At 40.8% G+C, this 144,179-nt stretch overlaps 6 protein-coding genes across 9 annotated transcripts; 3 read left to right on the top strand and 3 right to left on the bottom strand.

Moving 5' to 3' along the window:
- Positions 1 to 28,219: 28,219 nt before the first annotated feature.
- On the bottom strand, positions 28,220 to 31,510 carry LOC309701748 (uncharacterized protein). Its single transcript, XM_082525965.1, has 5 exons — positions 31,178 to 31,510; positions 30,542 to 30,832; positions 30,053 to 30,304; positions 29,722 to 29,885; positions 28,220 to 29,612 (listed from the first exon to the last, which is right to left on the bottom strand). Exons 1-5 carry the CDS (start codon positions 31,278 to 31,280, stop codon positions 29,265 to 29,267), a joined length of 1,158 nt encoding a protein of 385 aa, XP_082382091.1. The 5' UTR covers positions 31,281 to 31,510; the 3' UTR covers positions 28,220 to 29,264.
- Positions 31,511 to 35,609: 4,099 nt separating this feature from the next.
- On the bottom strand, positions 35,610 to 69,777 carry kcnj10a (potassium inwardly rectifying channel subfamily J member 10a). Of its 2 annotated transcripts, none has more exons than XM_082526453.1 (6): positions 69,174 to 69,777; positions 59,128 to 59,517; positions 54,861 to 55,072; positions 53,569 to 53,700; positions 53,039 to 53,216; positions 35,610 to 39,866 (listed from the first exon to the last, which is right to left on the bottom strand). In XM_082526453.1, exons 2-6 carry the CDS (start codon positions 59,507 to 59,509, stop codon positions 39,457 to 39,459), a joined length of 1,314 nt encoding a protein of 437 aa, XP_082382579.1. In that variant the 5' UTR covers positions 59,510 to 59,517; positions 69,174 to 69,777; the 3' UTR covers positions 35,610 to 39,456. The 2 variants fall into 2 exon arrangements, with proteins under 2 accessions (XP_082382579.1, XP_082382580.1); XM_082526454.1 differs by lacking the exon at positions 69,174 to 69,777 and adding an exon at positions 68,877 to 69,163.
- Positions 45,921 to 47,863, top strand: LOC309702052 (histone H1). The gene has a single exon (XM_082526455.1). The coding sequence runs from the start codon at positions 46,797 to 46,799 to the stop codon at positions 47,265 to 47,267; it is 471 nt and encodes a 156-aa protein (XP_082382581.1). The 5' UTR covers positions 45,921 to 46,796; the 3' UTR covers positions 47,268 to 47,863.
- Positions 69,778 to 90,182: 20,405 nt separating the features above from the next.
- On the top strand, positions 90,183 to 94,104 carry pnp5a (purine nucleoside phosphorylase 5a). The gene is made up of 6 exons (XM_082528942.1): positions 90,183 to 90,417; positions 90,883 to 91,052; positions 91,152 to 91,255; positions 91,351 to 91,526; positions 91,620 to 91,810; positions 92,704 to 94,104. The coding sequence occupies exons 1-6, from the start codon at positions 90,395 to 90,397 to the stop codon at positions 92,925 to 92,927; spliced, it is 888 nt and encodes a 295-aa protein (XP_082385068.1). The 5' UTR covers positions 90,183 to 90,394; the 3' UTR covers positions 92,928 to 94,104.
- Positions 93,521 to 126,802, bottom strand: capn1 (calpain 1). Of its 2 annotated transcripts, none has more exons than XM_082528940.1 (22): positions 126,659 to 126,802; positions 122,107 to 122,835; positions 117,346 to 117,415; positions 115,932 to 116,050; positions 105,525 to 105,658; positions 104,084 to 104,252; positions 102,733 to 102,816; positions 102,060 to 102,145; positions 101,825 to 101,899; positions 100,912 to 101,072; positions 100,224 to 100,384; positions 100,123 to 100,134; positions 99,805 to 100,016; positions 97,224 to 97,263; positions 97,058 to 97,123; positions 96,903 to 96,960; positions 96,733 to 96,797; positions 96,555 to 96,623; positions 96,368 to 96,446; positions 96,085 to 96,201; positions 95,842 to 95,900; positions 93,521 to 95,675 (listed from the first exon to the last, which is right to left on the bottom strand). In XM_082528940.1, the coding sequence occupies exons 2-22, from the start codon at positions 122,362 to 122,364 to the stop codon at positions 95,649 to 95,651; spliced, it is 2,121 nt and encodes a 706-aa protein (XP_082385066.1). In that variant the 5' UTR covers positions 122,365 to 122,835; positions 126,659 to 126,802; the 3' UTR covers positions 93,521 to 95,648. The 2 variants fall into 2 exon arrangements, with proteins under 2 accessions (XP_082385066.1, XP_082385067.1); XM_082528941.1 differs by lacking the exon at positions 126,659 to 126,802 and adding an exon at positions 124,860 to 124,965.
- A 1,400-nt stretch (positions 126,803 to 128,202) lies between these two features.
- On the top strand, positions 128,203 to 138,807 carry sf3b2 (splicing factor 3b, subunit 2). 2 transcript variants are annotated; one of them, XM_082528938.1, is made up of 22 exons: positions 128,204 to 128,382; positions 128,828 to 128,874; positions 129,102 to 129,149; positions 130,022 to 130,249; positions 131,798 to 131,848; positions 132,245 to 132,329; positions 132,465 to 132,544; positions 132,867 to 132,975; positions 133,189 to 133,280; positions 133,516 to 133,728; positions 133,816 to 133,938; positions 134,033 to 134,113; positions 134,211 to 134,438; positions 134,524 to 134,673; positions 134,789 to 134,878; positions 135,513 to 135,620; positions 135,716 to 135,823; positions 136,091 to 136,233; positions 136,872 to 136,973; positions 137,642 to 137,741; positions 137,851 to 138,042; positions 138,425 to 138,807. In XM_082528938.1, the coding sequence occupies exons 1-22, from the start codon at positions 128,253 to 128,255 to the stop codon at positions 138,494 to 138,496; spliced, it is 2,580 nt and encodes an 859-aa protein (XP_082385064.1). In that variant the 5' UTR covers positions 128,204 to 128,252; the 3' UTR covers positions 138,497 to 138,807. The 2 variants fall into 2 exon arrangements, with proteins under 2 accessions (XP_082385065.1, XP_082385064.1); XM_082528939.1 differs by lacking the exon at positions 129,102 to 129,149 and having other exon boundaries at positions 128,203 to 128,382.
- Positions 138,808 to 144,179: the final 5,372 nt, after the last annotated feature.

The following is a 144,179-nucleotide window of genomic DNA, read 5'->3' as shown; positions in this document are numbered from 1 at the left end:
GTTTCTCAGGGAGGTCCAAAATCAGCTTCAAAGACTAAGATACCAATGACTTAAATTCACAGTTTTGGCAGACAGTGTCAGTCTTCCTAATAGTATGTTATTTGATATACTCTGCTTAACACATACTTTAAAATTAGCCTGTTTTAAAGTTGCAGTTAGAAGAAAAACATATCGGTATAAGATTTAGTGGGCAGAGTGCGAGGCAGAGTATTTTTTTTAATTCACACATATATTAACTTTTACAGCATGTACATGCACAAACTCTCAGAGGAAGCAGCTTTTCAGGGTGAGAAACAAATAGTTCACAGCTTCTCTTGGTGCCCACATACATCTTTTTTCTTTAGTGTGTCATCACCACAATGACACATTGTATAAAATTGCAGACAGAAATTAAAGTGAACATTTACACTTTGCATTTTTCTGGATTCCTTTTTAACTCTCTGCTGTGAGCTGATAACATAAAACAAGACATTTGCAACAAAGGAAACTTCAGGCTGAAACCACAGGCTGCGTTTCCTCTTATCTTAGTGGCCCAGTCTATCATTAGATTAAAAATAACTGCCTGTGACAGTAACCAACAACAGTGTTTTACAAACATGTGGTTATTGCAGGTTGTTCAAAAGAACAAATATGTCATTCATTATTGTGAGGTTTGCTGTGTGATCTTGTATTTCTTTGCAACTCAGAATTTTTTTAAATTTTGTTTCAGTGTTTTAAAACTTGTACATACATCAGAAATCAACAAAACACTCTCCAGTTGGATATGCTTTTTAAGAGATTTGTGCAAATACACAGACATGGGTCATGATTATTTAATAACACTAATATTGTTCCAGCTTTATCAGAGGAAGTTCATTTCCATTTGACAAACAGCTTGTAAGGCAGGCAGACAAAAAGTGATCATGCCAAAGAGAAATCGCAGGTCATCTGTCAATCCTGGACTCAGAGACACACAATTAATAATTTATTCAAATCATGTCAGCCCAAAATACACAAACCCAAAGATCAGGAAACAAAACATGAGGAAGGCACAGAAAAGCAGAATGTACGGTTACGCTGTAATCTTGGTTCTCTGAATGAGACAGTATGCATCTACTACATTACATATTCCACATGTACCAGAAATTATTTCACTATTAGTCAGGGCAGGTAGAAACTTATTTAGGTCCTAAAACCAGAGCGATAATCTCTCATTGACTGTAGACTCTCTACTAAATGTCTCCACTACATTACACATTCTTTATGTACAGGGTCACTCTTTAAGAGATCCCAAGAGGAGACAGTGCAACCCAATATCGGAAGTAAACAAGCTATTTAAGGAGCTGCCTGCAAGATGAAGACTGGAACCAAGAAGACCTTACAAGACATTAAAATAATATGTAAAAAGAGTATATGCTTTCATTACAAGACTCTAGACTGACTGTGGAGACCAGTTGACTACCCCCGAGACACAACCACCTGCTCTCCAAATGACTGACTGGTTGCTGCATTAAGACAATCTGGAAAAAATGAACTCAACAACAACATATGGAATATGTGAGAGAGTGGGAAAATAGTCTTGATTTGATCGGGAACATCAGGAATAAAAACAAAAGGACAAAGTTAAACAAAAGACAGACAGGAAGTCACATTAGAGTCAAGCCATAACTACAAAATAAAACAGGAACTTGAACACTGAACGTGGGAGAAAGTGACACAGGAAGATGAAGGGAGGGAACTAATAACTCAAAGGAGACTAAACTATCCAGAAGCCTAACATGAACAAAGAGCTCGGTGCACTAACTGATTAACCAAATATAAACAAACTAAGAACCAAACAAGGAACTTATAATAAACAAGAATTTAAAAGCTCAGAGTGAAAGACGCACGACTACGACATGAGCAAGTAGTGGTCAAAAACAAGTAAAAGCAACAATCAAACTAACTCGACAGCTAATGTTTGAAGGCTTTGATAAAAGCTCTTTGAGAGTCTATCAAAGTCCGTTCAGTGTGCACAGTAACAAGCTGCTGAGCAGAGTGGAAGCTGAATAAATGACTAAACTGCGCCCTCTGCTGGCTATCAGCTGTAAGCGCAGAAAGAAGTCCAAGTAGGTCCAATGAACACACTTCAAATTCAGTTGTATTTAATGTAGTGCTGTGGGCCTGGACAGTGTCAACGCGTTAACACGCTAACCGCGCTAACGCGTTGATGGCGTGCAGCCCCACGCACGGGGCAATCTGGTGTAACTCGTTAACTTAGATTTGCTATGTTAATGCGATTATGGTGTTACCGTCATTTTAATGAGATTAATGCCGGCAGCACTAACTTATTGTTTAACTTTATGCTATATCAAGAAACAATGTCTCCATTTTTAAAAACCCACAAAACAAAGGTAAAAGAAAAAAGTAAAGAAACAAATGTGAACAATAAAACTTTAGCAAATAAACTTTCTATTAAAAGACACATTCATAAAGTAAGATAGCTTACGTTTCAATTTCTTTAGTAAAAAAAAGTTCCTTTTTAAACTGTCTGTTTAAATTCTAATATTAGACTTAATAAAAAATAATCGGGCCCTTACAGTGCAGTTAATAAAATACTGACAGTTGCAGAGGTCATGTCTGGTGTATTGATTCAGTCGTAGATCCAAACCTGTAAGAATGAATCCAGTTGCGTGTGAGTTACTCTGGTCGAACTGTCACGCTGTAGCCTGACGAAATTAATGACACATATGTTTAAAAATCACCAGTAAATCTGCGACACCAGGTGATCAAAGACACTCGTGCAATCATGACCAATGATTACCATACAACATGGGTGTACACAGGGGTGGGTCACATTAACTGGATTCAGTTCGTTGATGTTGCTGTGGATGCTGGGTGGCAGGTACGAGTGTCTCCTTAGCCTGGTTAGCAGACCTGCCGGGTGTCTCCCTTCTGTTTGCACTCCCTGCATCACCTACACCACATGCCAGGACTTCAAGTATGACAAATGTCTGTGATTATGATCCACAACCTTTCAGGTATAAGAAACGTATACAGTGATTTGTGTGCAACATTTGAGGGTTCACACATGTGTGAGTCAATTGTAGATTCAAACCTAAATAAATAGTGATTATTAGGCTTACACACAAATTTTGAAGTTTAGCTTCACAAATCTGATCAGTTTCTTTTTCAAAAAGCCTCATTTGCATACATATGTCTTAAAATAGACATAACATCCCTCTCACTCAATCCCCACGTGGGGATCTGACACAAATTTCATGTTAACAAATTTCATTTTTTGAACGGATCAAAATGTAAGATGGGTTCAAGTGCTCGTGGAAAGCTAAGATATTTGGGCTTCCTCTGTATTTCTGCATTTTTTGTTTGTTTGTTCTTGTTTATTTGTTTCTTTAAAATAAAGTGGAATAAAGTCTTCTTCCAAATAAACAGAACATATTATCAAACTTCTACTAGAATCAGATTTACCAGATGCTACACAGTACCATGTGAAGGTTACTACATGGTTTAGACAAGCTGCAGCTACATGCTGGACGTTCCTCTGATAGTAAAAGCCAGTCAGTGCTCAGCTGCAGATGGTTGACACCGTAGTTGCACGTCCCCGTGGATATTATGCAATTATTCAATTCAGTTCTTTCAATTTTTCCCAGAGATGTGATGATAAAGGTCAAAGACTTTGACTTCAGAGTTTATTATTTACATCATGGTGTGTTGCAGAAACTAAATAAATCTCTGTTATAAATGTAGCTCTAACTGTTTCTAAAGAACAAGTTCAGATACAAATCAAAGTGTGATGAGTGTATTAAGTGAAGGAGGAGGAAGTATTATTTTGGCGGAGTATAACTGAATCCTTACAGAATGGTTATGATTGTACTGTGTGAGCACCAACATCACTGTGCAGAGTTTGTTTGTACCTCTTCACAGCAGTTTGATTCATCAAGAGAAATGATCAACCCCTCTGTGACATTAAAAGGTGGCCACGAGTATAAAATGATGGCTTGTGTATTAGAGGAGGTGAAACATGTTTTTAATGTCTGTGGGAAACTGAGGGCTCACAACTGAATGTAAATGTAGAAACAAGCTTGTGTGCAATGTTGCATTAATGTAGTGATATTTTTATTTTATGTATTTTATGTATTTATGAAGACACACACTTTGTGTCAGTTTTAACAGTAAAATATTTTGGTCGGTTAAAATTGCCCAAAATATTTGTTTTATTCTTTCATTATAGACTTGTTATACTGGTGTAATGCAAAGAACTGTTTGACTCTGGTCTGTCTGCTGGACTCTGCAGTATCACAGTAACCAGCTTCATCCAGGAGACAGGAGTCTGTCTGTGATGAAATCATTCAGTCAGATCAGTATCACTACCGTCCGTGACAACAAGTATTGTCTGTGGTGACAGGAATCATGTAATTTCTCACTTACTCTTTGTGCATAAAAAAACAGGTTTTACTGTCTCCTTCAGCACTGGTTTGCTTTAGCATTAACACGATCTGAGTCCAGGATGGGTAGAGCAGGTATTCTCCACCCCTTTGGGTGTTTCTCATCAACCTCATCAGACAAAGTATGAAAGCACCAGCTCCAGCACTCAGTCTGCCTCCAACATGTGGTAAACAGGCTCTCTTATAACACCGCTGTGAAACTTACCAGATATTGTGCTAACATCCTTTTCTCCTTGTTTCCAGTGTGTTCCTACTGGCTGAAGGAGTGGATCACTTACCTCCATGACCTACCTGTTTCCTTCTCTGGAACACTCTCCTCATTTCCTCACCCTCTGATGGCCTCCACCTCTCCAGGAACACAAACCAATGGACTCATGTGTTTCCAGGATTCATTCAATCTAATCCTGAGCAAAAACACTCATCACAACCATTCTCTGCGATAGTCAGAGTTACTGTTTTTGTCATTGTGGCAAAGAGTCATTGTTCAAAGGACCATGTTCTCCATCAGGTGAGCTTTAAAGATTTAAACCTTGTCAACACAAACATTAAGGTCTGTTGTTTTGGAGTTCGTTATATTTTTGTTTGTTTGCTGTTTGCTGTTTGCATTTTCACTTTTTCACTTTGTATCAATGAAATTATTGAAAAATATATTAATAATTATTATGTTTATTTCTTATTTGCCTCAGTTTAAACATCCAGTTGATCATTTCCTGTTTAGTGTCACAAGAAGTCTTGAAAAACCAGCAAAAGTGAGACGTGCATCACCCAGTGTTGTTAAGCAGTACTGCATTTATACTGTGAGAGTGTTGCGACACACATCTGTTTTTAACCATATAAAGCAAACTCCTGCAGGAGCTGACGTCACTGCAACAAGTGTAAAAACTGTTGTTTAGTACTCAGATCTGTTTACATCATTGTACTATTACATATGTGAAAGAAAATAAGATAACACAACCTTTCTAGGAGCATTTTACTCAGGCTCAGAATGTGCAAAAATTATTTCAGCTCTCATTCTAACAACGAGACAAGGTTCAGTTAAAAGCAGAAGAAAGAAGCTCAAAAGCAGACGGCCTCACACAGTTAATATTCAGTGATGTGTTGCCTATAACACTTGACCACACGCATACATGGAAAGCTTGGGGCAGGGAGTAGAAGCAACACAACGGACATCAGTGACAACAGCTGTGACTCTCAGTGAGTCAAAAACAGCATATAAACATGGAGCAACAGAAGTTTTTATTTGTTTCCGCAGTTATTCAGTTCATTAAAGTGTTTGAAATAAACTCAATGATTGAATGGTTGCTGAATTTTTCACTGCATGTGTGTAAAAGACTGTTTTAGTCACAGCACTAAGGCCTCGTGGTTTCTCTCTGGTCCAGCACAAAAACAGGAAACGCAGCCTGTGGTTTCAGCATGAAGTCGTCCATTTAACTGTTGTCTATTTTATGTTATCAGCACATTAGCAGAGAGTTAATAAGAAATTACGATAAAGATCACAGTGGGAATTTGACTTTGTTCTATGTGTGCATGATACATGTTTATATCACCAGCCCTCACTGGAATTTTAGCAATAATTATCATTGTGACAATTAAATATGCACGACACTGTGTCAAAACAGATAAAATAAGCGTCACTGTGATGATGATGCATGCTGGACTAAAAAAAACTGTGAAGCTGTGAAAAACTTGTTTCTCACTCTGAAAAGCAACTGCCTTTATTGTTTGCACTTTAAGACAGGTTTTCTTTAAATACTGTGTCTGTATTTCTGTGAAGTATAATTCTGCAGGCTTATCTGTATCATCTCTTTACTTTAAATAGAGGCCAAGGCAGTGCAGACAGCGGTTAACGAACTATCGGAGCTGCACAAAAGTATGATGAATAAAGGAATGCATTAGAAGTACAGCAATCTGCCCATACCCGAGGCTTTGGAATAGAAAGGAATACAAGAGGAGCAAAATAATAATAATGGATTGCATTTAGATAGCGCTTTTCGAGAACCTCAAAGCACTTTACAATTCCACTATTCATTCACTCACTGGTGGAGGCAGCTACAGTTGTAGCCACAGCTGCCCTGGGGCAGACTGACAGAAGGCTGCCGTATCACGCTATCGGCCCCTCTGGCCATCACCAGTAGGCGGTGGGTGAAGTGTCTTGCCCAAGGACACAATGACCGAGACTGCCCGAGCCGGGGCTCGAACCGGCAACCTTCCGATTACAAGACGAACTGCCAACTCTTGAGCCATGATTACTCCCACTACCAAATACCACCTCCTGGTAGACAAAGCAGTCGCCCGAGACTGCAAGACCAGGCTCACCAACCTGTGCACTGCTTGAATGAACTACAAGAAAGCTTATGACTCAATCTCCCACACATCCTGGAATGCTTAGAACTATACATACAGGACTCTTAGAGCCTTCATCAGGATTTCAATGGGGATGTGGCGAACAAACATAGAACCAACTTCAAGTCAATTGCACAAATCACCATCAAGTGCGGGATCTATCCAGCACGTTTTCTGCATATGCCTGAACACCCTCGGCGAGATCATCAACAAGACCAGCTATGGACACCGACTATGGAATGGTGGAATCGCCAGCCACCTCCTCCACACGGATGACATTAAGCTGTATGCCAGGAGTTAACAAAACATCAACTCATGGATCCACACCACCAGGATCTATGGAATGCATTTGGAATGGAGAGGTGTAGTTAGATGGTAATGAAGAGAAAGAAAGTAGTCAGAACTGAGGGGATCGAAATACCAGAAGGCAACACTGAAGACCTCAAGGACAGCTACAAGTACCTGCAAGTCCCACAGGAAAATGTGAACCACAAAGAGGCTGATAGGAAAGCTGCAACCACCAAATACCTGCAGAGAGATAGAAGCCACTGACATCAACACAATGAAGCTTGTGCACCATGCATGGAGGGTTTCCCCCCAACTTTGGCACCCTGAGACTCCCTTCTTAATTGTGTCCTTCAGTCTTTTTTCTGACTACGTGAATTTCATCTTCCTCATCTTTTCCACAGCTGGTGCTACCAGCAGCAGCCACTTGATACTGTGAGGCCTGGATACTAGTTGTTGCTGGTACTAGTGTTCACAGCTATGTCTGTTAATTTGACACATTTTGCTATTTTTAGTTTTCTTTTTATTGTTTTGCTCAGCTTTCCAGCTCCACTTTTTTGACACTTCTTCCACACTATTTTTTTCCATAAGCTACATGAGCGCACAATGAAGGCAATGGACGGGGCAGTCGCATTAAGAGATTTGATAGAACAATCTAGTGTCAGTAGTGAAAATGAACAAATGAGCTGCTGTCACTGCTTGTACAGCTGGTGCACAGCAGCCCATTATACCTGCCCATCGGTCCAAAATTGCATCAAACCACTGGGGAATATGCCCACAGTGCTAGATTACTAGTGCAGCCCCAGTGTCCCGAACATGTGACTGCAGAACTCACAGTAGTTTTAGTTTAGTTTCAAGTTACGTCTGCACTCCATGAATCTGTCTGTCTGCATATTGACTCAGTGAAGAAAAGAATTTCCATAATAATGTGTTCTTTATTAATCCAATAGGAAATTAGTCCTCTGTAGAGATGATACCTTGCTCAGTGGTACCTCAGAGGATCCGTTTCAGGGCTCTAGACTAACTTTTTGCCATGGGCGTACCGGTACGCCTAACTTTAAAAAGTTAGGCGCACACAAATTTTATAATAATTTATATAATATAATGTGTTTTTCTGGATACACTGCGCTTTTTCAGCATTCAAAGATTGATGACACCATGTCAGAGCACTGGCTATGAATTTCAGAAGGATCAGGCCTTAACTTAACAGAAAAGTTAGCAATAGTTCTTTTCCTATTACAGCTACATCCACTTCTGTCGTGCCTAGGCTGCTCACTAGCGCTGGGTATCATCACTGATTTCTATAATCCATTCGATTCCGGTTTTCAAAGTCCCGATTCGATTCAACTTAGCCTCAGGCAGTCAGAAATATTATAATTCTGATCATTTATCAGTACTGACTTCATCAGAATTGTGAACATCACAGCAGATGCCTTTGTGTGAAAGTAACTGAGAATAAAACACAGAAAAACATGAAGGAGATTTTCCTGGTCTGGCTTTTTATAGCAGATAACCTTAAAAATATTCTACAATGTTCTGCATATTAAGTTTAAATTTCTTCAGTATTGAACAACAGAAAAAATAGGCTTTCTTGTCCGAGGTCATTTAGGTGAAAAAAAAGAAAAGAAAAAGACAGCAGCCGACAGCGCTGTAAACAACAGAGAGAGAGAGAGCTAGCTGTGCATGAAGTGTGATTTTAATAGTCGTGGAAGCAAAACAGCAAAATTCATGACGACATTGATCAAATGTGAAGCGCAGTTTGCTGCTTCTTTTGCTGCTGGCTCGGTGAATTTTGGTTGGAGAGACAAAACCTGCAGCTCAGAATCAGCGCAAAAAGACGTAATCACAGCGTGGACCGGACGCATCAGGATCGCTAAGCTCCGACAGCGTGTCTGTCTGCGGGCCGTCGGGTGAGAAAGCCGAGAAAGACAAAGTTGATTCTGATGCGTCGGTCCGCTCTGTGTTTACGTCTTTGTGTGGAATCCGTGTACCTGCTCTCATTTGCTGTTTGGTTGTTGTTGAAATGGTTTTGTGAGCTTTAATCTGAGAATCTGGCGTTTCTGGCAAAACACAGTTATATTTAAAAGTCGATTCAGGATTTAATGAATTGATATCGCTTTATTCAAGCTACTCACCTCCCACTTCCACCTGCACTTTCAACTGGACCACGGCCAATCAGAGAGGTCCCGCCCCTGACTATCTCTGATTGGTTTAGTCCACGATAGGGGCAAAATGTGTGTCTGTTGTTGACCACAGGGAAGGTTGCAGTTTTTTGTCTTTTTTTTGCTACCTGAACAGTTGGTCGCACAGGTGCAACCAAATATTTTTTTAGTCACATTTGCGACCAAATTGGTCGCACTCTAGAGCCCTGCGTTTGGTCGATTTGAACCCCCACCTTTCGGACCATGGGGCAAATACACTTCCTACTGAGCTATCTCTGCCCCTTATCTGTGACCAACTAAAAGTATATTGAAGTGTAGAAGTAGGAGTGTGACAAAGGAGGGTGAGATGACATCTGTATCACCATGAATATTAATGGATATTTCAAAACACTGCCTCAGAAGATGACTCTCAGTCTGCAGAAGAAGAAAACTTCAGCAGGATCCACAGGATACGACAACAAAGACAAAACTATGACCTGCAAAGTATATTTGTATATTAGAGAGAAAGAACATGTCCCATGACTGCTGTGGTCAAAGCTGTTTGAGGTTGGTGTATAAGGAAGGAAGCACAGAGAGGCGATAGAAGGAGGAGCTGAATATAAACTCTGGTCTTATCTACATTAAGTGCAGCTTCTCTTTGTTCTGCATTTATTACAAAGTCGAACACTTTGAGATTAGATGCAGATCAGCGTGCAGGGCTGGACATGAGGATGGGGCACTCTTTGCTCTGTTTGCTGGGCTTATTCTGTGAGTACAATACACACCTTTACTGTTTGAATGGCAGTGATGAAGGAAAATGTTTCTCACTTAACCTGTTTACCTGACAGCTTCAACACTAGTGGTGGGCGGATAGATCCAAATATCGATTTTACGCTACCGTAGGATGTTTTCACAAAGTAGGACCTTCTTGTCAGAACACTGGGACGGGTGCAGGCACCTGCTGGGCCCCAGCCACTTTCGCTCGAGAAGTGGGGATGGGTGCGGCGGCAGGCTGCATACTGACTAGTTCCACCCTGGCGGGCAGCACGGGCGCCGCGCAGTCGAGGGTTGTGGGCAGGGGCAGCGATGTCGAGCGGGACCGGATCAGAGCCGCCAAATTCTTCATCCTCTGCAGGTGGCACTCAGTCTGATCCTGCAGCATGGCCACCAGCTTGGCCACCATTTGCTCCTCCCTCCCTCTGCTGGCCCAGTCCTCGGTCAGCCGCGTACTCCTTCCTGGGTTTAAGACCCACTGTAAACCACCATGGCTGACCCGATGACATTTTAATGTTTCGCAGCATCATTTATTCTTACAATAATCACACGGCTGCTGTACATTCAATGACTGCAGCTCTCCCGCTGCCAGCGGTACACATCACCACCACCACCAACAACAACACAAGCAGAGCACAGGTTTTAAGCCGGTGAGGCGTGACTGTAGATGTCGGGCAGGTGAGTTCATCTCACTTGCAGCGGCATCGCAGACCACGCCCCGCCGCAATAATAAAGCATTTTCTATTTAGTTATAAACGTTGTCCTAATTATGTCTTGGGTTTTAACTATTTAATAATAAAAAAGGAAACATCACAAAAAACACTTAAGGTCATGAAAATTTAGAGTGATTGAGACTGAGATGGGTATCAGCGATACTGGCCCGCATTTACTTGTTTTGGATCAATACCAAAATATGCAGTATCGCACACGACTATTCAACAAAGCATAACAGTGACTGTTTAAACTTAGATACACTGCTGCTGTTTGCATACATTACATTCACCGTTCACAATTTGTTAATATGTTTAGGTTTTTATGTTTTTTTAAAGTTCTTTTTCATGTCTCCAGTCTGTTTGACAGCTATTAGTACGACATACATTCGATGATAAGCAATAACTGTGCAATCTGAAGATTTACCTTTAAAAAGCCTCAGTTTATATATTTATTGTGATTTTGTCAGTTGTATAATGTCTGATGATGTTTCATTCACTATTTTAGTGCTCAGTACAGTCAGACATGGAAACACTGAAGGTGAGAAACTGTTTTTTCTTCCATTTATTTATATTTAGCATCTCCTGTGTTGCTCTAAATGACGTCCTCTGTGTTGTATTTTGTATCATAAACCAAACATTTCATTGAGATTATTGGTTGAAATGTTAATATAACCATGTTAAGTGTGTGAGCACTCACGCACACACCCACGATACGAACTGTATATTTACTGAAGAGCTGTGGCTTCATACATGTAGATTTTCTTTTCATGTTTATCTGATCTGAAAATATCAGCAGTGTGTGTAGTGCAGATTATCTCACTGAATTTTGCTGTTGGCATGTAATCTGGATTGTATAGTGGGATTTTTTTGGATAACATCTTGGAATTATAAAACACAAAAGGCAGGAGATCAGTTAGGCTTGGGGCTTAAGAGGTTATCTCACTGAATTATGCTGTTGGCATGTATGCTGGATTATACATCAATCAGGCATAACATTATAAATATTCTCAGGTAAATTCAATAACACTGAATATTTCTTTATCATGGCACCTGTTAGTGAGTGGGATATATTGGGGAAAAGTGAACATTTTATTCTCAAAGTTAGGTTTGTGAAGTCCAAAACTGTGATGGCTAGATGACTGGGTCATAGCATCTCTAAACTTACAGCTCTTGTGGGGTGTTCTCAGTCTGCAGTGGTCAGTGTCGATCAAAATTGGTCTGCAGAAGGAACAGTGGTGAAGCAGTGACAGGGTCATGGACGGCCAAGGCTCACGGATGCACAATTGGAGTGAAGGCTGGCCTGGCTGGTCTAATCCAACAGACAAGTTACTGTAGCTCAAGTTATTGAAAAAGTTCATGCTGGTTCTGATAGAAATGTGTCAGAATACACAGAGCATCACAGTTTGTTGAGTATGGGACTGCATAGCTGCAGACTGGTCAGGGTTCCCATGCTGACCTCTGCTCACTACAGAAACCACCACCAACGCTCCTGTGAGCATCAGAACTGGAGCACAGAGTAATGAATGAAAGTGGTTCAGTTTGATGAATCACATTTTCTTTTACATTATGTGGATAGCCAGGTGCTTGTGCGTTGATTACCTGGGAAACACCAGGAACCAGGATCCACTATGGACAGAAAGCAAGCCGGCAGAGGCAGTGTGATGCTTTGGGCAATTTTCTCCTGGGAGACCTTAGATTCTGCCATCCATGGATGTGAATGTTACTTTTACCACCTACTTAATCAAACCCTGATGGCTGTGGCCTCTTTCAGCAGCACAATCTGTCCTGCCAAAAAGCAAAAATGATCTAGGAACGGTCTGAGGAGCACAACAATGAGTTTGAGGTGTTGACTTGGCCTCCAAATTCCTCAGATGTCATTTCAATCAAACACCTGTGGGATGTGCTGGACAACAAGTCTGATCCATGTACACCCCACCTCACAACTTACTGGACCTGAACTGTGAAGTCTAGTACTCTGCTGGCTTTCTATACCACAGCAGCAGGTGAATCAGACAGAGTATTTATGACCTCTAGTGGGGGCATTTGTAACTGCAGACGATGTACAAAAGGGACAAATTCACTCATAAAAGAAAATGATCGAGTCATCATTCAGGAAAGTGGCAGATTTTAACATTTAATCTGGATTAAAACAGCTCAGAATCTCAAAAGTTTGTAGAAAATTAATTTTGAAAAAAAAGTGAATGATGTGACCTCATCTTTCCTCCATAACTAAGAATCATTTTTAAATATTTGCAGTGTTTGTGACCTTTGTCTCTGAAAATTTTAGATTTTTCAGTGAAAATTTTACATTTAGAAACAAACACACAAAGCAGTCATACACTTATGATACAAGAGAAGTAAAACTCAATACAGACACAAGAAACTGACTACCAAAATAAAACAGGAAATGAGAATTAAAAACTAAACAGTTAAACAGCCACAACAATGAAGTTAACAAAGGAAAACTGACACATGAGCAGGAAACACTCAGGTAACAAAGAATACAAAACTACAACTAAAACTATATGCAATCCATCTGCAGGGAATCAAGTATTTTCAAAATAAAATGTTAAGTACTTGTGTCAAACAGTTGAGCTCTGTGCACTAAATAAATCCTGAAATAATATTTGAGGTTTTTTTTTTAAGATTGATGCAGAACAAAACAACATGCATTCACATATTTATCATAAATGTCACCCATAAATGTTTATCATTTTCTGTTTAGTTTTTGTTTTTTCTTTGTGTGTCCTAAATTGTTCTAAATTGTTTCCAACAGAATCGTAGGGAATCTTCTTACTACCTGGCCTCAGATATTCACTGGTGAGACAATCCTCTCTAAGATATGAGATACAGGGAGGTGAAGGCAAAGGGTTTGAAATACAAACAGGCACCACCCAACACAAACAACCTTCAAACATCTGGTGAATACAGGATCATCTGACTCCATCCATCTCCATCCCTATCATCCTCTTCTGTCCCACCACCCCTCTGTTTGTGCTTCTTCACTACATCCATGAATCTTCTCTGTGGTCCTTTTCTTCCTCCTGCCTAACAGCTCCATCTTCAACATCCTTTGTTTAGTATATCGACTATCCCTCCTCTGCACATGTCCAAACCATCTCAGCCTTGTCTCTCTGACTTTGTCTCCAAACAGCTCAACCTGAGCCGTCCCTTTGATGTACTCATTTCTAATCCTGCCCATTCTGCTCACTCCCAATGAAAATCTTACATTTTCAACTCCACCTCCTGTCTTTTTGTAAGTGCCATCATCTGCAAACCATACAGCTGTAGTGATCGTCACCTCTCTTCTCAACTTCACTTCAACAACCCATAGTTTCCCATAGTTATTCCCTGTCCTTTGTTTTTTATGTCACAGATATGTCATCTGGGTCTGCCTTTCCACTCTTCATCCTAAATGCTCCCTCAGTGTGGAAACTATTTACTGCTCTAATCAAATGAACAGTCTTAATGTTTCCGTGCTACACACAGCATGCTAACATCCAATCACACACACAAAGGTCTACCCTAATATCCTCTTCACATTTTGTATTTGAATCATAACATCATGAATGAACAGAAATAACCAGATCATCATTAATTAATTGAAGTGTAGTTTAGCTGCATTTGGCAGAGTTTTATTCTTTCTCTGAACCAGCAGATGATGCATCACTCGCTGGGCTTTGAAGGATTTCTTTTTCTATCTGTCACCTGCCATATTTGCTGCATGCATAGCTGCCTACACCAGAGAAACCAGGCACAGCAGATTTCCTGTTGAGGAATTCCACTTTTCTTCCATTCAAACCTCTGATGGATTAAAAATGATTCTGCTTCTGAGTTTTTGGATTGTCACAGGTAAGGTGAATATAATACATTTTTATTAGCATATCTAATTTCAATCTAATTTATTATTTATGTGAATCAATTTTTTAAGATATGTATCAGAGATTTCATTAGGAAAATAACTGTCACTGTGATGAATAAAGCAAAGTTTAAAGTTTAATAAGTGAAATGAAATGTTGGGGGGGGTAGGGGGGTTGATGATGTAATAAAAATAATTATTCTCAACCTAATGTGGCAAAACAAAATATTACAAAGTGATTTCCTTTATCGTACACCTGCTTCAATATATGTATTGTGTGCATGTTGTGATTTTAAGGTGGAATAATGTGTTTTAATGTGTTTTTAAGGTCTCATGGCAGAGGACCCAACAGCGACATATTATCAGCTGAAAAACAGCTCAGTGTGTCTGAATGTCAGGAAACCGCCACCATATAAACGTGGTGAATGGAAATTTAACACAATAATTATTGTTGATGATACAGAAATCAATCCAAATTACAAACACAGAGTGACTTATAGTGCTGGGAACCTCTCCCTGTGTATTAATAACCTGGCTGATACAGACACTGGGATATATGAAGTCTCATACAGCCAAAACTTTATTTCAATGTCAGAGAAGCATCAAGTCATTGTTCAAGGTAAGATATAAGAAAAACTTTGTCTTTAAATGCAGGCCATTTTTACCATTTTAACTTGTGCATGAATCTATTTTACATATTATATTTTTCTGGATTTGGTAGCATTTACCTTACAGCCAGCTTTAACATTTCCTTGGCTGAAGGGTTGTTGTCTTTAACCACAACACCACATAGCCTACAATTTTATAATCACCTAGTTCATTGTCAGTTCTCTTTTTGCATTAAATCATTAATTTGTCTGTTTGGCTCCATGTCACAGATGTGGTTCCCAGACCTGTCATTATAATGTCAAAGCTTGGCTCCAACCAGTCTGCTGGACTCTGCAGTATCACAGTAAACTGCTCCATCCAGGATTATTGGCTTTGGTCTGTTTGTGATGAAGACGGCTGCAGAACATCTCAGAAGTCATTCAGTGAGGTCAACATCACCATCTTCACTGAGAACAGAGCTGTGGTCTGTAGAGGCAACAACCATGTTAGCACAAATAAAGCTTCTGAAAACTTAATGTGTGAGTATTAAGTATTAGATTTAAATAACAGGCTATTGATTTTATTTTTGACAAATAAACTGAATATTTTCTTCTATCTTTCCCTGTAATTTAAATAATTCAATTTTTGTTTGTTATCATAAAAGTCATTTTATTTTTATGTCTGAAAAGAAAAAAAAATACTAATTGAAACTATGTTTTCAAATCTGCAGGTTTCAAATCTACTAAAGATGAAGAGAAATCACAACAACTCATACTAAAAGGAATACTTATTCCTGTTTCTGTATTCATTATCCTCGGAGCATTTTCCTTCTTTTTAGTTAAAACAAAATACAAATCCTACCAGGTAAGATGTATTTGGTAACAGATATTTATCATATAACCTGCTCATTCCTAGAATTAGGAAGGTTACTTCTGGTACATGGTGTGATAATATGACTGAATACATATTTTTACTTCATTATTTCCATGCACAAGCATCTAATGTTCAGGTCATAAGAACACTGCCATTATCTCAGTCTAGAGTCTCGTCTTCCAATGATCCTGGCCCTGTTTATGAGAGCGTGGACGTCTTTCAGTCCATACAGACCAGCAGCTCAAGAGAGGAAATGATCTCCATGGAAAGCCACAAAGCAGATACCATCTACGCCTGTCCAGAAGTGACGGTCTGCTCTGGCAACAACACACAAAGTATTTCAGAGAGTGGCACCATGGGGAAGGCACAGACCTCCAAACAGATTGACTCAGTTTACAGCATGTTGCAGAATTAAATTAAATTAATTATTTAATGGTGTATTTAATTGATTCATTTTGGCACAGTTGACTCCTTCAGCTCTCACCATGAAATAATTTTATCTATCAAGCTCACCCATCAAACCCAGGGGGCGGGGTTAACGCTGATCGAGTCAAAACCATTGCTTTGGCCTGGTGACCATTGTTTTTAGTTTCTGCACACCAACAACCGGCATGTGGAAACTAACAGAACTGTACTTTGAAAAACCCTGTTTTTGTGTCACCAGATACAGTTTTAATATTTTTTAGCCGAGAATGTGTTGGTTTAATCTTCTGATATCTGGTCGGTTTGTCAAGATAGAGCCTCTTTGCAAAAGTGCTTCGATGATTTTGGAGATGTCTGCCCAGCCCACTCTCACAGCAAAGCGTGGGATAGACCCGCTCGCATCGCAAGCGCTCAAGCTGTTATTACCGCCGACAAAGTGCAGGTCCCGGTACACCTCTGCCATAACCCCTGCTGAACACTGACTTCATTTATTGAGGTTATATTTATATTGTATTGTATTTCATTAATTCATTATGTCACTCCTGGCTTTCCATACCAAAGCAGCTCACTTTCTGGTCAGTATTTACTTTAAAATGAACATTGCTTTTGTTTCTTGTTCTTTTTAAACATACTTTAATAACATTGTAGATACAAGTGTAAAAACAAGTGCAAAGTGCAGGATTTTCTCATTTGTCCTGTTGTTAACCATTTTAATGTACTTGATATAATTTTGACTGTAACTGTTTGCTTTATACGGATATAGTACATGTGTATCATTCATTTCATTGTTTAGTGATGAATTTCAAGTGAAAGTTTGTTTATTTTATTTTTCAAACAATAACAGTTATTCAGAAACAATTATAACCTGTTATTGTAATGTACATAACAAAGCCATATTAAAATGACTCTGCGCCAACATGACCAAGGTGGACGTCAGCCCCATTTTAATGCTATCGTGTTTATAGAGAGAACACACACTACGAAAAAAACCATTTGATTCAATCATTTAATTTCCAGCACATTAATACTTAGCATAAAAGAGACAAAGAAATGCAGCAGGGTCCAAGATGCTAGCAGGCACGGGATAGAACACCATAGACAAAGTGGCGTATACAGAAACATCTGTGCTGAGTATGGCCTGAAAGTCCCGAGGTCAAACTGGGAGACACCAGACCGAGCCAAGATCCTGTGGGACCTCAGCTGATGTTTACATTCCTAAATATTATCACACAACTTTATGATATTCCCAGTTAAGAGTTAATTCCATATTCAGCTTTAACAGATTTCAGACATACATGTCTAAAGCACTGTAACATTGAATGTAGTATCAAAGAACTCCATAACCACCATAAATAAGGAGTAACTGATGCCCTGACAGAATAGTCTAACATGTGACCTTTATAGTTAAAAGTTTCTCCTAATTATTTCCTTAATTCTTTAGACTAGCTAATTTTCTAAACCTCAGGCTTAATCTTCTAGATAAAGTTTTTGACAAAGAATCTTAGTCCGTGGGAGAGATCATTTAAAACATTACAGTTCAGTGTTACAGTTGCAGAAGACTGTTTTGGTTCCCCTTGTTTAAAATTCTGGTTTGACCTGATGTCCATTCAGATTTGTTTTTTGTTTCTTTTTGTTGTTTTTTTGGGGGGGGAGAAGGGGGACAAACTGTAAAATGTATCAATCTGTATGAGGTACTGTGCTTTATCCAGGGTGGCAAACTGTGAAATCAAAGCCTGATGTGTGTTCATGTGTCCTTTGGTATCTTTAGTGTTGCCACTCTGGAAACAAAACGTAAGATATTAATTCAGTCACATTTTGACACCCCGTAAATAAAATGTTTCTTTTATTAGTCCACTGTGATGATGTGAAGTCAGACTAATTAAGAACATTTTTTTACACATATACACATATATATACATATATATACACATATATATACATATATATACACATATATACACACATATATATACACATATATACACATATATATACACACATATATACACATATATACACATATATACATACCTCTAATATACACATATATACATATATATACACATATACACATATATACATATATATACACATATATACATATATATACACATATATATATACATATACACATATATACATATATATATACATATACACATATATATATACATATATATATACACATATATACATATATATATATATATATATATATATATACACATATATATATACACATATATATATATACATATATATATACACACAAAAAAACACCCAGCACGCCCCTGCGGGCGGTTTATCCTTCAAGCTCGGGTCCTCTACCAGAGGCCTGGGAGCTTGAGGGTCCTGCGCAGTATCTTAGCTGTTCCCAGGACTGCGCTCTTCTGGACAGAGATCTCCGATGTTATTCCCGGGATCTGCTGGAGCCACTCGCCTAGCTTGGGAGTCACTGCACCTAGTGCTCCGATTACCACGGGGACCACCGTTACCTTCACCCTCCACATCCTCTCGAGCTCTTCTCTGAGCCCTTGGTATTTCTCCAGCTTCTCGTGTTCCTTCTTCCTGATATTGCTGTCATTCGGAACCGCTACATCCGCAGGGGCCTGTCCTTCCATGATGGTTCCTCGTCTACATATATATATATATATATGTGTGTGTGGAGCCACTCGCCTAGCTTGGGAGTCACCGCACCTAGTGCTCCGATTACATTTACTGCAACATTAATAAGGGTTTAATACAAAAGTAAATGGTATCATCAGTCTTCCATGAGTGGCGAGTCAACTATATTACTTTATAGTTACAGAAATGTTATCAAACATGGTTAAAGTTTAATTATTTATTTTATGTTCTTGTCCATGAACAGTCTTGTGCTATTTTACATTCATAGTATGAAAAAGCACATTTATTATGCGGCTTTTCCTGAGCAGTGTGAAAAAAGCCTTTTTCACTAAACTTCCTCACTCTCCACTCAGTGAAGTTTCCCTCACAGGTCAGTGAGACAGAGTCAGAGGTGAAGTGTTGCACTCTGTCAGGACTCACTGTGAGACGCTGCTGAATGAACATCTGAAAAACAGGATGTAAGAAGGGTTAAATCAGGGTTATAATTCAGGCTCAATCTCCAATCACTGTGAGAAGCCTTCTCATTATGGTTCACATTTAGTCCAATGAGTTCTGAAGATTTTCAGAACTTTCCCTCTTCATTTTCTTACATCTCAAATTGCTTCCTCATTTCTTCTCCCTCTGCAGACTGCAGTCCTGTTTTCCCAGCAGAAGAATGTCCATCATATAGCAGCACCATATGAACCATATAATAGCCTTCATAGGTTACTGTATAGCATACATAAATGGGAAGTGGATCTTTACTAGTTGAGAGGTGATGAGCTATTCTGGGTATTTAGGAGAAAATCTATTTCAATTTGAAATAGCATAAAAACATAGATAAAGTCCTGATTGTTAGGTTTTGTATTGTTGATTGTCATTTATGCTTAGAAACATTTACCCACATATGCTTAGAAGTGTATAATCATTTGTAGATTGAAAGAATGTCTCATCCTAGGAGGTCTGTAACGGCTCTGAGTAGCATGAAGGGGGAGGGCGTTCACTCCCTCTACAGAGTGTTCTGGCATAAATCACACACCTCCTAGGAGAGGTCGTATCTTCTCTTGCTGATATATGGTATAGCAAACACACTTATATCTGTTTAAGTATAAGAGCCTTTTGTTCAGATGGACCCGCTCCTGGCACCAGCGTTTGGGGAGTCTTCACAGGGTCACACCTTGACCTCACACACACACACACACACACATACACAGTATTCTTTGTTCACATGTATACCTATGTAAGATGTCATATGTTAATGACCCTATGCATATTCATATAACCACAATAAAAGGAGTGCTATGGGGAGCCTGGCTGAGAGTCTGACGGAGGTCAAGTGGTGGAACGACACTCGGCTCCAGGCAGGACTCCCTCATGCATGAGTAACATGAAGAACTTTGTCTACTTGTGTCTTGCTTTGCAGTGTAATTATATTGTCTTCAACGTTCCAGCGGATGGGTTCAAGCTACAAACCTATCACCTCTCAGATCTTCTTATCTCAGTGCACTGTAACAAAAACGAAAACAGACGTAACCAACACAATACTACTAAAATAACACATACTAGGGCCCGTTGCAGACATGTCCAAGCATAAAACCATCTCTCTCTCTTAGAGAAAGAACACAACCCAAAGCTCACTGATAAAATCAAGCTAGCGCTAAGCAAAACCCAAAAGTCAACCAGAAATTCACAGGAAATCTTTTGCTTCTCCTGGGACAATATTGTGTGGGAATGAGAACCTCAGGTGCCGTAACACCTTTTGTTCCTCCTTGAATTAAATCTCAATCACAGAAAATGCCGTACTCCGACCTAAAACTTACTCTATTAGTTCATCATTTTCACTCTGTGCCACTGTACCTCACCAGGGCTGTGTGAAGCACAATAAACAATTCAATCAAGGCCTTGAGCCATAAACAGACACCACACACAGACATTGTTTTCATGACCAAACTGTTTTAGACCTTATTCCTTAAATCTACATAAATGCCCTCTGGGTGACATAAAACACATTCTAAGTAATCAATGGCTTCTTATAACAAATTCTGTATATTTGGATGTTTGTGTGCAGCATTTTGCATATCAGCATAAGCATTTGTTAGCAAAGCATTCTTCATTGCATCAGTGTGTGTGTGTGTGTGTGTGCGTGCATCACTCTTCATTGCACAAGCGTGTGCATGTGTATGTGTGTGCATCACTTCTCAGTGACTCAGCATTTCAATTTAGGTGTGTGTGTGTGTGTGTGTGTCATTTCTCACTCAATCAACGAGTGCACATGTGTTCATGTGTGTAATTCACTTCATTCTGAATCGGTGTGTGTGTAGACGTGTGTGTGTGTGTGTTCATCACTTCCCTGTTCTGGTGTCTTGGGTAAACCACGGCCTGAAGCATGCCCTGGGGTCCTGCCTTCCTCCTTTTCAGTTTGTTTAATAATAATAATAATAATGGATACTTTATTGATTCCCATGGGGAAATTACTTGTTTTTCTCTGCATTTGACCTATTCACTCAGTGAAGCAGTGGGCAGCCCACTAAGCAGGCGCCCGGGGAGCAGTGTGTAGGGACGGTACCTTGCTCAGGGGTACCTCAGGGTAGCCGTTAAGTGGATTCGAACCGCCGACCTTCCGATCATGGGGCGACCACTTTACCTACTGAGCTATCCCTGCCCCTTGTTTGTGACCATTGCTGCTGCTGCTGCTCAAAGTTCTGTCCATCCTGGTTCTGACCCCAATTGGGGCAGTCCTCTCTCCAGTGTCCATGCTCGCCGCAGGTGAAACCTGTATCTTCTTCTGTGTTTTTGTCCATTCTGAGGTGCCTTTTGACCTCAGTTGCTCCTCCTGTCTCGGTCACGCCCTTTTTGCTGCCCGATCATCCGTGTTGGTCCATCACTGTCCTGCACAGTGTTAATGCAGAGTTGTTAAGGTCAGCATTCCTTTGCTCAGCCTTACTTTTCCTTCGGGCTTGGCGGGCGTCTCGTCACAGCTCTGTCAGCTGAAGCTGTCTGAGAATTTTCCCCCGTGTAGTGAAACGAGCCTTGGTTTTAACGCTCTCCGTCTCTGCTGCATGAGATCGCTTTCCTGCAGCACTGTTGACATTTTCAGGTTGTTGTTGTGGGTCCAGCTGCTGCAGCCTTTGGTCAGGGTCACGTCGAAGATGGTAGAGGGGAGAGCAGGAGTCCAGGTCAGCCTCGGCTTTCAGGGCCAGCAAAGCAGCCTGTAATTAAACATAAAGAGAAAAAGCAAAAACAAAACAAAACAAAAACAAACAAACAGGAAAATTATGTTGTGTTGGCTGTGTTACAAAGAGAGGGGAGAAACACCGGGCCAGGCCCTGTGTCAGCCTTCTCTCCCCCTTTTTATTTTTTTTTCTCACAATATAATCAACTCATAACCCACCAAGTTGACAGGACGACATGCACATGTTCAAATTCTTAAGATCATGTCTAAACTCACAAAAGAGAAATTTCTTTCCGTCAGTAATCACTTGTGTTTTTGCTGGGTGTGGTTTCCATTACTATAATTTTGCTTCAGCCGCTGTGCTTGTGGGGGGTGGTTGGTCCAGGTCCGTAGCCACCTGTATTAACACAATAAGAGATTTATTTAATATCATTTTCATCACTGTTAAATAGACCAGCAGGCAACACGCCCACCTTTACAGCGCAGACTGCATGCCAGTCTCCCAACACACTCCTCTCTCTACTTCTCAATAATTCTCCACTCTCCCTTTATTTCTCCTTTCTCTACGTCAGTTTTAAAACCCAACATATTTCACACCACTACACACCTCGGACTATCTCTCTCTCTCTGTTTTTATTTTTTATTATTACACCACAGAGTAATACACCCAATTTAGCCCATCTATCTCTATGTGGCTCCAAATTGCCCTCTTTACTTAATTTCACACACTCGTCAGGGGACAGGCAAACAGCAATTTCAACCACTGAAACGAGGAATTCAACCCTTTTTCTTTTTATCTTTTACTCAACCTTAGATATCAAAGCATTTTCTTCTTCTATTCAACCTTTTTCTTTTACTAATATAGAACTCAACCTTAGATGTCAAAACATTTTCTTGTTCTATTCAACCTTTTTCTTTTACCTATGATAGAACTCAACCTTTGTTTGCAAAATGTGTCTTGTTCTAGTCCAGAATAAATGTAAACCCGTGATTACACAGTGGTTTCAGTATTACTCTGTAGCTATGCGGGGGTTCTAACGTCCCAAGTCGCCACCTCAGCTAACCAGACGCCGCTGGACCTGCCTGAGCGTCCACAGACAGGGGGGTTGCTACAACATAAACTCTCTTTAGGGGTTCCACTCCCAAGGTTGCTACCCTAGTTACCTCCGGGCCGCGTCCGATCTACCGGTTGGGAAACCACTCCTGGAACTAATCCACGAGGCCCATCAACCTTTGATCCTAAAATGTGTCTTTGCTCTAGTGTCCTCCCATTCACACATCAACCGTCACTGTCACCATGTTCATATTTCACACAATGAAACACACAGAGAGCGCGTCTCACACGCAGAAACACACACAGAAACCTCTGAGCTCACCTTTGAAAATACAAGCGCACCACAAGCCAGACTCTATTTCACCTCTATTTCATATGCTAAACTTTGGCCGTGTTTTAGAAGTTTCTTGCAACAGAAGCCAGTCATAGACAAAGTTAAATGTGGAGGGTAACGTGGGCTGCAACTCTAGTCTCAACGTAGAATGTTTTTAGTATCTTGCTAGAGCCAGTTCCTATGACACACTGGAATTCAGCCTAAACTTATGTTGTTAGTATCTCGTGCCGAAAACCAGACACCGACAAATTTAATGTGAAAATACGTGTAACTCAGCGAACAGATTAATTTGGAAAGCCCAATATGCACATTTGGTATTTATAATACAACAGGCTGTGCTTACCTTTTTATATTTGGACCGGTCCTCTGTTCGCCTCGCCTCACGATCTTACCACAGGCCAAATCTGCCCCTCCTCAGCACACCAAAGATCCGGGTCACGGCACCAAGTTGTTAAAATCTCCCAATTCTTTTAATCTTTGGGCAGAAGGAAGGACAATACTCGGTGTATAAATGCTCAATCAACAATTCTTTATTTCCATACAATTCAACACTTGTGAGCACAAGCCATCATGATGGGGAGACATGCATGAAGAGGGTCACAGCAAATCTCAAAATGGTGACGGGTTACTCAGCTTCTTATAGCCTCTAGTGGCCCCCACCTAGTCGTAAAAGCCTAAACATTCACATTCTTTCTCTGTCACGGCGCCTAAGTTATGACCTCGGCTCCCTGTCTTTCTGCCCTCTGTAAAGGTGGGGGCATGGAATGTGGTCTGTTTCTTCTATTATCGGCACAAGGTCCTCTGCACACAACATTCTCTTCATGATTCAGCAGTATGAAATGTCAAGAAACAGTGTAACACATTCAACAGTGTCGAATAATACAGGTCAATCCAATAGATCTAATGATTTTTCACACTCTTTTAAGTCAGAAGTATAATGCAAACTAAAACTACATACTGATCACACACTCTATACTAAGAAGTATAATATGACCTACAGCAGTATCCTAATTCAACTACTTCAATTACAGATATAAGATAACATATAATAACAGAATAATCTCACAAAAGACAACACTTCAGGAACTAAGTAGGCTAGATGCGTTAGGTCAGACTGGGGAGAGTTTTAGTGTTATGTTATTGTGTTATCAGTTGTCAATTTGCTTCGGTCTTTTTTGCATGTTAGGTATATCCTAACTTTAGTAGTTTAGCTAGATACCTGGCTATTGTAGGGAACAGGTGCTTGTTCAATTGTATGCTTGAAATGGCTACATTTATTATAGGTGTTATGGCTCGCCCAGCTGGACGCTTGGAGATCCAAGATCCTCTCTAGTGTCTGGTCTAGTGTAAAGGGGGATCAATATCTTGCCAGAGTCCTCTAGCTTAACTCTGCTATTGCAAGATCAGACTGTAGCACTGTCAGTGTCAACACCTGTCGCACAGGTGCTTGAGGACAGGCCAATCACGCTGCCTTACTTTGATCGGCTGTTGTTGGAGTCCTCGTTTGGTTCTAAACAGGACACTGGCCTGAAACCTCATCTGGCATACCTCCAGGGAGGAGCATGAACAGGAACAGGAGCTTCAGCTGAAAACAGTTGGAGTAGGCCCAACCAAATGTTGATTTTGCAAGGGAGAAGAGTCTCCTTTTTTCATTTGTCCGAGACTGTGATTGGTTCTACTTTGGGGAAGAATGATACCCATGCTGAAGAAGTAGAAAGCAGTGATTTAGATCCCAAAAGGTTGATTCTGCTCATCTGGATGTCACATTTTCAATAGGAGAAACATTTCGTCACTCATCCGAGTGACTTCTTCAGTCTTAGCTGACTGCAGGTTTTCCCAATCTTATAAACAGTACATTTGCACAATAACTAAAACCAGCCCACTGAATGAACAACAGGTTGTGAGGTCAGTGACCACTGATCAACAACTGCTCAATGGCCATGAGTACCATTCACAGAGAATTGGGCATGCCATCTTCGCCATCTTACAATGCTGTGATTGCAGACATACCCTTTGATCAGCGGTTGTTGATCAATGGTCATGACAATTTGCATAATAATCATCAATCATCAATCAAGGAACTGACCTCAGCCCATTGTTCATTCAGTGGGCTGTGAGGTCCAGAAGAACAGAATCAATCTTTTGGGATTTATTTACCCGGATGATTGAGCATGCATCTAGACAGGTGTTTTAGATCATCTCCCAAGCATTGTTGAGCCAGATGCTGAATCTAAAGTACCTCTTTACTCACTGGTGAGGCACTTGTTAGTATTCAGAAAATAGTCTTATTATTAGCTAGCTGCTGATGATCATTCTTCTACAGGGTATCTAGATATTACTAAGATTTACAACTGTATCATGCAGCACTTTTTCTGGCCAGGAATGAAAGTGGATGTACTGCGGTTCTGTAACACCTGTCACACTTGCGAGCTTGTGCCATGCCTACCGTTGCCCAGTGGAAAACATGAGGTGATGAAAAAAGAGGTGAATTGCCTAGAGGACAATGGTTTAGTCCAGCCCACTTACAGACCTTGGATCGCCACGTGTCTGCTCACCCCTAAGTCTGACGGTACGCCCTGTTTCTGCACAGATTTTTGTTATTGCTGTAACTGTCTGTCAATGGAAAATTGTATTTAGTAGTCAGTATAATCTTTTAGTGATATAAGTTTGCATATGATAGAATACTGCATGTAGTTATTTGTATTAGGAAATATTCAACCATGTATACTTAGAGGCATATAATCAATTGTGTGTGATCTCTAACAGGCTGCAGGCTTGGTGTGCACTCCAGGAATGCACCCCCACGTCCTGGGAGCATGAGAGTTCGTACCTTGTTTTATTGTTTTACGGTAGGATTAACGTAGCTATGTCTGTTTTAGTTTAAGTGCTTCTTTACATATAGATGAACTGCTGGACTTCCTCACCATGTTATTTAGGGTGAGGGGGAGACTGCCCTCTTTGTGACCAAGGATGTACCTTTTGTGCCTTCATGTTATATGACCCTTTGATCAGCAGGACACACACACACACACACACACACACACACACACACACACACACACACACACACACACACTGAAGTATAAAATAAAGACAGGAGCAGTGCTCAGCGCGAGTCTCTCTGTCTGGAGGCTGCCCTTGCTAGCAAGAAGTCCTGTGTGTTTCTCTTCTCTGAGTCTTTACTGAAGAAGTGTTTTATAACATTTTCCTTAACACTGTCTGTGACTCATTCCCACTCCCTCATACGGAGGACTGCATTGACAGCATCGGTCCTGCCAAATTTATCACTAAGTTGGATCCCTTAAAGGTTACTGGCAGGTTACCTTGACCCCCAGAGCCTGTGACGTTTCTGCATTTGTCACTCCTGAGAATTTTATGGAATTTTATGAATTTTATGTTTTTTAAGTACACTGTGATAGCATTTGGCATGAAAAACTCTCCTGCTATATTTTAGCATTTGATGCATCTGGTATGTGTATCTGATGATTTGGTGATATACACAGATGCTTGGGTGGATCGCATAGTCATCCTAGAACCAGTGTTTCAGTGGCTAAATCAAGCCTCCTTAACCCTTAATTGTGCAAAATATGAGTATATTAAATTAAATATTGATAAAGCAATAGTTACATATATGGGTAAGCAGGTTGGTTTTGGACAGGTTCATCCAGTGGAGGCAAAAGTCCCTGTAATACTGAACTATTCGGTTCCATCCAGTTTGTCTTGTTTTTTTGACCGGATGTACAACCAGAACCAGCAACTAATGTGCTGGGTGTTGTTGCCACAGGATTAACACCTTGTGCTCAAACGTAAGAAAAGCCTCAGTGCCTCCAAACACATTCTCCTTTTTTCTTTTCCTTTCTCTTCTACTAACAGTACCACAGTTGTCACCTACACCCTGTTGGCCAACTGCACCAAAGGTGGTCGGTCCAGGAAATCTCATTCTTGACAATCTGCACGTTTGATTTCGCAAAGATTTTCCATTGAACGCCCTTCCTGACACAAAACTCCATATCTACCAGAGCTTGCCATATAAGGTTATTCCTGAAAAGGCTGAATGTTCAGAGCACTGTACCAATTCATGAAAAGTTGACTGGATGACAAAATTGTAAGACCAAAATGTGCACAAGCAACAGGGATGATTGATGCCCTGTTGCTTCTCTAACCAGCCTTGAGCCTTGGTTGGATAACTTGAGATATTAAAACCCTAGAGTATGGAGGATGACTTTTGGCAGGATGAGTGGAGACCCACAAAATCTGTGATGACTGAAATCCAGCAATGCTTTGGTAGACTATGGTACCATAGCTATGCTAATTTCCTTTTCCAGTTGTACTTAGCACCCGCCCACAGTGGCAGACTTACTACCAAATGGTTTGCTGATCATATTATTACTGTGTTTGGCCAGCCACCTCACCTGGCCTGAACCCTTTGATAGTTCTCCTTGCTAATATCCACTAGAGTAGGGGTCAGCAAACTGTGGCTCCAGAGCCGCATGTGGCTCTTTCATCCTTATACTGCGGCTCCCTGTGGCTTGGGAAAATAAATTAAAGTATTTAGGCGAAGTGTATTTTATTTGTGTTAGTTCTTTTTTTACTTGTAGTTCTAAACTGGAAGATTATTGTGATGTTGAAATATTAAAATTACATTATATTTTATTATTCTTCATCACTCAAAATAAGCGTCACACTCGCACAAGCCAGTATACCCACCAAAACGCTGTGCATCGAGACTTTCAGCCCCAGGTTGGCCAAGTATGGAGTAATGTAAGAAAAGAAAAATATCAGAAGAAAATAAAACATTCAATGATGCCTGGGCAGATTCATTTGCATTTACTTCTGACGCGAGTGACCGACCAATATGCCTAATTTGTGGATTGTTGATCTTCGGATCCACATAAGTATGTGAGCAGCTATTCTCCACAATGAACTATGTTAAAAAGAATAGCCAAACAAATCGATCACACCTCACAGATGACAGCTTACAGTCCTGCAAAAAGATGAAAGTGACTTCGTACTTTTCTCATTAAGCACTTCATGGATTTCATAAGCAACACATTCTAGTTGTTTATACAAAGCATAAAAGGTGAACAAAAAGCAATATATACAGTGTTATCTTCATTTTAGATGTCAAAAAGTATTTGCGGTTCCCACTGTTTTATTTTCCGAGGAAACCGGGTCCAAATGGCTCTTTGGGTGTTAAAGGTTGCTGACCCCTGCACTAGGGTAAATGCTAAATTTATCCACTTAAACAAGTTTAATCAAACATAAGCAAATATCCATCAACAGCTGCCCAATTAGCATGTGATTTAATGGGGCACAATTCATACATTTTCTGTACTTCTAAAGAAAAAACAAAATGATTTGGTGGATAGAAAAATTCATTGCTAATATAAATAAAATACTATTATAACAAATAAATATAAGTGAATAAGCTCCCAAACAAAGATCAGCATTTGGTCTTTCATCTCAGCATGTCAGCAAGCATCCAAATTATTCAGCAGAAATGTAACTTTTATATAGAAATAATCATAAGTCCTGTGATTACTTTTGTATTAGTTCTATGAATTGATCTTTTTTCTTTTCTATGCTGGATATATGTTCATTTTCTTGTAATGTTTTTGTTCTCTCGTTTTCTTTTGTTTCCCACTGTTCAAAAGTCCAGTTTGGCCTCTGGGTGGTGCTACACATTCAGATTTTTTGGTTTCTGCAACACGCTGTAAACTGTGTCGACCTGTGTGAGCCGTTGTTGTGCCTCCTCCACTGTGGCAGTCTCTGAAGTATTTTGGTTGTTGTTGCCAGCAGAAGAGGCTTTCACTCCTGGAACAGTGTAGATGGTATCTATTGTGTAGCTTGCCATGGAGTTAATTTGCTCTCCTGGGCTGTTGGTCTGGCTGTACTGAAGGATGTCTGCATTCTCATAAGCAGGGTCAGCATCACTTGACGAAGACACAGTAGAGGCTCTAGACTGAGATGATGGCAGAGTACTAATGGGCTGGCTTTGTATTGAGCGGATAGTATTAGTTGGAGCCTGTAAATAATAAAGTCAAATATTCAGTCACATTATGACACACCACTGCACAAGTTATATAATATAAAATATAAACAGATATAAATATCTGTTAGTGAATGCAGCTTACCTGGTAGGATTTCCATTTTGCTGAAAATAATCTTTTAACTAAAAAGAAAGAAACTGTTACGAAGACGCAGGCGAGTAAAACACAAACAATAATAAATGCAAGCGCTCTCGTTGGTGGAGGGTGTTGTGCATTCTCTTTATCATCAGGATTAGAGTTATTAAAACCTGCAGACACAGAAACGTAATTTTAATGAGCAATTTTTTTCAGACATAAAAAGTAAAATAATTGTATGACAAGAAACAACAATGTACATATTTAAATAACAGGGGAAATATAATTCATGTAAAATGAATCAACAGCATGTTATTTAAAATTAATATTTAATACTTACACCTTGTTAATGTTTCAGAAGAATTACTTGTGCTAACATGGTTGTTGCCTCTACAGACCACAGCTCTGTTCTCAGTGAAGATGGTGATGTTGACCTCACTGAATGATTTCTGAGATCTTCTGCAGCTGTCTTCATCACAAACAGACCAAAGCCAATAATCCTGAATGGAGCAGTTTACTGTGATATTGCAGCGTCCAGCAGACTGGTTGGAGCCCAGCTTTAACATTGTAATAACAGGTGTGGGAACCATGTCTGTAACATTGAGCCAAACAGATAAATTAATGATTTAATGCAAAAAGAGAACTGACAATGACCCAGGTGATAATAAAATTGTAGGATATATGATGTTGTGATTAAAGACAATGACAGATTCTGTTTTTCTTTCAGTCACAAAGAAATGTAAAAGCTTACTGTAAGACAAATTCTACTAAATCCAGAAATATTTGAATATTTAAAATAGGACAAGACAAAGTTCTGCTTATAACTTACCTTGAACAATGACTTGATGTTTCTCTGACACTGAAATAAAGTCACGGATGAGTGAGAGTTCATATATGCCAGCGTCTGTATCAGCCAGGTTTTTAATACACAGGGAGAGGTTTCCAGCACTATAAACCACTCTGTCTTTGTATTTTGGATTGATTTTTCCATCATCAGCAATAATTGTCTTGTTAAATTTCCATTCGACACGTTCATATTCTGGCAATTTCTTAACATTCAGACACACTGAGCTGTTTTTTAGTCCATAATATGTCGTTGGTGGGTCCTCTGCCATGAGACCTAAGAGGAAAAGTGCAGCAAGAGTCTTAAAATACATTATTAAACCTTAAAACCACAACATGCACACAATAGATATATTCTAGTAAGTGTATGGTGTATGAAAGAGGAAATCACTTTGACATCCTTTGTTTTGCAACATAATGTTGCAAAACAGTAATTCCTTTTTAATCAAACTTCCAAGGAAAAAATACATTTAATTTCACTCATTAAACTTTGCTTCATTCATCACAATTGCATTTTTTCCCTAATGAAATCTCTGATACATATCTTTAAAAAATGATTTGATAATTAGGTCAAGTTTGGCATTAGTTATGTAAAGAACAAAAACATTTTCATTCAGCTTACCTGTAACAATCCAAAAACTCAGAAGCAGAATCATTTTTAATCTACACAAATTTATCTGAACGTAAGAAAAGTGGAATTCATAAACAGGAAATCTGCTGTGCATGGTTTCTCTGCTGTAGCCAGCTATGAATGCAGCAAATATGGCAGGTGTCAGAGAGAAAAAGAAACGCTTCAAAGCCCAGGAAGCGATGCATCATCTGCTGGATCAGAGAAAGAAAAAAAAAGTCTGCCAAATGCAGCTAAACTACACTTCAATTAATTAATGATGATCCAGATATTTCTGTTCATTCATAAATGTTATGATTAAAATACAAGAGGTGACAAAGACATTAGGGTAGTGTGTGTGTGTGTGTGTGTGTGTGTGTGTGTGTGTGTGTGTGTGTGTGTGTGTGTGTGTGTGTGTGTGTGTGTGTGGTGCTGTAAAGACTTTAGCCTGTTGCAAATAAATCCTAATATTTAAGGTTAAACAAGAAGAGATCAGGGTTAGCGTGTGGAAAATAAGAGAGAGCAATGGTATGAAGGAAACAGATGCATACGTATGTGTGGTTTTTGTATGAAGTCTGTGTGCAAATGTGTCTGTGGTTGTTAGCATACTAGCACAGAAACATTTTACATTATGGTTAGAGCCGGAAGCAGCAAGTTTTCACATTGAAGAAATTGATCTCTTATCAGATGCTGGTAACATTTATTTGGCATCTAAAATTTATGATTTTAAATATTTTGCATTGTGAATTAAATACACATTTTACAAACTCATTGTTCCTACTAAAGTGCACTATAAAGGTCACAGAGAAGAACCAGGCAAATATAAGATGAAGGACAAAAATGCCTATACTACTGTAGTACCAATTTATTGTGGTATACACTGTCTATATACTATGGTAAGATATTATCAATCATATAAGATGAAGAGTGGAAAAGTAATTGGTCCAGAAGTATGAATGTTTATGATAGAAGGCAGGGGATTTTATAACCATATTTTTCAGCATAATCTTGGAGAGTGAGAGGTTGCCTGAAAATTGAACAGAAAGAGTACTAGGACAGGATGATGTGCAGAGCTGCAGTAACTACAAATGGATAAAGTTGATAATCGATATCTTTGTGGAATGACATCAAGGCGATGAGCAGTGAGCATCAGAGAAGAAGCACTACAGATGTCATGTTTGCTTTGAGAGTGTTGATGGAGATGAGGTCAGAAGGAGAGCCTTTGAGGAAATGAGAAAGCATATGTTAGGGTACAAAGAGTGTAACTGTGGTACTGCAAGAGGAAGTAATGAGTGGCCGTGAAATGTGAGGGTGGTGTAGGACATTGTATCTGTAGTGAGAGTAGAGTAGTAGCGGGTGGAAGAGAGCCTGGAGAGGTGGAGAGAAAAGGAATGAAAGTCATTAGAAGCGAGACAGAATACAACTCGGTCCATTACTTTGGATGGATCAAAGGATGGATAAGGATGAGTTTCAAGGGTGATTTCTGACAGAAAGATAGCAGCAAGAGTGAGAGAGAAGGTTTACATGATGGTAGTGAGACCTGCAGTGGCTGGAGGTGGAGCTGGAGATGTCCGGATTTTAATTGTGAGTGACAAGAATGGACAAGATTAGAAATGAGTACATCTGAGGAACAGCTCAAGCTGAGCAGTTTGGACATGCTGAGATGGTCTGGACATGTGCAGCAGAGGGATAGTGGACATACTGGACAAAGGAGTTTAAGGATGTGGTGAAGGAGGACATGCAGATTGTTAACGTGAGGTGGAGGCAGATGATCTGCTGTCACAACCCTAAAAGGGAGCAGATGAAAGGAGAAGATGACCTTTCATCTTCTCCTGTCACGGTCAGCGGTTTGAGTTTTTGTGAGTTTGTAATTCTTTTGGGTTGGAAAAGCATTTTATGTTCACACTCTATGTCTCGCCCTTTCGTGTCTTGCCTCTGTGTTTTAATGTTTGTCTCTGGTCTTTTGTCTCTTGGACTTTATATGTAGTTTAACTTCCCTTGTCTCATTAAACCTGATTTGCTACAGCTCTTGTCCCACTTGTTTCCTTTCCCCTCTATACCTGGGCTGTATTTATTGTCTCTCCTTGTTGTGTCCTCCTTCAATGCTGTGTGTTTCCTAATTATTTTTCTCATGTATATGTTTTTGTTATGCTTTGATTGACAGATTGATATTGAAATGATTTTAATCACTCTCTTAAAAGAAGTCAAGAACCCAAACAAGGCCAGATACGGACCCAGGAGACAAAATTCAGCTTTTATCCGATTATTAAGTGATGACATGACGAATCCTACTTCCGGGCCTAAAGTAGTCTGCGTTTAACATGGCTTTTGTGTTGTTAACATGTTTAATGTTTTGTATTTTCTTCTATTTAATCTCAAAAAGCTCCTAAAAAAAGTCAGTGATCACTGTTGACCTCCCTCGGCTTTTATTGCCACTAATCATTTATTTAAGCTCAGTTTTTAAAACCTTAGGATGTAACTACAGCCCAGCCCATGCAGCAGTATATGAATGACTAACCTCGTATTGTGACCACATGGGTGTTACAGTGGGTGGTTCTTGTATTCACTGAATAAAAGGCTGCAGGGAAGGCTGTTCTTTGAAGTTGGCTGGGAAACAGGTGAGGAGCATTCATCTCCAAGGGCCTGGTTCTGACCAGGCTTCCCTTGCAAGTTAAAATGGATCGCTGTTTGTCTTGCTTTGTTCACTGGTGATAAGTCTTGTGTTACATGTTGGGCCTGCGAGCGCAGACCCAACATGTAACACTAGTCTCATGTATCTGTGAGCCGGCCTGGGTCTCTACACTGTAGCTTACTTTTGATTTTCCCTTGTTGATGCTCATAATAAATATATTAATTGTATAATTAAACCTAAAGATGAGCATATCATTTGAAATGGTACAGTTTCACTTTAGTTAGTGAAGTAAAATCACTTGCGTTTAGTGGTAAATTAATATGTAGCACTGATAAAGTGGTGTTCCTTACTGTTCAATCACTAGGTTACTAATACTGAATGAAACAGGATAACTAAACACTCTGGTGAGTCCACACACACTCATTCCCAAACATTCTGAAAATACAACCCTTGCTGCAGCCCTGAGTCTTAGCTGGGGTGTATTGTGGCCTAAATTGAATGGTCACTTCACTCATAAACAAGCCATAAAATAAAAGGCACATGCAAATATCAGTACTCATGGCTCCTGATAGTTTAAAAGGTGAACATTTGCCTGTTTAAATCATAAGAACTGTCACTATACAGAAATGTGCTTCTGAATGTGGACGATGTGTCTTCTGACTTTGTAATGCAGTTGTGCTTCTGTTGAGTGATGTAAACAACCAATCGATCTACACTCTTCAAACATCAAAATTGATCATTTGATTTTGTTTATGACACAGCACAGGTGAGTTTTCCCACCTTCTCCTCTTTGTAACTTCACACGATCTTTCTGTTTTCATATTTTGGACATGATTTTGGAGTCCACCTTCGCTGTAGCAATTGACCGCAAAATAAAGCTACCGCAAATGTACAACTCTACATCCGGTCTTAAAACAGGAAGTCAGCATTTTCTCGTGCACAGGGTCTATTGGTTTTGAAAAAACCCTTTCAGACTCCTAATTACCTCTTGGTAGGTTAAAACAGCTCCACACGCCAGGTGACTGGTCAGTCATGAAAATAACAGCGTGCTGCTTGTCTACAGACTAAAATGTCCACTTGATAGCATTAGCTGGTCTTTCTACAAACTCACACACACAGTGGACACCACACCTACCCGCCAAATCCCACCCTTCTACCTGAAAGTCTCACCAGATTAGCAAGCGCCACCAGAGCTTTAGAACATGCCAAATAAAATAAATGAAATAATAAAATGTAAATAAGTAGGCTGAGTCTAAGCAACACACATTATACATATACATATTTATATTCCGAAACTCTTCCAAACTCTTCCACTTAAAGTGTAAAAAATACAACTAGATAATAAGATGGAAGTCAAAGTCTAGCAAAAGCTGATTGTTAGCAAACATAAAATTAATATTTGAATTGACTGATCAGCTAAATTTAGCAGTAATATTGTATTTGTGGTAAAGCAGTTTATAGCATCATGATTATTATTAGTTTTGCACTTTTGGATAGTTTTGTGAAATATGAATTTGGTCCAAATTTATACCCCGTTTTGTGCACAGACACAGAAGTAATGGCCCTATTATTCATTAATGGAATATGAGCTATTGGTGCTTTTAGCTAATTCAGATTTCAGAACTTTATTTGCGGTGTGATCAGGATGGTTAGAGGCTGAATATTCATCATAAGCTGTTATAAAAGCACCAAGTATGACTTAAGTCATCAGATTATTTTTTAAGTGTTTGTTTCATAATTCTGACGGTATCTGCAGATATTTCAAAGACGAATACTTTATCACACACACACACACACACACACACAATCAGAGACTTGTGGATGTTGTAAATAAAACATTTATTATTTAAAGACACACTTGAAAGTGTATTAGCAGTTAGACCAATGAGCTTCCAGAATTACAAGCGAACCATATACATATACAGCTTATACAGGAAGCCTTTAATCAGAGACTCGTACGTAAGTGTTTTTACTTATTCTGAATATTTTTCATGTTCTTCACCAGCGAAGGAATCCATATTAGTATTTTATCTCTGCTGGTCATTTAATGTGGGGGAGAAAATACAAAATAAAGGAACTTTTTGCTATAACTATCTTTTTGCATGTATTCTTTATAAAACTGGGTTCCTGAAAAAGTAAATAAAATATTTGAACTTATTGTGTCAAAGTCAGTGAGTCCCCGTAAACTTTTATCATAACTCTGTTAATCTGCCACAATAACACAAAGCTTTACACAAGATGTCAAAGACATACAGAAACAAGAAATATAGATAAAATATTTATACATACTGTACATAAGTGTACAGAAGCCAAGAAAGGCTGTGATGCTGTGAATTTTTTAATGCTGTTATTTTAGAATAACTTTAATAACTCACTTGTCTGTATCAGAAAGAATTGCCACAACATTTGTAAACCAATTGTAAAGCGCTTATAAAGAATAATTTCCGCTCGTAGGAATGAGTAATGATAAAAGAGTGGAAAACACAAGCCGCTGTTTGTCTGATGTTCCTGTTGCACCACAAAGCCGCAAAAATGATTCACCATAGGGGTGAAAATAACACCTCTGCTTATCTGAGTGCAAGGATAAACACACAATTTTACTTTCTGTTTTGATGAGACGGAAAACTAGGGTTGACAGAATAAACCCATTCATGTGTCTTAATTCAATTTATTTTATGATTAGTCGCCTTTATGGATTAACGATACATGAAAAGTGGCGTCATGATTCCTGATAGAAAACCAAGAGGAAAATAGATCTTTACAGAAATAATAACGCATTATCAACAATTTACACTCCTCTGTATTTTAATAAGCATATTCAAAACAGCCAAAAGAAATGTCCTCCTGTAGTTTGCTTGAAGCTCATGTTGTCTAATAAGCAAAGAGTAAACAACCTTTTTTTTCTTGGTATAAAAAATAGTCATTACCACAAGAAAACGACCTTTGTTATCTCAGGCTAACTTGTTATCATGACATAACAGCATTAAAAGATTATTTTAAAAGCACAGTGATTCAAGACTTCTGTGGGACTACGCAAAGCATACTGTAAAGAATATTTAAAACAGTTCACATTTAACATCCGCATTCAACATCCACACACAGAAAGTATTATCACACTCACTCGATAACAGTTTGAAGGTGTAAAAAAAATCGCTCGCACTCAAAACTCCACATGGTTTAAATCATATTAATACAGTGCATTAAGTATTAGAGTTAGTTCAGTTACTCTGTCTGTATAAAATGCCACCTTTTGTTTATGTTAAAATGCTTTTAGTAACATTACTAAACATATATGTACTCCAACGAACACAATGAGACGTCTGGATAAAAGAGCTCATTTTTCACGTAGTGATGTTGGTACTGCCCTTTAAAATCCCTCATTAAAATACTACAGTTCCAGTTCTCGTTACCTGTTGCAGGTATTTATTTATTTTTACAAAAAAGCAAAACCAGTACTGTGAATCAACACATCCAACCTTCAGCTTCACTGCAAAACTACTCTCAAGCCAGAATTGCCTCAGCATTTTTCTTCTTAGATAAAATGTTTTTAAAAATCCTAAATAATCCTTAACTTTGATGATTTTTGTTACAGATTGATTTTTTATCTGCTGCCCTGAGGACTGTGCTACAAAGTAAGATTTCATCTTATCCAGGTTAATCTTGGGTTTTCTGTATGATGTAGGTGGTTCATTTCTTACATGAAAATCCAGTGTTTTTAGTTTTTTCAATAACGCAGTAATTTAATGCATTACTGTAATCCAATAATTGCATTACAGTTAACATTTGTTGTATGTATATTTATGTTGTTGCTTTCATTGCAAAAGTAAGGGAGGTGGATCCAAAGAAAAAACATGGAACAAAAGTTTTGTCTTCTTCTTACACACATGTGCTACAATCAGCTGATTTCAGTTTGTGTGCTGGAGGAAGAAGAAAAAAGTGATGGTAAAGTGCAAACAGCTTCTGGGAAAGAAACGGCTGCATTATGTTACTAACACAACTTCAGCTCTTTACAACCATCTGCACAGGCAGCATGCTAACACTAAGCTAGCCAAGAGCCAGAGTGATGATAAAGCAGAGTGAAGCTGACCCCAGCCCAGCAGCCAGACCCTGAACTTTAACAGATAACAAACTGCTGAGAAGTAAGACTGAAGCCTCTGTTTCTACCTGTTCATGTTTCTAAAGTAGAATCACTGTGGCGACGACTTTGAAGTCTCTGGTTTTCATCTTTCATCTGCTTTGTTTTCATAAGTAAAAACGAAATAAATGATCGTGTGTGTGTGTCCTCATTGGGATATTGATTTGTGTTGATGTGTGGGACTGTAGACTCAGATTTATATTCTTAAATGGTAATTATGGGACACTGCTTTTCAGGTCATTTCATGGAGTAACAATAAGTAATCTCAGCAGTATAATGAATAACTTTCAACCTGATATCACACCAAAGCTTTGCCAGCAAATTTATTATCTCCCTCTGCTAGTAATGCAACCTTTGCATGCATGTCCATTTAATGCTTCGGAAAAGGAAAAGCATGAAATTGACACTTTGACCAACGTGTCTATTGCATGCTTTACTGTGATATTCTGTTTGGCAATTAAGTAATGTACTGAATTACTTTTAAGAAAAGTAATGAGTAATGCATGACTTCTTTTTAGTGTCCGGTGCTGCAAACCTAATTCGCTGACCAATCAGTTCTCCAGAAAATAGCGTCACCATTCCTGGAAGATTCCGCAGACAGTAGAAAGATTCTGCTCAGACAGTAGGAGGGTCTAAAGGTTTTTTTTATACTGTCTAAAATCTCTTTTTTCCCTGATGAACATCATTCTCCTGTGTCTTAATGACAGAGCTTTGATATTGATAAGTCTTTTAATTCACAGAGTTGGCCTTTTCTGCTGGCTTTCTTTCCTGGATTCAAATAGGCTAAACTTTATTAATATATCATCTCTTCTTTTCCAGTCTTACTGACCAAAGCACTCACATGCATTCATACATACATACATGCATTTTAATATTAAACCACTGTTCAGGACCCTCCCACCCCCAACACACACACACACGCACACACACACATACACACACACACACACACACACACACACTGACACTGCTGATTTCTCTGCAGCAGCTGTGTTACATTCAGCCTGTATTATTGTTGCCTTTCAAATGGACATGGGTTAATTTAGCAAGTTGATAACCAGCTTCATGTGACCACTTGACTGCCATTATTAGGGTAAGTGAATGTAGACAATGGAAAGATGCTGAGGGTATATTGAACTTGCTTTAAAGTTCATGGCTCATCTCGTTCAATTTTCTCTAAAAAATACGGTGTAGACACTAATTTGTTGACATCATTGAAAATACAAAATCTTTTAGCATGCTGTCGATTTGTATAAGTCAGGTTTGTAACTTGATATTCGAACTCTGAAAGGCTGTAAACATCTTCTTTGTTTGTTCTGGTATACAGCCTTGTGGTTAAAGAGTGTGTCTGGTTTTCATGCGCAGTCTTAACACCCAGGTGTTCAGTTTCCTGCCACGTACTTTAGAATAACTCATGCATTGGCAGTTTAGGCTTCTTCATGAGAATGTGGTCGCTTCTTCTTTGTTCCTATCTTTGCCTGATCTTGGTTTCACATCAACTTTCAGAACCTCTTCTTTCACTCCCTTTCACACATTACTAATTCGAACACTCAGTGGGCTGCTGTCCCGAATACGCCCTCTCTGGCGGCCCTTCTCCTCCCCCCTGTAGCTCTCCTCCAGTCTCATCTTTTCCAAGTCCGTTCCGTCTTCCTTGCCCTTACGTTGACGGGACCCCTGCGACTGCACGTCTGGTGGCAGGCCCTGCTTGAAAAGGGGTGGAGTTTTGGTTTTTGCCACTTTGTCAAAAAAGGCAAAATCAGCCACGTATTTTCCTGACGTGGACAGGGAGACGACAGGGGGGAACTCGTAGCCCCAGAGGATCTCGTCGGGAAGGTAGGATGTTCGAACCTGGCATGTGGCGGAGGTTGGCTCAACCGTGGCACTCATGATCACCAACAGCTCAAAGTCAGCCAGTTCTGGGTCTGTCCAGCCACCACCTAGAACCAGAAGAGTATCGAGGTGACTGGTTTCTGATGCTTTAGCCCATTAATTAAAAAAACATACAATTTGATACAGAAACACATAATTCTTCTGTTAATGCATAAAAGTTTTTATATGATGCAGCATTGATTACAAGTCACATAAGTATGAAAGGAAGAGGCAGGAGAGAAAACAGTTGTTGAGATATAAGTGTGAAACGTGGTCTAGACCAGTTTCTCTCACATGTCAAAGTGGGTAAAAAGGTTTGCTTGAATAATTTGCATTCATATGTAGGTTGGTTATTGTTGCTGTTGCATATTGACTTATGTGTTTGTCTATGAAAACAGGTAAAAAAAAAAAACCTTTTCATTTCCAGAGTTATTGTTATCTTCATGTAGCCACACACAGCGTAGTGCAAACCCGCCTTATATATTAAAAAATAAAAAATATTCCGGCTTTTCTTACAAATCTGCCTCCATCATGAGGCAACAGGCCTTCCTCCATATGAGGAAATGTAAACTACAATAAAAACCACTGTAGAATCTTGTGAGTTGGTGTGAAAAGCAGAAACACTAAACACTATCCACTGTTAACATCAGAGCACAGTTTATTTAAACTCATGTCCACAGACATGCAGTCTTGGGCCCTGGAAGTGGAAAAAAACTCCACTCATCTACGCCCAGCAAAGTACAATACATTTGTAACCTAAGCACAAACACTGCAGATTGTGTCTTATTTACTTGAACTTGCTAACACACAATACAAACGCCTTCTGTTGAGAGTGCTTGAAGAAATTAACACTCATTCGGAAGTGCCTTTAGCACTACTTAGAACAAAGGGCAAAGCTGCAGCCTCTTGCGGTGGAAAATGAGTGTTACAAACACACACACCCACACACACACACACACACACACACACACACACACACACACACAAACATGCACAGAACTGCTTCACAGACTTAAATATACAGAACTTAAGGAAAAATTATCAGCAAAAACTTTTAGCACATTTTCACAAACAGTGACTGTTCACTGAAAACTCATCACTTATGACTTTCCATTGTCAAAAGCACTCAACACAGTCTCTTACACACACAAATAATGAAATAACTCATTTCTGAAATGTCAGTAAGCCTGCAGAGTAAGCACTGCTGCATAGTCACAGACAGGTGGAACGTACTTTAGAAGCACACACAAAATATACTTTATACTCATCATCGGTGCACGACCTCAGCACCCAAACAAGCAAACACCTGCATCAACAGGCCTCACTCAGAATACACTCACTCATCTGTGTAAACATGTCTTCCCCTCACCCAGACCCACAATCACTCCCACCACGGCAACAACACCACATTTCGCAACCACTGATACACACGGGATTCTCTCTGTTGGCCTTTTTACAGGCGGAGCAAAGGCCTCATCTGCATGTAGTGATCTTTCAAGCACGCCTCTAGATATCTGCACTGTTTGCATTTCAGCTGAGAGGCCTGCTCACCACAAGATATGCATTTTTTTTCTGAGTACAGTTCCCTCTCAGTAATTTGATGTATTATTGTGAGGTAAGATATTTAAGAAAGTGTAAGAATTGTTGAGATCCTTGTTCATCATTTCCAAGTCCTTCTGACTTTTAGATGCATGGTTAAATTATCAATGCTGCAGTTGTGTCAGTGAGGTGGACGGGGAACACAGTCGAGAGGATGGCAGTCACATTGTGCAAGTATTTCATTATTTACCTGGGAACTCAACACTATGAAGCACCTGCACCTCTGCATAGCACTGATGACGAGAGCTGTGGAGGAGGAGAACGATGTAGTGCTACATTTCTGAAGCCCTCACTGTTAGCTTTTAGCTAACGTCTCACTGTGAGCAAAACCAAGAAGCTTCTTCCAATTAAAGGATGGAGGCGGGGCTACCAAGGCGGGGCTACCAATATCAACTCGACTCAAATGTATTCTTTTGAAAATACAGTTTATAGTATAAAACTTTATGCCCCCATGACAATTTCTAAATCTGTCACTCTAAGGAGTTACTTCTCTCATTATGTAATGCTGTAATATAACAGATTACTTTTTTTTAGTAGCTGTAATTTTGTGGTGTAACCAGTTTCTTATAAAAGTATGTCTTTCGCAGCTGACGAGCACTTTAAAGTTTCACAATCCCCAAGATTATTGTAAGCAAAGACTTTCACTACACAATTCAGTGCAAGCCTTTTTTTAGTTTCTGTGCATGGAGTTTTCAGTGATGACGTGGTTAAGGTGTGCTTCTCTGTCTCAGCAGTTGGAGAGCCAGAGCATTCTGCCCTGCTGCTCCAACTGTGGAGAAACAGTTTTTTTTTTTGCACTTGAAGCCAAATTCCCATAGATCCCATAAGGAGGCATTCACTGCTGAACTTCCATAAGTGTTCTGTGTCCATGAAGTATGCATGAGAGGTATTCATGCATGCATTCACAATCGTTAGAAGCAGTTGTATACTTTCTGTACGTCAGTGTGTAAAGGGTTAACAACTGAAAAACAGATCAGTGACGTGAAATATGACAGTTTTTCCATTACTAAGAAAAACTCAAAACAAGTTAAATATTGAACTGAAAGATAAAATGTTTTCGGGGTGTTTTATTACTCATGCAGGAGGTTACATCAGTGTGTAGATGATATGACACACAATGATACAGATCTGGAGTCTTTAAGATGGATTTAGTGCTTGTACTGCTGTAGGCTTCGTGGTCATGAAAGCTTGCTTCAATAAGTTTTTCTTGCAAATGCAAATTATTTTTTAGTTTAGAGGAAGTGAAAATGAAACATAATTACAGTAGAAATATTTTAGAAACTTGTCAAAAGCTTGTTTAAAATTAAACCTTATGGAGTATATACAAATAACAAACTGAGTCCGCATTTTCAATACCCACATTTGAGCCGGCACACTTATGAGAAGTCAGGAAATTAGTCGAGCACAATATTCAACAACTAGAACCAATTTTTCTGTTCAGGAATGGAAGTAAATAACTTTAACTAGGTTTCTTAATCCAAAATAGTGATGTGCTTTACTATTCTTTCTGCTTTTTTGTAGAACAGTCCATTTGAAAATTCATACATAACAGTAATAATTTTAGCATTAAAAATATGATTTTAATTAAAGAGATTTCACCAACAGGTGGATTAACCATTATAGAAACAAAAACAATTAATAATATTAATATTTGTTTACATATACATGTATATATGTATATATAGAGTCATTTTTAGTACGATTCCATCAAGCCTGAGTTCCTGTAAATGGATCTGTGCAGGCTTCGTGTCAGCACTCCAGACTGTACAGTATTGTGCTCTAATGAGGGGTGTCTCTGGCAGTCTCTCTCACACACATTCCAGCCAGAGAAATCTTCTCTCATAGAGCCAAACAAGCCAAACACTGGACACCGAGAGGCAGCCAAGCACGCAGCACATGATCGTAAATACCAACACACCTACATGCACATTGAGTATGTATGTGCATACAGTAAAACTTCTGTCAATGATATACATTTCATACAAAGCAAATGTAAATAAACAACCCATTTCATACAATATGATATCTTTATTTTTTGTCATTAAGTGGTTGCTGAGAATAAGACTGAGAAATGAGAAATAACACAACGGTTGTCACATTCTAAGACTTGTCAACACTTAATGTTAATATTGAGAGAATCCTTTTAGACAACAGGATTAACAGATGTGTGTTTTGAATTGAAAATATTCCGATGCGTATTTCAGTTTCCTTTCTCCATGAACTGAAAGAAACAAATTGCTTAATGCAGAAGACTCAGATGCTTCTGTCTGCTAATGCCCCTATAAAATATATTTTCTTGAAATTAAAAGTTTGTTTCATGCATTTAGACATACATTTTGGCAAGAAAAGGCCATCTGCAAAAAAAAATTACAAAAGAAATAAAAATCTGTGTTTACCCAGTACGAACACCTTTCTCTGTGTTCTGCAGCACATCCACATCTTTTGCATGGTACTCGTTGTTAGATTTGTATTGTTGATTGTCATTTATGCTTAGAAATATTTACTTATATATGCTTAGAGTTTTGTAATTAGTTGTAGATTGGTAGAGGTTTTGATCCTTGATAGTCTGCAAACTTTGTGTGTATTAGACAGCACTTTGGGAGCATGAGAGGTCATACCGTGTCTTATTGTTTTATGGTAGGATTAACGTAGCTACATCTGTTCTAGTCTAAGTGCTCTTTGTTTAGATGAACTGCAGGACTTCCTCACCGTGTTATCTAGGATGAACCATCTAGGGTGAGGGGGAGGCTACCCTCTTCCTGACCAAGGATGTTTAACCCTTTGATCAGCAACCACACACACACACACACACACACACACACACACACACACACACACACACACACACAGGCAAGGTACTCTTTGTTTGTATGTAGACGTCGTATGTTAATGAACCTATGCATATTCATGTAACCTCAATAAAAGGACAGTGTTACGGGAGGACGGACGAGAGCTACTGGGGTCAAGCGAAGGAACGGCGTTTGTCTGGTTCTCTCCCGTGCACGAGTACCATGAAGAAGTTTGCCTACTTGTGTCTTGCTTGCAGTGTAATTATATTGTCTTAACGTTCCAGCGAATAGGTTTATGCTACAAACCTATCATTAATTGGTCCTTCGATGCCAGAGCCCTGGAATCGCATTCACCGAGGGGAGGAGAGGCACGCTGAAAGACTGACGTCAGCCAGGAAGTTCCTGTGGATTCGCGGTCTGTCTTTTCTCCTCGATGAATGACGGTCGGCGGGATTCGGGCTGATATTACACTCTAAGCAACGCCAAGTAAGTTTAAAGAGGCCGACTCTATAACCGTGTCGTTGTGCAGTCTCCGCCACTGTGTGAGGCGTTGAGAAGAGGCCGACTCTATAACCGTGTCGTTGTGCAGTCTCCGCCACTGTGTGAGGCGTTGAGAAGAGCCCGACTCTATAACCGTGTGGTTGTGCAGTCTCCGCCACTGTGTGAGGCGTTGAGAAGTTCGCTACTTTGTGGAGCGATACCCGGGTTCCTTGCTACTTTGTGGAGCAAGAGGTTCCTCGCTACTTTGTGTGGCTAGAGGTGAGTTCTCCGCCACTTTGTGGGGCGTTGAGAAGTTCCGCGGGGTCCAGACTGTGCTGGACGATAGGCCTATTTTGTGTTGTTTTTGTTGTCGTCGTCGTCGTTGTTGTTGTTGTGTGGGTGTGTGCGGAGCAGAACATGTGGTCTGTGACACCGACTGTTGTTGTTATCATGGGTTTCTAAGCAACCAAGAGTGAGTCGGAGGGAGACAGACGTTTGTGCTGGACTTTGCTCCTGGCAGCACAAAGTATTTATGTAAAAAAGAGAGGGAGCGACGGCTCCACAGCTGCGCGGGTTCACGCGAGCGCGCGGGTTTCACGCGGACCTGAGCCGTGCGGTTAATCACAGGCTTAAAAATGGAAGAGATTAAAATGTTAGAAGTTTTCAGAAAACACACCAGCCTTGAAGAGTGTGTGGAAAAGGCCAGCCCACATCAGCAGCTGTGCTCTGGTGGGTGGCTTTCCCCCCACCCCTTCCTGACACAAAATGTTAACAGCCTGTGTGCCAAACCACTGAGGTGGATAGTTGTTAAAAGTAACCTACATTAAACTTGTGGTTGCTTAAATTCAGTACGATGACATGTGAGGTGAAGTGATATAGGTAAATATTTAAACTAATGAAGTGCATAGAGGCACTTGACCTGTGTGGAAGACTGTCGTCTTATTATGAACCATTGTTGAGATATACAGCACACCTGTGAAAACAACTAATATGCTCAACCCTGTATGAAACATCTAAAAATACATGATGGAGAAGCTGTGTTGAATATGTAAGTGTAAGACTTTGCCACTGTGGGCAGAGCATGCAACTACTGTGTGATGTCGCGTTGCAGTTTTGTTTTTGTTTTTTGAGCTGATGAGCAAGCTACACATTATCAGATCAAGAGCTGTCTGAGAACTACTCAAAGAGAGGGAAACAGAGAGTGTGCAGCGTTTCCATGAGCAGTTTTTCTGCACCTTGACTCGTGTGTGTGTAGCATCAGCATCATGTTTTTGTTTATTTGTTTTGTTGGATTAAAAATAATTAAATAAACTGGTGATCATGCTTATGGATCACCATGGCACATATCTCCAGCCATATGGTTTATTTATGCAGATGAAAAAGTGAGTGTGAATGTGTCTGACATCACAGTGTTTTTGTGCACTGTGCAAAAGTGATTGCCTCTGATTGTGAGTGAGAGCGGTGATTTTGCAGACCACCAGCTATTGTGAAGAAAAAAAAAAGAGTGAAAAAGAGACAAATTACTACATTGTAGACGAAGAGAAATAATCATAGGAAAAAGGTTTTGTGTTGATCAGCCGAAAAACAACTACAATGTCATTTTCTGCTTTTAAGAAAGGATTGTTCACACAAACACAGACAGAGAGAGAGAGAGAGAGATGTGTGTTGATTAAGCAGTGATGATAATAATGAAATGTCTTAGTTTGTCACTTTCAGGTGAAAAGCAGACCTGAATCAATTTTCCACATGCAGCGGTCGGAAGAAAGTTATAGTTTAACATCATTGGAAACATGCAGGCCAAGTTTCTGGCTGACTTATTTACAGTGCCATGTGTTTCTCAACCTCACAAGCGAGCTCACTCCTCCCTGAAGATAAGGAATGCAGCTCCATGATAAAGAGACAGCAGCAAGTCCTGAGCACAAAAAGTCCCAGCAAAGCAGCAGCAATGTGGATAAACAGCAGCAGCAGAAGAAAGCAAACCCATCTTCCTGTCTGATTGGATGAATTCCACGGAGGGGCGAGCAAGATGGCGGTGGCAGCATGTTGAAATGCTCAAAAAGGACTGAGTGACTCGGGCAAGCCACATGCAGCTAGCATGCTGGCTAGCGACATGAAAGAAATGGACCCTTCATGATGCGTTCAACGTGCCAGCGCTGTGGTGGGAAAGGCTCCATCATAAACACGCCCTGCACCGAGGTTCAGGCCAAGAAGAAGAAGACGATGACTTCCAAGCCCAAGAAGGTCAGCCTCAGCGTGGGCGAGCTGATTGTGAAAGCCGTGGCCGCTCTCAAGAAGGCTCTGGCTGCCGGAGGCTACAATGTGGACAAGAACAAGGCCCGTGTCAAGACCGCCATCAAGAGTCTGGTGGCGAAGGGCACTCTGGTGCAGACAAAGGGCACCGGGGCCTCCGGATCCTTCAAGATGAACAGGGTTACTGAGACCAAAGCTAAGACGCCCGCCGCGGCCAAAGCCAAGAAACCGGCAGCAGCTGCTAAGAAGTCGCCCAGGAAGGCAGCAGCAGCAGCACTTCAGCCACTAGCACGAAGTCAACCGCATCAGAGGACAATAGTGAGAGTGGCTGTGACTTCACTGTGCATGTGAAGAAAACGTTTGAGGAGAACTGAACAGTTGGAGTTTGACATTTGCCACCTGTGGAGTAAAATGGCAAGAAGAGACAGTGGGACACAGGACAAAGCTGAAGGAGAACTGCCGGCTGTTGGACTGTTGAAGTGGGAGAGGACAACAGAGTGAGAAGACTAGGTGAGAACACATAGGAATTATTTAATGTGGGAAATCAAAATTTGGGTTAGCAAACCTGGGGAAAAGAAAACTGACTGCTTAAGTTGGAAAATTGAGACGGAGTCTGAAACATTGCGAAAATAGAAACATATACAAAATCACACACACACAAGCAGAACATGCATTAACCCTACTAACAATTCCAAACACAAAATGACTCATGAAGACTCATAGCACATTAGTTAAGAAATGATTAAATAATAGCAGAGAAGTGTGTAGGAAAGGCAGCTTTAAGAACATGCTCTGCTGGAGATGCAGCTCCACAGACATGCATTAGACCTGCCTAATAACACAAACACATGTAATGAAAATTAGCTTGTTATCTTTCATCAGTGTTAAAATAGTGTCAATTTAGCAGACACTTGTTATTAAATACTGAATTTATCCAATGCAAAAAATTGACTCTCCAGGTTGCAGGACAACAGTTTAACTTTTGTGGGAAAAAAGATCCTGGTTTGACCAACCAGTGATCAGACAATAAATTTAGTTGTTAAAATGGTAAATTGGGAGAAGCTTCCTGCTTGATTGAGGCAGCACATGTAATTTACTGTATGAGGGAAATTGTCTTTTGTGATACTATTTTGAACATGCTTTTCTGTCGTCCTGTCAACTTAGTGGGTTAATAGCTGATATGCAAATTAGTTGATCGGTTTTAGATTAATGAAAGGTGACTGAATTCTAGTATGAGTGAATGAGATGTGTTGGAGTTGTTGTGTGTTGAGTGGAGACTAAAACACTGAGTTTCCTGCTTTGATGTGCGAGTGAATCCTGTATTTAGATACACAACTCTGAATACGTCAGAACAGACTGTTTTGTGAAGTGCATGACAGCATGTCACATGTTTTATGATGAAGGGAAAAGGAAAATTGAATAAAATAGATCTGTGGCCTAAATGAGTGAAGAGCACAGACCTGGTAATTAAACTCATAGCTAATAAGACATTAGGATTATGTTGTGTGTTGTGCAGCTGATGGTTGATTTGGAGTGAATCTAGCTGATGATTTTTCTTTTGTTGTGAAGTTGAGCCTGCCGATTAGTATGATGGTATGATAAACCATGCTAATGGTATGATTTACCCTCCTGAGATGAGGAGCTTGTGTCATGACTTAACAAGGCCTTTTTATTTTGATACTTTCACAGTGCACTGAAAGTTTTGTTTGATAATCTCTGTTCTTTAAGCAGATCTGCACGTCGGGAATTAAAAGCGCTACACGTCGTCGAGAAAATTGTGCCAAGTGAGTTCTCCACATTTAAATGGACTCTGGAGAAAGCCACTTATTTGGGACAATTATTAAATGACAGTCCCAGTCCAAAAGGATTCAGCGATGTAATCCAAACTAAAGTTCTTCTTTTTCTTTTTGAAATGACGTCATTTTGCTGAGAGTGGAAACTAAATGCGACGATAGGTTCCACTATCAGCAAAGAAAGAAAGAATGAATGCATGAATGAGTGAGTGAAAGGAAAACAAACTGACTGACTGGTAAAAGCTGACAAAAGCTGACAAGACTTTACTGATGTAACACGACTGTGTGAAGTTGACCCCCGCCTGGCAGGGGTGCAGATGAGTCTGTGTGTGCTTCCCTTTACAGGAGCAGAAAGATGACAGCAACACTCGAGGTTGCGTGATGATTTAACATTTTAAATGCCATTTTCTGTGTCTGTGAATTTACTATGTGTGCGTCATTCACTAGCTTGTGTGTTCACAGAGATATCTGTGACAAAGTATGCATACGCCTGCGCAAGCGCTAACATTTGCATTTTCGTTTTTACAGCATTACGGTTCTTCATGTGTTTGATCATGTGATTTATAGGAATACTGGCTAATGTTTCTCTACTACAAGATTTCTGGGTTTATGTGTGAAGAAAACTGTAGTTACAGGCATATGTTGATGGAGAAATTAATATGGTTTGAGACATACTGTGATGAGACCAGTGTTACTGTTTCCACAGCGAGTGTTGACTTTATGGTGTTTTATGGCACCTCTAGAATCTGTTGACCTGTGTCTGACCTCCGTCTGACCACAGTCAATGTGTATTGCTAATGTTTGTTTCTTTGAGAATGCTGTAGTAGATTCAGCTGAAGCGGACAAGTGACATGAGTAAAACAAATAAGAGATTACGGTATTTATGGAATAGTTTATTATGGGCTCATTAGCTGGCCACTTTTGAACCCATAATAATAATATGTGAGTGGAGTGACTTTGCTTAAGAGAAGTCACTGATTACATTAATGTTAACAGAGTACATGGGATAATCCATGTCTGAGGTGAATTAGGGTAATAGTTGTAGTTACTGCTTTGAGAAAACCTGCACATGACACTTGTCTTGCTGATGTTGAATGCTTATTACTCTTATGATACAATTGTTTACAGGTATGAAGTTTGATTTCACTTCCAGATTTTGCTTTCCAGGCCATGATGGTGTGTATGCAGGCTCCTGGGAGAGCCAGGTGTTAAGCAAACTTAATATGCAAGACACACTAACATCTTTTATTGCAGGGTTACGGAGCTACTCCGGAGGAGATGCCCTGATGTTGCCTGGGACATGATCTAGCTAATCTTTTTCTTTAAGACAGGGATCCAGGTTTGGTGAGTTGACGCATGGGTGTGTCCATGCGTCAAGAGGTGGAGTGCAAGGATTAACATTAAACAATGTTTACTATTATTGTTGCAGTGATTTGTGTGATTAGCCGTTTTATTTACAAATATTAAACCTATGCAAGTGGTGCATCCATGTTCAGATGAGGCTTTGATGGCCTATAAGTGAAGTTCACTGAACTAAAGAATGTGGTTTGATGATTGTTGACATGCTCTCCAAATAGAAGTTTTTCTTCTTAGCAAGGAAATACAGGTGCAGCAGTAATCTCCTGAGAAATCTTCAGAGGCCCAGTGAGAAGCGTGAACCATTCCAGGCATAGCTGACAGCCAGGCAGTGGTTGAGGTCAAAGGTCAAGCTGGTTGGGGCCCATCATGAGATCAGACCTTGGAGCCACAGCAAGGACCATGAAACTGCCTGCAAAATAGAGGAGAGGATCGTCCACAAGATGGGAGCTGAGGCCAGGAGAGAGGCTTCAGGAGGATCAGAGATCATCTTCAGCACAGCAGACATCACACAGAGAGCTGTGCTACTGAGCTTCCAGGAGATTTTTAATAAAATGAAAGATTCAATATTGACGCTGAGGAAGACAACTAAGGTGTACGACGTGCTCTGCCTTAAACCTTCAGCAGCGTTGGAACATGAAAACTCGTGGGATGAGGGGAGCGTGCCAAGCTCCATCGACAGCGCAGAAGGAGTTCGAGGATGACATCATGATTCTGTGAAAGCACAGGAACCAGAAGCTATGGTGGTGATGACAGCAGTTTCCTATGAACATCACCTAATGCTGTGCCACTATACTGTGCATACGATGACACTCTGAAGGCTGCTGGGATCATAACAGCAGTAAGATGACGGAACCCAGCACCCTTTCCACAGAGAGCTTTTTCTGCAGAGCGTGGACAATTAAGGAGTCATAAATATCCCCCTCACAAGACGAAGGTCTGAAGTCAGGTGATGGGGGCTGGTAAGAGGCCATAAAACTAGAGTGCTGAGAGGTCTGCAGCTTGGAAATAGCTGAGACCCATGTTGACGAACAACAAAACCAACTGGTATGTTTGAATGTCTATTCTACATACATTTGGACTCTGGTCCTATGGACAGTGATGGAAACAACTGGAAGAGACATTCATGACGCCCTGCAGAGCTTAAACCACTCTGCAGAGAGACATGTGATGTGCACACCCGGAGGAAGCACCACCAAGCTGAGATGTTTTTGAAAATGTTACTTTTTTAGTTTCACTATTAAATTAACAATTTCTTTGGTTGCTCGTAAGATGCAGTTTGCCATGAGATGAGCTCAATGAATGGGGTAACTGCTAATACATTTATTAAACTGTGTACCTTTTCAGTAATTTAGGGTGATTTGACATATGCTGAGTATAAAAAGGTTTGCATTGAAACTGTCAGACATGAGGTATTCATACCTGGGAACTTTTCAAGCATAAAGGTCAAAAAGGGGGGAAATGTTAGATTTGTATTGTTGATTGTCATTTATGCTTAGAAATATTTACTTATATATGCTTAGAGTTTTGTAATTAGTTGTAGATTGGTAGAGGTTTTGATCCTTGATAGTCTGCAAACTTTGTGTGTATTAGACAGCACTTTGGGAGCATGAGAGGTCATACCGTGTCTTATTGTTTTATGGTAGGATTAACGTAGCTACATCTGTTCTAGTCTAAGTGCTCTTTGTTTAGATGAACTGCAGGACTTCCTCACCGTGTTATCTAGGATGAACCATCTAGGGTGAGGGGGAGGCTACCCTCTTCCTGACCAAGGATGTTTAACCCTTTGATCAGCAACCACACACACACACACACACACACACACACACACACACACACACACACACACAGGCAAGGTACTCTTTGTTTGTATGTAGACGTCGTATGTTAATGAACCTATGCATATTCATGTAACCTCAATAAAAGGACAGTGTTACGGGAGGACGGACGAGAGCTACTGGGGTCAAGCGAAGGAACGGCGTTTGTCTGGTTCTCTCCCGTGCACGAGTACCATGAAGAAGTTTGCTTACTTGTGTCTTGCTTGCAGTTGTCTTAACGTTCCAGCGAATAGGTTTATGCTACAAACCTATCATTCGTATTTTTTTCTGTTTACATGTAACATGTTACAGTTCATCAGAATCGCACTGCACTATTCAACATGCTATAAATTTCATACAGTACAGCATCAAGCAGATAAGCTTTTACCCTAATAAAAGACGTGTCCACAATATAAAAAGCATCAGGATCTGAAAAATGGTGCCAGTTGGAAAAAGCCCTAAACCTGCATTCTTACAAAAGTCCAGCTGCATAGAAGTCTTTGGAAAATAAAGCAACTGCTGACTTTACTTATTTATTTATTGCTGTGTTCATTGTTCTGCTGAATTTATTTATTTGTTGTCAATCTAGTTTAAAATCATCTGAATACAACAATGATGTCAATTTTGTAAATTATGATCCCATGTAGAGTGAAACTATTAGCTGAAACAGAGTATTTCTTAAGCGATGACTCTCTGTGATTTACCCAGGAGTTTCCCAGTAGTTGATCGGATCAGCTCCATGCTTGGTTAATTTTCAGTTTTAACAAAAGACACATGGAAGAGCGGGGTTTTTCAACTTAATCGTTTAAATAAGTAATAAGTTTTTGTTACAGTTTTTTTTTCACTAACCAAAAAAAGTACCTTTGGCTTATTGTCACACTGAATAATAAAAGTGTCTTTCTAAGTAAGCCATGGCTTTGTGAGCTACGGTGATGACTAAGAGCCAAACTGAGGCTTTAAAACAGTCAACCATAAACTAATTGATGAGGTCACGGTGCCCACTTTCATTAGTATTTACAGTACATGGATCCCTATTTAATGTACAGTGGTCATATGATGTGTAAAGGAATCATAGCTGTAAACTGACAAACGACAATTATCTGTTGACTTATTCATCACATCCTTCCACATCATTCTGACTCGAGCTGGGATTTACCTTTTGCTGCCCAGGCTCTGAGGGGGCTGTTGTCATCAATGATGTGGTAGAAAGTGAGAGGGATGATGAGGAAGGGGCTTTCGCTGGACGTGTCCACCTGGAAAGGCACATTTCTCTGGTCCAGCCGCACCGTCTCCCCCTCCTTTGTCAGGGACGTCTGAAGCAACTTCCCCGTCACCTGGGAGCCAAGATGCAGTGAGTAAATGTAGCCATGAGGTTGGAGAAGGCATCCTGTAACCAGAAGGCCCCAGGTTTAATACCTGCACTGGCCATCATCTCCATGTCCTTAAGCAAGGCACTGATGCGTATCATTCGCTTTATTTGTCACCAGCAAGCTTTTCCTCAGCAAAGCAAATATTCAGATAACAGGAAAACGTTTTATAGACATGAAGCGACTCATAATGAAAAACACACTTTCCAGGAACTAAACATAAATAGTAACTCCAAACAGTTACAGGAAGAAGGCTTTCATATATTACAAAAGGATATTTTAAGCAGCAATAATCAGTTTGTAGGTGCTGCTGCATTACCTGGCAACCTAACAGCAGGCTTTTACGCATGTTGGCCACTCGAATCATGAGGCACGGCCGTCCCTCGTGATTCGACACGACAGCGTGTTGGCTGAACTTCACCGTCTCTCCTCTCTTTTTGGGACGAGCAACCTGGAAGGCGAGAAAAGCAAAGTCGAAGCTGTTGTCGATATTCGGCAACCATTTATCAGGCTTCTTATTTCAGTTTTTGAAACAAAATAACCCGAACATGTTGAAAAAGAAAACATTGAAGGAGGAAATTACAAGATCATGTTGACAAGACAGACTGTTGAATTTTTAGACCAGGAAGCAGCTGCGAGAAACCTCATTATGATAGATATGAGTGCTGATATACTGTAATACCAACACGCAGCGTGACATTTCTTGATAAGGATACTGATTGCTGTAATGATACTGTGAAGAAAACATATGAGGGCAAAAGATAGAGGTACGTGTAGCAACCCCCTCAGCTGACGGGAAAATGTGTCAAAAGATACTTAAAAGGAACAGTGATAACAATGTAACCCACATGTTTTAAAAATACATGTTTAAGATGCTGAACAAAGAATCCAACATTGAAGGCAGACAACAAGAAGAAATGGTTTGTATTTACAGTGGTTCCTCGCTATAACACAGTTCACCTTTTGCGGCCTCACTGTTTCGGGGATTTTTTTTTTTTGGTGCAATTTTGCATGCTTTTTTATTTATTTATTTTTTTAAATAAAACAAAATTGCGTCCTGATTGGCTGTAGACCAGCCAATCATGACTGGTCTCATGCCGTGTCTCCTGTACAGTCCAGAATGCGTTCAGCATTCTGAAGTGCTGCACTTTACGTTTGTAAGTTTTCTCCCCAACAAACACAACAATGTCGACCAAACGTTTTGCACCGTCAAAGGTAACCATGGGTGCCTTTGGTTTCATTCTATAATACTGGGTTTATTTTTCTACGAAGGTTTGAACTTTGAGAGTGTTTAAACAAGAGAGAAAAGCGTGAAAATGTTCATGCCTGTCTGAAAAAAAGTGTATAAAGTGTGTAGTGAGGGGTTTTACAGCCTGAAAACATCTATAATAATTGTAAGAAATAAAGTTGGCTACTTTGCGGATTTCACCTATCGGGGTTATTTTTAGAACGTAACTCCTGTGATAAACGAGGGGCCACTGTATGCACATACATAATCCTATGAACACAAAAGGACAAGATGCAGTTATTTTGACTTAATTTGTTCTCTTTCACAACTTTTCTGATGATCAAATTTGGCATTTCTAAAATTTCTTCTAAACTTAAAACTACCTTTGCGAGGAAGGTGCCGGTGATGAAGATCTCCATCACCATCGTGACGACCAGCTGGAAGATGAGAAGGACAATCGCTACAGGACACTCCTCTGTGATGCACCTGAAGCCGAAGCCAATCGTGGTTTGGGATTCCAGAGAGAAGAGGAAGGCCCCTGTCAGGGTCTTCACCTCCATTACACACGGCGTGTGGTTGGAGGGGGGGTCAAACTCTGTGAGAATGTAGGCAGAAAGAAAGATCTGCAAATCACTTACAGGATAACTACATTGTTCCTTTTCTCAGCCTTTGTCATGCTTTCTTCATTGTTTACTCATTTACAGAAAGGTGTGACCGTACTGCAAAGGCAGTAATGTAAAGGATTATAACATTTTAAAAACTATAAAATGTAACAATTCACAAAATATAGAATATCTGAAGTGATTTGTCCAATAGCAAAACGATGTTCTGCTGAGTGCTGTACTTTGGAATGTACTACTTATCTAAATACTGATGCAGTTTCTGTTGTTGTTGTTTTTGTGATTCAAGAGATTCAAGATTCTTTATTTGTCACATGCATGGTTATACAGGTATAACACGCAGTGAAATGTGACCTGATACACTCCTCGACTGTGCAACGAAAAAGAGAGAGACAGAACTTTATATACAGTGAATGAGTATATACAAAGAGGACATGTGTGGTTCTCGTTACAACACAAAATAAACAGAAAACGCCTTGAAACACATGAGAAAGAGACCAAATGTTGGCTTGGTCTTCAAACTTGTTTCAAGCTGTTGGGTTCTTACCATAACAAGCGACGGGTAAAGGATACAGTGACATCCCTGCAAACCTGCACCAGAAACTGAAGAGAACCCTCAAACAAAATATGTTGGAATGCCCTAATAAGATCTGCTTGATTAACACTCTTAATTTCTTTTTTCAACTCATGTCAGTTAAACACTTCATTATAGTATAATATTGACCATGTGTGAAATCTTAGTTTAGGTTTTACTGCTATGTGGTCAAAAGCCTGAGAATTAAACTGCAAATTGCAATGTTGGCTACAGATGCAAAGTCTGTGTTTTCCCTCATTTCATTACAATCCACCTGATAGTCACTGATCTATTACACTTAAAATTAAAAATGTCAACATCATGGTGGCACGGGAGAAAAATGAAAGGGATTACCAGATGTTTATTTCATGGAAATCCATCGAACAGTAACTAACTAAGCCCTCGGGGCTAGAGACCTCTTAGCAATGATCTGACAACCACTCACGAGGGAAAAATGTGTCTTGTCAATCAGTTGCAAGTGGTTGCTAGAGGTTGCTGGCTAACGCTGAGTGAGCAAAGCTCATTCTTTCCTTGTCATTCCTTCGGTCAGTGGCAGATTGACACAGTAACTCACAGTTTGCATGAAAGGTCCGCACATGTCTGCAGACACTAATCAGTCTACTCTCTGTGCAGCATTGAAATGTAAAAACTGTGAGACACAAACTAGAAAGGGTGAACACTTATCTTCAGAGTAAAAGATGTGCTTTACTGCTGCAGTCATCACATTTCAAATAGCACAGCTTTAACTCTGCGGGTGAACTGTTTCCGTTTCTGGTTTGTGTTGCACTTTTCACAGTTTCACTACCAGTGTTATCAGCAACTTGCACAAGTTTGCAGTCACGTCAGCGTCTGTCACGCAGGTTCTGATTGCAGCACTGTCAGCAACCTCTAAAATTAACTCATCAAAATACGCAATTTAGTGACCGGGGGTTGCTGGGTTGATTGGTTTCTGATTGGTTTCTATGATCAGTTTCTATGCTTGCGTGAATGTGGCTTTAGCAACTGATTGGACTGCTACCAGCCTCGAAAAACCACTGTTCGGTTAATGCAAATTTTTCCCTTGGAACTGGTGGCATCAACATAGTTGGTAATCAGTCTCTAGGTCTGTGTGACTAAGACTTTAATGAAATTGCCAACTACTACTACTGCAACACTACTGCTGATGAAATGTTGTATGCAGTGGTTAAATAATTATTTGATCACCCACTGAATATGTAAATTTGTTCACTTTCAAAGAAATGAAAAGTCTCTAATTTTATGGTGGATGCATTTTATAGGAGAGAGACAGAAATTACCTAAAAGTTAAGAATTGATTTGCATGCAACTGAATGAAATAAGTAGTGGATCCCAATCGAAACGTGACTTGATAAACGTACTTGGTGGGGAATCCCTTGTTGGCAAGTAGAGCACTAAGACATTTCCTGTAGCTGGTTACAAGGTTTGCGCAAATCTCCGGGGTTTTTTGCCCATTTCTATTCAGAGAAACTCTCTAAATCCTTTAGCGTATCTCAGCTGCCGCTTGAAGGAAAGCATCTGTGTGTGTCCAAGTAAACTTTTTCTCGCAGGTTGACGTTCTTACACAGGAACCAGCAGAGTGTTTTCAAATGCACTGTTGACCTCGGAGGAAAAGCAGCATTGTGGAATTGACACACTCTTCACTAGTCGGGACAGTTACAAAGCTTTCCTCGTTATGAATGAGCGATACTTTTTTATTAAACATTTGAACATGATTCAACACAAACTCTCGTAGAGGAGATAAAGTCAGAGAGATACATGTTTTGAAACGACAAGGATCAGGTGCATCTAGTACACCTAGAGCGGCCGCTAAAAAACGATATACAAGCAGAGCTCAGCAGTCAGCGCAACAAATTCTGGATCCATGCCGTGTCTGATGTGAAACCACCTTCATGCTGCATAGTGTGACTCATTGCAGTGGTCCCGGTTCAACACTGATTTTGTGTTAAAGTAATACTAAAGTAATAATGGTATTTCTGACCACTGGTATACCACAACTGTATCCTTTCAACAGCTACCAAAAGTTAAAGGACCTAGCTTGTATGAGCCTTATGGAATATTTATATAAAGATCCTCCAGCTTCAAACTGTATTACCCTTCAAGGACCTGCAGCTCAGTAAAGCATCGCTCCGACAGCCAAACCAATCTGTTCTCTGATTGGATAGTTCAATTTGTGATTGACATGACATTGACCTATCAGCTGAAAGGAAGAAAAATAGGGTCAAAATTCGTACTTGTAACTTGAAACTTGAGTGCAGAGTTTCACAGGGATTTTTTTTGCTGTGTGCACACACAAATCTTTTTTTACACACACATTAATTCTTTTTACACATACAAATCCTGATTTACAAGTACAAAATATTTATGACCACAATTCAAGCCCATAGATTGAGGTCTGGAGACTGTCTAGGCCACTCCACGACTTTAATGTGCGTCTTCTTTAGCCAGTCTCTTATTGTGTTGGCAGTCTGCTTGTCATTGTTGTGCTAGAAGACCTGTCAACAACTCATCTTCAGTGTTCTGACTGAGGAAAGGAAGTGAAGTAGGTCCTCTAGGAAAAGCTTGACATCGGTGGTGGTGTTGTTTTCGCTTCCTCAATACACAGCATGTCACAGTAACTCAAGTTGCTATGAAACTGATGCCAAAGAGCTCGATTTTGGTTTCATCTGACCACAGAACTTTCTCCCAAGCCTGAATCCTTTAGATTTTTCCTTGAACCTTCTTGAACAGAGGAACGTCACTACAAGATTGCTATCCATTACAGCATTGTGTGTTACCAATCGTGTCCTTAATGACTAGACATGCCAGCCTGTTTGGCATTCCAGACCAAGGGCAATTGATGGTCGTTTCTTCCATTTCTAAGTAATGAAACCAACAACTGTCACCTTCTCACCAAGTTTCTTGCTGATGGTCTTGTAGCCCATTCCAGCCTCACGCAAGTCTACAGTCTTATTCCCAATGTGCTTTGACTGGTTAGTGCTCCCCATGGTGATGGAGAGACAGGAATCAGAGAAATTTGTTTTGTGGACAGGTGTGCTTTATATACATAAGGAGTTGGATCGGGAATATCTTTGATTGGTTGATTCATTGATGGAAACCTGTGTGCCACATCAGCACACTGGCAATCTTTGTGAGGCAGAATTTTACGTGGCTTGTAGTGAATCAAATACTTATTTCACACATCGATATGTAATCAGTTTCTAACTTTTATGTACTGTGATCTTCTGTCTCTGTCCATTAAAATGAAACTTATTATTTCCCCCATTGAGGCACTTTCCCTTTACGACATGAGTTATTCAGTATGACAGTTTGCTTCTTTTGAATTAATGATTTCGATTTTTGTGTCATTTAAAGGCCAATTAAAATCTTTTCTGCTTTTACTTTGTAGTTTTCTTTCCCCTCTCGTTTGACTCTCCACTGTCGACCCTTCTTCATGCTTACCTAGTAGGTCTCCATGCACCATGGCCACCAGATACCAAAGTACTCCAAACACGAACCAGGTCCCCGCAAAGGTAGCCGAGAAGAGGAACAACTTGTAGCGCCATTGCATGTCCAGGAAAGTCGTCCAGAGGTCACGGAGGTACAGCGCCCCTCTTCCACTTACATGCTCAATGCGTACATTGCTCCGCCCATCTTTAGAAAGGACACGCCGCCGCCTTCGCAGAGCACTTGGACCTCCAGATGCAGCTCCTCCCACTCCTGCATGACCGCCAGTTCCATCTGTGGGGGTCAGCAGGGGCTTGGTGATGTCAGTCTGCGTCTGAGAATGGCAAACTTTCTGAGGGGAGGTGCCTTCAGAGGAAGGCGGTGTGGCTGAGGTCATGACCAAAGCTACATGGTATTGGAGAAAGAAAGAGGACACAGCAAGAGGTAAGGACACAAGGAAAGGTGTGCAAAAGAAGTATGAAGGAAAAGAAAGGAAAGGATAGTAAGGAATAAAGGGGAATTGGTTGGATGGGCAGTAAAATAAATTGAACAGCGGGTGTTTTAAAATGAAAGAGTGAAGGACGTAAGAAAAAGAGAATTCGATAAGCACGTGAAAAAGAAAGATGACAGAGTGGAACATTTAGGAGGAGAGGAGAAGAAGAAGACAGGCATTAAAGGCACATTTTCAGCTGGACAGTTGCTAGCTATCCACGGCGGTCCATTTAAGACCCCTTTATTCTTTCACTGAAGGCACAGCTGCCCTTTCACATTAAAAGCATGAAAGCACAGGCTCTTTCACATGTTGGTTGCACTAGACAGCTGCTGAATGCACCAGTGACCTTTTTTTATATAAAAGAAAAAGAGGTCTTTAAACTTGAGCCACGGATGTGAACACCCTGTTCAGTTTTTCTAAAAGCAGTTTTCACTCCTTCTTAATGTGTTTTTACTTTAAGACTGACATTAGTTGTGAAGCATTTGCAGCACATGACAAACTGCCCTCTTGCACATGTACTTTGTAAATAACACTAGGGTTTGAAGAGTAAAGCCAACACAGAAGGCCCAAAAACTGCAGTGTCTTGAATATTTTTAGTGAAATATTAGTAGCAAAACTGTTAATGCTGTGGTCACCAGCTAGGAGTTACCTCCACTGCTCTGAATGACTACCCCCCCCCCTCCCCCCAACCCCCTTTGTAGTGTTGGTGCTTTTTAGAGTAATTTTCAATCCAAAACTCTGATGAGTAATATGGGTTGCTGTGTGGTTGATTTTACTTTCCAACTTTCCAAGAAGTTCAATCTACAGTTTTACTAAATGAAAGTCTAGCATGCTATTGGTGAAGATCACTGTAAAGATAAAGCCGAGGTTTCAAAACTGGAGTTTCTGTTGGATGGTGTTACAGTGGCTAAATCTAGCTTTTTTAAATAGCCTGCTGTTATCAGTGCTACTAGTATTAGTGGCTAATTTAGGTGACAGGGATCTAGCGAGGGATGTGTAGTAGCGGTTTTTGATACGGGCGACATGGACGGTTGCCCAGGGCGGCATTGTGGTGGGGGCGGCATCACGAGCATCAGCAAAAAAGTTACTCCTACTCATGCTGCCCCGACATCAGGCCAGCGCATTTTGGGGATGGCATAGGCACAGATCGGTTTTCTATCTGCTTCCAAATAGAGCACATTTCCTTCATAATGTTGTAAATCCAAGCCCATTATGTATTCATGATTTGAATCCTGGGTTGTGCGAAATCGCAGAAATAGAGCCTAGACAAAGTGAATCTGTGAACTAAGGTGTAGGTTATGTTGTGGTGATCCTCGGGTTGGGGGATTTGTGTTCATACTGGAGTTCAAAATTAAGACCAATGGAAGATGGACAAGAAAAGTTCAAAGCCATCAGGTGCTCAGTTTAGGAAAAAGAGAAAAGAAGAGGAGGAGAAACGAGCAAAAGATACAGGTAAGCAGATGTGTCATTGGATAATGGCAGGTCATCCTGAAACAATCAGAATCAGAACACTTTATTAATCCCTAAGGAAATTATGTGGGTTACAGTTGCTTCAAGAAGAAATGGTAACAGTAACAGTAACAAACTAAACTCCAAACAATACATTATGTTACAGATTTTACACATTTAAGAAATAGCACTATTATATACAGATCACTCAATTATAAATATCAAGGATTAACAGAGGTGATTATAAATAAATATCAAGAAAAAGTGCTAGAGGGAGTGTTCGCCCAGGGCGCCAAACAGGCTAGGACCGCCACTGGCAGAGTGTGTAGTAGAAGCTAGGGAAGTGTAGCTGCTCTGGTATTAGCGAAAAAATAGAGGTTTGCATGTAAGTTAATGCTGCTTTAGCAGGTGATGAGCTGACTTGCTAGTCAGAGATGTTTAAATGTCTACCATAGAAAAATAAAAAGTAAACATAAGAAATAACTACAGTATATCAGTGGACAAAGTTACATGTATGCATTTTGTTGATATTTTTGCTCCTGTTTCAACACAATAATGATCTAATGCACAAATCCAGTTCCAAAAAAATGATTTTAAGAGTTTGGAAGACTCTGATGGGCTTGTAAGTAAATCCAACACCTTCTGGCGATGAACTGGAAAGCCAGCTGGAGGTCAGGTCTTTCTAATACTGCTGTGGAGGACTGACAACAAATCCCTGCAGCCAGGCTCCAAAATGTGATGAAAAGACTCACTCATCATAGCAGCGTATTAACGCCTATGGCTTAATATCCAAAGCTACAACTTCATCATTGAACTAGAGAGTTTGTCACATGCATGTGCGTGACTGGCAATACCCTGTTACGGTACAATAAGTGATGGTTTAAGTGGTTCTCATAGTGTCAATGGTATATTAACTAAAAGGCCTGCCACCCCACCTCTGGCTGCCATGGACACTTATTGTCACTTTATTGATTCCCTCCTGTGCTCTCAACAACCTCACTCTCATCTGGGCTGCACTCTTTCTTTCTACACATCCTTCTTTTTCCTTTCTTCCCTCTTCTTGCGCTCGCTGTTTACTAAACAGCCCTTTTGTCTCAAACTGCCTCTGCTTTCCGGAGCAAATATAACAAAACCATAAACAAAAACAACACAAACAAAGGCCTAAGGATCGAGGCAATCTGATACACACTGTCCTTTCCTGTCCTTCCTGACCCCTGTCTCCCCTCTCTCCATGCTCAGCTCACACTGAGTGAATGAATAGAGATCTGTGTTGAAGTCTGCACTGCTATGAATACTAAGATGTGGACGGGAGCAAGAGGGGAGGAAGGCATGGTCTGGGGCGGGCACATGTGATTGGCCTTGTCCATCTCCAGCTGAACTCTGAACCCTACAGAAAGCCTGCCTACACATACAGTAAATGCACACTTGTGCTTTGGATATATATTGAGCAGTTAGCGTTAGTAACACAACCCCAGCTGTTGTTCAAAGGAATGTGTGGTTTGCAAAAACAACACAGTCCAAAAAAAACATGCATCACCTAAAACTAATTTAAAGGATAAGGCCTTCTTTATTCCGTATATTCAATTTTACTGTCCTGAAATATCACAAAAATACTAGAATTTAGCAAGAAACTAGTCCCTGTCTTAGCAAGCCTGCTCGTTTCAACTGAGGACACTGTTTTAGCTGTTAAGTAAAAGGTTATTTTATTAACTTGGGGAAAAGACAACAAAGTGGCAACACAATATTGGCATATAGTAACCTTAAGCAGACACAGAACAGCATTATTGTTTCTTTTTTATCATGTTTAAGTTCACGTGGTAACTATAAGTCCAACATTCTGTCTTATTTTAGCTCATTTTACACTCCAACAGCTCAAAAGAGAAATATTTCTACTGTGCTCTCCAGTTATATTTGTCTGCCATTTATAATAAACAAATAAAGCAAAGAACACGTGAAATATGGGTAATTTAATTATAATAAAGAATCAGGATCTGTTTTTTAGGCTATTTTAAAACAGCCACGGGGCGATTGTGGCTCAAGAGTTGGGAGTTCATCTTGTAATCGGAAAGTTGCCGGTTCGAGCCCCTTTTCCAACAGTCTCAGTCATTGTGTCCTTGGGCAAGACACTTTACCCACTGCCTACTGGTGGTGGTCAGAGGGCCCGGAAAACACATCCATTTTAAAAATTACTACTTTAAGGGAAAAAAAGAAGGATATTTTGAGTATTATGGCAGCAACAAGTCTTAAAAACGTTAGGATAGAGGAAGGGACGTGTTTAACTGTGTCACATCCATTCTTCTTTCAACTGACACTTCTACTATGAAGACACACTGTTGTGCAGTTTGATTTGGTTTACAATGTTTTTGCTATCATTTACAAGGCTTTTGTTCAAATAGATCTCATCTGGATGGAAGCATGTGTCACTTTAAAACCTGCTACACCTTTCAGTATGATGGTGCCTATACAGATGTGCAAGTTGCAAATAGATACTAGTACACTGCCATACCAAACAATGCAGCACACAGAGTGCTGGTGATATGCTGGATCGTCACTCTTCTCTTTAGTATGGAGAATGTTGTCAATGATTTCCAAAAAGAAATTTTAAATTTCAGTTTATCTGACAACAGAAGAGTTTTCTACTTTGCCTCAGTCCATTTTTAAGATGGCACAGTGAACCGTGTTCACAGTCAGTGGTTTCTGGAAGTGTTTCTGAGTCCATGCAGGGATTTCCATCACAGAATCATTTGTTTTTAATGCAACATCCTGTATTAATTTCTGGCATCTGGCATTAAATTGAATCTTTTGACAATAATATGTACTGTAGTTGATTTGGTATTCATAAAATTGTAGTCTAGGGAACATTATCCTGAATTTGTTCTACAATGTGTAGATGCAGCTTTTGCAGATTGGTGAACCTCTGCCCATTTTTCACTTCTGAGAAACTCTGACTCTCCAAGATGCTCTTTTCACACCCACTCGTTTTGCAGACCTGTTGCCAGCCCAGTGTTCTACTGTGAATAAACTAGGGCATTATGAGATCTGCAAATCATTTAATTCTGTTCTTAGTTGCATTTTACACAGCATCCGAATCTTTTTACAATCACGTTTGTAAAATATTATTTCAAAGTTGTGCACTGTAGAAAAACCTATGGTAGTGCATTTGTTTGGGCACTATTTTCTTCTGTGGATGAATTCTTAATGTCAAGCATTGCTTTTACTTTGACTTTATAATTGCTGGACAACAGTTGAGATTTATTACAAAGATCTCCTCATGAGCGTTATTGATAAGAAAAACTTTAAATTTCAACAACACTTCCTCTGTCAGTATAGTCTTAGACATAAAGAAATTTATTGTTTGCTATTTTTAAGCATCCATAGATGGGCACTTCTCGTTAAAAAAATAATAAATAAAGACATACTAAAGCAAACTGTAATAAAAGCCAAAATGTCTGTTTACAATTTCATTTTCATCAAATGTCTCTTTAGAGGGTAAGAATACCAATGTTAGCTGAGCTAAAGCAAATATCCCTCCTGCTGACAGTAAGACTGATGGATTCCCACACTTTCAACATGACTTATTGGATGACCACTCAAGGTTAGGATCTCTTCCTCTGTGTCCTGCCCTTCAGCCCTCTCCTCCCCTCTGTCCTGTGTGCACAAGAATCCTTTGTTTTTGCGGAGATGAAAGGGACAAAAGCCACCATTGAAAAATACGACTGAGTGAGTGAACGAGAGAGCAAGTTAGACGGGGGGAAAGGAGAGGAGAACTGAGCACTGAAGTGTGTGTGTGTTGTGTGTCTTTGCGAATGTGTTTGATGGTGTGCGAGTATGCAGTGTTTGACACTGTGAGGGGGCCGAGATGGGGCGGGGTGAGAGAGAGAATAATTAGTTTTGAGGGGAGGATGGAGAGAAAGTTGGACATCTGATGACAAAAAGAGTGAAAGAGGAAGAGAGAGAGAGATATGGATGGTGGGGGGAAAAGAGGAAGGAATAAGATGGAGGGAAGGTGGAGGAAGCAGATCGCTGACAAAAGAGCGTCATTAGTATTCCAGAGGCGAGAGTAATCCCTTCTACTCAGGGCCTCCATCCAGGGTCCACAATCATAAAGAACCCACAGCAGCCAGTACGCTGCACTGAAAAGAGTCTATACAGCACAGCTTGAATGGCTGCGACCACTGGCCACACCACAGCGGCCTGTGCACTGGACTGAAAGGACAATCTAAGCATCAACAATGTGCCAAGAGGGCATCTGCTCAGGCCAAACAAGACAAACTTTCTGGACCTCACACTACCATGCAAATGAGCTGCTGTTGTCTCATGGCTGAAGTTCAGACACTAAAACTTTTGCAGACTCAAGCTGTTCTTTGTATGTGAAAACTTTATTTAAACTATTGCAAAAGGCATATTTATAAAAGATGAATCTATTTAGAGGGTTTGGGAATAATTAGTGGGAACCTTGACTAAGTAGCACACATTAGTAAAGTTACAGTGTGTAACATATTTCACTGCTACATGTCAGTAGATTGCAGTCAACTGAAGTCTCCCAATTCAAGTGCATAATTCTAGCTATGGTTGCAGCTATGGGACGAACATGTTTTATTCAGCCAAGAGAGACAAAACTAGCATTAAATTGGGGCATGATTGAAATACCGCTTGCACTGTACTCCACCCCAGAGTTTTTCCCTAACTGTGGAAGGCTGTTGGGCCGCTGTTGACCTCAGCTGTCAATGCCAGGTGGGAAGCATCTGCCATTATTTACTTGTGAAGGGATGAGTTGATTAGTCAGTGAAACTCACTTCTGACCAATTACAAATGCTCTCATAGCTGGACTGGCCATCGGGCATACCGATTTGCCTGGTGGACCGATGGTGATTTTTCATTTTTATGGGTTTTGGGTTTTTTTAGTTTTTTTCCCGTAACAGTATAAACAATGAAAGGTGGTGGATTGGCCAGGTGCTGGGAGATGTGTAAAAATAACTCAATTGTTTGGTGGTGGCTATTGCGGAGCTTCCACAGATTCAGTAACATTAGCAAGTGGTGGAGGCCAGCAGATGCAACACGCTGGCAGGTGGATGACGGAAAGGCAGGAGGAGCAGAGACCCGAGGCGGTGAACTGAACTTCAGGTAAGAAGTTATGACCTGCAGTCTATCTGGGTCAGATTTAAACCAAGTTTAGGTGGAGTTTATTTTCGTTATGCTGACTTTTTACAGTCAGTTACAATAACTCGTACTGCGTACTAGCTAGCACGATGGAGTTTATATACTGCTGGGCGGGTGCTATGACGTTAATGATGTTGAACTTGTTTTATCTTATTTTATTTATAAGGTTAGTTATTAGAGTTTCCAACCATCCCGTAAAAAACAGAATCGTCTCGTATTCAGAGAAAATATTATGCGTTTCGTATTGAGGTGAAAAGGAGCACAGTTTGTCCCGGACTTCAGCTACAATGAAAAAGACACAAAGCTGGAGTTATTCTGTGTCTTTGCTGCACAGCTGCCTCTTCTTCTCTCATTCTCTCCCCCTCCCTCCCCTGTTTCTACTTCAATCATGAAACTGATCAATGATCAGCTGATCGGCTTTTCTCTCTTGTTTGTTTATCGCTCACTTCGCGCCAGAAAGAAGAAACCGGCGGATGTCGTGCTAAACAACAGCAGCACCATGTCTCACCTCTAGTCTTCTCTGTCTTAATTTCAGGTTTTCACCATGTGTTGTAGATAGTTCAGGAGGTTAACTCGACCAAGCAGTCTACTTTCGGGTACTGTTTAGAGTACCAGAATAGGGAGGATGGTGTAGGTTTAAGTTTATTAGACTGATGCATATATACCAACAAGACAGTGTACATCACTGTGACAACAGCGTTTGTTTTCATTCAAAGGCTTTATGGTTTTTCCTATAATACCTGGTGGGCCGGTCTCTAGTCAAAATGCCCGGGCCGATTGTTTGTCCCAGTCCAGCCCTGGATGCTAAGATGAGTTGCTGAGTATGTGCTGAACTGTCGTAATTTTTACTGTTTTGTTTCCGCTGTTAGCTGTTGTTAGCCTTTATTAGCTCCGTTTGCCAGCGTTAGCTATCTTTGAAGTGAATGTACATTGTTGGACATGGATGCTTAGCAAATAAATTCTCATATGATTTGATAATGTAATCAAACACTTTATCAGAGGCAAAGTATGATTTTAAGGACACTTGAGCCTAGCATTCACTAACATAGCATTAGCTTGTAACCTGCTGTTGATGTTTAGCTGGCTTATTGGCAGCTGTCTGGAGACAGGAGGGTTGAATGTCTGATAATTATTATTTGTGACAATAAATAATTATTTGTGTCTTAGAGCCCTGACAAGTCAGGAGATCATGCTTGTGGTGAAGTGGAAGAGGGTGACATTTTATCAAGATGCTGGTGGTGTTGTCGCTTTCCTTCACATTTTATTTCTTTGGGGAAGGGGATTCTTTCTCTGATGATAATCCATAGATATGATCCATAATGTCATAAGTCTGAAGGTGCAGACATGAATTGATGTCCCTTCATGGCTCATAAACACCTTCAACTCATCTTCTCCTCTGCCTTTGGAGTTCTACATATCCTTTCTCCTATTAACTAACCTATAAAATTACAGACTATACCTTTAAATGTATAATTTGCAACCAATTGCTTAATGTTTAATATGTGACATGCAGTTTGTTTACAAGTAAATAATATTATTATTCAGAATGTACTAAAGCTTGTGCATCTGAAGCTGCTGGAGTTCATTCAGTGCATGCACCTCCGGCAGTACATTTCCCCATTAAATGCAACTCCATATGAGTGTCATAATAAACTATAGACATCATTTTCTGCTATTTTAACTTGAACTTACATAATGTTCAGATTGTTTGTATTTCTACACCTATAAAATGTGATTTACATTTATTCACATTTTACAAACAGGAAGTAAACAGTGTCTACAGTGACCAGACGTATTTCTCAAAATAGCATCAGACTGTACCAGACTACATCTAAATCCACCATGAAACAATTCACTTTCACTTCCGTCTCCAAGAGTCAGTGACTGGAGAGTTACGACGCTGGCCCATATTAAACAATGGCGAGCGGCTGTTGGCCACAGGGGAATTACTCAGGAGTGACTTTTACCATCTTCTTCTAAGTCAGCAGTAGCCAAAGCTACTATAAATCTGATATAAATCTGATATAAATCTGAATGGCTGCTTCTGGGGATTTCTCAATGAGAAGAAGTGATTCATTTGACCAGATATTTCCAGCAAAGATTTTCTGTAGAGTAGTGAAACAGAACCACACCTGTTGTTTCCTCTGTGGTTTGTAGAGCTCTTTGTTAGTAATGTATGTCTGTGGTACAGTGCCAACAATCTTCGACTTCCGATACATCCAGCTCCAAAATTAAGTATTCGATGACTAAGTCAGGCTTGTTTTTTGGAAACTTTTGTAACTTCACAGCTACATGAACTCTGTGTCACAGTGCACAGATTTAGAAGTGGAAACTCGTCCATTGCTACACACCACTCATACCCCTCTGCACTGTAAACACAACACAGCCGCTGCAACAAAACTCAGCACCAGTTTCCCTCAAGCCTATAGAAAAAAGTTCAAAGACTAAACTGCAGGATTTCTCATGTTTATAATATAGCAAGAAAAAGTGACTATTCCAAGATTTAACATATGTCAGCTACATTAACCACAAATATCAAAACAATACAAAACTTAACCTTATAATCATGTCTTGGTGAGTGGAAACAGCTACAGAATATACATTTTAGAATAGTTTTTCAGATTGTTTATGCGCTTCCTTTAAGAATATTTGCATTTCTTACCTTTCCCTTGACTTTTCACTTTGCCCACAGCTTGGAAATTTTAAAAATGTACTTAATTTCACTTTCCACCAAACATGTGGGAAGAGGTGAAAGTTATCTGCCTTCCAAAACAGGTGTGAAATTTCAGGGTGCTGAACAAATAGCACTTGTTGACACGTTTCGCATGTTTCACCTCATCTCGTTGTTTTCCTAGTTTTCTTTCACAGTCCTCCTACGTTGCTGACATCCTATATTTCTAAAAAATAAATAAATACATTAAAAAAAGATTAAAAGAAAGAGAAAGAAAGAAAAACTCACTGAGAAAAACATGAAAGCCGTCAGAGGAGAGGAGAGGCCTGGATGAGGAGTCCCAGCGGTCAGTCAGTGTACCGCAGCAGCACGCTGGCACTGGCAGTACCGGTTCCGGCTCACTGTTGCTGGATCATTATGTAATCGGATGAGCACAGTCTGCCTCTCCTTGCATGTGAAGCCTTCTGTGTCCCCACAGGGACAAGTTAAAGAAGCTTGCGCTGTCCACTCCTCCAGGGTCCACCCAGCATGCCTCTCTATATAAACCCAAAACTATTCAGACGGACGCTGCTTCACAACATTTTTAATTCATTAATTCAACTCCCCTCCCAGCTTCTCCTCCTACCCTCCCTCTCACTGTCTCTCCCTGACTGTACGCTATAAATGGGACTCTTTGTTGCAAGGCCTCCTCCGCTGTTTCAGCCTTTGTCAACTTTCTCATGTAAATGTTCGATGGTCATAAGATACAAGCCTGGAAGTTGTCGCACTGAAACAGAGGTATTTACAAATCAAAGGCAAGAAAAGAAAAAAACGAAAAACTTGGCTTCTTGCAGTTTTGCGTTGGCCAGTGTGCGGTGAATGGATATTGTCGGTGCATCTCTGTGAGGCTGTGCCATGCCCGCCTGCAAAGAGGAGGACTTTGGTAGTGTAACGGCGAGTACGCACGGTCCTACTGTGAATGGATGGCACGAGATGGCCAGGAAGTAACTGCTATTACAGTCAAACTCTGGCCCTGTGGTAGATGGATGTCTAATGCTTCTCTTTGATGTAAGGGGAAATGTGCAGGAGTGTAAATTAGTATTACCGGTATGTAGGTCTACACTTTTTCTCACAGACCTTTCACTTGGGAAGATTGAACTCTGTGCTCCATTACATGTCTTTTGTCAACTTGTCTTCTTTTGAAGAATGAAAATTGACTGAAAAAAGTATATATTCTTATTATTATGAAGGAGATCTTATAAAGAAAGATAGAGGGTGCATCTGCAGGGCAGATCTGAATACTACTCTGTAGTATTTACCCGGCTGGTGTCACACGGACATCAATCTACAGGGTCCCTTCAACTTGCCAGCCAGTGTTGTAGCTGGCAAGGGGGGGCTGCATCTATAGGGGACCAGCTTGTATTGGAATGTTTACCTTTTAGGGGGATTTGATGAAGATTTAGGCCAAGTTCATTCTTGGCTTCTTGGGTGAGGAGCTACATCTGAAGTGAGAGATGCTGGAGAAGTTTTCATGTTTGGATCAAACATTTCTATCATTTAGAAATTGGGCTGTAGTTGCATCGTAAGGTTTTAAAAACTGAGCTTTAAAATGAATAGTGGTAATAAAAACCGGTAGAGGGCAAGAGTGATCACTGACTGTTTTTAGGGGCTTTTTGAGAATATATAGAACAAGATACAAAGCATTAAAACATGTTAAAAACACAAAAGCCTTATTAAACACAGGGTAGTTTGGGCCCAGAAGCAGGATTCATCACGTCATCACTTAAAGACCAGATACCCGTTATGTGCCTGTGAGCACGAGGAGGGAGAAAAAGGAGAGTCGAAAAGTATCAGTTGTCACTGAACAGAAACAGGAGCTGGAAGCATGTAAATATAATAACAACCACTGCAGCCAAGAAGAGTGCCTGACGAGCCCAGTTGTAAGTAAGCTATTAAGACTCGACTGTACACTGTGTTCATGTTTTTCTCTGAAACACTAAGTTCTGTTGGAGCAGCCTTTCAACGCTTCTCTCTGTCTCTCGCTAGCAAAGTTGACCCAGACAACAAATTAAAGCTACTTTTTGGCTACGGAACCTGACATATTAGCCAGAGGTCCCTTTATTACAGTTTCGGAGTCGCAGACCTGTTTTATATACGCGCAGAATAGTTTTCTACATGAGATCACTGCAAAAAGTGCAGCCTTACCTAATGTCCACCCCACTTATTCATTTTATATTAAATGTAGTTGGTAGTGGTATGGCGAGTAACCTTCAGTAACAGTAATAAATCACACAGCAATAGTACATTGCTGTGATATTTATTAAGTAATCCAAAGTATTCAGATTACGTTACTCTCAGTAACATAATGGAATACATTTCAAAATACATTTTGGGGCATGTATTCTGTAATCTGTAGTGGAATACATTTTAAAAGTAACCTTCCCGACACTGATTACATGCTAAAGATTCTGAGCTGCTGTGCATCTTATTTAACTCTCACTTACTTATATGAAAGAATGTGACCTTGCTATGCTGACAAGACCAAGACATGTATGTTTTCATACCAAAACTTAGGAAAACTGGGCGACAGAGATTACTGAGCGTGAGTTTCAAGAGGCCGGCAGAAGAAGAAAAGAGGGGAAGAAGGGGGAAAAAGTACATATGAGTCACAATGTATGAAGAAAAAGAGAGAAAGAGGAAGGAAGAGGAGAAGCAAACAGATGGGGCGTTAAAGACAGAGAAGCAACAAGAGACCGGAGAGACAAAAAAAGAGGAGGTTTGAAGGAAGGAAGAAAAAACAACATTAACATGATGCTGTTTTGTTGTGGACCGCTCGGAAGGTTCTCTGCTTCATGCAACTCCTCTTTTCCTTTTTGTCCACCCTTCTCTTTGTTGATCCATTTCTTTGACCCGGAATAAGGTTTGTGTTTCCATCACATGTTGCACATGTCTTCCCCCGCCCTTTGTTTCCACTTTGAGGGTGAAGAAACCCCACAGCATGCAAAGTAGACCAAGATCAGACAGCGTGAAAGCGTGCAAGAACAGGTGCCCTGACACCATGAGCGATAAAGGGCACATATACCCACAGAAAGAGAAACAGAAATAGAGGGCCAACTGAGAAGAACTTCAAGAGGTTCCCAAAGTTTTAATGAATATTGCAAAACAAAATAATAATTTCAATTGAAAGAATGCAGTTTTTTTAATGTAGCATTTCACACACATACATACTTGCACACAAATGTTTTCTATTTAGATCCTGACTTTTGGTCATTTATTCTGTTACTGTAGACCACAGCTGATTAAAGAGGGAAGCTTCAGCAAAAGAAGAGAATAATACTGTTGAGTGTAATATTATTAGCAGAGACAACTATCGCTTTAAAAACAAGGTGTCCAAATCTCTACGGGACATCCATCCATACGACAGCTGTGTATCGCTGTCAGATAAACATTTTGGATAGAGAATTTTATTCTTTTCATCAAAAACATCCCAAAATAACAAATTCAACGACTAACAAGTTAACAACTTAACAGCGTTATAGCAGATTACAGTGAGAGGCCTTCACGGCGCTTACTGTATGTTTCACACTAACCTCTCACTCCATCTAGTGGTTACACAATTTCACAATTGAAGGAAAATCTGGTTTTAAACTTTTAAGTTTAAAAAATTTAAAAACACCTGCCTCTCACTGAAGGAACACTCTTTGCCTTTTTCTCGCTGTTTTGGCTGCTCCCTTCAGGGGTCACAATATCACCCTATCCCTATTATCCTCTTCTATAACAACCATCTCTCTGCATGCCTTCCCTTCGCTACAGCCATGAATTTTGTCTGTAGTCTTCCTCTTTTCCTGCTACCTGCCGGCTTCATCTTCAGCATCCTTTGTCCAATATATCCACTATCCGTCCACTGCACATGTGCAAACCATCTCAGTCTCTCTGGCTTTATCTTCAAACCACTCAACCTGAGCTGTAACAATAATCATGTCTCTCCTGGTCACTAATAAAAACGTTAACATCTTTTACTCTGCTTCTTGTCTTTTTGTCAGTGCCACTGTCTCCACGCTATATATCACAGCAGGTCTAATTCTACTTTAAACACTAAAAACTCAAGGAAATCTTATTTTTTATTATCAAACATAATCAAGATGAAGTTAGTAGATGAGTGATGATGAAGAGTGAAGTATTAAAAATAATAATCATCAGCTTGACATAAACGTGAGGTTTGTTGTTGTAATTTGCAGTGGTGTCCTCCAGAGGTCGCCACTGCTCTAGATTATGGCAGGTATCTGAGCAGAGGTGTTGGTTTTAAAACGTGCCTTCTATTTGGCCAAATATTTAAACCTACTCTTGTGAGTAAGCCAAGATCACCGAGAGATGAAATGATGAACAGTCTTAGGCCATATCTGGACCAAATTCTTTAAGTTACAAAGTAAAGCATCTACTTTTGGGGAAACTGTAAACCAGATCATGTGCGTGTGCATAAAGGAAACTGAAGGCTGCATCTCATGACTAGAAACTCACTTTCCACTTGTGTAAGGCCAATAAGTAAAAAAGTAAAGGAGCAGCTCAAGAAAGGTAATGGAATTTGATGCCTGTAAGTGCACGAGGGCAAGCCAAATGGTTTAACGAAAATTTAATCTCCAGTCACTTAAACACCAAATTACACGTGAACTGTGATCATTCTTTCAGTGTCAAGGAGCAGTTTCTCTGTAAACTCATGAACACTGCTAAAACACTGAATGATGTTGGTGTTCGTGTTAGAGCCGCAGCCTCAACGACTGCAGTGGTTGGCCTGTCCGCCGCTTTGATCCAGACCTGAAGATCTCAACAGGTAATCAGAAGAGGGTAACTGTGACAGGTGTTCATTTGATGAGCCATCGAAGTGTTGATGGTGTCTTTGCTGATTTCAGTCTGCTAAAATCTGGGGGATAGACCTAACCACAACCCTGGAGAGCATAAATGGCAAAGAAGACGGATGGGTTTGCTCAGAATTTTGGTTTATGACCATTCTTGATGATTCACATATTTAACTTGGCAAATATTATACCCCATGTGCCTTTCCTAATGACGATTGGGAATGATCTGCTGGGTAACCTGAGTGGGGCTTTGGTCCTTTGCAAAAAAAAATAAACAGGATTTTACTTTAAGTCTGTGTTACAGTTTTTCCACCCTGGATCTTGACCTCTATAGCAGGGAAATGCCTTTGAGAGCAGTCAGAGTGTCTGATAGCTGAGGGGAGTGCAGAACAGTTTGACTGTTAGGCTGGTTGCATTAATTGGCAGTAGGATGAGTGGGAGGCTACTCTTTATTAACTGTTTAAGTTCTCAGTTTGGAAGAGCATGTGACAAGCATCAGCAACAGAAGAGAAACATTTACAAACCTCACCCTCAAACATTAGCTTCAACAGTGTTTTTTTTTTATCTCATAATCAGTCTGGTGCACATGATCCTGTTCAGCTGTTACCAGGTCTGGAACAGTAGGTACGTACTCCTCTTCTGCCTCATCTTCATCAGCTATTATCTTTACAGTGGGTACATTATGTCTTTGTTTAGTATAGGATGAAAGCTCTCTGGTTATCTCGCAGGTATGCTCTAAAGGCCCACTGCTCGATATCTCAACATTTGGCTCTTCTTAGCTCTCCATCATCTCACGAAGCCAAATGTGATACGAATGCTTCTTTGTCTCTGATGGTAGTTTGTGAGGCTTCTGAGGTGAGTCTTAGTATTGTGTCAGTGTCTAACAGGAGGAGGCTGTGGCATAGTGCTTTCACTCTAATCCTCTTACTTCTGGAGCTACTTTATACACATCAATCCTTTTCCTTCACAACATGGTTTTTTCCCAGAAGGATCTCAGGATTACCCAGGGCCATCTTGCAGCATGACACTGACCTAGTTTAAAAAAAAAAACTTCTCAAATGACAGCTGTCGAATTTCTTTCCACAGGAACTTGACTGTTGACTATTCCTAAATGCGTTAGTTTCCTTCATCTATGTATCTCACTTCCCTGAATGACCCTTGAGAGAGCTGACAGTAACCAGACCAAATACATCCACAGGTAAATTAAACAAAGACCAACATCCAGCTGCTTCATGTCTAGTAGAGTTATGGGCATGAATCACATGTGGTTGCATCTCCCTCCCCCTTTTTTTTCCTTTTCTCTCAGAGCTCTTAACATTTGCAGCAAAGTTTAGTTGAATCTCTCTGTTGGAAATGGTTTGACATACAGGGAGTGCAGAATTATTAGGCAAGTTGTATTTTTGAGGAATAATTTTATTATTGAACAACAACCATGTTCTCAATGAACCCAAAAAACTCATTAATATCAAAGCTGAATGTTTTTGGAAGTAGTTTTTAGTTTGTTTTTAGTTTTAGCTATTTTAGGGGGATATCTGTGTGTGCAGGTGACTATTACTGTGCATAATTATTAGGCAACTTAACAAAAAACAAATATATACCCATTTCAATTATTTATTTTTACCAGTGAAACCAATATAACATCTCCACATTCACAAATATACATTTCTGACCTTCAAAAACAAAACAAAAACAAATCAGCGACCAATATAGCCACCTTTCTTTGCAAGGACACTCAAAAGCCTGCCATCCATGGATTCTGTCAGTGTTTTGATCTGTTCACCATCAACATTGCGTGCAGCAGCAACCACAGCCTCCCAGACACTGTTCAGAGAGGTGTACTGTTTTCCCTCCTTGTAAATCTCACATTTGATGATGGACCACAGGTTCTCAATGGGGTTCAGATCAGGTGAACAAGGTGGCCATGTCATTAGTTTTTCTTCTTTTATACCCTTTCTTGCCAGCCACGCTGTGGAGTACTTGGACGCGTGTGATGAAGCATTGTCCTGCATGGAAATCATGTTTTTCTTGAAGGATGCAGACTTCTTCCTGTACCACTGCTTGAAGAAGGTGTCTTCCAGAAACTGGCAGTATTCTGGGAGTTGAGCTTGACTCCATCCTCAACCCAAAAAGGCCCCACAAGCTCATCTTTGGTGATACCAGCCCAAACCAGTACTCCACCTCCACCTTGCTGGCGTCTGAGTCGGACTGGAGCTCTCTGCCCTTTACCAATCCAGCCACGGGCCCATCCATCTGGCCCATCAAGACTCACTCTCATTTCATCAGTCCATAAAACCTTAGAAAAACCAGTCTTGGCCCAGTCTTGACGTTTCAGCTTGTGTGTCTTGTTCAGTGGTGGTCGTCTTTCAGCCTTTCTTACCTTGGCCATGTGTCTGAGTATTGCACACCTTGTGCTTTTGGGCACTCCAGTGATGTTGCAGCTCTGAAATATGGCCAAACTGGTGGCAAGTGGCATCTTGGCAGCTGCACGCTTGACTTTTCTCAGTTCATGGGCAGTTATTTTGCGCCTTGGTTTTTCCACACGCTTCTTGCGACCCTGTTGACTATTTTGAATGAAACGCTTGATTGTTCGATGATCACGCTTCAGAAGCTTTGCAATTTTGAGACTGCTGCATCCCTCTGCAAGATATCTCACTATTTTTGACTTTTCTGAGCCTGTCAAGTCCTTCTTTTGACCCATTTTGCCAAAGGAAAGGACGTTGCCTAATAATTATGCACACCTGATATAGGGTGTTGATGTCATTAGACCACACCCCTTCTCATTACAGAGATGCACATCACCTAATATGCTTAATTGGTAGTAGGCTTTCGAGCCTATACAGCTTGGAGTAAGACAACATGCATGAAGAGGATGATGTGGACAAAATACTCATTTGCCTAATAATTCTGCACTCCCTGTACTGGGTAACACTGAGGTTCCCTGGATGCTATGCTGCTAATAAAAAGGTAATTCAGAGGGTAATAAATGCAGCACAAAAGGTCATTGACTCTTCCTTCCCTAAAAGAGATTGTAAAAGCAAGCTATCTCTCAAGAGCCTTAAATATCTCTAAAGATTAACTACAGTAGGTTGAAGCAGTAACAATGTTGTATTAGCTCATCCAGGATTGGTGACTTTACCTGTACAGAGACTCATCAGCACAGTGATTTGTTGTAATTAAACAGTTTTTTTTATTTATTATCAAGAAAAGCATAAAAAACATAACAAAGCAGACTAACAAGAAAGAAAGAAAAAACAAACAAAGGGAATATATTAAAGTCATTATATACCTGTGCAAATACACATATGGGGTAAAGAGGAGAAAAAAAAGAGAAAAAAAAAGAAAAATATTTTTGTTCATTTATCCACAGATTTAGAAAAAGATAAACTCCAAGAGTGAATTGTTGTCCTTTACGCTTACTTCCTATTTACCTGAGAACATCTTAAGCGCAACCTCCCCCCCTCAACAGTTGGGTCAAATCATTTGGCAAATAAGAAAGCAAAGGGGACCAAACATTGAGAAAGAGACCCTCATTTCCTCCTAAAACAGCAGCAGTTCTTTCGTGAGGAAAAACTTTAAATAATTCTCTGTACCACAAAGTCACACAGGGAGGTTTATCCTTAACCCAGCTAATGAGAATACATTTCCTAGCTACCAGCAATAGTTTGCCACATAATTTGCGCTGCGAGTGATTTAATGTTACTTCTTTTTAGGGTAGGCCAAGAAGAAAATATAGTAAATATATTATATATATAGTAAATAATATTACTTAATTCTTGAGATATGGAGCTCCAAAATATTTTGATTAATTTACATTCCCAAAAGTAATGAAAAAAAGTGCCAGTGCGCAGTGATTCGTGAACCTGTAGACCTGCTTCTGTAAAAACAGCTGATTTAATATCCCAAGTTGAGACCCTGGAATCACAGCTAAGCAAGCTGATCTCTAAATCTGAAACTTTGTGTCAAAGATTGGTGCCTCCCTCTCATTCCATCTGGAGCCAGTACTCACTGTTCTTCATTCCCCACAGGTGCACGCTGTCCAGCACTCCCTCACCCTTCAGAGAGTCTATTGTTCTCAAAGATATTGCCCTCCCACAAAGGAAAGAGACACAGGGCGGACAGATTGGTCATGGTGCCTCTGATATATGCTACAGTATCAGCAAAAAGATTAATAGAGTGCTCAGAGACAGCAACAGCAGGGAAGGAATAATCCAAGGAGTTCTGAAGCTACGCACTATAAAATAAATGCAGCAGGGTGGGAACATTTATAATCTTGAAATAGGAGAGACTTGGGAAAACAAACTCCTCAAGACCCTGGACATTCACACACTACAGGGAGTGCAGAATTATTAGGCAAATGAGTATTTTGTCCACATCATCCTCTTCATGCATGTTGTCTTACTCCAAGCTGTATAGGCTCGAAAGCCTACTACCAATTAAGCATATTAGGTGATGTGCATCTCTGTAATGAGAAGGGGTGTGGTCTAATGACATCAACACCCTATATCAGGTGTGCATAATTATTAGGCAACGTCCTTTCCTTTGGCAAAATGGGTCAAAAGAAGGACTTGACAGGCTCAGAAAAGTCAAAAATAGTGAGATATCTTGCAGAGGGATGCAGCAGTCTCAAAATTGCAAAGCTTCTGAAGCGTGATCATCGAACAATCAAGCGTTTCATTCAAAATAGTCAACAGGGTCGCAAGAAGCGTGTGGAAAAACCAAGGCGCAAAATAACTGCCCATGACCTGAGAAAAGTCAAGCGTGCAGCTGCCAAGATGCCACTTGCCACCAGTTTGGCCATATTTCAGAGCTGCAACATCACTGGAGTGCCCAAAAGCACAAGGTGTGCAATACTCAGACACATGGCCAAGGTAAGAAAGGCTGAAAGACGACCACCACTGAACAAGACACACAAGCTGAAACATCAAGACTGGGCCAAGAAATGTCTCAAGACTGGTTTTTCTAAGGTTTTATGGACTGATGAAATGAGAGTGAGTCTTGATGGGCCAGATGGATGGGCCCGTGGCTGGATTGGTAAAGGGCAGAGAGCTCCAGTCCGACTCAGACGCCAGCAAGGTGGAGGTGGAGTACTGGTTTGGGCTGGTATCATCAAAGATGAGCTTGTGGGGCCTTTTCGGGTTGAGGATGGAGTCAAGCTCAACTCCCAGTCCTACTGCCAGTTTCTGGAAGACACCTTCTTCAAGCAGTGGTACAGGAAGAAGTCTGCATCCTTCAAGAAAAACATGATTTTCATGCAGGACAATGCTCCATCACACGCGTCCAAGTACTCCACAGCGTGGCTGGCAAGAAAGGGTATAAAAGAAGAAAAACTAATGACATGGCCTCCTTGTTCACCTGATCTGAACCCCATTGAGAACCTGTGGTCCATCATCAAATGTGAGATTTACAAGGAGGGAAAACAGTACACCTCTCTGAACAGTGTCTGGGAGGCTGTGGTTGCTGCTGCACGCAATGTTGATGGTGAACAGATCAAAACACTGACAGAATCCATGGATGGCAGGCTTTTGAGTGTCCTTGCAAAGAAAGGTGGCTATATTGGTCGCTGATTTGTTTTTGTTTTGTTTTTGAAGGTCAGAAATGTATATTTGTGAATGTGGAGATGTTATATTGGTTTCACTGGTAAAAATAAATAATTGAAATGGGTATATATTTGTTTTTTGTTAAGTTGCCTAATAATTATGCACAGTAATAGTCACCTGCACACACAGATATCCCCCTAAAATAGCTCAAAACTAAAAACAAACTAAAAACTACTTCCAAAAACATTCAGCTTTGATATTAATGAGTTTTTTGGGTTCATTGAGAACATGGTTGTTGTTCAATAATAAAATTATTCCTCAAAAATACAACTTGCCTAATAATTTTGCACTCCCTGTATACACAGTATAAAGTCAGATAAAAAGTCTGAGAAATCGGCTGGAAACTCTGAATGAGGGTCAGCTGGACAATAACAACATAGAAAACTGTATTTTATTTTGGTTTGTTTGATAACCCAAATAAAAAGTGAATAAAAACTTTGTAGCTCATGGTGGCGTGAAAGACATCTGCCACTCTTCCCCCTCAGCCTCAGTGTACTCAAAGCAAAGGACCGTAACCGTAAATCTGGCTATTGATTAACTGCTGTTCACGTTACACTTTCTCCTCTTTAGTTTGAACCTTTTAACTCAACAGATCTCCTGTTTTTCTCTTTACTTACAGATTATTTATTTACAGGTAAACGTCAGACTAAATTATTTATTTATGCATGAGCTGACTATTTCTCTTGTTTTTTTTTATTTTATTTAAGTTTGATTATGTATATTTATGTGTTATTACATGTCACAAACATTTCTTATATAAAAATTTAAATGAGTGCTGTAACAGATTAAGGAGAGATTAAGAGAGAAGTTCAGGGCTGACCTCGCTGAAATATGGAGTGAAAAATGTGCACATCTATCACAGGCCGATATGACTAGTTCAAACACGAGGATCAGACACTGTACAGACATTTCTAGAATTTAGACATTTATTTCCAGCACAGACCAGATATCTGCCTTCTAGTTCCCATTCCCGCTTATCGCTTCATCTTATCTTTGCTGGAAACAGCTAAAGCAACCAATCCACAGAGCCTTGACACACAGGCTTGAAACTCCAAACAGAAACAGGTCATGTGATCCCCTGTTATGTAATTCTGTCTTAATACACAACCAGAAGTCTGTCATTTAGGTGGTTCAGTCAGTTTTATGTGGGTGAGAGTACGTGATAAAATCATCTAGGTTTTTACTGGTTTTTTACATTTTTTAACACCTCAGCTGAATGCATGTTTGGACTTTCTAACCTGAATAATCACCATCATCCTCACTCACTCTGCTGACATTGACCTTCATTTTTTTTTCAACTTTCTGAGCGTACAGCATCACGCAGCAGTGCAGGCAGATTTTGTTATTTTGTATAATTATTATCAATCAGAGAGAGACAAATAATCTCAGTCAGCTGCTCTGAAGTCCAGTTTCTACCAGGTAGTTAATCTCCACTGTGTTCACAGAGTCCTTTAAAGTCTGAGCACATGACTCAGTTTTCACATGGATAATGTTCCAGCTTTACAGCTCCGTACATGCATGTGGAATGTGTGTCCGACACACCTCAAGCTGTCTTATAGCTAAGCACTATGCTCCTCATAAAGATCTTGAAAAGCTCATTCATCCTTGTGTGACCTCTAGATTGGAATACTGTAATTGTCTCTACTTTGCTCTTCACTCTGCTCTCCTTCATAGACTTTAGTTTTTCCAAAATGCTTGCGGCTCATCTTCTGACTGGTGCTAGAAAGCATGCCTCTATCACCCCCGTTCTCGCTGATTTGCATTACCCATCAAATATCGTACGTAAATATCGTATAAATAATTTAGCCCCTAGCTATCTTGTTGATCTCCTTAGTCCTTATGTCCCTGGGCTGAACCAATTACTCTTGGTTCAGCATAGATCTAGACTTAAATCCAGGGGTGACCGTGCTTTTGCCCTGGTTGCACCTAACCTGTGGAACAACCTTCCCATTGCTATTCGGGCATCAGACTCCATTCTCTCTTTTAAATCTCATTTAAAAACTCACTTATTTACCCTAGATTTTCCATCTGTTTTTTTTCCATCCTATTTTAGAATTTGCTCCATTTTTATCTATGTACTTATCTTTTAGTTATATCTATCTGTTCTTACTAAGTTTGTTCTCATATTTCCTTTTATTCCTGTATAATTAGTGCCTTCAACCTGCTGACATATGTGGTACTTGGTTAATGGTCTTTTATTTAATCATGTCTTAATTTCCCTGTTTCTATTGTAACTTTGGTGTACCGTTGTTGTTTTTTTTAATGTGCTATATAAATAAAAGTTGTATTGTACTGTACAAACTCGTTTTAATAATTTTTCACAACAGTTACAAGTGTGACACTTACAGCACAACTTAAAATCTATCTACTGAAAAGATGTTTCTGAGTCTGCGGGCACAGTCTGACAGCGTAATGAAATATAAACAACTGTTTGACCTGTGTGCAGCACAGAGTTTCTGGCAAATAACCATGAGCAAACTTCCCCGTGTGCATTTCTAAATAATCTGGACAGATAAGTAAACTGATTAGTTAGCGATCTGGATTTTTCTAAAGGTTTGTCTCAGCATGTATGCAGCTTTAGTTCACTAACCATTGAAATCCAGATTAGATGGTTGTTTTAGTCTTCAATGAAATTCAGTATGATAATAACTGAGTGTGCCTCACTTCTGGAAAGAAAAAGAAGTTGAACTTGTACATTTCTTTAGTTTAATGTAACCAGATTTTTATTGCAGAAAGGATGAGAACAAGTGATTCTACCTCAAGACACATTCCCATTGTTTTCTCATGGAGTCCCAGTATCAAGACTTATTCACAATAAGGCACGTGAAGTGCAAATTCCCCTGGATTTGTCTCTGTTAGTGACACTTTTGTATTAACTCTAGTATCTAAGCCACAGATATAAAGACACTGTTTAGTGAGGCATTAATAGTGGATATAATGTCAAAGCGGATCACTGTAACTGTAAGTGTAAAGTGAGGAAATCCACTGATCTCTTTATTGGACAATCATTCAAAATATGAACGACTAAGATGAGAAGCTTGAATCCCACGATGAGGCAATTTGAAAATGTGGGAGAGGTTTTCGAGCGGTTACGAAGAACATCAACCAGTTTCCTTCAGATTAAGAAACTAGGGCGGTGATCAGGACTGTTGCTTCATAGCAAGAAGGTCTCGGGCTTGAAACCAGCCTGGGGCCTTTCTGTGTGGAGCTTCTGTGGCTTCTGCAGCTTTTTAACCCACTTTACTTAAAAGGAAAGTCAGGTTGATGACAATATCACAAATATTTCTACAAATATGCAAACACGTTCATGCTTTTTATTCCCATTATACTTGGTCATTCTCGTGAACAACTTCACATGACTGTTCACAACATGTCACACCATAAAATCCACATCTGCACCGTGTAGGTGAGGCCACATGGCTCCCAGTCATTCCGCTGACCCTCGAGGAGGACAGAGGAATGGATTTTAAGGTCACAGACATCAGCTGAAATAACACCTAAACAATTTACATGTTCCACAAACTTTAGCTGAAGTTTTAGTCCAGTCAGCTTTCATGTGTTTCTGTTTTGCTGAGTTCATCATTTACCTGATTTTGCAGCCTGGAGCTGTAATTGCGGCTCAGTGTGAGTAGACTTCAGAGCTCAGCTTCTCTATTTCACCTCATTAAGTTTCCATCTCGACAGAAGAGTTTTTATATGGTTTAATCTCATATCAGATGGAGTATCGCATTTTCAAAAAAAGATGTTCATTTGACATCTTAACATGGTTTGACTAATCTTGAAATTTAAACATTTAGGACTTTGGAAAACCTCATAAACACACGTGTGTGTCTTCTTTATGAGCATGGATGGCTGCTCCTTCTAGAGGGCACCACAGCAGACCTGTGCATGTTCTCCTTTACTATATCCATGGATCTTCCTCTTTTCCTCCTTGTAAACCTTTCACTCTTACTGCTATCTTTCTGTCCCAAAAATGATGCTCATCTCTACCCTGCTTCCTCTTGACTTCTCTTGTGCACTGTCTGCTGTTTTGGATGGTTCACCCAATATAGCTCATCCTTCTCTACCTCTGCTCTTTGCATGTTCACCTTTCCATCTGTTTCATTCCCTTTTCTCTCCAGAGTATTCCTTCACCTCTCCAGACTCGCTTCCACCTGCTCCCGACTCTCACTACAGATCACAGTGTCATATGCAAACATCATAGTGCACAGAGACTCTGGCCTGACCTCATCTCCCAACCTGTAAATTACCATTAAATACAAAAGTATGTCTGTGTGAACAATAATAATACATGGAAGCATCTCTTTTATTCCTTATTAGCATTTAATTTTTTGTATATTTTCTAAAGAAAATTCTAGTAGGACTTACAAAAAACAAAATTATTTTTAAAAAATTTCAGATTCAAAGTGTTATTTAAAGTTCCATCTTTAAGGTGGCTTATTGTTGATTTCATTTATGGTCAATTTCATCCCATCCCACCAAAGTCAGTGTAGCTTGTGAATTTGTAATGTTCAACCTTGAGCATTGCATATGCAGCAAAAGGTGATGACAGGTTAACCTGCAGGCACCTATGCTGCTTTCACAATCACTCACCTTCGCCTTGTAATTGGAAGGTTGCCAGTTCGAGCCCCAGCTTGGACAGTCTCGGTCGTTGTGTCCTTGGGCAAGACACTTCACCCGTTGCCTACTGGTGGTGGTCAGAGGGCCCGGTGGCGCCAGTGTCCGGCAGCCTCGCCTCTGTCAGTGCGCCCCAGGGTGGCTGTGGCTACAATGTAGCTTGCCATCACCAGTGTGTGAATGTGTGTGTGTGTGAATGGGTGGATGACTGCATGTGTAAAGCGCTTTGGGGTCCTTAGGGACTAGTAAAGCGCTATACAAATACAGGCCATTTACCATTTAGAAAAGTGTCTTATAGAGCCAAAATATGGGACTTGTCTCTGTTTGCGCCTCCACATAATGAGGGATTTGATTGACCTACAGAAACAAGTTTTACCTAAAAGAAAACTGTTTTTGTTTTTTTTCATGATTAAAAAAATGGGACACTGGCCCTCAGTTTAACCTCTTACACACAATTTGACACATAAAATCAATATTTAGTATGAGTGAAGCAGGTCTGGTCATGCTGACAAGGCCAGCTTGCACATCGATAACTGCTGGGACTGGGAAAATCTGGGTCTTTTCTCTGGCATCAGAGGGATAAAACTTTATCCTACCTTCCTTATTAGGCCTTTTATTTGTCCTGGACCTGAAGAGCAACATAGATAAGCAGATTTAAAGATAAGAAAAACCTGCTGCAGAACAAACGAAGAACACAGTGTGCTGAAACAGTGTTGGCATGTTTCCTTTGCATGCTTTCTTCTGAAGTCAGGCAGCTAAAGTGGTTAAGTGGATATATTCTTTTACTATATCGAACATTTTTTCCATACAGGCAAATCCTTATCCTGAACAGCATTTAATAACATTATGGACAGTTTCTGCATGATGCTGTATCTAAAGAGAAATGTTCACATACTTTGGTGTAGAAGAACTTAACTGACCTACACAGAAATTCCTATCAGGAACTTCCTATCTCTGCAGACAGTGAAGGCTGTCACAGCTGCAGTTTGATACCTGTAAGCCTCCACACTTTAATTTAAATAGAACACACCTGACTTTATCGCATGTCTTCAACTGCTCCTCATTCTGCTTGAGGGCATCAGGTTTCTACACTGCAAAACTAACTTCACAGCTGGTGTTTGACTTACATCGTGAGTGATGCAAGGCTTGGGTTTCTCCAAAACGTTGATTGTGTTCATGTGAACACGGGGTTTTCAGTGGGAGAAACATTTCGTCACCATTTGGGATTTCCTTACCTGGATGATGCATCAAGACAAGCTCAGGTTTTCATTTAGCAGTGATGTGTGAAGAGAAAGGCCCAGGCTTCGGTTAATGACAAATCAGTTTGCATTAAAAACAAAAAGCACTTCAAGTTCATTTCAGGACACATCTTCCTTTTCTTTTAAAGTGGCACTAAAAATCTTTCCACCCCCACGACAACAATGCAAACATCTTGCAGAGTTTGGACGAGCATGATTAGAACTACTTCTATAAGAAGATATAACTCAGTGCATTTTCCTTTAGGCTTTCTTCTGAAGCTGCATTTGTTTACAGAAAACCTTTCATTTAAATAACATACAGTTTACTATAGGACCTTTACCGAGTGAGAAATTTCAGCTTGTGCTAGCTCTGGCAGCCTTGCTAATATCATCACACAAGAAAAACATGCAGAATCACTGTGACATTGTTTCCCTGCTGGGTGCCTCACTAATGCCTATTCAGCAAAACTGCACGGTACAGACTGGCAGACTGGCAACAGTGTTGCAACCAATCAGACATGAGTTACATAATATGAGGTGACCAGAGGCTGAACATTTTCTCCACACGAGAACTGAGTCTTTGGATCAAGAAGGAGATGTAGGCCCAGATGTTTTTCTTTCCAGATGTTTTGCTGACCACATTAAAATGGTACGCATGTGAGATTTTGCCATATCTTGCAATCTTATAATTTCAGGGCCATTTCCAGAATAAATCCAAAAACGAATCACTTCTGTGAGTGGCCAAGCTCCACTGATTTCTTTTTTAGTAGCCCTGCTAGCAAACAACAAACATGCAAACTAAACCAGTCACTTAATATCTTTGACAAAAAAAACTAAACCAGTGGGTCGTGTCATTTAAATAAAATCCACCAAATCTCAAAAATATCACTTCCTCTAATTTCCAGTATAAAAAACTGAGATAAATCATGAACTTTGTAGTTATTTATTTTCACAGCCTATAGGAAGGAGGATTTTTTAGTTACTGGGCTAAATCAAACTTCATCAGCTCATTCAATTCAATTCAATTTATATATATAGCACCAAATCACAACAGCAGTCACCTCAAGGTGTTTTATATTGTACAGTAGATTGTACAATAATAGATACAGAAAAAAAACCAACAATCGTATGACCCCCCCATGAGCAAGCACTTTGGCGACAGTGGGAAGGAAAAACTTGCTTTTAACAGGAAGAAACCTCCAGCAGAACCAGGGTCAGGGAGGGGCGGGGCCATCTGCTGCACTTGGCACTTGATCTGCTCATCATGATGTCAAGTGTGAGTAGTATGTTTATTGTTTAGCACATTGTATATTTTCCTATCCTCTGGATCTAACCTAAACCTTAAAATAAACTTTAATTTCTATGTCACAATTTTTCTAAAGGTGTAGACCAAGTGCAGGACGAAAAAGACATAGGTGATCCCTCTGAACAATTTTTAAACATTTAGTTGGGTGAGGAGAAAATGGGTAAAAAGTTACTGTGGGCCTTTGTGAGGAAATGAAATGGCCCCAGCTCACTGGCTAATCCAAAGGTGTGTTAGCTCTAACTGAGGGGAGGGGCACAGAGGTCAACAGGTCAACAACTACCATGTGTTATCAAGCAAAGTCAAAAACTGATATGCAGAAGCCAGAACCCAAACAGAGAGGTAACTGACCTGGAAACAAACTGTAACACACACGGAGAATTAGACTAACAAGTCTTCTTACTTGTCAGTGCCGATCAACAATTCAAGGTCCTACCTATGTTTTGGCTGCTGTAGACTTTGATAAGCATGTGGGGGTTTTGGCCTCTTTGCTTATCTATTAAATCAATGGATAACTTACGTAATGATTACAGACTTTCTCTATCCATTTGATTCAACTTTCCAATTCAGGGTCATAGGTGGCAGCCTATCACAGCTCCCATACAGCAAGAGGCCAGGTACACTCTGGACAGGGTTAACACATAGAGGCAGATGACTGTTTATTCAGAAACCACGCAGAGAACATGCAAACTCCACACAGAAAGGCCATGGCCAGATGATGTATTCAAACCCAGGACCTCCCACAGTCCAGAGACATGCATTAGGCTAACTGGTGTTTCTAAACTGGTTGTGGGTGTGAATATAAGCATGGGTCCCCATCTGTCTCACTGTGTTGGCCCTGTTAGGCTCCAGTCCAGTCATAGTTTGAACTGGATAAGTGGGGGGAAATTGATAGATGAATTATCTAAATTCACCTCATTAGTGCAGCACTGACACAAATCCTTCATGGACATCCTTCTCTCCTCTCCCTTCAGTTATGCATTAGAGATACCTTAGCATTGGACTCTAGGTTTTTGAAGATATTTCAACTCCCATCCAAGAGGCTTCTTCAGTCCTAAAACTAAATGGTGGAGAGTGTCAGGTATTTAAACCCAGAGGGAGTTATCTCTGAAGAGGATTGTTGACCCACTATTGATCATGTGCCTCATCACATGGGCCAAGGTGTGAAAAAGGTGTGGGTCATTACCATCAGAGGTTTCGAGTGAAACCGCTGTTTTGCTTCACCTAGTTGGGTGATCTATTGAGGTGACCTAACAAAAGGTGTGAGTGGGGATTGAGGCATCTGAGAAAGGCTGACAATTGGTATCATAGACCACCCTCTTTGTTCGAAGACAGTCGTTCACAGCAGACATAGACGGGCTCTTTTAAGAAACTTTTAAGAAACTTTAAGAAACTTGAATAAGCCCAGCCTTACTCTTTTTTGCAAGAAGCTAAAAACAATCGACAACAAGTGAACAGGCCTGATCTTCCAATCACTGGTGAAGTTGTGAAAGTAGCTCCACCCTTTTCATTTGTGGTTCCAATTTTTGCCCTGGGTATTTATAATCATTGTTGTCCTGCCTAAAACATCAAGCTTGGCACCAGCACCAGTGCTAGACTCTACATCAGTGAAAAACACGTCTTCTTTCATGACTCGCTCATTAATTTCTAAAAAGATCTCGAAACTAGTCAGATTTACTCTAAAAGAAGCTTAAATAATAATAATGATGATAATAATGATGATAACTAGAAATGGACTGGTTGTTACGTATCATCCTTCTACTCAGTCAAACCCTCAAAGCACTTTCAACTGCAAGTTTCATATCTCCAATCACACACACTGGAACAACAAGTGCTAATATTCACACACACACGGATTATGCCCAAGGATACATTAGCAAGAAGTCTGGAGGGGTCAGGAATCAGTCCACCGGTCTTCCGATTGGTAGAGGACCCGCTCTACCACCTGAGCCAAAGCCTCCCATACAATTTTAAATAAATTAACCAGATTTAGTTGTTATGTGCTTAAAAATGCTGTGTGAATGTTAAAGTAAGTAATAAATACTAAGTTGACTGGTCATGCTGGTTAATGAGTTCTCCTACTCATTAACATTATAGTTTAATGGAGTTCAACTTTACATACTTTAACTTATAAATAGAATTACTTTTCAGCTTTCACCACCATGACATTGGTTATCTCCTTTTACAACATAATCACATCTGTATCGCCCCAGTTTGGAAACAAATCTATTGACCTGTTTTGACCGTGGTTTACTGTGTTGATCCACATCGATTACTGGACATTCAGTCCAAGTGACATGCTTTTAATAACTTTTCTTATTTACAATACAGGCACACTCTAAACAGGATGTGTTGTCTACTTGTACGTGTGCCAAAACATTTTAGTGATAAATGCATAATGATAAATGGTGATGCAATCCATTTTTAAGCAATGCACAGTTAGAGAGAACGCTGAATTGAAACTAGTTGTTTTTTGTTTCCAAACTTATTTATTAAACAAGGCTGTAGAGTTATTTGGTAGTTTCTGATACTCAGAGCAAACACAGGTCACATGATTTTTCATCAAAGCAAATAAATTATAATATAATAGAATTTATTATAAAATAAAAGACTCAACTTGAAGTAAAGTAATATTAGTGTAATACATTTACAAAAAAATCAGACAAAAAATTGTCTCTATCTAAACATTCAGCATATCTGCTGCTGAACCAAAGTGTGCTTTTTATACTGTTTTGTTGTAAATATGTCTGAGTACCATTGTACATACTTGTGCTGTATATACTATATATAATGTTGAGCCCTCATTCTGGATATATAGCAACAAGTTATCCATTTCTTATTTATTCCAACATCTATGCACCGCTGCACACATAAATATACTGTACATGTTGTCTGTTTGTCTCTGTTGGTAGATTGTGAGGAAAAAATTGAGTTAGACAATAAAACTGATGTTAGTCAGATTATCATGTTCACAGATTATCATGTTCACATCATCTGAATGTTGGATATAATCTAACTAAATGTCTTTATACATACATCTGTGACCATAACTGTACCACATTTTAAAATTGCCGATGGTGTGAAATCACTATGCAACATAACTAAAGTAGCTACTGTCATTGTCTGTAAAGAAGTAAAAGTTTACATTTTCCTTCTAAAGAGGAGAAAATGTATATTATAAGCCCAACATTATAGAAACAAATGACTACATACTGCACATACTGCAGTTGACAGTAGGATGTATTGGTTGAAAACTTGCGTCACACAATAACACACAGTACTCGCAGACTGATGACGAGAACAAGTGGACCACAAACACGTGATGTTCAAAAACACGCTGTGTGTCCGAAACCACAACATCTTTTGTTTTTAATCGGTGAGAGTAACAGAGACACAGATCGATAAAGACTGAATGGATACTTTAACTTATAAATAGAATTACTTGGATCAGTGGATCTCGAAACATCATAGATTGTTTATGTGAACATAACATGAAAAGTTATGAGTGGGCTGGAGTGGGAAATGTCGTGAAAACTCTTATATCCAGCTCCACCTGTAGTACAGGATGTTCCGTGGGTGTGTATTTCTCTGTGGCATACCGGTCTGAAGGTGTGTCCGCTCAGCCAATGAAACTGCAGCAGGTACATGCGTCAGCAGAGGAGGGGGCGGGAGGGGGGAGTCACCGGTCCTATGATAAAGTCTGCAGCTGCCCCTCTTTCCACAGAAGTGAGAGAGAGGAGCTGAATACTTCACGGGACTCTAAAAGAGAAGAAGAACTCAACAGAAGACTTCTTCCACCTTCTCTTTGATATTTTTATACGCCTTAAAAACTTTTTTTATTTTCAGACTTAAAACTTTAAGTCTGTATTTACACCTACATTTTTTTTTCTTACATTCTCAGACGCTTCATTTATCTTCCGAAATGTTTCCAGAGGAAAACAGCTGGTGAGTAGATTTCTAATATTTTAATTACTTTTTCTCGTTCAGTGTTGCTCAGCACGTGGCTCTTTCACGGCCGGCTTTGGATAGCGTGAAAAAATAGACTGGACTGAGGGGATGCAAAAAATAATATGCGCATGCGCTCTTGTTCGCGGTGGAGTGTCGAGAAATGATTCATTCCAAGAGGAGTGACGCGTCTAATTACATAATGAAGCGCGTTTCACAATTGAGTGGAAGTAAAGAGTTTGAAATGTTCTAATGTTGTAAAAATCAGTCAATAAAATTGATATTGGACTTGTGAAGTGAAGGTCACATTTTTGGTCACCATGGTTACTTTCGATCTTCCTGTGTGAACCAAATTCATAAAAATGTGCTTCTGCATCATATCAAGCCATAAAATTAGCGTGTTCATGTGTGCTGGACTGTCACGGTGATCTGCCTGACCTCTGCCCTTTTGTTAATGTCATCCAGCTACAGCTACGAGGAATGCAAGGCCACTGCTGATTGGCTGCTCGCCCAGACAGACACCCGACCCACTGTGGGCATTGTGTGCGGCTCAGGGCTCGGAGGGCTCGCTGACCTGTTAAAGGACCAGGTGGCCTTCAACTACAAAGACATCCCCAACTTTCCGCAGAGCACAGGTGAGCTACACCTACTACACCGACACTTTACCATGGTGACTCCACATCAGCTGAGCAGCTCCTGCTGATGTTCACTGTTATATTTTTGAATTCCCACAGTGCACGGACATGCCGGGAAGCTAGTGTTTGGACACTTAAAAGGAAGGCCGTGCGTTTGCATGCAGGGACGTTTCCACCTGTATGAGGGCTACTCAATACAGAAGGTATGTGTGTGTTTGCAAAAAAAATATCCCGTAATTTTCAGCAAGATCCCCCCAAAATATTATTCATTTATATTCTGTGATGTTCTTTTTTCCAGATTACATTGCCTATGCGCATCTTCAAGATGCTCGGTGTTGAGACGGTGATGCTGACCAATGCAGCTGGAGGCCTCAACCATGACTTTAAAATGGGAGACATCATGATCATCAAAGACCACCTCAACCTGCCCGGCTTTGCTGGCATCAATCCTCTGAATGGACCCAACGATGAGCGGTGAGACGTGTTCTCGTACAGCCATAAAAAGCAGACATTTAAACCTCCTATAAGCTTAACCTAATCTTCTTCCTGTCTTCCTTCGTCTGTCAGGTTTGGCGTACGTTTCCAATGCATGTCCGATGCATACGACAGAGAGCTGCAGCAGCTGGCCATGGACGTGGGACAGGATCTGGGCTATGGAGATTTCCTAAAGGAGGGAGTGTACTGTGTGCTGGGCGGGCCAACATTTGAGACAATCGCAGAGGGTCGCATGCTGCATAGACTTGGCGCTGATGCTGTCGGTGAGCTGATTGTTTTGTTGATCTGAGTAAATGTAACGAATGAATGTAAAGTCCCAAAACTTTAATCAGATCAGAATCTACACATCTGGATTTTTAAGACGTGTCAATCAGAATCAGAATACTTTATTGATCCCTAGGGGAAATTATTTTTCGTTACAGTGCTCCATTATAAACAAACATTAACAGAGACAGACAATACACTAACTAAGAATAGCACAATAACAAGGACTATCAATTAGATTTATCAGCTGATGGCGATAACAGGACTTGATCAATTCAAACCACGTGGTACCACAAAAACCAGCCACAGCGTCCTGTCTGATATTAACCTAATCATCAAGTTGATGCCCACAAAGCACGTGGAGTTTATCAAAAGAGCACTGTATCAAATGCCATCATGCTGTTTTTAATTTTATTCCAAGAAATGACAGTTCAGTAGAAATGCTTGAAGTCCTTTTGCTGCAGTGACTTTGAAAACGTGTGATTTGCCCCGGGCTGCCCAAACCTCAACTTGAAGCTTTACCTTTGAGGAGCAAAAACACGTGAAAAACATAAATTTAAGTTTCCTAAAGTGAGTCTTCTTTGTATGCATGCATACTGAGACTTCTCATGAAATTAAAGCAGTAAAACTTATTAGAAGCCTCTAAATTAGCTTAAGCGAAGTTGGTTTCAGCAGTATTAGATCTGCAGTTCTTCTTCTTTTGATAACACTATAAATCCCAGGCTTCTCAACATTACAGGACATAGTTCCCAAGCCAATTAGAAACAAGGAAAACATCTCTTTTGTGTTATTTGCATTTTTACATCCTTTCTTGTGTGTACTGGCTGGTTTATGGCTACTCTATTCTTTCTATTAGAGTTGTTTATATTTGTCTCGATCTTTTCCTCTCCAGGCATGAGCACAGCCCATGAGGTGATCGTCGCTCGGCACTGTGGCATGCGCGTCTTCGCCCTCTCCCTGATCACCAACCAGGTTGTGATGAACTACGACAGCGAAGAGAGGGCCAATCACGAGGAGGTCCTCCAGGTGGGCAGGCAGCGGGCGGCGCAGCTGGAGAGGCTCGTTTCCACCATGGTGACCAAAATTGTGCACAACAACGACGGCCTAAGAGACTAACAGCCGTGTTTAGGCCTCTGGGATATTTTATGTGGTCATGTTCTACATTGAAGAAAATCCCACTCAGTTGAGCTGATTTTAGCCTGAGGTCAAATGGTGAAAGCATTATAGTTACCTGAAGAATCTCACTTGGACACACAGACACAGAATCTTTGAAAACGTACTCAACTGTTCTCGTATTTCATGTCACTGCGCACAAAAGGTTACACATTCCCCTGCTGAGCAGCTCCAGGAGAAAGTTGTTCAGTTCTTTTTATATAATTTTAAACAAAGTGTTATTTTTTTCCCTTATCTTACAATATAGAATCCCCTTTGTAAATGTCTGCAATTTAACTTAAAAAGAGCCAAAATCTGCTGTAAAAGTCTTAATTTTATAAGGTTGTAAAGATGTGTACATTAACCGAACTTATATTGTATGTAATGTATTTGAGTGTACCTGTTTTTGTGGGATGTTATTGTTAAATGTACTATTTATTACTATATCAAGTTTGTGTATTTCCCCCCTATCATGATCACACCCATTTCCACAGTTTTATTTGCAGCCTTTTTTTTTTCTGTGGACTGTGCAAGACCAATAAAACTTAGACATTAACTCAAAACCTCTCCATGTTTATTTCCCAAGTTTATATAGAAGAAGTGATATAGAGAAAGCTACACAGTAAACCAGCGCATTGCATAATGAAGGGTTTGGTTCACAAAGGGACCCAAAAAAAGTTATTACTGTAAACATTACACAGTTTTACACAAACATCACTTAACATTAAAGAAGACAAGAATGTCAGAGTATCTTAAAAACGTGAGGGTTTGGCAGTACTTCTCAAAGAAAAGTGCTTAAAAATAAAAAAAGGCAAAAATTTGTAAGTTTTTGGCAGAACAAAAGAAACTGTCATTTAAAAACTGTGGCACATTACATGTAGATGCTCCAGACAGCATCGTGTAACTCTGAAATACCTCGGATAAAACTCTTGCTTTCCTGACGGGACAGAAATGAGACAGTCATACAATATATCACATTTCACACAGCATGCATACAAACATATCCACCCATCCCCGTTTACCCTTACCCGAAACTTTGACATATTGCTCCCTTCAAAAGGGAAGACTCAAACAGCGTTGACACATCCCTTTTTATTACCACTTTAAAGTCCAGTTTATTTCATACTTTATAAAACAAAAACAGAGCCATGCATAAAGATAAGCTTGTATATATTAGAAGAAAACATTCACAATGATCCAGCACCTCACCATTGTCTCTGCAAAATCTGAACGGGCCCTTTATGCTGAGGTGAAAGCAAAGTTTGGCACAGGATGTAAGAGGCCAGCAGTGATGCTACAGTACAAACTACTAATAGATTTATAATGCACAGTCATCTATGCCAGCCAGCACACTAAGCAACTCTCCACTTCGACTGCATCCAGCACTGGGTTTTCTAAAGATTGTCTTCAAATGTAAGCAGCTGATTTAAGCAGTCGCCATTTGAATTTGGCCACAGAGGTATTTATGGATGCTACCGAAACCCCAACATGCAACAAAGCTCAAACACAAATGGAGTCAAACCTCTCTCACGTCAAAGGGGCGGAAAAACCCCTGAAGATTAGGTGGTAAATATTTAATTATAACGTTATTAAGTTAGAGTGAAGTGATTAGAAAATAACAAACAAGCTATACTAAAGATGGAAGTCTGGCTAATGTATTAATAACCACATTCATACTATATCAGAATTATTAAAAACCCAACCAATTTATCTGTGGGCCAATATTATCGACTGATAACAACTACTTGCCAGTCTATCGTTATCAGCATTTATAAAGACAGACAATGAAAATTTTTAAAAGCACCCTTCAACCATCTTATGACTGTGATGTTGCGTAAGTTTGTCCAGTGAAGGGCATCCTGAAATTTCCCTGTTGGCAACACGTGATTGAAACCCCAAAAACACAACAACTAGCTGATTGTGAGATTACATTCTTCTTCAATGTAATTGAGCAAATAAATAACTTCACATAATTTATTTTAATTTTTAAAGTTGATGGCAAGAAACCCTACAAACAAAATCTGGTCGGGGTAACGCTGTATCAGCCTTATGTCTGCTTAATGTTTCAAATTGTGTAATGCTAGCAAAACAACGTAGGCCTGGACCATGTCACATTTAAGACATTACACTTGGTAATGTAACATATAAACACTACTTTGGCTTTGGTATCATGTCATAGTTACCTTAGTAAAATACACTGTAAAGTTTCTGTGGGCTTTGAGTGACATACAATTTTGGCACTTCATCATGTGTTTAGTAACTTTCTATAAAGCTAGCTTTAGCATGTAGCCTACACAGTTAACTTTACGAAAAGGTAAAGCTAGCTTGTAAACTAAATTTTGTACGTTAACAAGTTCTGGTCCAGTTAAAAAAAGAAAAGAAAAATACAAGTATGTCTCCACACCCTCAGATTTAATCAGGTGTTTTCTTTCAGACCCCAGAGTAGCCAGTTTTATCACAGAGTTGACCGAAGTGGAGAAGCGGGCGTCTTTCAGTTGGCGAGACAGGCGACACATTTTCAGTACAGGCACTGTAATCAAGATTTTACAGGTTTTTAAGCATCAGAGGACCTCAGCAATGCGCAGCATAGAGGGTGAGGAAGAACTGAAGGGAAAAAGGCACTTCTGAAACCACATAACAGACCAAGAGCTGCAGTGCAAAATTTACAGAGGAGTCCACTCATCTTTAGGCAAACATGGTCAGGGTGATCCACTGCAGAACAAAGAGAGTGTTGGGATTAATGAATGAAAACTCTTAATAAATCACAGAGAGTGAATGGAGAAAAACAAGCTGTTTCAGCACAGATGTGGATGAATCCTTATAAAAAAAAAGCTCAAGCTTTTGTTTATACAACAGCATTTGTGATGGGAATTTATACCTGGACGAAGTTTAGAGATATCTGACCGTCTCCATCAGTGTCCAGGTTCTTAAAGGTTTCTGCAGTAAGAGAAACAAAAAAGATCATTTGACTCAGAACAGAAGTATTTTAGCTTCTGTTAAGCTTTGCAGCCATTCACTGTATGTTTGGGGTTTTTTTTTTTACAGCAAAGCAGGATCAAGTTGCACAAGCAGTTAGACTGTCCCTTGTGAACCAGTGAAAAACTGCAATAGTGTCACTCACTGAACATTGTCTCCAGTCTGACCAAACAGGTGACAAAGTTGTCAAAGTCGACAGCCATGTCTGCCTCTGTGTATCGCAGGATGATCAGCTGGAACAGGTGGTTAGTCAACTTGAAACCTGAAGGAAGCAAAAGCAAGAAAACTCATACAACAATGTGAAAAAATGTCAGCGAAGGTGCTCCACCTACAACTCAGAAAAAATGCTTTCTGCATATACTGCTGGGACTTAAAAGTGCTTTTGTGATTTTTTTTTTTTTTGCACTTTAATATAAAAAAAATAATACCTGCAGATTCAAGAGCCATTCTCATCTCGTAGGAGCTCATGGTGCCCGATTTGTCCACGTCAAACTGCCTGAATACAGTCTAGATACGGGGAGGGGGGGACAAGAGACCACCAGTTTGAATAACAAAATGGAAACACCAGTGCACCAGCTATTCACTGTTAACTCAGTCATGCAATTTAACTCTCACCAGGTATCGTTTAATCTTTTCCCAGAGTACGTGAAACTCTGTCAGGCCCAACTTCCCAGTGCCATCAGTCTGAGTGAAGACGCTAAGGAACATTTCGTGGTCAGAGAGACATTAACATGACGAGATCCAGAAACAAAAGAAACAGGAAGCACATATTTCAACTTCACATCAAGGATACATCCATGAGGTTAATCATGCTGCGACAAGCTTCTTGTGAGAAGCCATCTGTCTTCAGGTCTTTATCTGTGGACGGCAGGAAGTGAAGTGAAAAGAGGGAAGAATACACGTCTGTTTTAAATATTGAAGTCTAAACTATGTTAGAAACATTTCATAATGGCAGTGCTTTACGTTTGCTGATGATCCTGTTTAATATGGTTTGCAGCTCTGTGACACTGATCTCCATGTCCTGTGGGCACAAACAGATGTGCGTTATATTAAATGTGACTGCGCAGGTGCCTTGGACTACTATTGCTATCTCCTACAAGTTTTGAGAGCGTGCTTACTGCTCCTGCCAGCTGCCTGAAGAGATTCTTGAAGCTTGGGTCAATCTGACTCTCATGTAGCTGAACCTGAAACACAAAAAACAGATGTGTTCACTACACGCTTTTTTCCCCACCTCCTTTCGCACAATATGGCCAGATGTGGTCACATGGGGTCACTTCTTCTCACCTCTGCTGGAATATCTGCTTTAACTTCATCATCGAGCTCCCTGATGGAGAAACAAGACAACAGCTGAAGTCAGATTTAGACTTCAGTTTCAGTTTTGTTTATATAGTTCCCAATCACAACAACAATTTCATCAAGATGCTCCTTATTGTAAGGTAGACACTACACTAATACGTACAGAGAAAAACACAATTATCATGTGAACTCCCTTTTGACAGGATGTTAGCACATGTATGTTTAGCTTTTGAGTACCTATACACTAGCATTGTCTAAGGAGCTTGGAAAGAAAAGCGTCTGGACTTGTTTAAGTTGCATGAAGACGTTTCACCTCTCATCCGAGAAGCTTCTTCAGTTCTAAGGTCAAATGGTGGAGAGTCCCAGATTTAAACCCCGTGGGAGTTTCCCCCCACAGAGGGACAAAGGACCCCTGATGATCCTCTACCTAATCACATCATTCACCCTTACCTGAATATTGTATATTGTATATTGCATAGCTTTCTTGTTAAATTGTATTGTATTTATTTAAATTTTTACTTTTTAATTTATTTTATTTGCATTTTTTAATCACTCTCTTATATTTAAATGTTCATTTGCTATTTCATCTAGGGTTTGAGAGTAACAAAATTTCTATTCTCTGTATGTCCTGTACATGTGGCAGAATTGACAAATAAAGTTGACTTTGACATGAGCCGAGGTGTGAAAATGGGTGTGGGTCACAATCAGCCAGGGTTTCGGTGAGCTCATTGTGAAACCTGGCCCCACCCTATCATGTGATTTCCTGAGGTCAGATGGCCCAGGATGTGAGTGGGCGTTAAGGCGTCTGGGAAGGGATCTCAAAACTGGATTATAGATGGCAGAGAGTTGGTGTCGTAAACCCCCGCCTCTGTTCAAAGATGGTCGCTCACAGTGGACATAGATGGCTTCTTTCACTCCTCTTTCAAACCATCTGTCCTCTCTGTCCAAAATGTGAACATTGGCATCCTCGAAAGAGTGTCCTTTATCCTTAAGATGCAGATGGACTGCTGAGTCTTGTCCTGTGGAGGTGGCTCTTCTGTGTTGTGCCATGCGCTTGTGAAGTGGCTGTTTGGTCTCTCCAATGTAGAGGTCTGAGCATTCCTCGCTGCACTGTACAGCATACACCACATTGTTAAGTTTGTGTTTTGGAGTTTTGTCTTTGGGATGAACCAGTTTCTGTCAGAGTGTGTTGCTGGGTCTGAAATGCACTGGAGTGAAGTGGAATCCTTCACTGCGCACATTAACGCTGTGGATAAAAACATCAAGTTCACCAGGGAAGACACAAAGGATAACTGTTTGCCTTTCCTGGACTGCGCTGTGCACATTGAAGAGAAGGGCAACCTCAACATCGAAGTTTACCGGAAGCCCACACACACGGACCAGTACTTCCTCTTTGACTCCCATCACCTTCTGGAACACAAACTTAGAGTAATCAGGACCCTACACCACCGGGCTGAACATGTTCCCTCTAAGCCTGAAGGGAAAAAGAAGGAACACCCACATCTAAAGGAAGCACTCAAAACGTGCGGCTATCCTAAATGGGCGTTCTTAAAGTCAGCAAAGAGGCACAGAAAAGAAGACCAGACACCAGCGAGGGAGGACAGACGCAACAACATTGTCATCCCCTATGTAGCCGGTGTATCAGAAAAACTCAGGAGGGTTTTCTCCAAGCATGACATCCCGGTGCATTTCAGACCCAGCAACACGCTCAGACAAAAACTGGTTCACCCGAAAGACAAAACTCCAAAACACAAACTTAACAATGTGGTGTATGCTGTACAGTGCAGCGAGGAATGCCCAGACCTCTACATCTACAAACTGGATTATAGATGGCAGACAGTTGGTGTTGTAAACCACCGCCTCTGTTCAAAGATGGTCGCCCACAGTGGACGTAAACCCAAGCTGATTGTGACCCATACCCATTTTCACACCTCGGCTCATGTGATTAGGTAGAGGATCATCAGGGGTCCTTTGTCCCTCTTTGGGGGGAAACTCCCACTTTGTTTAAATCTGGGACTCTCCACCATTTGACCTTAGAACTGAAGAAGCTTCTCGGATGAGAGGTGAAACGTCTTCAAGCAACTTAAAGAAGTCCAGACGCTTTTCTTTCCAAGCTCCTTAGACTACGATGACCTGGATGACTGAGAACCTTCACAGACATACACTAGCATTATATTTATATAAACAAAAATTGGATGCAATAATTTTAGCCTGTACATATACCGAAAGTATATGTACAGCCTGTAATAGTCACACATACATCACCAATAATTTCCCTTAGCAAGCTTGACCTTAACCAAGCTTCTGGCATAATCCTGGCTGGATATTAGGCAACTCCTCTTGGCGGAGTTTCTTTAAACTGAGAGTTTTGAATAAGGTCGAGGTTGGGGCTTTGGGAAGGCAATTCCAGATGCGTCATCACTAATGAAGTTAATAGGCCTGTCTTGTGAACTTATAAGGCGTTGTGAAACCTTTTTTGTATATAATGCTGTATATACAGTCTAAATCCCAACATGACTGTCACAGCAAACATGTCTTCTACACTTCCTGCAAGCCGGTGGCTACTTACTCAGAGCCTGCAGGCTTCTCAGAGAACACCCTGAGGACGAAGTCGCCGTCTTTGTTTGGCTCAAAGGTGGAGGGGACGATTATGTACTCCCCTTTCGGCAGCTTCAAACGTGAGCTAACCTCCCTCAAGTTGATGAAGGTTTCTGATCGAGCGCTGGAGGCATGAGAGAGGAAAAAGTCTCGCTTCAGGTGGACCCCTGAACTCCCCTTGAACTGAGAGGGCCATTAACAGAGGTAGCATTATGTTTTTATTCTATTCTCTGTTTTATATATATATATATATATATATATATATATGGAAAGTAGAAAAACCTCATACCTCATCTGGAACCTGCAAAGATAGCAGAGATGGAACATGATTATAATCAGTGTTGTAGGAAAGAAAGAAAAGAAAGAAAGAAATCTACTTTTTTTGCTAACCTCGTACAGAGCAAAACCGATGGTCTCCATGTCTTGGCCCTCTTGCCGTTTCTTCCTGCGGTCCTTTTGCATGAGGGCAACCACAAAGCTGCAGTCTGGATTGCCCTGCATGTCTGGGTTCTGCAGCATGATCTTGAACTGAGGATTCAGCCAAAAACTTGCTGGAGACAAAAGATGAAAAAGTTAAAGTGTTTCCTTTTCAGGCTATAAACTGATGTTGAGTAACAAGGAACAAAGTGAGCTAATGTACAGCCTGCTCTGTCTTATTAAACACTGAATGACATTTCTGTGAAAGATAATCACAATTAAAAACAAATTAACAAGATACATCACATGTGAAGAGACAATAACCACATAACCCTTAACACCTATTTATACTGCAGTAAATCCTGAAAACAGTCCCATTTTCTGCATGTCCTGGTAGAGAATCTCCAAAACCTTTTAAAAGACAATACATTGTTTCATTGCTTAAATAGAAGTCACTGGTTCACATTCCTTCAGGAAGTTAACCCAATCCCTTCCTCACTCAATCTTCCAACTTGCCTTTTTTGATTACAAAAATTCCTGAAGTAAAAATTGTATTAAGCAGAATTAAAACACCACGAGACACGAGTCTGGTGAGATGCAACAACTGTCCATGTCCTACCCTGCGATTTCCCCTTCTTCTCACTTGCACCACTAATCTTACCTGGGTAGTTCCTGCAGCCTCCGGCTGTGCTGCCTCTCCTCCACTCCCCCTGAAAAAGTGAGGAGCTCCATTTCTTCATCTGGCTGTTCTGCAGGGCGTCCGCCGTCAGGTTGCAGATCTCCAGACGAGAGAACTCACGCAGAAAATCAGTATATGACATCCTGGAAGATTCGATTTTATCGTTAGTTTTCAATCATTAAGTCCAAAGATGGAACCTCGTTTCAGTGCTGAAGAAAAACAGACAATTCAAATAACTTCAGTACTGTGCAAAAGTCTTGAGTCACCCCTCATTTCTTTATAGTTTGCTTCCAAAGAGGAAGACTTTGTCATCATTAAAGTGAGCATTAGCTCTCCTGGCTCTCTGCAGGTGTTTCAATGGGCTTCTTCATTCTCAGTTCAGCCCTTGTACTGGATTATTTTTCAGAGGAATATTAAGACACTTAACACTGACCTCGAAATCATTTAAGCATTAAAAAGGCGTGTAAGGGATGACTCAGTGTTATGTCTAGACATAAGAGACTGTCACAAAAAAACCCAAATTGTTCCCATTTCTTTAATGAATCTATAAAACATCTCAAGTACATCACTGTCTGACAGCACAAAATTATATTTTTGCACCTTATGAGCTGAAGACTTGCCATGTTTTAGCTGCGCAGTATATCCTGAAGGATTTGGGGGAAAATTTGAGATGTTTTTTTCCCCCATTGTAAGTATTTCCAAGCATGTTAGCACATATTTCAATAAATCAGTCAACCCATTTCCCATTTTCCTGGCAAAATTTGAAGACATGAGGACTGGTTTGAGACTTTTGCCCAGCACTTTACTTCTGGATGGACAGACAATCCACATTAGACCCGCCACTCCAGTGACAAGTCTCAAATGTTTCACGCGCAAAACACTCGCGTACACTCACCAGAATTCACCATCCTCGCTGCGGTTTTGGAGACGACTTCTGGCAGACGGATCAATAGAGTCCCACTCTCTGGCGCTGAAAGTTTAAAATAAATAAATAAATAAATAAATAAAAAATGATTAAACTGAAGTCCTGGACCCAGTAAAACAGCTGGAAAATTCCTTTCAGTGCCATCCAGGCTCAAAGGAAAACTTGGTGATTCTTAATTGCATAGAACAAAATAAAGAAATCATACTCATCACTCCAGGCTCCGGTCCATTCCACTTCTCCCCAGGGGTTCCTGATGCGAACCAGCTTTGTCATGTTTCCTCTGTACGACACCTACATGCAAAGAAACACACACACACACATTCATGTTTTCCATCTGCTTCACTTGTTCTTCTTTTTAGTATCCTGCGCACATTTGTGTGACTTGGGTAACATGACAGAAGTCAAGTGCAATGTCTGATTTTGTATTAACGGTGTAACTCCAATGTTTTTCCGTACTGCAAAGGACGCTTGTGCTGTGCCCAAAACAAGAGCCAAAGAGAACAAATTCAACACAATTTCATTTACATTTCTTTATAATATGCTGTACGTATGGGTGAAGGGTAAAGGGAAAGCAAACATGAGGAATCTGTTTTGCCCGTGCAAAATAAATGCGCTGCCTCTCGTTGGTTAAACAAATGTCAAACAGATGCATTAAATACAGAAAATAAACACACACTGCCTAAGCCTGCTTTCTTTAGTTATAGTTGTTTGTGTGATGTGCATAGATGTATATACGTCTCTACGATGCAGTAAACAGCAGAGCTGAGCAGTCTGAATATCACTAGTATCGATACCAAACCTGATCAATACCCAGTTTCAAAATACTGAAAATCTGAAAGGAGTTTTATGTTGTGTTAAATAATTTTTGTAGACCTCACCTCTTCCACACCAGTCAGGGAGTAGGCATGTCCCTTCACCAGCTTTTTGAAGGTGACGGCCTCCATATCATTTGCACTGGTGATCTGAGAATGAGGCAACACAACAAAAAGAGTTAAACAGAGTTAACCAGGGGTTTGTGACGTCTATAATTCACACAAGTGAAAGTTGACTCTGCTCATCTGGACGTGGCGTTTTCACTCATCCGTGTGGCTTCTTTAGTTTCAGCTGACTGCAGGTTTCCCCGACCTTAAACGGTACATTTGCATAATGACCCAAACTGGCACCACTGACTAACAACTGTGGGGCTGCGAGGTCAGTTTCATGATCGTTCATATGAGGAATGGCTGCAATCACAGCTTTGTAAAAAGGTGACTCTTTACCATGGATGAAGACAATCAGAATGACGGTAACAAAGACAGGAGATGTACGCGCGTACTTTTGCAGGTCGGTGAAATCAAACGATATAATTAGCAGTCACTCTCACAGCATGGCACATTCATTAAAAGCAAAAATCTCAAAGAATAAATCTACAGGGTAAATATAGAAGATTTTTCCTGTGTCATTTAAACCTAAGCACAGAAGCACAAACAGACTCTGTTTATTCGTTCCTGTTCGTGTCAATCATTTACAATTTCATCATCTCTGGAAGAGAAAACGCATTTCCTTTTTAATTTTGCTCTTTGGACCCAAGTGAAACAGGGAGGCCTAAACAGGGAGGCCTGAACTGATTACAGAAGTTCAGTCCTCCCTGTCTGCAAACACAAGCTTTGCTAAAGTGTCCTTGACAGTTGCACTGACTTCCTGCCAGCTCCAGACCTTTCCCTGTCCTCACTGCGCCCTCCTGGTTTTCCATACACGGGCTTTGTTTACAGGACCCTCCTGAGCCCCAGTGGTGATACTGAGGAGAAGACTTTTCTGACTTTTAGCTGCTGGTCTCTGAACTGTAAGAGATATAGCAAAATCTCTCATATTATAAAATGAATTGTACACTGGAGGAAACTGGAATGTGTGACAGTAAATTTATGTAAGGATTGTTGTTAAAGTAAAAAAAAAAAAAAAAAGCATTTTCTTACTATGAACCTTGGACTTGGAATAATTTACATGAATATAATATAAAAACATGCCTTCATCTACCAGTGAATTTAAAAGGATACTAAGGAACGCAGTGAAGGAGACTTGTGGATGTTTCTTTTCATAAGCAACTTTATGTTTTATTGTTTAGCGTCATCATTTATACTTTGTATTATGTTGTGCATTTTGTATTTGGTGTTGAAAAGAGTAAAAGAGTTTGATCCCAGTGGGAGTTCCTGGTAAAATAAAAGTAACAATAATGAATGTTGCAGTACTGACGTCAATCGAGCAGCCGAGAAGTGATCCTCTTTCAACAGCTCTGCGGATGATGCTGAAGAGGTCCGAGGGGGCTTTGTTCAGATCATACATCTCCGTCACACCTCCAGTAAAGTCTTCAAAACCCTCACATGTGCTGCCGCCTGACAGAGCCTCATAACAGCCATTCAACCTGCGTCACAGAGAAATAGAAATTAAATGGAGTCCCGCTACAAAATAAATAAATATACTGCATAGTTTAATATTAGAGTTGAGGATTAAACCCTAATATATGCAGAAACTTATTTCTATATTTTAAAGTGTCACTGCTTAACAATGTGCTAAAATACCATATATGGCTGCACAGGAACATGTGTAATCTTACTTTTACGTCACACTCATCCAGGAAGCTCTCTTAACTCGGAAGCCGTAAACTTATAGGAACAATGATGAGTTTCTCCTACACAGCCAGCCAAAATTTACAACCGGGGCCACAGCTGTCCACTCAAGCAGCTGTGTTTCTTCAGGCCCTCTTTAAGAGCTTCAAGTATTTCTCAATCATGCCGGCCACAAGTTTTTTGGCACCAGAAACACTCATTTCTGAAGTGCCGGGGACAATTAATGAAAACTGACCTCAATTGTGATCAGATTGTGTTTTGAACTAAAACCTGAGCAGACACAACTTCATGTCATGTGTGCATCACTGTAAGGTTAGCATAAACAAACAAACTAAAGGAAATACGAGGGAACATTTGTTCTTTCGAGAATGCATCAGAATTGACTGAGTGTAAACGCAGGCTGCAAACAGCAGAAAGGCTCAATGACAGTGTAAGAAAAATAGATAAAAGTGAAACCATAACATGTCCAAGTGCAGACAACATAGGTTAACACACAGAATTTGGATCAATCCATAATTTACAGGTGATTACAACTTATCATTCAGCTACTTGTAACACATTTTACAATCTTTTTGCATCTTTCTTACATGCTCACGCTGCAGTATTGTTAGGTCTGTGTTTTTAGACTGTTGTTAGGTGGTTGCTATGCAACATCATGACATCCTAACCATTTTTTGTGAATATAAATGACATGGTATTGTCATAAAATTTGTAAGATACAACGCTTGCTGCATCATAAGGGCCTCTTGGTAGGTGGTTGCTAGGTAACATGATGACGTAACAATATTTGACATGCTAAAGACACTTCAGGGCCATAAGTTGCACCTTTATGCCAAGTTTGGTGTCTTAACTCATGACTGAGTAGAATCAAGTCAGACAGAGATCTGACGCATTCAATAAAACATATCTAATCATTGGATGCACAGATTCTCTTATTTATTTGAAGCATAAGAAGAATATGAAAGAGGCTGCTTTCCCTACAGGGACAAAATAATACACATTAAAGATCGGCGTTTGCTAAAGTTAAAGTTTTTTTCCTCAGGTGCCGTCCCCTGTACCACTCTTACTTGGCGTAGGCCTTTTCCATCAGAGCGCTCCAAAACTCAGTTCCATCTTTTGAGTGGACAAACAGAAGCTTCCCATCTCTCGCCGGCAGCCGATCGTCAATCACGACGTCCACCCACTCGCCAAACTGCCAGAACTGTGGAGAACAGAGCAGAGAACAGCGATACAGAGATGGTTTAACGTTCTGCTGAAGTTCTGGAGAACCTGGGCCCATTTTAAAACATTCAAGACCATAATTTCAAACTCTTTATCACCTTTATACGTGCATTTTTAATATGCTTGTATGAGAATTGGTTAGAGACATAAATTAGCATTGGTGTACTACTTGTTGGCCTCTGAATCCCAATGGCTCTCTCAAATCCCAGATCGCGCTATTATAATCTCCTTTGTGAAGTCTAACTAATACTAATTAATCTCTAATTACTCAGTTTCACTGAAATAGGATTTAGGATAGGATTACCAAAAAAGACAAACCTGACCAATCAGATGTGTCTTTCCAATTTATCACTACCAACACAGGAAGAAAATTGTCTCCAGCTATCTGGGTGATACGACAGCCTTCTTTGGTAACTCAACTGGATCATTTTAATCCTTCATTCATTTCTTTTACACTGAACAGCATCACCAGGAGTATTCACTTGTTCACATGCATATGAACTCTAGTTACATCCCATTTGTAACCTACAGGGTTTGATGTCGGCTCGCCGTTTACGGCTATAACAGCTTTGATTCTTTTAGGAAGGCTTTCCCCGAGCTTAAGTTTATGGGAGTTTTCATTCTTACAGAAGTGCATTGGTGAAGTCAGACACTGATGTTGGATGAGAAAGCCTGGCTCACAGTCTCTGTTCTAATTTATGCCAGAGGTGCTCTGTCGGGTTTGTCATTTGTCATTCTGTCATCCGTGTCTTCGTGGACATTGGTTTGTGCACTGGTGCTCAGTCATGCTGGAAAAAGAAGGGCTCATCTCCAAACAGTTCACTCAAAGTTTTGGGTCATGAAATATCTCGAAACGTCTTGTTATGCTGAAGCACTGAGAGTACAACGCAGAGTATTCCATTCACTGGAACTAAAGGGCTGAGCCCTCTTGCAAAACAACCCCACACCATAATCCCCGGTACAACAAACTTTCTACAAAGCAGTCAGACAAGCTGTTCTCCCAGACTCATCCATCAGATTGCCACTCTCTTCTTTCTTTCATTCTCCACAGAGAACACGTGTCCACTGCTCTACAGTCCACTGGTGGCGTGCTTTACACCACTGCATCCGAAGCGTTGCATTGTTCTCTGTGATGTAAGGCTTTGACGCAGCTGCTCAGCCATGTAAACCTACTCTATGAAGCTCTCTGTGCTCTCGTCTCAAGCTAATTTAAAGGCCACATGAAGTTTGGAGATCTGTAGCGACTGATCTGAAGAAAGTTGGTGACGTCTGCACACTTTGTGCCTCAGCACCCGCTGACCCCACTCTGATTTTACACAGTCAACCACTCCCAGTCTCCCAGTCGCTTACACTTTGTTATAATCCTACTAACATTTCACTGTGGGATATTTAGTAGTGAGGAAATGTCATGTCTGGACTTGTTGCACAGGTGGCATCCTGTCACGGTACCACTCTGGAATCCACTGAGCTCCTGAGAGCGAGTCATTCCTGTGCCAATCTTTGTAGAAGCAGTCTGCATGCTGAGGTGCTTGACTTTATACACCTGTGACCATTGAAGTGAGTTACGAGTGAGCGAATACTTTTGACAATGTAGTGTAGTTCCAGCACAAAGCATGAAACTCTTGAACTGCACAGATTTTACAGTTATTTCTAATTTCCAACCGTTCCCCTGTTTAATATCTTTGTAATACTAAGATTATAAAAGGCAACATTAACTGCAAGTCACACCACCACCCTAAATGTTCATATGCTTTCCTAAACCAGTCCTGCAATCAGTTATTCACATTCACATGTTCTCTAACCAATCAGGCAGCCTGACACAAATGAGGGCTGGGTGAATTTCTGTGAAATGCTTTTGGATCAGATTCAAAAAACGATTTCCCTGAATTGTTGTTCTGCTTTTCACACATAAGATGTGACTGTGTTGTCCAGCAGGGGGCAGAAGAGACCAAGACAAAACAATGAAAAGTTGTACAAAAAGAGTTGAGGGTAAAAATGATCTGGAGCAGGGATTCATCTAAGAAAGATTTTAAAAAAAGAGTGGATCAGTTATTTAATTTTAGTTATTTTATGTAATTTTGCTTTCAGTCATTTTCTTCAACTTATTCATGTCAGGGTTGGAGGGGCGGCTGGACCAGGGTACACTCTGTACAGGGCTAACACAGAGACAGACAGGTACTCACACTCTAACTCAAACCTGATATAATTATCAAATAACTTAACCCCACTAACTGCATGTCTTTGCATGCTTTCCATGTGTCTGTGTGGGCTCTTTCCAGGTGCTCCGGCTTCCTCCCACGGTCCAAACTCCACACTGAAAGACACTGGCTAAATGATCCGATTCAAACCCAGGACCTTCTTGCTGTGAGGCAACAGTGCTAACCGCATTTTATTTAATAGGGACAACTTAGTTCAGGAAAAAATAGGAACATTTTGTTATGGGTACTTTTTCCTAAACCAGTCCTGTAATTGTCTGTTTGCATGACAAATTAGCTGCGAGTCGGGATCTCTAACCAAAGCAGGCGGTCTGATGCAAATCAGGGCAGGGCAAATTTCTCTGAAATGTTTTTTTTACAGAAAATTTAAAAAAGTCACACTGGATTGTTGTTGTGTTTTCCAGGAACAGGATGGAAAAGCTGCACAAAAAGAGAGTGGAGGACAAAAATGATGTGGCGCAGGGGCCGAGTTATAAGCCAGACAGGTTTAAGAAGGGTAAAAACAAGGCAGAATTTCTGCTGTTGAGTCTGTTGTTCCATAGAAACATAACCAAAATACATGAAACCCTGGAGTCATTCACATTAGTTTCCAGCAGAGAGAGCTGAGAGCACTCAGAGCAAATTCAACACAGCTGATGGGAATAAACCAAAACGCCTCAGCATGTGACTTACTGTAAGTCCACCTGGACACAATTCATGTCTTGTGATGCAACAATAAAATCTGTTCGCATGAAAGAGCGATCAGATAAGACATACATAAAGGTCATCCATCTACTTGAGCGTGTAAAAACTGGGTGAAAACTTTTTTTGTGTTTGAAACTGAAAGCCACACCCATCTGTAACATCCACTCCTTTGACTGTGCTCAACGTTCTGCCATCAAGGGGTAACTTACATCCAGGAAGTGTAACTACATAGTTATTAACTGAGCCACAAACATTTTCTCAGCTTTGGGCTCCTACACACATTACGCTGCTAACTTTGACACTTTGGCTTTGGGGAAGAGATACCAGACACAAAAAATCCAGACTGAAAGAGCTTCTTCCTCAAGGGACTGATTAAGTACATTGGCAAATTCACAATATTGCGATATCTGCACTCGTGAATAACCAAAACAAGCCACTGATGTCTGCACGCTACTTGCTGCCATAACAAGACAATGTTAGTGTATATATAGTGTTTTGGTGTGTATTTAACAGGAATGGATGGATTCACAACACGGTCGGCTGAAGTCGACACAAAGCATACACACACACACCAACCAACCACACATATACAGGAAATACAGGGCTGCCTCTGGTAAACGTACAGGCCTGCACACATTTCTTCATTCTGCTTATTAAACCTGACATTGTTGAGGCTTTTTCTCACAGCTCTGTGGGAGAAACACCTCGTCTAACCGGGGGAAGCTAACCATTCCCACATCTGTGTCATGACTTGCAGCGACTCTGCCTTCACATTTGAGAAGCGCTTAACAAACTGTCAAAAGGTCCATGTGTAAAAAGAGAGCTATAAAAAGAGTATCATAAAGGATTCTGCCCTGCTTTCCTTTGTGGATGCCGACTTGTTTATAATTCATTCCCCCTCTCCTTTTGTCTCCCTGACTTTCTTCTTCATGCAGACTCCTTGTTCTCTCCACTTCTTAAACCAGTTAGGATTCCCACAACCAGCACACACATGATATCTTCTTTTTTTTTTCCCCAGTGACTCACTCAGATCTGGATAAATTGTCCTGAGGCTTAAAGTCACACACAAAGAAAAGAAATCCTACAAAGACTCAGCAGCACACAAAAGCAAAGAAGCAGTAGGAACATGCTTATATGCTAGCGGCAACGCAAACACAATCAAAAGAGGCTCATAGTAAAAAAATAACACAAGAGGCAAAAAACAATAGTGAAGCCGTGTGTATTTAACAAGCTGTTTAGCCATAATTCACTCACTCATACAACACATTCATTCATTTATGTTCCCTCAGAGCAGACGGAAGCATTAGCTCCTCTCACTGTAGCAGAGAGCAGCATCTATACATGAAATTTACTGCACACTGCAGTCAACAAAACACAAACGAACACAGAGTCTCTGGAAGTAATCAGCTAAACGATTCTTCATTCTATTCTTGGCTGACCTCACTGTAACTGAATCAGCAAACCCAAAAAAATCCAGTGTAAATTAGCTTAGCTCTGTGTGTGCCTGTGCGACTGCATTTATTGATCCTTTGATATGAAATGAGTCAGAGGAGCAGCCGGGAGATGTCATCCTTTTTGCCAATGGCATTTCAGAGCAGTGGGCCTTTACTCACACAGTGATAAAATCCTGAGAGTCGATTGATAAAAGTTCTGCTATTTGTGCGCGCAAACACGGTGCTGCATCTTTAATGACTGAGCTGTCCAGCTGACAGGGATCCAGGATGGATACTTTCACTGCGAGTGTATTTGTTGTACTTCACAACTCCAAGCATGTAATATGTGACTCTGTCGTGTGAGAGTGTGTCCGCTCTGCTCTCTGTCACACTTCCTCATTCCCTCCCCTTTCACTCTCTGCCTCTTTACCCTTCACTTGGCAGGCTCACAGTCTAGTTGGCAACGAGATCGTTGCCTGACAGAGCGCCCGCCAACACTAAAGTATATTAAGCACTTTATATCGCTAACTGAGCCAACTGCCAGAAACTTCAGGGTACAGTCATACTTAGCTATTGGGTTGTGTGTGAAGGTTAGTGCTAACTTTCACCTTTATAACAACTACAAAAATTGGTGAATTACTTTGGACCTCAACCCTTTAAAATAACTTAAAGTTTTCATTAAATGTGCAGCAGGTTTGACTGTTGATGCTGACACAGCAGGCTCCGATCTGCACATTGCTCGAGAGTTATATTGGCCATATTGGATGGGACGTAAACAGCAGGCACAAGGATAAACTAATAATTTCCCCTAGTTTTCCACAATGGGTTGGTTAATTTCAGGAAGTTGCACATTGTTTTCAGGTGAAATTAGTTTCAAAGAAGGAGCTACAACAAAACCTTGTGATTGATTTGGTCACTGGCAGATTTCCATGGTTGCTTGTAGTTTGCATGGAGGACGCCAACATGTCAGCACTCACTCGCAAACTACTGGCTAAGTGGTAGTAAAACTTGAAAAAGTGTTACCTTAACAGGCAACAGCTAATGTTCACCTTCAAAATAAAAGTTTCGCCTCAGCAATCCATCCAACACATTTCAAAAGGCTCAACTTTTAAATTGAAGGCAAAAAGGACACGCTCCTAAAACCAAGGGGTTTTTGTCCTGTTTGTATTCAAATTCAGAGTTTCCAGAGCTCTGAGAATTGACAAGTGCCTGCCGACAAGGAAATGTCGTCTATCCAAACTATGAGCACCCACAGCAATCTGCTAGCAACCAAATCAAGGGAGCGTTTGCCAAATGCTCTGGGAATACACGATTTTACCTACAAATCAGTTGCTGACTCAGGCCTTATTGCCTGGACCCTACAGAGACATACAGTGGGGCAAAAAAGTATTTAGTCAGCCACCGATTGTGCAAGTTCCCCCACCTAAAATGATGACAGAGGTCAGTAATTTGCACCAGAGGTACACTTCAACTGTGAGAGACAGAATGTGAAAAATAAATCCATGAATCCACATGGTAGGATTTGTAAAGAATTTATTGGTAAATCAGGGTGGAAAATAAGTATTTGGTCAATAACAAAAATACAACTCAATACTTTGTAACATGAACCTTTGTTGGCAATAACAGAGGTCAAACGTTTACTATAGGTCTTTACCAGGTTTGCACACACAGTAGCTGGTACTTTGGCCCATTCCTCCATGCAGATCTTCTCGAGAGCAGTGATGTTTTGGGGCTGTCGCCGAGCAACACGGACTTTCAACTCCCGCCACAGATTTTCTATGGGGTTGAGGTCTGGAGACTGGCTAGGCCACTCCAGGACTTTCAAATGCTTCTTACGGAGCCACTCCTTTGTTGCCCGGGCGGTGTGTTTTGGATCATTGTCATGTTGGAAGACCCAGCCTCGTTTCATCTTCAAAGTTCTCACTGATGGAAGGAGGTTTTGGCTCAAAATCTCACGATACATGGCCCCATTCATTCTGTCCTTAACACGGATCAGTCGTCCTGTCCCCTTGGCAGAAAAACAGCCCCATAGCATGATGTTTCCACCCCCATGCTTCACAGTAGGTATGGTGTTCTTGGGATGCAACTCAGTATTCTTCTTCCTCCAAACACGACGAGTTGAGTTTATACCAAAAAGTTCTACTTTGGTTTCATCTGACCACATGACATTCTCCCAATCCTCTGCTGTATCATCCATGTGCTCTCTGGCAAACTTCAGACGGGCCTGGACATGCACTGGCTTCAGCAGCGGAACACGTCTGGCACTGCGGGATTTGATTCCCTGCCGTTGTAGTGTGTTACTGATGGTGACCTTTGTTACTTTGGTCCCAGCTCTCTGCAGGTCATTCACCAGGTCCCCCCGTGTGGTTCTGGGATCTTTGCTCACCGTTCTCATGATCATTTTGACCCCACGGGATGAGATCTTGCGTGGAGCCCCAGATGGAGGGAGATTATCAGTGGTCTTGTATGTCTTCCATTTTCTGATGATTGCTCCCACAGTTGATTTTTTCACACCAAGCTGCTTGCCTATTGTAGATTCACTCTTCCCAGTCTGGTGCAGGTCTACAATACTTTTCCTGGTGTCCTTCGAAAGCTCTTTGGTCTTGGCCATGGCGGAGTTTGGAGTCTGACTGTTTGAGGCTGTGGACAGGTGTCTTTTATACAGATGATGAGTTCAAACAGGTGCCATTCATACAGGTAACGAGTGGGGGACAGAAAAGCTTCTTACAGAAGACGTTACAGGTCTGTGAGAGCCAGAGATTTTCCATGTTTGAGGTGACCAAATACTTATTTTCCACCCTGATTTACGAATAAATTCTTTACAAATCCTACCATGTGGATTCATGGATTTTTTTTTTTCACATTCTGTCTCTCACAGTTGAAGTGTACCTCTGGTGCAAATTACTGACCTCTGTCATCATTTTAAGTGGGGGAACTTGCACAGTCGGTGGCTGACTAAATACTTTTTTGCCCCACTGTACATCCAAAATGACAAACAAGTCAACATCACATCGTTAGCAGCCGTATAACTGCAAAACCTCAACACATTTATTTCACATTTGACATTTTAAAGGGTCTAACACTAGAGCAGGACACACTGTAGAGTTTTTCATTCTGCTTTGTCAGAACAACCAAACATCAGCTTGACAGGCTTCAATAGCACTGCTATACTTAATGAAATGCTAATACATGCCACTGAAGTGGGCTATATTAGCATTAAATCAAAGTGCAGTTGGGGCAAAACATTACAAATGAATTGATGTGATGACGAACTGCTGTCACTGGAGACTGCTTTATCATTGAAAACCATGCAGATAATAACACCATAATAACTAGCAGCATCTCTGTAAGTGCCAGTAAGCAAAAAAAAGAGGTGAAAAATCCACTCTAAAAGAATAAAGCGTGGATTTGCACACTCTAATCACATCTTCCCTCACTTCGGCTGTAAACGTACCACATTCAAATTGAAAGTGCAATAATCATAAACCACTGCTTTAATACGACTCCCTATCTAGCGTTGGGCTGCATGTGCATGTTGCTTACCTGCTCACTGGCCGCAACATAAAAGGTAGCATTGTCAGGCCAACACCTGTGTCCCCGCCACAGCGCGCGCAGCAGCTATGTTGCTTGTGAGTGTTTGTTGTGTGCAAAGTTCAGCTGATAAGCCCTAGTCGGCAGCAAGAGGCTCACACCAAAGAAAACATTTGTATTTATGTTGCAAAGCAGAACTTGTTACACTGAGCTACGATGTGCACTCAACACATTTGACGGGGGATAGTCAACTTTACCTTTGTCTTGAAAGATTAGATTGTGCTTAAACTTGCAGTTTCTGATAAGGAAGTGGCTTTTTGCCAGTTTGGAGAGCACGCTCAGATCTCCACTGGCAGGGTGAGGGGGTGTGAGGTCAGTTACCTTGGGCGACTCAAGTGTGGACTGACAAACAAAAAGACAGGCTTATAGCAGCAACGCCGCCTTTTAACCTTCTATTTCTTCTCAGAAAATTAAGCTTTTGGATACTGTTCAAAGAAGAAGAACCTGAACGTCGGGCCTACAGCTGAATAGTCGTTGGGCATTTTTCAGAGAATCTGGTGCTGCTCAAGTTTTCTTGGCAAATACTGTGAAACTGACAACGCCCTGATACTCTTCCTACTGCGACTCCATTTCAAAACCAGAACACACCTTATGGCTGTAAGCAAGCTGCAGGTAATATCCCTGTCTGTCAGACGCAGACAAAGAATTAAATACAAGGAAACAGTAAGCCATATGACGTTAAAAAACAAGGACTGGGTTTACAGCGGACTTCCTCTAATCCACGTAAAGGCTCCTATAGATACATATACTCACTTAACCTTCTAGGACCTGGCGTCCACATATGTGCACAACACATTTTAGGTTGTCTAGACCAAAACACAAAATTTTGCTCTACAAGGGCCTGAAATCCACGTACGATGTTATACTGCACCTGTTCTATTGAAATATAAAGCGAATGTACTCATATGTGGATCTCATTTTTCTCAGAAGCAAAACTCAGGTTAAAAAAATCCCCCCCCCCCCCAAAAAAAAAAAAAAAAAAAAAAAAATATTCAGGTAATTCTTGTTTTTTTCCATTCACTGGGTCCCAATCATCCCACATAGCAAGGAGAAATTAAAAATGTATGACATGAGAGAGTTCGGGTCTTGGGACGTTAAATATTTTAATAAACTGGATTTAGGTTCTATAATGTCTCAACTTGACAAGGCCGAGGGCTTTAACTTCTCATTAGTGATCATGATTGAGTACAACTGGTAGTTGTAGGACTGATTTGACAGCAGTCATTGGATTAACCGATACTCAGAACAACAAACAAGTGGACACAGGTAAAAATTATCCTGTCTGCAAGAGAACCCAAAGTATCATCCAAGTAATCTGTTAACCATAAGCAGTTCCCCACATGGACAAGCCAAATGCCTCCTGGTGAAAAGTTTTATGGTAAAACAAAGCAAACATTCAACTATTTGGCCACAATGACGAGATGTGTTTGGACGAGTAAAGGTGAGGCTTTCACATCTAAGAACTCTGCACCGACTGGCAAGCACGGTGGCGGTAACATCATGTTCTGGGGCCGTTATGCTGCCAGCGGTACTGGTACATTTCACATGGGTGGAGTAATAAATTCTTTAACTTAACCTCAAAGCAACTACTAAATGGTTGAAACTTGGACTCAGCTGGGTATTCCAACAGGACAATGATCCCAAACACATCATAACTGGTTTTGGAATGGACAGAGCAGACTAACATTAAGCTTTTTTTTAATGTCCTTCCTAAAGCTCTGATCTCAAGCTCTGAATCGATCTGCTATGGGGCTTTTAACCGAATATTAGTGAGGGTCTACAATGTATATATACTTGCCAGATCTTGTGTGGATTAGATTCTAACATGTGCACCAGCTCGTGCCCAGAAATGCCGACAAAAATCGTAAAAAAAAAAAAAAAAGTTGCACAGCAAGAAGTGTTGCATTATGTCCTGTTTCTACAACAAAATAACACAACAGGAAGCAGTGAGATGCAGCGAATTCAAAAGTCCAATCTCTGGTGTTTCACAGCTTCCCCATATCTTCAGATAAATATCAGTTTTCCACCTCAGTTTGAAAGTCGTCATTGAGGAATTGAGGGGGGAAAAAAACAGCATTGCTCAGCAGCTCATCTGTGTTATATAAGCAGCCGACATCACAACCTGCGTATAAATTGTCATGTTTGGAATCACTTGCACTTAGTTTGAGAGCCCATACCCATATTCAGGCCTCAGTAACCTGCTTTTGGCCTGATAACCGCTTGCAGCTGGTCACGTGTAACAGCTGTCTGCAGTGTTTTTCAGGCGCTATCCTTTGATATGTTTGGAAAAAACAAAAGGAAAGGATATGAAGCTGTCAGTAGTCATTACCTGGAAGTGAAAGATGCCAGCATATCCCTGCTGGAAACCCTGTCCGTGAGGAACCACTCTGTGGAGGAGATGGTCATTTAGGGTCAGCGATGCGATGGCTGCCAGCAACCAGCAGTCCCCTGAAGAAACGCAAAGACAGTTTTACTACCATTATAAATCAACTGAGAGCTGTCATGATAAGCACGAGTCTGTGTTTACATTAGCAAATAATTTCAACTTTTAGCCACACACAAAACTGGAATTCACCCACAAAGAGTAAAGGTTTGCACAGGCTTTGCATTCTGGGAAATGGGAGAGGCGAGCACAGAATCTCAGACTCGCCATGACTCACTCATGTTGTTAGTAGGACTTCCATAGTGGGTTCAAGCCACAGTTGCCACTTCCATTATTATACTGTGTTGCCAAAGAGCATTGGCTAGAAGATGGGAAGCCAATGACTGGCATAGTTCATTTAGCAGTTTGACTGTCATCATATTCTCTGTTACAAGACCTACAATTATCCTTTTACCGTCAAAACCGTGTTGCGTTCGGTGTTGTGTTATCTTGTCTTTTATGGGAGGAGTTGTGACTGACATGTTATTGAAACTTTAGGTTTTATTTTGGCTGTGTTACTGACACACAACAGTGCTACACTTCTCTGCTGAAAGTTATACTCAAGATAAAAATAAAGTCATTGAGTTTTATATTTTCATACAAGTAACACGCAGGAGTTCCTAAACTTTTTTGTGTCCATAGACAGTAGGAAATATAGATGTAGGTGGAGCCTCCATTCTATATGGTTTTTGCATGCAGCTGCAAAAAGACCTCTATGGGGGGGAAAAAGGTTTTCTGATTTGAAGTCTGTAAAGCCTTTAAAAAGTGATTTCTTAGTCTTGTTTACACGAACACTGATCCTTTTCAACAGAGTAATGTATTATGTTTTCTGGTTCAGGATTTTGGAGGTTTTTGCGATACTTTTGGCAGTGCCTAAGATATCTACTGAAAGAAATGGAAGATGCCTTTGCTTACAGATATGACAAGGCATAAATTATAAATGTTATATAAAATAAAAAATATATATTTTTTAAAAACTAAAACTTTTCTTTTCCCCGAAAGAACTACCACAAGACCATATCTGGATTATCCCACTCTCTATATCAGATTTTTGCTGTGAAAGGTTCTGTGTCTCGCTGAAGTTCATGCTGTATGCGGAGTAGAGGGAAGCTTCACTTATTCATGACTTGCATCCAGCATCTCCCTAGATTTAGCACAGCAACTAACATCTATGCACTCAGTTACCTGTTTGTTTGTTCTTTTGGCAGTGTTCTCTTTTGCTTTCTGCCAGATTAAATCTCAGTTCTACCCCTCGGGTCTAATAGATGAATCATGCAGTAGTAACACTGAAACAGTTGGGAACACTCCCAATGGGACTTACCCAAAGCACCCTGACAGATGTCAGTGCGAGTAGCTCCATCTACGATGAACTCGGGCCGTTTGCAGAGCTCCTGTCGGTGCACACACACACACACACACACACACACACACAAACACACAAATTAGCACTTCTTTGCCTTCAGACATACATTTTGCAAACATGTCGTCTTCCTCCCTTTCTTTTCTCATTTTCATCTCATTGAACCTGCTCTGGAAACCCAAACAATGATAGCAAGAATACCAATGGTACCCATTCCCTGATAGAAGAAACATTAAAAATTAATCATTAGAGATTTATGCAAGTAATCTGTCATTTAACACTGCATCTTTATCAGTCTTATCTCCAACTGATGATTAGTGTCAGACATGAACTGAAGCAACAATAACAGAGCTAATGAAGCAAGTCTACAAAGCTGCCCACTTTGATTCTATAATCTAAAGTTAAGTGTCTTTTTCAAGCTCCGTGGCTACCAGGAGCCTGAAACCCCTGACAGGAGTGCTTACAGTCAGGAGTTAAAGTGGGATTTGGCAGCTGCAGGAAACCTAAACTCATGTGTAGCAGGGCAGCAATTCAGAATTGAGTGCTATGTCTCTGCGTATAATGTCTCTTGTGCAACCCACATCCTGCTCTGCAACAGTCCAACATAGTCAACGAACACAGCAAACTTCCCAGTTTATTTATGTACTTACTGTCTGTTACAAACTTTACTACACAGCAGATACATGCATTTATTTCTTCCCTGGGAAACAGTCATTGTACTCTTAGCTGGCAGACAATCCAATGCCGCTCTCTCGTATCCGTCATGTGTGAATCGAGCTGGGCAATTGTCTGGTCTATCTTGTCAGATTGCTACTTTTAAACTGAAGCTTGGGACAATTAACCAGATCTTGCACGCACAAAACAAAACTTCTACTTTTCAACACGTGGGCTCCAAATAGTTTTTAAAACATGTAGTCTTTCAGTCAAGGTTTAGAAACAACTCTGGATTAGTGCAGGAGGAACACGCAACATTTCTGTCTGTGTGCTTGTTTCTTTGTCTGCCAACTCTTCAAACACTATCAGGAATTGAGCAACCAAACCTGGCACACGGGTACAGCTCAGGCTCCTGAAGATTCTTATCTCTATCACATATTATGAAATTATCACATAGCCTGGAAACCACTTAGCACAGGGCTGAATGAAGCGCCTTGAGGCAACTTTTGTTGTGATTCAATAAAATTGAATTTAATTGAATTAAAAATGACCTGTTTGTTTTTTTTAAATGCATCTACAACACAAGCAGCATTTCATTTAAATTTAGGGTTAACATCATAAACAGGCCAGACAATACTGTAGCACAGACATCTGCTAGTATAATAAATACAAAATGCTCTATTCTACAGATGATCTGCTTGTTTATACCTTATTAAAATTCATGTATTCTTAGATCGACAGATGGAGTGAACTGTTTTAAGTTGCTTCCTGGGAGCAGCGGGTATCAAGGTGGCAGTTCATACACACAAAAGCTATTTTAGCTAATTATAGCTAGTAGACACAGTTAAAACAGCTTCTAATAAAGTAACTGATCAAGTAGAGTCTTTTTTTATTAGTTTAATACCAAATAATAAATTGAGTAAGAAGTTGTAAGAAGGTAGTTTTCTTTGGGATTAATGGAGCTAGCTTCAAGCACAATACTCTTAGTCATTGTAGCGAGCTAGGCAAGCAAATCCTAAAGTTGTCAAAGCTCTTTTCTGAAAAATCTCCCAGTCTAGTGTTTTTTGTTCACATTTGATTTGCACAACTTCCTGCTTCCTAAACCTTTTTGTACTCAGTGTGGTGAGCGTGAGAAACCCCACGAAGCTATAAAAACAAATATTTTGTGTCATGCTAAGCAAACATGCCAACTATTCAACACATGGCCTAACTCACTGAGGCATCCTGGGCATTTTTAAACACTCACACAAAGCCTTTTGGCGGGGGGGGCATCATGACCCTCTTAGTGTAAATATTACAGATCCTGTGGTGCAGGTGATGCATGCATTATGAAGTGCTATTTCTGGAAGGCTGAGACCTCAGAAAAGCATTAGATGCAACAAAGAAACAAAAAACATACACTCATGATAACGTGACGATCTGCATACTCAAAAGAAAGCCGAAATTATCACAAGGCAAAGCTTTTAAGACCACAGCTCGCTCTGTTACTGCAGAACTGACAACAGCAACTTGCCACAGTGTCTGCAAATAGAATAAAAAAAGAGAGCACACCGTGTTCAAGGCATGCTCACAAATACAATTCCACTTTCTTCTCTGGTGCTGCTTCACAGACCACACTGGTGTATTTATAACAGAGTAAAAGGTGATGAGAGAAGAAAAGACGTGACATGGTAGACGATGTGATATAAGAGGCCCCTCATAAGACCTCAAGTCTGTGAAGAAAGCTTGCTTAAGTGTACCAGGTAATAAAAGACCTTAGAGGTGAGCTGTTATAGGTGATGGTTGGAACTTCAGGGTTTGAGATGACCATATCTGGAATATGCCCTCTCTTTGACATCATGCAGAGTCCAGAGAAAATAATAATAATAACGAAATGTCTGAAACAAATCATTTACAGCAGTCTGAAGTCTGAGCTTTTGGCTCATATTCTGATATACAATGACTTTATTATTTTAAACTTTGCCCATAATAAACAGTCTTATCCGCCTATAACCCAGCAACTATATGACAGAAAGTAAATAAAATAAATAAGGTCCTTCTCTGCCCTGTTGGACGTGACCCACCACGTCCAACAGGGCAGAGGAGGATTTGGACTTGAAGCAGTAACACCTCGGTGGCAACAGGCATCTGTAACCGAACATCGGAAAATGGTAGTGGAGGAGGTGCGTCGACAGGAGGAAACAGTAAGACATGCTAGAGCGGTAGCGCTGACCAAGCAGGATCGCTGGATGAACTGGGAGAGGAAACGCACATGGAGTGAAATCTGGGGAATGGAGTCTAATAGACTAAGTTTCATCATCTGAGCGATATACGATGTGCTACCTTCCCCAATAAATCTGGAGCTGTGGTTTGGAAAGGACCCATCTTGCCCTCTGTGTACAGTCCCAGCCACACTCAAGCACATCTTGGTTGGTTGTAGGACTAGCCTTACTCAGGGCAGATACACATGGAGACACAACCAGGTCCTCGGGTGTCTAGCCGAGAAAGTTGAGTGCAAAAGAAAATCCATCAACGCTCAACCTTTCACGAACCAAGAGGAGCGTCAGTTTTCATAAGCATTTGTCCGGGAGGGAGACAAGCCGAGGACGAGCCCCCCAACCCCGGACCTGGGACCGCTGGAGGTTGCCAGGGATTGGCAGATGCACATGGACTTGGATCAGAGGCTAATTTTTCCCGCAGAGATCATAACAACTACTCTGCGACCAGACCTCGTCCTTTGGTCTAACTCTCCAAAACGTGCTTACATCATTGAGCCGACGGTACCATGGGAGGACGCAATTGAGGAAGGATTCGAGCGTAAGAAGCTGCGGTGTGCCAACTTGGCAGCTGAGGCAGAGGACAGAGGCTGGAAGATCAAGGTGCGCCCGGTGGAAGTGGGGTGCAGAGGCTTTGTTGCCAGAACAACAGCGAATTGCTTAGATTGGGACTGCTGTCAAATGTTAGTGCTTGCCAGCTCTGCTTAAACACACCCACTGCAGGTGGTCATGGGACATGGTTTTTTTAGGCACTGGTGCACTAAATGTGTGCACACTAACACGAGTTTTAGACTACAGGGCATGCAACAGCAGATAGCTCTTGTCAGATGGGTGCACATATTTAAAATACTATGGCTCAGGCTATGGTGCTGCAGTCATGTGCAGGACATCAAGATGTCCACTTGCTTGCTGTGAATTCTCCAGACAATTACCTACTCTACTGTTAGTGGCTCGTTCAGACATTACACATTGTTTACAAAGGAGCTGCTACTTTAAAAACCACCAAATATCTGAGTGAGGCATTTGTAGGCATGAGTCAGACATTTGCATTGTGATGCAGTGCAGCCAGATAAGACCTAATACAATTCAGGGGTGTGGTCTGCTACACTGTAGAAAAACAGCGCCACTAGGTTGCCAAAAGCATTAATTCGTCTGTCTTCACACCTATATGAATTCAAGTGACATCTTATTCTTAATACATATGGTTTAATATGTTGATGGTCCACTTTTTGCAGGTATAACATCTTCAGATCTTCCTAAAGGTGTTTTTTTTTTCAGGTTGAGGTGCAGGCCAGTCTAGTTCTTCCACACCACACTCACTCATCCATGTCTTTATGGACATTGCTTTGTGCACTGGTGTGCAGTGATGTTGGAACAGGAAGTGGCCATCACCAACATTTCTTGCTATGTTAAAGCATTAAGCACACTGGCAGAGTTACTGTCATTCCCAAACGCTTGCTCTTTGTTATGATACCACGAACAATTGACTGTGGAATATTTAGTAGTGAGGAAATTTCATGTCTGGACTTGTTGCACAGGTGGAATCCTATCACAGTTCCTATGTCCAAGGAAGTGATTGGAAAACCTCCATTTAATTATTTAATGGGGTAGTGAATACTTTTAGCAACACAGTGTATTATAACTGTCTGACATTAAAATGATATTAACCTTCTAAAAAACACAGTAAATAAATCTGGAAACACCGTCTATAACTTTAAACATCTACAATAAATGATGTGAAAGGCTTCTATATTCCCCTTACCCACGCTTGGGCAAAAGACACAAAAACACGGCCACCGCCGCAATTTCTCACCGTGGGCCTCATCCAGCGCATGCCGCTGGTCTTTGCCGATCTGGGGCCGAGTTCGTTGAATCCCAAAGATGACGCTACAGCAGGAAACAGGCTGTCCTCAAACAATCTCCCACTTTGAAGGCACTGGGCTTTCAGAGAATCATAGTCCTGACCCAAGAACTTCACCGCATTGTGGTTCTGCCCCAGGCCCTCATCACGATCCCACTGGCTCCTCAGTTTGTAGGCCATGCCTGTGGCATAAATGGGCTGCTCTGCCATCTTGAGCTTGTGGAGTTAACGGAGAACAGTAGGACTGACAGCTGCTATCAATTTGATTCTCTTTGGAACCACAATAAGAAGTAAAGATGTGTCAATTATTAAAGACGCAACAGCAGCCTATTGAGCTTTTATAATCTAAAGCACTGTGCTGATGTAAACCTGATACACAGTGGTAATGGCTTCAAGGCTCAATCTTCAGTTAGAATAAAACATCAGTAGCTATGAAGATGCTATTAAACACTGATGAGGCTAGTCTGCTGCTTGGCTGTGGTGTATGTGGTTGCACTCTAGCTGGATGCTTTGATTGCAGTCACAAACGGAGAAGCTCAAAAATCCAAAGCTTGTCACAGTAGAGACGTCTTCCTCATTACAAAAGATCCAGATAACACCAGTCCCCGTCTGTTGTTCTTTTTTTGCCACGTTCACGCAGTGCAGGATCACACCCTGTCCTTATCACGGCAGCGGACAACCCTGCACAAAAACAAAGAAAGTGAGAAATTGAGCACAAAAGTGAAAAGGTTATCCAGTGAGATCCAAGATACAAGTTTGTACATACCAATACTATCTACGCGTACATCACAGAACAAAAGCTGAGGCTGTGCACACCCTCCATGTGCACAGACACTAAGAGTTTAAAAGACAAACGAGGCGTCCTTGTTTCTTTGCAGTCATCCATATATGTGCATTCTTAGAAAAGCCCGGCAAAGTTGGCACATCTGTGATACTTTTACTGTGGTGCACTGAATGTGTGCACAGTGTAAGTGAGAACTAAATTTAAAGTCAATGTTTAATCAGAAAAGCACATTAATAACAAAGCAGGGGTGTGTGTATTTTGATGCACAATAAAGGTTGCATGAGGCAAAGAACAAGCACAAGCTCTCTGTGAGACGCTTTAATTAAGCAGAGGCTGAGATGAAGAAGCATTTCTATCATTAGTGCCGGCGCAGACAGAACTGGAGCTTTGGACAGAGTTAGTCTCACTTTGTTGCTTTGAGTCTGCGTCTTTTCCAATAAACACAGAGTGGAAGGCGTTTATTTTTATCTTCTTTCAACTCTCTCAGCCTTTTTTTTTTTTTCACTCCCTCACCTCAGATATGCACATAAAGATACGCACTTCCTGTTTTCAGTCCACAGGTGTCCGTCACAGCAGAAACAGAAAAGAGAGTGGCTTTCACTGGCTTGTGTAGCAGTGGAGCCATGTAAGAGTTTCCTCCTCCTGCTAACAGAGAACCACACCCACAAAGATGGCCCATTTGACTGAGTGAAGAATGCTGCTGCTAAGAGAGCCAAAAACTGAGCATGCAGCTGTGATAGCAGGTTTCCCAGCTTGTTCAATTACACAACACTAAGACTTGTGTTTGCACATGTGCCTCTATTGCTGCTAGCATGATGAAACTACATTAGGGTCATTTGCATGAGTACTACACATTATTTCTGCTAATAGATCCCTAAAGCTACAGCTAGCAAAGCTGAAAGTGCTGCATAATGGCTGCCTGCACCACAACTATTATATTTCTTACCACGAGCATTACTACTCACACTAACAAAGGCACTTTTGCCACCACTGTAACAACTACTTCTGCTTCTTCCTGCATTCTTTATAAAGAGTTATTTAGCATCTGTACCACATATCAGTGTTAGCATCACTACAGTGTTTTTCTTTTTTACATAAAGGTATGTACTATTTAAATGTGGACACGAAAATATCTTCAGTGAAAAGGCTTCTAGAGTTACACTTGTTAAACTGCTTGTTAATGCATATATCTAATTAGCCAATCACATGTATTCAGGTATTTAAACATGGTCAACACGACCTGCTGAAGATCAAACTGAGCATCAAAATGAGGAAGAAATGTGATTTAAGTGACCTTGAATGTGGCACAGTTGTTGTCAAACAGGCTGGTCTAAGTATTTCAGAAACTGCTAATCTGCTGTGGGGAAATCCCAGCAATCTCTACAGTTTACAGAGCATGAGCCAAAACGGAGTAAATTTTGGCGCGGGGCAGTTCTCTGGTGAAGGTCTTCTTGATGTCAGAAGTCAAAATGGAAATGTCAGACTGCTTTGAGGTGATGGGAAGCAAACAGTAACTCAAATAACAGCTTTTTAGAACCAAAGTAAACAGAAGAGTGTCTCTAAACACACAACACACACACAACAAGCAGATGGGCTACGTCAGTAGGACACTCCCGTGAGCTAAGTAGAAGAAATTGAGGCTACAGTTCACACATGTTCTGCAGAATTGAACAATATAAATTTTTTTGGTCTAATGAGACTCAATTTTAGCAAAAACATTAGGATGGTGCGGTCAGCATACGGCATAAATACGAATACATGGATCCATCCTGCTGACCACTTCCATCCCTTTATGACATTAATAAAAATGTGCTTCACTGTTCTTCCCCTCACTGCAAAGTCCATCATGAAATCCTAACAAATGTCTGGTTAAAAATGCAGGTTTTCAGATTTATGTCAGGCCCATGTGTTTGTTTCTTACCTCTCCTCCAAACTGCACCTTCTAGTTTGATCCCAAGAACTGCCAAACCAGTCCAGACAGACTCTTCTGTACTACTTTTATAGTCAACCTCCAGCGAGGGATGTGCCAAATGTGGCAGGAAGGAGGAGTTACGCCTGATTTCAACATCTTTATTTTCCAACTGTTAACGTATGCCCATTGTCACTTGAATGACATGTTTGAGCACTCCTATAAATTCACTTAATACCTAATTAACTTTTCCTAGAACGGGAGGAGCTACTGGCTATAGGCAGAAGTGTGTCAGGTGACAGCTCTGTGAGGAAAAACGCCACTGCCCCTCACAAAACACACCCACTACCATGAAATGCTTGCAGACCACAAACAATTACTCATATGCTTTCAATATGCATGTCACTCTAAGTTGGTTCCATGACAAAACACCCATGACCCCATTACTTAAACCAACAACAAAGGATCATAACGTGTTCTGTTAAAACTTTAGTCGTGTGGTTTTTACCTCTGCTGGCTGCCATCGGGGCACATTTTACCCAACAACAGTTCAGTCGGACTCTAATGAATATTTTACTTCTCCTCACATGAGAAATACATGCAGCCTACATACCCTCACTCCATATCCCAACACAAATGCTTAGCCTTCCCCCCAGTCCGGGTGGCAGCACACAAGAATGCGCATGCATGTGTGTACTGTACTGTATCATCTAGCAATGCAACACTTAGTATAATGACAAGAAAACTGAGAATGTGCACTTTTATCCAACCCATAACCCGGCTCTTTTACTTATTTGTTTTGGCACATCAGCAGGATGTTTCCTTTAACATAGGGGTCGTGCAGCCATGGGTAGAAACACACACGACTGAAGCAGCAGGCATGCAAAGGCCGTGAAAACACTGCAATCATCAGCAATGTATGACTAATGCTTTTCTGCTGATGATTGTCTGAGTCCAGTTTCCTCCTCACAACTCGAGCTGATTAAATGCATGCTGATAGTAAGTAAGTGTTGCCTTTGGGAGGGTGGAGTCAAGAGTTTGTGGCATGAGTAAGCCTTCTGACCGCCTGTGGTGTATTTCTGCATGCAGGGGTTCATGTTGCAACACAGTTTACTGTGAGAAAAAATATCCAAAGTGTTTGGAGAAAATAGACCAACAGAGAGATCACACACACGCACGCACGCACTGTGACCGCTGCAGGGAACATGGTGACTACTGTGTTTTTTTCTCATCAGAGTCTGCAGAAGAACACAGCTTTTAGAAACACTGCGCTACATTTGGAGAATGCTCGTTGGAGCATGCGCCTCAGCTCACGCAGATTTAGCTCTTTATAAAACTTTAACTTGGACGCATGGCTCACACAGATAAGTAAGTCGCTTTTGTGATAGATAGGTGTGGTCCCTGGGAAAACATTGAAATTAAAGAACGAAACACAACCAGCAAAGCGAACAGCGGTTTGACGAGTTTCCTTTGGCTTCACTTCCATCAGACACAGTTAAAACCAATAATAATAATAATAATAATAACAATAATAATAAAGCGTAAGACAGCAAAAGCAAATTTTGCGGAATCAGCACATTAATGATTAATGATTGATGGTTATTATTCTCGTGAAATCTGGGACAGACTGCTGTTTCACTGTGGTTTGTTCCGGCATCACAAACTAACCTAAAAAATAACTCACAAACTTCCAGTTCTGCTCTTAAAAAAGAAGAAGTTCATGCCAGGAGGACAAACGCGATTGGCAAAGTGCAGCCCGACACTAAACTGCTGATGCAAAGTGATGTTGAAGGATGAAAACTCATATTTACCTTCAAATGCGTTTCCTCTGAAAAAAAAAATAGCTACACGGAAATTCAACATGCTCTGCGTTCCATGTTTAGTATGTACCCTTCTTGTACCCTCCCCTCTTTTCTATACAGAAGAAACGCCCTGCTGCCGCTGTGTACCCTTGTTTCAATGCGACTGCGCAGTGCCCACAGGTCATAAAACTACACTGAAAGGGAGGGATTCGTGCACTGTTCTGTCGTGTTGTGCTCTTTGTTTGCAGCAGATTTTACTTGATACTGTAGTTCATTATGGTACTGTGTGTTCACATGCAATAAGCTGCCCTTTAAAAGACAAAAATCCCTTTATATCGCTCTGTAAATACTTATCCTAACTAAAAAAAAAACCGCCACATTTACCAAGTGTTAGACTCTTTTTGAAGTTTAGTTACGTACAGTATTTCTATTTTATAACTATTTTTAAATTTCAGTAGACTTGTATGTTATGAATGTAAAAATAGAGAAGTTTTTTAATCTTCTAACGGCATCATTTACAGGATTTCAAGTCTAAGCAGCCAACAATGACATCTAGTGACTTCGGGTAGCAGCGCATCTAGAATAGAATCGGATAGAATAGCTTTTTTATTGTTACTGTTACAAGAACAATGAAAGGCAGTTTGGCATCTCTCCATGTGTGTGAAGTACACAATAGCCAAAGTATTTACACAACAAATTTACATTTACACAAGAAAGATATGTACAAGTTATACATACACCAGCAACACACACACACATACATACATATATGAATATATGAATATATACATATATGCATTCGTACGTACATACACACACATATTTCCACATACACGCTTACATCTATATCCATACACATACATGCCATCCAACTAGCAGGTGCATTGAGAGGTGCAGTGTGGTCAGTGATATTGCACGTTGAGTGTGTGTGTGTGTGTGGGGGGGGGGGGTGCTGTTGGAACTATGCTAAATAAGGTTTTAATAAACAGAAATACGATTTATAAATAAGGTGTAATGTCCATGAGCGTTATTTCTATGAAATAGACAGAAAGAACAAATAGTAAAAAAATTTAAAAAAAAACAAACAATTAAATTAATAATAATAATAATAATAATAATAATAATAATAATAATAATAATAATAATAATAACATGTAGATAATAAACAGAATTTAGGGTGTAATGATCGCACAGAAATGTGTAAATGATCACAGTCTATGGGGGGGAGGGGGGGGATTGGGGCCACAGATTAGCGTCTGTTTGTATGGGATTGTATTAGTCTGTATCTTTTTACCTGATGGCTAAAGTTCAAGCTGAGGGTGACTAGGCTGTGTGTGCATTGTCTGAAATGATGACGGATTATGAGATCACACAAATGTATTGACTACAGTTGAAGAATATGATTTTTGCCCCTCTTTATGTTTTCTCTTATTAGGAATTTATATTTTGAAAGCACGTGTTCTGACTGATTATTGGGGTAAGTGTGCATTGAATTAAAAGAAAAAATCTCTCTTCATACTTCACGTCCCGTGGTGCATTGCGTCTTTCCCAAGCTCTCGCGTGTGCTTCGCTGCCGCCGTTGTTCCATTGAGCTAACCTCAACATGGCATCCGACGGACCGCCGGGCACTGACTCTCTCCCGTCCGATTTGGGGAGTGCTATTGCAGCTCTGAATACATGGAGCATCCCGGATCTTCAGGGCAAGCTGGCAGAGCTGGGAGTACCCAACATGGGTAAGAAGAACACCCGCGTAGAGCACTAACATAGACAGTATTTGGCTATCGGCAGCTAGCCAGTTGCTAACTTTAGCTAGTAGCGTTAAAACGCAATGCTTCCGTTGCAACGAGTTTAAGCTAGGCCTGCGTTATGTTTACACTCTGTTGAGTTCATTTCACGCACTAATTAATCGAGTACGTGACATTTTAATCCCTGTGATGCAAGTTGGATAAAGTTATGACCATTTGGTTAGCTATTTTCCTTAATATGAGTTCTGTAACTAGTGCAGCGGTTTAGCTGCTTTGCTAACTTTAATACGAAGCGGTCAGCGTTAGCTAGTTTTGCACAACTTTAAAATGCGCTCAGAGTTGTTCTGGTACATTTTTGGTGTACATATTACAAGCCTAGATTCATATCTACCTTGTTTAACAGCTGTTTCCGATTCATTCTTTCTCTCTTTAGGTCCCAGAGAGGAGTTGATTGACAGACTGAAGGGCTACATGATGCAGGTAAATGCGTTTAAATTCAGTTTTATCCGGTCATCGCTCAGCTGTTTGGTATGGTGATGAAGCTTTTTCTAACTGTTGATGACCTTTCAGGCTACGCTAGACTAGTCTTGAATAAAGTCTGAGGAAAAGTTATTAGTAAATCCTAGCTATCCTAGCTCTGTTTCTCTGACCTCCCCGCCTTTTCTTTAAAATTAAAGAAACTGTGTCTTGTACGTGTCCCTCCACAGACTGGGATTCTCCTCAGCAAACCTGATGATAAACAAATGGGCTCCCAGGTAATTTGGAGGGAAACGCTGATATCTGTTTAATACTGCAGTATACAATGGTGAACCACATGTCAGTGTAGTGTTTTTTCTATATTTTGATTTACATGTTTAACGGTTGCCATTTTTGAACACTGGACCAGCTTTTTATCCTCTCAAGGATATTTGAGGTGTGTGTGAGTTTGCCCATCCAGTCTACCGCTATTTGTTTTGCGGACTTTGAGAAGGCATTTACCCTGGTCCTTCGCAGTGTCCTATGGGGCTGCTTCATTAAAATGGGTGTTTGGCCCATTTTTACAAGCCATTTGGTTCCTCTACAAGTGTCACAAGAGCTTAGTCCACAACAATTAGTCTGATGCGTTTCCAGTCGGTGCTGGACTCAGGCAGCACTGCCCTGTGTCACCAATCCTGTTCAGTTTTTAAGATCAGAATCGTTGGCATAGCCAGGAGGCAGAAGGCTTCCACCTTAGTGGCCTCAGGATTTAGTCTGTGAATAACTAAAGCAAGTTCATAGACAAGGTATGCAAAATTTACAGTGTTACACATTTACTTAACAAGGAAAAGATCCCGTTCTAGGAGGACATGCTTCTCGTTCTGTCAGGGCGGGCTTCTACTAAATCAAATATAATAGAGCTATCTGCTGTTTTAACTCAACGGAGCAGACGAAAGTACCTTTATTTAAGTTTTCACTCTTGCAAATGTGTTACAGTTGAGTATGTTTTATCTGTTTGTAGACCTCTGCTAAATGGTGCTAAGAAGCAATTTACCGAAACAGAAATTCACTGAACACCTTAATATCTCACTCAGATGGTCACACAAACAAGTTCACTTCAGTCTTTCGCGCTTCACATTTACATCGGTCTCCTGTATTTCCTCCTCTCTAGATGCCAGGTATCCCTGCCATGCCCCCAATGCCTATGCCCCCCATGCCTCCTGGTATGGGTATGATCCCAGCTATGAGCATGATTCCTAGCGGGCCCCCTCCACCCGGTATACACATGGGCATGGACCACTCTGGTTTGCCACCACCTGGCCTCACACAGGATGATCAGCTGAAGATGGCTCAGCATAGAGCAGCCATGATGTTACAGCAAGAGGAGAGAGCCAAGCAGGTGAGGATAGCTGGACCTAAAGTTTAATGTTTCACTCATTTTTGCCATTTTTCTTTGCATTCAAAGCGTAGAGTTCAGGGCTCTAGACTAACTTTTTGCCAAGGTTTGCACTGGTGCGCCTAACTCTTTATTTGGAGCACAGTTCTACAAGAAAAATACTTTACTGAAAAAGTGCTTGTGCTTAAAGTGCTTTGGCACTCTTTGGCAATATTGTAGACAATGTTAAACTTAATCATCATCTCGGCCTCTGAGAGAGAGAGGGGGGACACTTGGGCCGTGCATTTATCGCTGCATAAAATGTGTTTTCTGGATACACTGTGCTTTTTCAGCGTTCAGAGATTGATGGCACTGTGTCAGAGCACTGGCTATCAATTTCAGACGGATCAGGCCTTAACTTAGAGAAAAAATAATCAATAGTTCTTTTCATCTTTTGTCATTACCCAAAGCTACATCCACTTCTGTCGGCCTAGGCTACTCACTAGGGCTGGGTATCATCACTTTTTTCTACAATCCATTCGATTGTGATTCACAAGGTGCTGATTCGATTCGATTCAATTTTGCCTCAGACAGTCAGAAATATTATAATTCTGATCATTTATCAGTACTGACACTTGTGAGACTTCATCAGAGGAGTAAGCATCACAGCAGATGCCTTTGTGTCAAAGTAACTGAGAATAAAACTCAGAAAAACATGAAGGAGATTTTCCTGGCCTGGCTTTTTATAGCAGATAACCTTAAAAATATTCTGTAATTTTGCATAGTTTTAAAAAGTTTAAACGTCTTCAGTATTGAACAGCAGAAATCAGGCTTTCTTGTCCGAGGTCATTTAAGTTAAAAAAGAAAGAAAAGGCAGCGTCCGACAGCGCTGTAAACAACAGTGAGTTTATCGTGGTGGAAACAAAACGGCAAACGTGAGAGAAGATTACTGATGATTTATCAAATGTGAAGTGTAGTTTGGATCTTCTTTTGCTGCTGGTTCAGTGAATTTGGGTTTGAGAAAGACAAAATCTGCAGCTCAGAATCGAACGCAAAAAAGACGTAAACACAAAGTGGCAAATCGCAGACGCATCAGAATCAGTGAGCTGTCTGCTTTCAGCCCCGACGGCGTGTACGTGTCGCCGAGTGAGAAAGCCGAAAAAGAGAAAGCTGATTCTGATGCGTCGGGTCCGCTCGGTGTTTACGCCTTTGTGTGGAATCCGTTTACCTGCTCTCATTTGCTGATTGGAGGTTATTGAAATAGTTTTGTGAGCTTTAACCTGAGCTCCTGGCGTTTCTGGCAAAACACATATTCAAAAGTCGAGTCAGGATTTAATGAATCAATATCGCTTTTTTTTTTTATTTTATTTATTTATTTATTTATTTATTTTAGTCACACCATTGAAAAATGTGGTCGCACTCTAGAGCCCTGGAGTAAATTCTGAGATGTGATCATAACTTAAAGCACAATTTTAAAAAAGACCTGAAGACTTTAATGTAATGTCATGTGTAAATCAGAATAACACACTATTGTGTTCACTGACTGGCTGTTATTGTTTGTGGCTCTCTCAGGGCGATTCCCATGTCATGGATGAACACGATCTTTTGGAGCAACAGAAAAGGGTAAGAGGGTGAAAAACTCTCAGTTGAAATATTTTCTTGAGGAGCTGCGTGGTGGAAAAGGGTGAAAAAACCCACTTTGGTGTGGGAACAAGTTGCTGCCCCAAGTGGAGAATTTTAAAGTATCTCGTTCACAAATGAGGGAGAGTGGAGTGGGAGTGACAGATGAATCAGCATAGTGGGTCCTGTATGGTGTGCTGTGAGAATCTGAATATGAAAGCAAGGCCATGACTTTTATTAGTGTGCTGGCACCCTCACTTGGGGTTAAATGTTGTGGAAGAATGACACCACAGACATTTTTTTTGTTTTTGTTTGGTTGTGTGCAAAATTTCTCTTTTGTGCTACTGCAAATTATAAACATATTCATTTCTGTCCCCCTCGTACGTCCTCGTACGTCAGGCTGCAGTGCTGCTGGAACAGGAGCGTCAGCACGAGATGGCCAAGATGCAGCCCAGGTCCATGCCCACTGTCACTCCAATCAGAGGTGAGTTTAAGCGAGTTTTAAATAACACGAAATGTTATATAATGAATTTGAAATACATTTTTTAATTTCTTTTTTTCTTCTGAAACGGCACATTTTAGGAGTTTTTTTGTTTGATAATAATTCTGTGTGTTTTAGGGCCTCTGCCTCCAGGTGTCAGCATGTTACCAGTTCAGAAACACAGAGTGCCGCCTCCTCCTGGAGAGGACAACAGAGAGGTAAACCACCACTCCTTCCCGTATGTAGCGTTACTTCGTCTTCTCAGAAAACTGTTCCGAAGTTTCTTTTAAAGATATTGAAAATCTCTGCTGACCTGTTGATTAATTATACATGACCAGATGAGATTCTTTGACCCCTTTTCCACCATTGTTTGTATTATGTGTCCAGACATGCATGCATTAGTCAAAATTGTGGTCTAATACAAACATTCTAGTACCAAGTTTTGCTGAAACACAGTGGTGTTTTTGTTGTTGTTATTTTCAGACACACCGGTGCACGTAAAATTTCCCTAATCCCACATTTTTCTGGTGTAAATTTCAGAGCTGGCAGAGCGAGGAGATGAGCGTCACTGGGCCCAAGATCCCTCAGGCTCTGGAGAAGATCCTCCAGCTGAAGGAGATCAGGCAGGAGCAACTCACTGATCCCATAGGTCGGTCATCTGGTTAGACTGCTGCTAAACCAAAAACCTTTGTATTTTTATTCAGTTTTGTCCTGTAGTGACGGACTGGGAAGACCAGCTATAATTGTCTGAAGTTGTCCAATTCAAAAAAAATATTTTTGTTTGATTGGAAAATGAAGTTTTACAGTATGATCTCCACGGTTTTTTTTTTATATACATATATATGTGTATATCTTTCAAAAGAGGATGAAGACGAAGATGAGGGAGGAGATATGGATTCATCTGCATTGCCCATGTCTGAGACAGATGACGACAGCCAGATGTCTAAAAAAGATGTAAGCCTCTTTTAAGCATCTAAGATGAGCACCTTTAAGAGTCATAGCATTGTGAGTCCATGCTTGATGAATTGACTTTGATATTTGTCGCTCGCGACTTAAAATTGTCAACCCAGCAAACAAAACTGTAAAAACAGGATTTGTAGGTCCCGGCATGAATGACTCCACTATGAGGCAGTTTTTGTTTAATTTTGTTTGTCCCGTCTCTGAATTTGTCAACCAAACTTTTCCTCAGAAAAACCGCAAACGCAGGAACCGCAAAAAGAAGAGCAAGAAGAAGCGAGCACAGGAGAAGAAGGAGCAGGCGGAGCAGCAGCAGAAGGAGAGCAGCGACAAGGAGAAGGACAAAGAGAAGGAGCAAGAGGTGGAGATTGAGTACGTCACAGAGGAGCCAGAGATTTACGACCCCAACTACATCTTCTTCAAGCGAATTTTTGAGGCGTTTAAGGTGACTACAGCAGACATAGTTGAATATAAGCGCATCCACTTTGATCCCCACCTCTAATGCAGTCTGTCTGTCCTTGTCTTCTTCTAGCTGACTGATGATGTGAAGAAAGAGAAGGAGAAGGAGCCCGATAAGTCGGAGAAGAACGAGACGGCTGTGCTGCGGAAAAAAGGATTTGAGGAGGAGAAGAAAGACAGTGACGACAGTGATGATGTTTGAACACCTCCATTTTTTACGAGAGCGGAGCAAAAAGTACGAGTAGTTGTCTGCTCATGTGCTGAACATCTGAAATGTTTCTCATGTGCAGGAAATCAGGCCGGATGTCCCAAAACTATCCAAGAAGAAGCTGAGGAGGATGAACCGGCTGACAGTGGCTGAACTCAAACAGGTAAAAAATATATGGTTTGTGTTTTCAGTCTAAAAGTCCGTGCCTGATTCTGAATAGATGATAACTTTTTATTTCTCCTGCTGCCACTTCGCTTCAGTTGGTGGTTCGTCCAGATGTGGTGGAAATGCACGATGTGACAGCTCAGGAGCCCAAGCTGCTCGTGCACTTAAAAGCCACCAGGAACACGGTGCCGGTGCCCAGACACTGGTGCTTCAAACGAAAGTATCTGCAGGGAAAGAGAGGTATCGAGAAGCCGCCGTTCGAGCTGCCCGAGTTCATCAGGAGGACGGGAATCCAGGAGATGAGGGAGGCTCTGCAGGAGAAGGTGGGTGTTCTTCTGATGGTCTGAGTCAACATTAGCAGAAATAATACTGCATGATTAGTAATTCTGTTTTTCTGTCCACTCGCAGGAGGATGCCAAAACTATGAAAACCAAAATGAGAGAGAAGGTTCGTCCCAAGATGGGAAAGATCGACATCGACTACCAGAAACTCCACGATGCTTTCTTCAAATGGCAAATCAAGCCCAAGCTCACCATCCACGGAGACCTTTACTATGAGGTACAAGAATTCTCGCTTTTCTCACATGTATTCAGAACCACGTAGGTACATTTATCAAAGGGACGTTATGAGCGCTAACGCTCCATGACCTACTTTGTGTTTTGTGGCTCCACAGGGTAAAGAGTTTGAAACTCGTCTGAAAGAGAAGAAACCCGGAGATCTGTCCGATGAGCTGCGTATCGCTCTGGGCATGCCAGTTGGACCTGTGAGTTTCACTGTTGTTCAAACGTTGTGCAAATTTAATGAACTAAATCACAAAAAAACAGCCAATGTGTTTTAAATTGACTGCAGTTTCTCTTAAACACACAAATCTGAGCGCATATAAACAGAAACTGAGCCTTGGTGATCTTAGAGCTTCATACTGTCTTTGTTTATCGTGTTCTTGGGCTCATCTTGATCTCAGTGATGAGACTCTGTAATTATATAAGAGTGTGATATAAAGCTACTGTATGAAGCTCCAGTTGCGACAGAAATAAATCAGCCGCTTTTGTTTTGCTGTTACTGTCCTGCTCTGTAGTATCACTCTCCCTGCTATCTCATTATGTCACTCTCTCTGTTACTGCTGTTAAGTGGTTGAATGTACAAGCTGTGAGAATAAATGTGTCAGATAAGACGTGACAGGACTTGTTTACACCGACACAGTAACGAGGACAATGCTGCTGTAACGACAATTATATAAATATATCCAGGCGGTGTTTTTGTCGCAGGCAACACCAACAGGCACGCAAATGAATGCTGAGCATATTTTAAGCTTGGAAAATGCAATCAGTACAGGGGGAGCGAATTGAGGAAGCAGAGCGAGCATTTCACTTGGATTTTTGCTTTGTCTTCATCGTCAGAACGCCCACAAGGTGCCGCCTCCCTGGTTGATAGCCATGCAGAGGTACGGACCTCCTCCCTCCTATCCCAACCTGAAGATCCCTGGACTGAACTCTCCCATCCCGGAGGTAACAAAATATCCAAAAAGCAGTTTAACAAATATGTCAGTGAATCAGTTATTGCTCATTTTTCCTGATGTTGTTTATCTGCATCCCTTCATCAGAACTGTACTTTTGGTTATCACGCCGGAGGCTGGGGGAAGCCCCCGGTAGACGAGATGGGCAAACCCCTTTACGGCGACGTGTTCGGGACCAATTCTGCAGACTTCCAGGTCAGGAGTGCACAATATACCCTCAGAAAAATAATTCTAATCATCATAATAACTTCTTAACAATGTAAAAGTGTAAATACTGTTACTTTAAGTCCTACACCAACAGTAACTCTTGTGTATGATTGTTTGTTGGTGCATTTCTTGGTATGAATTTCATCCAAATTGAAGTCTTTTGTCTTCACCGTTTAGGTTTTTGTTTTCGATTGCTACACATATTATGGCCGTCTCTTAACGATGACTAATACACTAACATGTTTCTGCATTTAGGCTAAGGCGGAGGAAGAAGAGGTGGACCACACAACGTGGGGCGAGCTAGAACCCTCGGATGAGGAATCATCAGAGGAGGAGGAGGAGGAGGAGAGCGACGAGGAGAAGCCAGATGAAACCGGATTCTTCACACCAGCAGACAGGTGCTTAATGTGCACAGTGCAGTCAGTGATTTAATCAAGAAGCTGATAATGATTAATAGATGAGTCTTAAATCGTATTTAGAGTTTTCTTACCCTGAAGTGTAAAGCAAATCAAAAAGGTAGCACCTCACAAACATGGCTGCCCACAAACATCTCAGTCAACAGTTGCTCACATTTATTTATTGGCTCAAAGTGGGTTCATGTGTTTTCAGCTCAGAGCGTGTGAGGCTCAGCGCTTCGGGCTAAAGCTGTTTTTAATGTTGGGGATATGTCAAAAATAAAAATGAACCTTGCAGCTAAAGACTTCGAAGGATCCATTTTATAGATGTGTCAGGTGTAAGCTTAAGTATCAGACAGACATCAGTGCTGAGATCGACATTAACTTTAAAACTATTTCTTTCATTTAGCGTGTGACTGTAAATGACCTGAGAACAGGGCCGGGAAGTGTCCAGTCACATTAGTGTTTGACTGGGTTATTTGGTCCGTATCTCATGTCCTCGCTTTTTGCTAACAGAAGGGTGCGTGCGTGCGTGCCCACAGCTTTTAGACCTTTCTCAAGGCTTGACGGTATGGCGTTTTCTGAAGTTTGTGCTCACCAATAAACTCACCGTGTGCTGTGTGTCGCTTTGTGTGTTTCAGTGGGTTGATCACCCCGGGAGGCTTCTCATCAGTACCAGCCGGCATGGAGACCCCGGAGCTGATCGAGCTGAGGAAGAAGAAGATCGAGGAGGCAATGGATGGGTGAGTGTCGCTCCACTCAGTGCCTCTTTATTAACCATTGGATCATACGGTTTATCTTTAAAAAAAAAGAAAAAGAAAAAAATTAACAAAAAAAACTAAAAGTGAAAAATGCACTTCTTAATAGAAATTGTGCATTTTGGCTCCAAGTATTTCAAGGGTGAGTACTGGGGTGTTTTTAGATGTTTTCCCAGCATCCAGTTTTGAGAGTATTGGAGTTAGATCCTTGAAATCTTCCGGTACTACAGTTCTGTAAAGCTAACAAAGAATGATGGATGATCGAGGTCTGTAAAATATTTGGACGTTTAAATATCCTTTAAAACAGTCCAAATAAGGTTTCACAGATATTAAAGCTTAAATATAAGGAAAAAAGAGACGATTTCATCCAGAGACAAACTGTCCTGGTATTTGATGGCATTTGAGGAGCTGACATGGAATGACCCATTCATATTTATTTATATGAATGATACTGTCTAAAAAAAAAAATGAGTCACTTTTGCTGTAAACAGCAGGGAGAAAATGTCATCACACCCACTCCGATTTTTCTAAGTGTTATAAAGTCTAATGCCACACTTTAATAGAAATAGCATTCATTTAGAAAAAGCTAGAACTATTCTGTGTTTCTAAAGCACCGTGCGCTTTTCTTAGTTTGACACGTTCTTGTTTTGCAGCAATGAGACGCCACAGCTGTTCACTGTTCTCCCTGAAAGACGAACGGGCCCAGTAGGAGCAGCTATGATGGCCTCGACGCACATTTACGAAATGTCAGCGGTAAGGAGAAGTGTGTCCAAATGAAATGACATTACAGCCATTTTTCTTTTCGTTCCCGTTCTCCTCTGCCACTCTAGCTGAATCTTAAATACCTCTCTGCTTTCCTCAGGCCATGGCCAGTCGTAAGGCTGGCGGAGGGCAGGAGTCGCAGGGCGTGGAGGTAGCCCTGGCCCCGGAGGAGTTGGAGCTGGACCCGATGGCCATGACGCAGAAGTACGAGGAGCACGTGAGAGAGCAGCAGGCTCAGGTGGAGAAGGAGGACTTCAGCGACATGGTGGCTGAGCACGCAGCCAAACAGAAGGTACTAAGACACACAATTAGTGGCTTTTTAAAAACATTTTTCCTTCACACAAATGTTTTTGTGTAGCTGATTTCTGCCCCAATTACACGCTCAGCTCCTGGAAACTTTAAAGAAATGTTGCAGGCAGATAGCAGAGGAGTTCAAAGCAAAAAAAATCAATTGTGTTTGTTTAAGAGGTCAAAAATTACTAGTTCCCACGTCATTGATCTCATGACCAACACACCTGATGTGTCGATTACCAGCGTGTTACTGTAAATGAGTTCTGTTTATAACCTAAAGGAAAGTGGAAGTCAATAGTCACTTAGGTTTTCCCTTGGGGTGACATTTGAATATTAATAGTTTCCCCCTCCTCCTGCGTTTTTTCTTCCTTGTCGCCAAACAGCAAAAAAAGAGGAAGGCCCAGCCGCAGGACACACGAGGCGGCGCCAAGAAATACAAAGAGTTCAAGTTCTAGAGGAGATGAACCAAAACGAAGCTCAGCAAGAGAGTCGTCCACCGCAGGAAATGAAAGAGGAAGAGGCAGATTTGAATTTCAGAGGATGCACACTGCAGCACCGATCATCTGTTAGCGCTTTAACAGTAAACCGTAAATCAACAGCGTGGGCGTGTCTCATGTAGTCAGTGTCACATGACTGTGGCAAGGTGCATTTTTCTGTGTTGAACTTTTTAAGGTCTTGGTTATGTTTTTGTTTTGTTTTTTTCATAGTAACCATGTTTTTTTCTGTTTTTTGTAAATAAATGACGTGACAACACGAGTTCACAATCTTACTGCCTCCAGGTTTCTGTTTCATTTCATTGCACTCTTTGGGGAGGTGTGATTACACGCTGGTGGTAAAATGCAAGACATTTTCCCCATCTGCGTCAGCTGAAGTATCGGGACTTTAGACTTTGAACCTTAATGACCTGTACTGTCTCTGTGAGGCCTTTGCTTCCACTGAAGCTGCAAAATTCCTGCCTCTGAGTTTTAAGGCTGCTTCTGATCACTTCTGTTTACCGCCAGAATATCCATATCCAAACAAGCTCAGACCTAAGATAAAAGAGCCCGATATGTTTATATATTCTCCACTTTGGCTATTAAACACAAGTGGCCCAGAAAGAAGGCTTAAAAAAATGACTTTTAGAGCAAGAAATCTTTACTTAATCTCACCAACTTATTCCTCTAACATATTCCTATTAGAAGTTCGATGCAATTGTATTTGGTTGGTGCTTCACAGTCAGGTAAAGTGCAAATCTAAAGGTCCATCGAGCAGCACCTCGAGGTGTTTCTATTGCTAATTTATTTTTAGCATTAACAGACTATTGGCTGTTCTACATGGCTGTCTTGGCCGGCAGCCCAGGAACCTTTCAGAAGTACTCCAGGAACTAATGTGGGCTTCCAAAGCCATCACCCTGGATGGACCCGAGTCAAAAGAGCTTTCCATCGACAGTGAATGGAATAAGAGTACAAAGCTGTTTGCCTCAGATCTTCAGCAGATCTGTCACATAAAATCAGCTTGGACCAAGGTGGTCAGGGAAGCACACATCAGCAGGGGCCAGCTCAGACTTCTAAATGAGGTCTGAATCTCAGAGAGTAGGATGTAGTTCAGGTTTCTGCAGCTAGGAGGCAAACGAGTACTGAACATGACGGTCAGCTGACCGTCTGAGAAGCACAGTGACCTAAATAACTGCAGCAGCTTCATGCTGACTCGGTCACTGGTACACAGCTTCTCACATGGAGCAACAGCCTGTTCACATCAGATCCTTTAACCATCCTGAGAAAGGCAGCAAAGCACCAGCATTCCCACTACGGCAGAGGTGTGAGGACAAAGGACCACAGCTTTCTTAATAGGCTGCTATTACTGAAGAGCAGCTTAGAGGGTCAGTTCTGTAAATGTGTTGAATCTGACATTTGAGGATGTCTCCTTCACCGATGTGACTGAAACGTTACTCTCAGTGGGCCATTTAGAGGAAATAAGACTTTGATACTGCTGACAGAGCCATCCATCCAGGCACGGCGTCTGCAGTCGCTGTACTCGGCCTCACTTACTAGGAACTTTGCAAATGCACACAGACTTCTTTCAGCACTTCCCTGTAACACATGGGGGAAATATGCAAGGTGTGGCTGTTTATTTGCAATCTTCCTGTGTATTCTAAAAATAGACAAATCAATAATCACTGGTGCTGCTTATGTAATGTGAATGTTTTATATGTGTTATATAAACTTACTATTTTAAGGGGATTTTTTGTTATGTTTTTTTTTGCCAAAAGAAACAATATAAGCACTTTTTAACTACTTTTATCATTTTAGATCTCTAGCAATAATCCAATCAGCCTGATATAATAGCATGCACTGGTGTGGTTACTAAATCTGTCACAAACACAGACGAGTGTAACGCCTCTCCACCCCATGCACACACCGCACAGCTACATGGCTGCTGTACAGTAAAATGGGAGCTGGAGTTGAAGTTGCATAAGAAACGGTGTCGACTTAATTGACTGTGACACTGGATTTTGGAGCCTTTACAGTGTCACTTGATGACTTTGCAGATTTAGGCCGCTGTGTAAAAAGTAACCTGGGATTATCCCGTGACCATGTTTTAATCTGCTCCATTCTAATCTCTTTATCAATGGCAGGAGGTGCTGGTGGTGACAGAAGCTTGTTAAAAAGAGCAGAGGGGAGGAGGGGAGGGTGCTCTGTGTTTACGCAAATCAGCTGATTATCCCAAAAACCAGTGAGAACTAATGACAAGTCCAAACTCTTTAACATGCACTCCCTGCTTAATATTGGCTAAAAAAGAAACACTGAAAAGTACGATATAAGAACAGATATGTGTTTTAATCATTAAATCTTAATGTGAGAAAAATAATATCTGTGTGCTTTAAAGCCTTTTAAATATTTACAAAGAGTTTTGAGATGTCCCACATCCTCTGAATGCAGCATAATCTAGGAATAGAAAAAAAAAAGGGCCAAAACATGGCTCTATAAATTTTTCATTAAAGTGCAGTTATGTGCGTATCCTCGGGCTGTCGTGAACATTTCGAGCACGTAATGTTTTTGTAAGCTCCGATCACAGCTGGGATAATCTGCCTGTTGAGAGACGTCAAGCTGATGGCAGCCGGCCCCGGCTGTGATGCTGCCATTAGGTCACCTTCTGATTCATATTCAGATGCAGAGATTGTAATCAGAGCAGTGCCTTTGTCACCTGAAGGTGCAAACGCTGCACCTGCTTCACGCTGCACTGACAGGCAGCCAAACCTGGAGGAGGCTCAGCATGGTGGCTTTTGTGTCAGAGGGTGGATGGCTCGCACAGCAGTGCAGTGGGGTGTAGGGAAAAGGCCTGTTTGTGTGTGTGTGTTTCTGTTTTCTTTGTGAGTTTAAAGCCACATGCAAACAAAACTGTTTTGCCACTATATGAAAATGAGCCAGCTCTTTGCTGAATATTAACTCTGATGTCTTATCTGGCAGATCTTGGAAACTGTGAAGAGAATGAGAGGAAAGCAATCTCAATTCACACACTCTAACCGGTTTTGCATATTTCTCATAACAGCTGACAGAGCATAGGTGTGTGTGTGTGTGTGTGTGTGTGTGTGTGTGTGTGTGTGTGTGTGTGTGTGTGTGTGTGTGTGTGTGTGAAATAATCTACACGTGTGTATGACTAATGGGAATCATTACAGGAGCGCCTGAGACTCCAGACGGTGTGCAATATGGGTCAAAAACAGAGCAATTTGCAAAAGGATCCTCAGTAAAACACCTGAGTGGGGCCTTCGTAGTACAGGAAGCTTTACAGTAAGAGGTGTAAGAAAAAAACAAAACAAAACATTGAATCATGGGTAAATATTACCTCTGGACCTTCTTTAGGATTTGAATTAATGCATATGTAAACAGGAAGAGGTGTTGCTTCAGTGTGTGTTATTTGTATAATGATGATCTTTGCCAAAAAAGAATGTTTTCAGTTTTAGATCTGAAACGTTGGACAAACACACAAACAAACATCATCCCACTGACCTAAAAGATGTTTCGTTTTAGCTGTTCATGTCCTGAACTGATCCTTTTAGTTACACGCTGTTGCTGTGGGTAATTAAAGGCATTTCTCCAGGAGCATGTGCCACCGTTGAACACACACAGTAGGTTATAAGCTAAATTCCTGTAATGACATTCTCTAAGTCAGAAGGACACTCTTGCTCCCTCTTTCTTCATCAATTCATATTTTAAGTTTCTTTTTCAGGCTGACCTCATACATTATTCCTGAGAATATACATCGGTATGCAAATCCTGTAAGCACAGATATAATCAAAGTCAAAGTCAAAGTCAAAGTCAACTTTATTTGTCGATTCTGCCACATGTACAGGACATACGGAGAATAGAAATTGCGTTACTCTTCACTCCCTAGATAAATAGCAAATGAACATTTAAATATATTTAAATATAAAAGTGATTAAAAAATGCAAGTAAAATAATTAAAAAGTAAAAATTTAAATAAATACAATTTTACATATAACAAGAAAGCTATATAATATACAATATAATGGGTAAGTGACATTGAGTGTAAACCAGGCAGAGTAGTGCAAATAGGCAAATAGTGCAAATGGAGATTTGGTAATGTACGGTAAGAGAAAGTGTAACAACAAAGTCTTATGAGGTAATGGCAGTCCAATGCTCCACAAAGTGACTGGTAACTGGTGCAGGCCAGTGAGTGAGTCAGAGAGTGTGTGTGTTTGTGTGTGTGTGACAGAGTTCAGTGAGACCGTGGAGGAGAGAGGGGAGAGGGGGCAGAATCGGGAGGGAGTTAAGCTTCCTGACAGCCTGATGGATGAAGCTGTCCTTCAGCCTGCTGGTCCTGGCCTGGAGACTCCGCAGTCTCCTCCCCGACGGCAGCAGCTTGAAGAAGCTTTGCATTGGGTGTGTGGGATCAGCCGCTATGCAAAGGGCTTTTTTAGTGAGACGGGTGCTGTAAATGTCCTGGAGGGAGGGGAGAGAGACACCAATGATCCTCTCTGCAGCTCTCACTATGCGTTGGAGGGTTCTATGACAGGACGCATTGCAGGCTCCAAACCACACAGTGATGCAGCTCGACAGGATGCTCTCGATGGTGCCTCTGTAGAAAGTGTACATGATGGGGGCTGGTGCTCCTGCTCTTCTTAGTTTGCGGAGAAAGAAGAGACGCTGCTGTGATTTCTTGGCCAGTGCTGTGGTGTTGTACGTCCAGGAGAGATCCTCTGTGATGTGCACACCCAAGAACTTGGTGCTGCTCACTCTCTCCACAGACGCTCCGTCAATGGTCAGAGGAGCATGTTGGGTGTGCATTCTCCTGAAGTCCACAACAATCTCCTTCGTCTTCTCCACATTCAGAGAGAGATTGTTGTCAGCACACCACGTGGCCAGGCGTCTCACCTCACTTCTGTAGTCGGTCTCATCCCTGTTGCTAATGAGACCCACCACCGTTGTGTCGTCCGCAAACTTGATGAAGAGGTTGGAGCTGTATGATGGAGTGCAGTCATGGGTCAGCAGAGTGAAGAGGAGGGGGCTCAGCACACATCCCTGCGGGGCCCCCGTGTTTAAAATGATGGTGCTGGATGTATTACTGCCAACCCGTACTGCTTGAGGTCTTCCGGTGAGGAAATCCAACAGCCAGTTGCACAGTGAGGTGTTGAGCCCCAGCTGGACCAGTTTTTGAATGAGCTGTTGGGGGATTATGGTGTTGAATGCTGAACTGAAATCTATGAACAGCATTCGAACATATGAGTCATTTTTGTCCAGGTGTGTGAGTGCCGAGTGGAGTGCAGTGGAGATGGCATCATCGGTTGAGCGGTTGGGCCGATAGGCAAACTGGAAGGGATCCAGGGAGGGGGGCAGGACAGTCTTGATGTGTTGCATGACTAGTCGTTCGAAGCACTTCATCAGGATGGGAGTAAGTGCAACAGGACGGTAGTCATTAAAGCAGGAGGGAGATGACTTTTTTGGAACCGGAATGATTGTGGTGGCTTTAAAACATGTGGGGACGACAGCCTGGATGAGTGATATGTTGAAGATGTCTGTGAAGACATCAGTGAGTTCCACTGCACAGTCTCTCAGTGCACGACCAGGAATGTTGTCAGGACCCGGAGCTTTATGTGCATTGATCCTGCTGAGGGATCTCCTCACGCTGTCCGGTGACAGA

This window comes from Aulonocara stuartgranti (assembly GCF_965226115.1).
Source record: "Aulonocara stuartgranti genome assembly, chromosome: 3".
In the NCBI taxonomy this organism is placed as follows: Eukaryota; Metazoa; Chordata; class Actinopteri; order Cichliformes; family Cichlidae; genus Aulonocara; species Aulonocara stuartgranti.
Note: the sequence above shows the minus strand (reverse complement) of the source record. Positions and strands in the feature narration are given on the sequence as shown.

Coding starts and splice junctions, on each gene's coding strand:
- LOC309701748 (XM_082525965.1), bottom strand. CDS start 31,280: ATGCACAGCAGATTTCCTGTTTATGAATTCCACTTTTCTTACGTTCAG. Junction 30,833..31,177: donor GAGTTTTTGGATTGTTACAG/GTAAGCTGAATG, acceptor TTTTCCTCTTAG/GTCTCATGGCAGAGGACCCA. Junction 30,305..30,541: donor ACATCAAGTCATTGTTCAAG/GTAAGTTATAAG, acceptor TCAATGTTACAG/ACATGGTTCCCACACCTGTT.
- LOC309702052 (XM_082526455.1), top strand. CDS start 46,797: ATGATGCGTTCAACGTGCCAGCGCTGTGGTGGGAAAGGCTCCATCATA.
- kcnj10a (XM_082526453.1), bottom strand. CDS start 59,509: ATGACCTCAGCCACACCGCCTTCCTCTGAAGGCACCTCCCCTCAGAAA. Junction 55,073..59,127: donor GGTGCATGGAGACCTACTAG/GTAAGCATGAAG, acceptor ACATTCTCACAG/AGTTTGACCCCCCCTCCAAC. Junction 53,701..54,860: donor CCGGCACCTTCCTCGCAAAG/GTAGTTTTAAGT, acceptor CTCGCCTTCCAG/GTTGCTCGTCCCAAAAAGAG.
- pnp5a (XM_082528942.1), top strand. CDS start 90,395: ATGTTTCCAGAGGAAAACAGCTG. Junction 91,053..91,151: donor CAACTTTCCGCAGAGCACAG/GTGAGCTACACC, acceptor GAATTCCCACAG/TGCACGGACATGCCGGGAAG. Junction 91,256..91,350: donor AGGGCTACTCAATACAGAAG/GTATGTGTGTGT, acceptor TCTTTTTTCCAG/ATTACATTGCCTATGCGCAT.
- capn1 (XM_082528940.1), bottom strand. CDS start 122,364: ATGGCAGAGCAGCCCATTTATGCCACAGGCATGGCCTACAAACTGAGG. Junction 96,798..96,902: donor AAACAGGATCATCAGCAAAC/GTAAAGCACTGC, acceptor TGCCGTCCACAG/ATAAAGACCTGAAGACAGAT. Junction 95,676..95,841: donor TATCTCTAAACTTCGTCCAG/GTATAAATTCCC, acceptor TTTGTTCTGCAG/TGGATCACCCTGACCATGTT.
- sf3b2 (XM_082528938.1), top strand. CDS start 128,253: ATGGCATCCGACGGACCGCCGGGCACTGACTCTCTCCCGTCCGATTTG. Junction 133,729..133,815: donor GAATTTTTGAGGCGTTTAAG/GTGACTACAGCA, acceptor GTCTTCTTCTAG/CTGACTGATGATGTGAAGAA. Junction 137,742..137,850: donor ACATTTACGAAATGTCAGCG/GTAAGGAGAAGT, acceptor TGCTTTCCTCAG/GCCATGGCCAGTCGTAAGGC.